At 47.0% G+C, this 144,179-nt stretch overlaps 1 protein-coding gene across 1 annotated transcript; it reads right to left on the minus strand.

Moving 5' to 3' along the window:
• Positions 1 to 22,427: 22,427 nt before the first annotated feature.
• SMYD5 (SMYD family member 5) lies at positions 22,428 to 83,243 on the minus strand. The gene is made up of 13 exons (XM_083165552.1): positions 83,077 to 83,243; positions 77,135 to 77,243; positions 76,688 to 76,827; positions 41,995 to 42,116; positions 40,696 to 40,765; positions 40,426 to 40,530; positions 39,972 to 40,034; positions 39,804 to 39,874; positions 39,580 to 39,686; positions 39,387 to 39,443; positions 27,051 to 27,145; positions 26,818 to 26,888; positions 22,428 to 26,728 (listed from the first exon to the last, which is right to left on the minus strand). The coding sequence occupies exons 1-13, from the start codon at positions 83,167 to 83,169 to the stop codon at positions 26,581 to 26,583; spliced, it is 1,251 nt and encodes a 416-aa protein (XP_083021678.1). The 5' UTR covers positions 83,170 to 83,243; the 3' UTR covers positions 22,428 to 26,580.
• Positions 83,244 to 144,179: the final 60,936 nt, after the last annotated feature.

Here is a 144,179-nt window from a genome sequence, read left to right on the forward strand (position 1 = left end):
ATACATTATATACAGCACTCCCCTCATATCATTATACTGCGCTCTCCTATCCATTATATACAGCATTCTCCTCATATCATTATACTGCGCTCTCCTATCCATTATATACAGCACTCCCCTCATATCATTATACTGCGCTCTCCTATCCACTATATACAGCACTCCCCTCATATCATTATACTGCGCACTCCTATACATTATATACAGCACTCCCCTCATATCATTATACTGCGCTCTCCTATCCATTATATACAGCACTCTCCTCATATCATTATACTGCGCACTCCTATACATTATATACAGCACTCTCCTCATATCATTATACTGCGCACTCCTATACATTATATACAGCACTCCCCTCATATCATTATACTGTGCTCTCCTATCCATTATATACAGCACTCCCCTCATATCATTATACAGCACTCCTATCCATTATATACAGCACTCCTATCCACTATATACAGCACTCCCCTCATATCATTATACTGCGCACTCCTATACATTATATACAGCACTCCTATACATTATATACTGCACTCTCCTATACATTATATACAGCACTCTCCTCATATCGTTATACTATGCACTCCTATCCATTATATACAGCACTCCCCTCATATCATTATACTGCGCACTCCTATCCACTATATACAGCACTCCCCTCATATCATTATACTGCGCACTCCTATCCATTATATACAGCACTCCCCTCATATCATTATACTGCGCTCTCCTATCCATTATATACAGCATTCTCCTAATATCATTATACTGCGCTCTCCTATCCATTATATACAGCACTCTCCTCATATCATTATACTGCGCTCTCCTATCCATTATATACAGCACTCCCCTCATATCATTATACTGCACACTCCTATCCATTATATACAGCACTCTCCTCATATCATTATACTGCGCTCTCCTATCCATTATATACAGTACTCCCCTCATATCATTATACTGCGCTCTCCTATCCATTATATACAGCACTCCTATCCATTATACTGCGCACTCCTATCCACTATATACAGCACTCTCCTCATATCAATATACTGTGCTCTCCTATCCATTATATACAGCCATCTCCTCATATCATTATACTGCGCACTCCTATACATTATACTGCGCACTCCTATCCATTATATACAGCACTCTCCTCATATCATTATACTGCGCTCTCCTATCCATTATATACAGCCATCTCCTCATATCATTATACTGCGCACTCCTATACATTATATACAGCACTCCTCATATCATTATACTGCGCACTCCTATACATTATATACAGCACTCCTCAAATCATTATACTGCGCACTTATACATTATATACAGCACTCCTCTCATATCATTATACTGCGCACTCCTATACATTATATACAGCACTCCCCTCATATCATTATACTGTGCTCTCCTATCCATTATATACAGTACTCCTCATATCATTATACTGCGCACTCCTATCCATTATATACAGCACTCCCCTCATATCATTATACTGCGCTCTCCTATCCATTATATACAGCCATCTCCTCATATCATTATACTGCGCACTCCTATACATTATATACAGCACTCCTCATATCATTATACTGTGCTCTCCTATCCTTTATATACAGCACTCCCCTCATATCATTATACTGCGCACTCCTATACATTATATACAGCACTCCCCTCATATCATTATACTGCGCACTCCTATACATTATATACAGCACTCTCCTCATATCATTATACTGCGCTCTCCTATCCACTATATACAGCATTCTCCTCATATCATTATACTGCGCTCTCCTATCCATTATATACAGCACTCCTCATATCATTATACTGTGCTCTCCTATACATTATATACAGCACTCCCCTCATATCATTATACTGTACTCTCCTATACATTATATACAGCACTCTCCTCATATCATTATACTGCACTCTCCTATACATTATATACAGCACTCCCCTCAAATCATTATACTGCACTCTCCTATCCATTATATACAGCACTCCCCTCAAATCATTATACTGCACTCTCCTATCCATTATATACAGCACTCCCCTCATATCATTATACCGCGCACTACTATCCATTATATACAGCACTCCTATCCATTATATACAGCCAGGACCATCTTAACAGCATTATGGGCCCCTGGGCAAGGCAATCCAGCGGGGCCCCTCCAATGTTCCCTCTAATTTTACGAATGCTGTGTGCGGCAAAAGATTTTGTTTGTGCAACTTTGGAAGGAAATTTTAATTTTTGTGCGTCATTTGTATATAACTGGAAAATTACGTTCAGAATTTGTGTTAACTTTACTTCAAAATGATATTAAACATTTAAAACACAGCCCACAATGTAGTTAATGGGTTAAACACACAATAATTGAGTCCACAACTGGAAAAAGGGACCACTGCTGCTTTGTGCGCACTGTTGTAATGTCTGTGCGCACGCTCGTCGAGTTGTGTGCGCGCGCACGAGCGCACAGCTTAGAGGGAACACTGGGCCCCTCCCTACACAACCTTGTGAGTGCCGCTGTACTATATGTATGTGTATATATATATATATATATATTTATACAGGGGCGGATCCAGGAGAAAATGACAGGGGGGGCACCATCAGGGCCGCCTTATCAGCAGTGTGGGCCCCTGGGTAAAGCAATGCACTGGGGTCCTTACCCATTCTCCCCTCCTAGGGGTGGGGGGTGGTATCAGCAGCAGCTGTGATGTCCCACAGGTGGCAGGGGGTGCTCTATCTTCCATTTAACATGTAGGACCTGGAGCAGTAACTTCTGCTAATTACTCCTTTACTGCACAGGTGGTGGGAGGGAGAACACTAACGTGTGGAAGGGGGCACTTAGCTGAATTAAGGGTCCCTTGTAAATGACTTCCAGGGAGGTAGGGGGTGTTTTATATGCAGGGGAGGGTTGGATAATGCAGTGGGCTTAATATTCGTCATTTTCCGGTGGAAGGGCAGCTTGTTTGACTGCAGATATCTCCATTATCTGGAAATAGATTTCTTAGCCTTCAATAGTATAAAAACCCAGAGTCCCAACTTTCAGACGGTGCTGGGAACTTGGGGATCAGAGATCAGGAGCCAGAGCAATCCATTGAAAAACATATAAAACTGTACACGAGACGTTTGGAGCTGGAGCAGGGACCGGCTGCTGGAAGGCTGATATCTCTGGTGCTGGGCAAGATCGAGACAAGCCGCTCATGTCGCCAGAAAGAGGAGAGTCCCAGCTTTTGGAATATACTCTCAGAAAAACTCTAAATCAGAGAGAACCCGAGAAATATGACTGGGAAGTGCAATTAACAGGTCGGATGTGGACTTCTGCTTTGAAGATGGATATCTCCAGTTCCCCAGGGCCGATTTTCAAAATTCTGGTACCCCTGGAAAAAGTGGATCCTCAGCTATCAGAAAAGGGCCCTTATCTACCTGGGGCCCCTGGGCAAGTGCCCATTAAGCCCATATGAAAAGACGGCCCTGTATACAGCACTCCCCTCATATCATTATACCGCGCTCTCCTATCCATTATATACTGCACTCCCCTCATATCATTATACTGCGCTCTCCTATCCATTATATACTGCACTCCCCTCATATCAATATACTGCACACTACTGTACATTATATACAGCACTCACCTCATACCATTATACCGCGCACTACTATCCACTATATACAGCATTCTCCTCATATCATTATACTGCGCTCTCCTATCCATTATATACAGCACTCCTCATATCATTATACTGTGCTCTCCTATACATTATATACAGCACTCCCCTCATATCATTATACTGTGCTCTCCTATACATTATATACAGCACTCTCCTCATATCATTATACTGCACTCTCCTATCCATTATATACAGCACTCCCCTCATATCATTATACCGCGCTCTCCTATCCATTATATACTGCACTCCCCTCATATCATCATACTGCGCACTCCTATCCATTATATACAGCACTCTCCTCATATCATTATACTGCGCACTCCTATACATTGTATACAGCACTCTCCTCATATCATTATACTGCGCTCTCCTATCCATTATATACAGCACTCCTCATATCATTATACTGCACGCTACTATCCATTATATACAGCACTCCACTCTCCTCATATCATTATACTGCGCACTACTATCCATTATATACAGCACTCCTTATATCATTATACTGCGCACTACTATCCATTATATACAGCACTCCCCTCATATCATTATACTGCACACTAATATCCATTATATACAGCACTCTCATCATCATTATACAGCACTCCTATCCATTATATACAGCACTCCTATCCATTATATACAGCACTCCTATCCATTATATACAGCACTCCTATTCATTATATACAGCATTCCCCTCATATCATTATACTGCGCTCTCCTAGCCATTATATACAGCACTCCTCATATCATTATACTGCGCACTACTATCCATTATATACAGCACTCCTCATATCATTATACTGCGCTCTCCTATCCATTATATACAGCACTCTCCTCATATCATTATATTGCGCTCTCCTATCCATTATATACAGCACTCTCCTCATATCATTATACTGCGCTCTCCTATCCATTATATACAGCACTCCCCTCATATCATTATACTGCACACTCCTATCCATTATATACAGCACTCCTATACATTATATACAGCACTCCTCATATCATTATACTGCGCACTACTATCCATTACATACAGCACTCCTCATATCATTATACTGCGCACTACTATCCATTACATACAGCACTCTCCTCATATCATTATACTGCGCACTACTATCCATTATATACAGCACTCTCCTCATATCATTATACTGCACACTACTATCCATTATATACAGCACTCCTCATATCATTATACTGCGCACTACTATCCATTATATACAGCACTCCTATCCATTATATACAGCACTCCCCTCATCATTATACAGCACTCCTATCCATTATATACAGCACTCCCCTCATTATACAGCACTCCTATCCATTATATACAGCACTCCTATACATTATACTGCGCACTACTATCCATTATATACAGCACTCCTATCCATTATATACAGCACTCCCCTCATTATTATACAACACTCCTATCCATTATATACAGCACTCCTATACATTATACTGCGCATGCCTATCCATTATATACAGCACTCTCCTCATATCATTATACTGCGCACTCCTATACATTATATACCGCACTCTCATCATCATTATACAGCACTCCTATCCATTATATACAGCACTCCTATCCATTATATACAGCACTCTCCTCATATCATTATACTACGCACTCCTATCCATTATACTGCGCATGCCTATCCATTATATACAGCACTCCCCTCATATCATTATACTGCACACTCCTATCCATTATATACAGCACTCCCCTCATATCATTATACTGCACACTCCTATCCATTATATACAGCACTCTCCTCATATCATTTATACTGCACTCTCCTATCCATTATATACAGCACTCCCCTCATATCATTATACTGCGCACTCCTATCCATTATATACAGCACTCCCCTCATATCATTATACTGCACACTCCTATCCATTATATACAGCACTCCCCTCATATCATTATACTGCACACTCCTATCCATTATATACAGCACTCCCCTCATATCATTATACTGCACACTCCTATCCATTATATACAGCACTCCTATACATTATATACAGCACTCCTCATATCATTATACTGCGCACTACTATCCACTATATACAGCACTCCTCATATCATTATACTGCGCACTCCTATACATTATATACAGCATTCTCCTCATATCATTTATACTGCACTCTCCTATCCATTATATACAGCACTCCCCTCATATCATTATACTGCACACTCCTATCCATTATATACAGCACTCCTATACATTATATACAGCACTCCTCATATCATTATACTGCGCACTCCTATCCATTATACTGCGCACGCCTATCCATTATATACAGCACTCTCCTCATATCATTATACTGCGCACTCCTATCCATTATATACAGCACTCCCCTCATATCATTATACTGCACTCTCCTATCCATTATATACAGCACTCTCCTCATATCATTTATACTGCACTCTCCTATCCATTATATACAGCACTCCCCTCATATCATTATACTGCGCACTACTATCCACTATATACAGCACTCCTCATATCATTATACTGCGCACTCCTATCCATTATATACAGCACTCTCCTCATATCATTATACTGCGCACTCCTATCCATTATATACAGCACTCTCCTCATATCATTATACTGCACACTAATATCCATTATATACAGCACTCTCATCATCATTATACAGCACTCCTATCCATTATATACAGCACTCCTATCCATTATATACAGCACTCCTATTCATTATATACAGCACTCCTATCCATTATATACAGCACTCCTATTCATTATATACAGCACTCCCCTCATATCATTATACTGCGCTCTCCTAGCCATTATATACAGCACTCCTCATATCATTATACTGCGCACTACTATCCATTATATACAGCACTCCTCATATCATTATACTGCGCTCTCCTATCCATTATATACAGCACTCCCCTCATATCATTATACTGCGCACTACTATCCACTATATACAGCACTCCTCATATCATTATACTGCGCACTCCTATCCATTATATACAGCACTCTCCTCATATCATTATACTGCGCACTCCTATCCATTATATACAGCACTCTCCTCATATCATTATACTGCACACTAATATCCATTATATACAGCACTCTCATCATCATTATACAGCACTCCTATCCATTATATACAGCACTCCTATCCATTATATACAGCACTCCTATTCATTATATACAGCACTCCTATCCATTATATACAGCACTCCTATTCATTATATACAGCACTCCCCTCATATCATTATACTGCACTCTCCTAGCCATTATATACAGCACTCCTCATATCATTATACTGCGCACTACTATCCATTATATACAGCACTCCTCATATCATTATACTGCGCTCTCCTATCCATTATATACAGCACTCCCCTCATATCATTATACTGCGCTCTCCTATCCATTATATACAGCACTCCCCTCATATCATTATATTGCGCTCTCCTATCCATTATATACAGCACTCTCCTCCTATCATTATACTGCGCTCTCCTATCCATTATATACAGCACTCCCCTCATATCATTATACTGCACACTCCTATCCATTATATACAGCACTCCTATACATTATATACAGCACTCCTCATATCATTATACTGCGCACTACTATCCATTATATACAGCACTCTCATCATCATTATACTGCACTCCTATCCATTATATACAGCACTCCTATCCATTATATACAGCACTCCCCTCATATCATTATACTGCGCTCTCCTAGCCATTATATACAGCACTCCTCATATCATTATACTGCGCACTACTATCCATTATATACAGCACTCCTCATATCATTATACTGCGCTCTCCTATCCATTATATACAGCACTCCCCTTATATCATTATACTGCGCACTCCTATCCATTATATACAGCACTCTCCTCATATCATTATATTGCGCTCTCCTATCCATTATATACAGCACTCTCCTCATATCATTATACTGCGCTCTCCTATCCATTATATACAGCACTCCCCTCATATCATTATACTGCACACTTCTATCCATTATATACAGCACTCCTATACATTATATACAGCACTCCTCATATCATTATACTGCGCACTACTATCCATTACATACAGCACTCCCCTCATCATTATACTGCGCACTACTATCCATTATATACAGCACTCCTCATATCATTATACTGCGCACTACTATCCATTATATACAGCACTCCTCATATCATTATACTGCGCACTACTATCCATTATATACAGCACTCCCCTCATCATTATACAACACTCCTATCCATTATATACAGCACTCCTATCCATTATATACAGCACTCCCCTCATATCATTATACTGCGCATGCCTATCCATTATATACAGCACTCTCCTCATATCATTATACTGTGCACTCCTATACATTATATACAGCACTCTCATCATCATTATACAGCACTCCTATACATTATATACAGCACTCTCCTCATATCATTATACTACGCACTCCTATCCATTATACTGCGCATGCCTATCCATTATATACAGCACTCTCCTCATATCATTATACTGCGCACTCCTATACATTATATACAGCACTCTCCTCATATCATTATACTGTGCACTCCTATACATTATATACAGCACTCCTATACATTATACTGCGCACTCCTATACATTATATACAGCACTCTCCTCATATCATTATACTGCGCTCTCCTATACATTATATACAGCACTCTCCTCATATCATTATACTGTGCACTCCTATACATTATATACAGCACTCCTATACATTATACTGCGCACTCCTATACATTATATACAGCACTCTCCTCATATCATTATACTGCGCTCTCCTATACATTATATACAGCACTCTCCTCATATCATTATACTGTGCACTCCTATACATTATATACAGCACTCCTATACATTATACTGCGCACTCCTATACATTATATACAGCACTCTCCTCATATCATTATACTGTGCACTCCTATACATTATATACAGCACTCCTATACATTATACTGCGCACTCCTATACATTATATACAGCACTCTCCTCATATCATTATACTGTGCACTCCTATACATTATATACAGCACTCCTCATATCATTATACTGTGCTCTCCTATACATTATATACAGCACTCCCCTCATATCATTATACTGTACTCTCCTATACATTATATACAGCACTCCCCTCATATCATTATACTGCGCTCTCCTATCCATTATATACAGCATTCTCCTCATATCATTATACTGCACTCTCCTATCCACTATATACAGCACTCCCCTCATATCATTATACTGCGCACTCCTATACATTATATACAGCACTCCTATACATTATATACAGCACTCCCCTCATATCATTATACTGTGCACTCCTATACATTATATACAGCACTCCTATACATTATACTGCGCACTCCTATCCATTAAGAAAACCGAGGGCTGATTAAGCTTGAGGTGAGATAAACCTCCGAAGAAATCTGAGCTGCCTGCACTTTATGTTGTGTGTTGCTAGGGGTTATGACAAGATCAGTGTTAGCCAATTAGGGAGCAGGGGAGGAGTTCCTTGAGCTAGGAATAGGCAGGAAGTCAGGTGAACTTCCTCTCTGAGGAAGAAGTAAGGAAACGCTAGTGCTCTAAAGAATCTTTATTCCTCTGTGTATTTCTTCTATAATCTTCTCCTCCCCCATCCTGTATCTTCTCTCTGTTCTCCCTCTCAGCTGCAGGGTACAAGGGATATGGTAGGATGCACAGTCTGTGATCCTGTCACACGGTCTCTGAATCTCCTTCTATTCCGTGTAAAGCTGCCCTCTAGGACGACACAGAGCCGCCGGCAGGGGGGGGGTGCTATGAGGACAACTGTCCCAAACCCCACATCTCTGCTAGGACGACACAGGTCTGCCGACAGGGGGGCTATGAGGACAACTGTCCCGGGCCCCACCTCTCTGCTAGGAGGACACAGGGCGGCCGACAGAGGGTGGGGGGGGGGGGTGCGGCTATGAGGACAACTGTCCCGGGCCGACCGGGGGGGGGATGGCTATGAGGACAACTGTCCCGGGCCCCACCTCTCTGCTAGGAGGACACAGGGCGGCCGACAGAGGGTGGGGGGGGGGGGGGGGTGGGGGGTGCGGCTATGAGGACAACTGTCCCGGGCCGACCCCGGGGGGGGATGGCTATGAGGACAACTGTCCCGGGCCCCACCTCTCTGCTAGGAGGACATCACAGGTGGAAGGGGAATGAGGTCATTGGTCAGCAGGGCACGCTGCGCTTGGCATGCCGTTCTATTCTCCCTCCACGCTGCAGTCAGGAAATACCGCCCGTCGGCACAACACAATGAAAATAGCCTGTCGACCTAATGCTTGTGTTGACCTTATACCGTGTGACGTGGACAAAGGTCCATGTGCCAGGGAGGTGCCGCCGCCCCACCTGTACCATAGAGCGGTTATTCTGGGACGATAGAAGAGCCACTAGCGCGGACACGGGACTCAGTACTGCAGGTGGACAGATGCATGTGCCAGGGAGGTGCCGCCGCCCCATCTGTACCATAGGGCGGTTATTCTGGGACAATAGAAGAGCCACCAGCGCGGACACGGGACTCAGTACTGCAGGGGACAGGTGCATGTGCCAGGGAGGTGCCACCGCCCCACCTGTACCATAGAGTGGTTATTCTGGGACAATAGAAGAGCCACCAGCGCGGACACGGGACTCAGTACTGCAGGTGGACAGATGTATGTGCCAGGGAGGTGCCACCGCCCCACCTGTACCATAGAGCGGTTATTCTGGGACAATAGAAGAGCCACCAGCACTGACACGGGACTCAGTACTGCAGGCGGACAGATGTATGTGCCAGGGAGGTGCCGCCGCCTCACCTGTACCATAGAGCGGTTATTCTGGGACAATAGAAGAGCCACCAGCACGGACACAGGACTCAGTACTGCAGGCGGACAGATGTATGTGCCAGGGAGGTGCCGCCGCCCCACCTGTACCATAGAGCGGTTATTCTGGGACAATAGAAGAGCCACCAGCGCGGACACGGGACTCAGTACTGCAGGGGACAGGTGCATGTGCCAGGGAGGTGCCTCCGCCCCACCTGTACCATAGAGCGGTTATTCTGGGACAATAGAAGAGCCACCAGCGCGGACACGGAACTCAGTACTGCAGGCGGACAGATGCATGTGCCAGGGAGGTGCCGCTGCCCCACCTGTACCATAGAGCGGTTATTCTGGGACAATAGAAGAGCCACCAGCATGACACGGGACTCAGTACTGCAGGGCACAGGTGCATGTGCCAGGGAGGATATGCAGTTAAAATCCCGGCGGTCGGGATCCCGGCGTTCAGAATCCCGACCGCCGAAATCCCGACACATTCTCCCTCCGTGGGTGTCCACGACACCCCTGGAGGGAGAATAAATTAGTGTGACGAGCGTAGCGAGGCACCGGGCCCCAGGGGCGGATCCAGGATAAAATGACAGGGGGGGCACCATGATAAGAGGGTTTAGGTGGGGGAGGGCCAGTGTTAGTGGTGCCAGTGTACATGCTAAGAGAGCGGCAGAGAGAGGGTGGGAATGGGATTAAAAATAGGCCCTGGCATTTAAAGTACGCAGGCCCACCATGGCAACAAAAGTGAAGGATGTAGTTGTGCGCGCGCCGAAGGCGCGCTCTGGAAAAGGGGGTGTGGCCACTCAACAGCCGGCAATGCCAAATGGATTGAGCCAAAATTCACATAATGCCACATGGATTGTGTCAAAATTCACATAATGCCACATGGATTGTGTCAAAATTCACATAATGCCACACGGATTGAGCCAAAATTCACATAATGCCACACGGATTGAGCCAAAATTCACATAATGCCAAATGGATTGAGCCAAAATTCACATAATGCCACATGGATTGTGTCAAAATTCACATAATGCCACATGGATTGTGTCAAAATTCACATAATGCCACACGGATTGAGCCAAAATTCACATAATGCCACACGGATTGAGCCAAATTCATAAAATGCCATATGGATTGAGCCAAAATTCACATAATGCCACACGGATTGAGCCAAATTCATAAAATGCCATATGGATTGAGCCAAAATTCACATAATGCCACACGGATTGAGCCAAATTCATAAGATGCCATATGGATTAAGCCAAAATTCACATAATACCACACAGATTGAGCCAAAATTCACATAATGCCACACGGATTGAGGCAAAATTCACATAATGCCACACGGATTGAGCCAGAATTCACATAATGCCACACAGATTAAGACAAAATTCACAATACGCTTCATAAACAGGGACATTGTCCACCAAAGGCGCGCAATAAACATTTACACCATAATGTCCATTGCACGTTAAGTTACACGGCATGATGTCCATTATGTATTATGCCAAACACCATAATGCCTATTAAAAATTATGCTACATACAGTAAGTGCTTCTTATCTACATGCTCATTGCCAAGGGTCCCATGCTCATTGCCAGAGGTTCCATGCTCTTTGCCATGTGGGATTACTTGCTCATTGCCAACGGGGAATACATGCTCGTGGTAAATGGGTGACAGCCGCCGCCAGGCAGAAGTGATAGCTACTGAGAGTGGCAGAGCCTGGCTGTATTCCGAGCACTGCAGGTCCCAGCTATTTGAAATAATACCCATTTCACACCAGAAAATGCATTCCCAGGTTGGCCCCTTTTACACCAGCCTAGTCCCTGCATTTTCTGGTGTGAGGGGGAGAGAAAACCACCCGTCCCCCCTTTAACCAGTTATCTCATTTAACCGGCTATATCTTCGGAACTAACTGACCCATTTACATGAGACAAGTCCAACATGAGACAAGAACAACATCATATTGAAGAACTTTTGAGTGGGCTTTAAATGATTTTGGTCCAGTAATCTGCCCTCAAAGAACATGAACAGCCATGAAATTACATTTCAAAAATAAAAAAATCGATTTACACGCTATATCTCTGGAACCGATTGACCGATATGGACCATCCTGGTATCATTTTGAAGGCCCAGCGATTTGGAATTGAATAACATCAATCACAAGCTCCTGTGATGTCAGGGGGGAACTGGCAGCTGTTGGAACCGGGTGGGGGTCGGAATTGACGGGTCCCATATTATCCTATGGGGAAAAAATGTTACAGCTTTGCCAGGCGATAACTCCGGTTCCCGGGGGGCTAGAAACATGGGGCTGGGCTCGTTGGAAATCTCTGGTCCTCATCTACAAAATGAATGACAGGGGGGCACGTGCCCGGGTGCCCCCCCCCTGAATCCGCCACTGCCGGGCCCGCTGCGTGGCGAGTGCAGCGAGCCCGCAAGGGGGGGCGATCCACGTCCCCCCCCCTTGTCGGCATTTCGGGATTCCGGCGTCGGGATTCTGAATGCCGGGATTCAGTACTGAATCCCCAGGGAGGTGCCGCCGCCCCACCTGTACCATAGAGCGGTTATTCTGGGACAATAGAAGAGTCACCAGTGCGGACAGATGCGGAACACGCCGGAATATTTATCTCTAGTCACTAATACCGCTAGAGATGCGCCAGCTGTGAGAAGTGCTGTTTAGTAACTGGACCGCTGCATCTGGTACATCCCCAGGACAATGTGGTAGGGGTCCAACCTCCGAAATCAGGATGCACCCCACCCTCTCATTGTACAAAGTGCTCCCCTGACCCACAGGAGCGCCATCTGGTTACCATTACACTAATTGGTGCCCGTGCTCAGGTGACAATAATGACGGCAGGAAACCTCTTGTCCTGGATGCAGACCCCACTGGGGACCGGTGCAGCCTCTCTTGGAATCTCCAGGTTCCCCTTATTCCTGCAGCTCTCAGTGATTGAAGATGCTAAGAGCAAAGGGAGGAACTTGCTGATAAACTGAGGAGTTAATAATGAAAATATAACGTGATAGACCCTGATGTAATGTTCATCACTAAGTGCACCAGCCAGCACTAACCATTACAAAACATTGGAGTGTGCCTACAAATGACCCATTACTTGCTAAACATATTGAATCCAGATGTATTAAGCCGTAACAAGAGATAAATGCAAGGGTGATAAGGAGAGATAAACGCCCAGCCAATCAGCTCCTTACTGACTTTATCAAACACAGCCTGTAACATGTCAGTTAGCAGGTGATTGGCTGGAGGTATATCTCTTTATCACCCTTTCATTGATCGGTACTTGTGTACTAGCACGGCGCCCGCGCTATTTGGTCGCATGACATATAATCGCATGGCATACACCTGATGCACTGCAATGCGATTTAAAATTGTATAAGCCCCCTATACGATGTTTAATTGTATAAGCACCCTAATGGGGGCTTACAATGCACCCCCACTATCCACGTCGGCGTGGAGTTGATTTTATATAGTGTATACATGTATTCCGCTGCGCTCGCCATGCTTCAGGCTCGCCACACTATATAAAATCAACTCCACACCGACGTGGATAGTGGGGGTATGAAAAGGTCGTAGGACGCGTACCGCCGCCCGTCGCTGCGCTCGCCACGCTTCGGGTTAACGTTCATAGTGGGGGTGCATTTAACATTGTAAGCACCCATTAGGACGCTTATACAATTTTAAAACGCATTGCATTGTATTTGCGATAGAATGGCATACAATTCGATGGTATACAATTTTAAATTGTATAACATCGGCTGCCATCGCATCACATGCCTTATGATCTGCGATGCGATGGGCGCCGTGCTAGTACACAAGTACCCATTTATCTCTTGTTAAGGCTTAATACATCTGCCCCACTGTTGTTACTAGTGCGATCAATACACCTTCAACCTTAAATTGTATAAAATCCAGAGGATTGTACAGGTGCGGGATGTGTCGCTTGTGCCCTCAGGTATAGGATCAGTGAAGTGTGTGCAGGAGTATAATCAGCATACACTAAGAATTGCATTTATTTGCTGGAGTATGACTACGAAAAACAGTGTCGGCAGGACCTCCAGAGCCCTGAAAGTGAGGGGGGCGGAACATGTTCAAAATGGGAATAAAGGTCTGGATTCTAACAATGTGTCTGATCATTTTAAAAACCACCAGTGGGACATAAAACATCTGACCGCCTTTTGTGGGATTAAGATGGTGAAATCACACCGGAGGGTGAATGATGGTGAGCAGAGATTGGCCCGGACGATATATATATATATATATATAAAAACATTGTCACCATTGGGTCTCAATATGGACTTTGAGTTAAAATGTTTCCTGTGAAAAAAGTCAACTTGTTTGAGATATGTTTACAAAAGAAAGTCCGTTTTATACTACGTCATTTTTTGTAAAAAATCTGTTAATTTTTTTTATAGATTTTGAAATATTCATGTTGAAAGCTGAGTGATAATATATTGATTTCTAATATGAATCATTTTTACATGTAAATCGGGAAATGAATGAGCCGCGGATAATACAAGCATCACTTCCTGAATTTGCGTTCCAAGATACACTACAATGGAACAGGAAATCACACCAGGAAGTGCGTTCCGGAGCATGAAACCGGACACACACGTCACCTCCGCTTCCGGGATGAAACCAGGAAGCGGTTACAGCGCGCCGGATAGTCTGTGTGGCGCGGCCCCGGAAGCATGGAATAGAATACCGCTATGTATTTTTAAATGTACAGATTTGTATGTTTTCTTCAATTCTGTAATATCGTTTTATTCATATTTTTGAGGTAAGGCTTATTCAGCTATTTGTGTGTGTGTGTGTGTGTATATATGTATGTGTATTATATATATGTGTGTATATATATATATGTGTGTATGTATGTATGTGTGTATATATATATATATATACACACACATACATGAATTTATTATCATTTTTATGAATTGACCCGGAAAAATCCGGTACTGTGCTTTTTGTGAACCAATTGGGGTTGCAATATATGTGAAAAAATATATAAAGACTACCTTGATACAAAGTATTGAAGAAAAAACGGAGGCCCTGGCCCCAGACAATACTAGAAGAGTGTTCAACCTAATCGATTCATTATCCACAGGACAGGACTTGCTTCTTCTCTCACTAGATGCCGAAAAGGCATTTGATCGCCTTAACTGGCAATATATGCAAGAAGTCCTGTCCCGTTTTGGCTTCAAAGACCGGATATTGCGGTCAATTATGTCCCTATATAGCTCCCCATCGGCTCGAGTGTTTAGTAACGGCTTTCTTTCCACCCCTTTCACAATTTCCAATGGCACTAGGCAGGGCTGCCCCCTCTCGCCCCTGATATTTGTCCTTTCCATTGAACCACTGGCTATGTCCATCCGTGATAACCCCAATATACCAGGCCTTCGAGTAGGCTCCACTAATCATAAGCTGAGTTTATTCGCAGATGATGTGCTACTTTTTGTGACAGATCCCCCCAAAACGCTCCCTCATATCCACGCGACACTATCCTCCTACAGCGCTGCCTCTTATTACAAACTTAACACATCCAAGACTGACGCCCTCCCGATAAACCTTGCAGATTCCCTTCCCTTACTGAAATCCAAATATAACTACAACTGGCAACCCAACTCTATAAAATACCTAGGCATACATATCCCCCCAAACATGAAGTCAGTATTTGAGGCTAACCTATCTCCCCTTCTCATTTCCCTTGCGTCTCTCTCCAGATCGTGGCTAACATTCGAAATATCATGGATGGGTAGGATGGCGGCATTCAAGATGTCACTCCTACCCAAGCTTATGTATCTGTTCCGCACCATCCCTTATGTATTCCCGAAAAAATCTCTCCAATTGGCTACCTCTATTCTAACAAAATATGTATGGTCAACAAAACCCCCAGCTATGGCCCGCTCCAAAATGTCTCTCCCGAGAGCATTCGGAGGACTGGACCTCCCCGATCTGTCCCTCTACCAGACAGCCTGCCTCTTGGCCCCATCCAAACATTACTCTGACAGTCCCTCTTCCAGAGCCTGGGTGGACATCGAACAATCTCACTGCCCACACATCCCTCTCTCAGACTTACTAAAGATCCCAAAACATATAAGACCCCCCCCTCCTAACCCTACTCCCGGCGACATCTGCTACCCTACATGTGTGGGACCAACTACTCTCCAATCTCCGTGCCCCACCTGCCCTTATCACCACTCTCCCTATCATTACAGCGGCAAAACTCATACCCAATCTCAATCTGAATCTCTGGAAACGTAATGGGATTAAAACCCTAGGAGATGTGTTAAACGCCAACACAATCCTACCCTTCGCTTCCCTACAAGAAACATACTCCCTCCCCTCCCACGAGTACTATCACTACCTGCAGCTGACCCATTGGTGGAACTCACACTTTGCCAAATACTCTCCCCCAGAAGCTCTCCACCAAACGGTCCTCTCCCGCCCCTCTATGACGATCTCCAAAGGAGATATTTCCTTTTGGTATAGGACCCTGATAACCCCCCCTGCGTTTACCAAGACGGCAGCTCATAAGAAATGGGAGACGGATTTAGGCATCCAGCTCTCCGACCCCCAGTGGAGCAAGATCTTTCTATCCTCATATACAATGTCCCGCTGCCTCAATCACTCGGAGATGCATATAAAACTGATTAACCGCCTCTACCTGACCCCCGACCGTCTACATACTTTCTGGCCAACTTGCTCTAACATGTGCTGGCGTCAATGTGGAAATGTGGGTAACCTATTCCACATTTTCTGGTCTTGTCCCAAGCTCAGGGAGTACTGGAGAGAGGTATTTAGTTTAATATGCATGGTAATTCAGATATCCCTCCTACCCGACCCACTCATAGCCCTATTCCACGTATACCCCCGGGAACTCCCAGCAGGGAAAATATATGTCCTCGGACACATTCTTATCGCGGCACGTGCAAACCTTGCCCAACAGTGGAAGCAACCCTCTCCGCCTTCCTCTCTCCAGGTTATTTTAAAAACTAATCACCACTACCTCATGGAGACCGGTCACCAACCCCACTCGACTAACCCCCCCCACCCCACCCTAGATGGGCCCTTTGGCATACTTACATAACAAAGGGAGCGGGGACCAGACTTCTCCCACCTGACCTCCCTGGGCAGCCAACTACGTTCAGTTTAAATGAAACCCCAGACCCGGAATCCCCCCCACCTTAGGTACTAGACAACAGCCTGATCAAGTTAATAGAGCTGGGACTATTAGGGAATGCTTATTTCATTTCATATCAGTCTGCCGTACTGTCCTATATGTCCTGATATGTCTAGTATATTACCTACCTCGTATATAGTCCGCTCTGCGTAGCGGTGTATCTGTGCTATGATCTATATATGTTTTGTTCTACCTATCTTATTTGCAAAATTGTACTGTTTTTTTTTAACCCAGAATGTTGTCCCCCCCCCCCCCCCCAAGTATCCCCCCTTTTCTTTTTTCTGTACCCCATATAAAACTCTCTGTTAATAAAAATCTATTGATGGAAAAAACGGAGGCCCTTTGGGTGACCATAGAAACAGGGGAGAAGGCGATTCTTCGTATAGGGGTGATCTACAGACCACCAGGTCAGGAAGAGGAACTAGACAAGAGCCTATTGCAGGACATCAATAAAATGGCATTAAAAGGAGAGGTGATAATCATGGGAGACTTTAATCTACCTGATGTAAACTGGGAGCTGCCTGTTGCAAGTTCCACCAGAAGTAGGGACATGCTGAATTCCTTGCAATTGGTGAGGGAGCCCACTCGTAAGGACGCAATATTAGACTTAATACTTACAAATGATGACAGAATATCTGACATAAATGTGGGTGAAAATCTGGGATCCAGTGACCATTAAGCAGTATGGTTCAAAATAAAGACAGAGACTGACTCATCGCACACAAAAACAAAGGTGTTAGATTTTAGGAAGGCTGATTTTGTAGAGATGAGAAACTCTGTAAGGGATTCTTTGGCAGAGTGGAAGAACTTGGAAGATAAGTGGGAAAAATTAAAAAGTGCAATTCTAAAAGCAACAGAACTTTGTGTCAAAAGAGTTAGGAAAAACACAAGAAAAAGAAAGCCATTGTGGTTTGCAAAAGGAGTAGCAAGTATTGTGAAAGCAAAAAAGTTGGCCTTTAAGAAATTTAAGCAGACGCAGAAGAATGAGGACAAAGAGGTGTATCTTGTTAGACAGAAGGAGGCTAAGAAGGTAATCAGATGTGCAAAAGCACAGGCTGAAGAGAAAATGGCCCAGTCAGTGGGTAAAGGGGGGGAAACTTTTTTTAGGTATATAAGTGAAAGGAGAAAAACAAAAAGTGGAATAATTAGACTGAAGACAGAGAGTGGAAGTTTTCTTGAGGGGGACAATGTAATAGCAGATAATATTAATAATTATTTCTGCTCAGTATTCACTGCTGAAAGAGAGGGGAAGGGGCCACAGTTAAGTTGCAATTATAGTCAGAAAACTGAGGGAGAGACAAGTACATTTACATTGGAGAAAGTCCTCACAGAACTCTCAAAACTGAAAGTGGATAAATCAATGGGGCCAGATGGGATACATCCAAGGATACTAAAAGAGCTTAAAGGGGAGCTGGTAAAACCAATAACAGAATTATTCAACCAGTCACTAGCTACTGGAGTAATCCCAGATGACTGGAAAACAGCGAATGTAGTCCCACTGCACAAAAGTGGAAGCAAGGAAGAGGTAAGCAACTATCGACCAGTGAGCCTTACATCAGTAGTAGGGAAATTGATGGAAACACTCTTAAAATAAAGAATTGTAGAATATCTCAAAACCAGCAATTTACAGGATCCAAAACAGCATGGGTTTACTGGGGGAAGATCATGTCAAACAAATCTTATTGACTTTTTTGACTGGGTGACTAAAGTAATAGATCAAGGTGTGGCTGTGGATGTAGCTTATCTAGACTTTAGTAAAGCTTTTGACACTGTCCCACATCGCAGACTGTTAAATAAACTTGAAAGCTTGGGATTGGATTCTAAGATAGTTGAATGGATAAGAGCGTGGTTGCAGGACAGAAAACAGAGAGTTGTAGTAAACGGAGTACAGTCAAAGGAGGGAAAGGTTACAAGTGGAGTACCCCAGGGATCTGTACTTGGACCGGTGCTTTTTTATATCTTTATTGGTGATCTTGCAAATGGAATTCAGGGTAAAATGTTCTTTTTGCAGATGACACAAAGGTATGCAACAGGGTAGACACACCAGGAGGGGTAAAACAAATGATTGAGGATCTAGGCAGATTAGAGAAATGGTCAAGAGCATGGCAACTACAGTTTAATGCCAAAAAATGCAAAATCATGCACCTGGGTCTCAGAAATCCAAAGACTCAATATAGTATAAATGGCACTATAATGGAAACTACAGAGGAAGAGAGGGATCTAGGTGTCACTATTTCAGATGACTTAAAAGCAGGTAGGCAATGTAACAAAGCAATGAAGAAGGCAAGTCAGATGCTTGGTTGCATAGGGAGAGGTATCAGCAGTAGAAAGAAAGAAGTAATAATGCCACTGTATAGGTCATTGGTACGACCTCACCTAGAGTATTGTGTTCAGTTCTGGAGGCCATATCTCCAGAAGGATATAAATACATTAGAGACTGTACAAAGAAGGGTAACTAAAATGGTGCATGGCCTACATCACAAAACGTAGCAGGAAAGACTAAAAGATCTTAATATGTATACTTTAGAGCAGAGAAGGGAAAGGGGGGACATGATAGAAACTTTCAAATATATCAAGGGCTTTAACAAGGTACAGGTGGGAGACATTCTTCACAGGAAGAGGAGCAGCAGAACACGAGGACATGCACTGACACTAGAGGGAGGAAGGTACAGGTGGGAGACATTAGTCACAGGAAGAGGAGCAGGAGAACACGAGGACATGCACTGACACTAGAGGGAGGAAGGTACAGGTGGGAGACATTAGTCACAGGAAGAGGAGCAGCAGAACACGAGGACATGCACTGACACTAGAGGGAGGAAGGTACAGGTGGGAGACATTAGTCACAGGAAGAGGAGCAACAGAACACGAGGACATGCACTGACACTAGAGGGAGGAAGGTACAGGTGGGAGACATTCTTCACAGGAAGAGGAGCAGCAGAACACGAGGACATGCACTGACACTAGAGGGAGGAAGGTACAGGTGGGAAACATTCTTCACAGGAAGAGGAGCAGCAGAACACGAGGACATGCACTGACACTAGAGGGAGGAAGGTACAGGTGGGAAACATTCTTCACAGGAAGAGGAGCAGCAGAACACGAGGACATGCACTGACACTAGGGGGAGGAAGGTACAGGTGGGAGACATTAGTCACAGGAAGAGGAGCAGCAGAACACGAGGACATGCACTGACACTAGGGGGAGGAAGGTACAGGTGGGAGACATTAGTCACAGGAAGAGGAGCAGCAGAACACGAGGACATGCACTGACACTAGGGGGAGGAAGGTACAGCTGGGAGACATTAGTCACAGGAAGAGGAGCAGCAGAACACGAGGACATGCACTGACACTAGGGGGAGGAAGGTACAGGTGGGAGACATTGTTCACAGGAAGAGGAGCAGCAGAACACGAGGACACGCACTGACACTAGAGGGAGGAAGATTCAGGTGGGAGACATTAGTCACAGGAAGAGGAGCAGCAGAACACGAGGACATGCACTGACACTAGAGGGAGGAAGGTACAGGTGGGAGACATTCTTCACAGGAAGAGGAGCAGCAGAACACGAGGACATGCACTGACACTAGAGGGAGGAAGATTCAGGGGAAATGTGAGGAAGAATTTTTTCACAGAAAGAGTAGTAGATAAGTGGAATAGCCTCCCAACAGAGGTGGTAGATGCAAATACAGTAGTACAATTTAAACATGCTTGGGATAGGCATATTGATATCCTTACATAAAAATAAGGATCAAATATGGTTTGAGGTAACATGTTTAAAAAAAGGGGCAGACTAGATGGGCCAAGTGGTTCTTATCTGCCGTCAAATTCTATGTTTCTATGTTTATGTTAAACCTAATTAAGTTTGGCCAGCAGGTATAAATACCGGCTATGTACCCATCTACTCCACACCTTGAAAAAGGACCATTACAGGTCCGAAACACGTCGGTGCTGGGGAGTATCAGTATCCCGGACCCCTCATCTTGATCCCCTGCTTTGTGCCATCTTGGGTTATCCAGCTTCCTCGAGACCCGGGTGAGAGAAGTTTGGAAAGAAAGAGGGGAAGCGTATACTGGAAACCATCTGCTTTATTGTATCTCTATGCTGGACTTTGGAATAAATCTTTTACCCCATACTTGAACAAGTTTTGGAGTGGCGTTCCATCTGAGAGGTCCCGAGGATCCGGGAGATATAAAGAACCCTCTGGGTGACAATAGGGCATTGCCTTAAGGTGAGTCTGGTCTATAGTAAAGATACCTTTATGGCCATATAGGGCCTGTAACACAGGAATAACGACTCCCTGGGTTAATATCCATTCAATCGTCTCACTCAGATATATGAGTATTCTCTACCTTGAAACTACATCTAAACCAAGGAAGGAGGGGGGATTACTTTACCTTTTCCCTGACAGCGCATCATTGTCCACCATTTGTGTGTCTTGCTGCAGCTCTCTGTCTCATGGTTCTGCCCTACGGTTAGAGATCAGAGACGTGACAATAATACCCCCGCTCTCCTTACAGTCACCCAGCGAGGTCTCCATCTGCAGCTGCTGGGAATGACCACATGGAACCAGTGCATCAAGTCACCAGCAGGATGTACGTGGAAATACAGCCACGTGTACCTTCCGCAGTGGCCTGGCCGATGTCACACAATCACCAGAGAGAAAACACAACACGAGTCGTCCCACAGATGTCTTTATTGCTTGCATAGTTGTTGGTGTCATGTATACAAGTCCAGCAGCGTCTAGCATATATGTACAACCTCCAGTCCTACAGGGGGTGCCGGACGGCTCCCCGGCAGTCATTCCTCCAATGATGGAATCCCGACTGCTCCCTCGTGGGGGACCACGACCCCCATAGAGGGAGAATAAAATAGGGGGAGAGCACAGCTTCATTGCACTCCCCACACTGTGCAGTTGGGATTCAGACGTCTGACTAATGACTGTCGGAATCCCGACTGTTGGGATAATATACCACACCCCTACAGGGTCCTTGGCTGGGTGTGATCTGCAGAAACAATGGAGTAGTGCTCAGAGGACAGTGGTGCGATGCTAAGCTTTGAGGGAAGTGGGGGTGGTGTGTGGCAGGCCACGGAACAGAAGATGATTTGGGATAGTGGTGTGATGCAAAGCTCGGAGGATAAGGGGGGTAGGCAAGCCACGAAACAGAAGGCGCTCTGGGGACATTGGTGCGATGCAAAGCTTTGAGGGGAAGTGGGGTAGGTAGGCCACGAAACAGGGTGCTCTGGGAACAGTGGTGCGATGCAAAGCTCTAGGCAGGGGGTGTAGAGGGCAGGCCACGGAACAGAGGGCGCACTGAGGACAATGGAAAGCTCTGGGTAGGGGGTGTGGAGGGCAGGCCACGGAACAGAGGACGTTCTGGGAACAGTGGTTTAATGGAAAGAGCAAAGAAAATTTTAGCAAAAGTTTAAGCCTCGCCAACTAAGGATGCTGCACCGTGTACCGTCCTGGAACACCAAGCGCACATACAAGCATACACAAAAACATGGACACTGGTGCGCTGTCTCTAGATCGCGGTGTTCACTCCACTTTCATCTGATCGGCAGTTCTCCAAAGGTAAGTACCCATATAAAGAATGAAAAATAGAGAGACACCAAATCAAAATTTAATTCAATTCTCTTTAACGGATAGGATATCCTTATGACTGACCTGTATATCAGGCCCTGTGTACGTATAAAGTTATCTTTCAAGAAGCACCTAGAGACAGCGCACCAGTGTCCATCTTTCTGTTCTTTTTGGTTCAATGGAAAGCTCTGAGGAGGGGATGCGGAGGGCAGGCCACAGAACAGAGGGCGCTCCAGGGACAGTGGTTCAATGGAAAGCTCTGAGGAGGGGATGCGGAGGACAGGCCTCAGAACAGAGGGCGCTCCTGGGACAGTGGTGAATTGCAAAGCTCTGATGAGGGGATGCGGAGGGCAGGCCACAGATCAGAGGGCACTCCTGGGACAGTGGTGAATTGCAAAGCTCTGAGGAGGGGATGCGGAGGGCAGGCCACGGAACAGAGGGCGCTCCTGGGACAGTGGTGAATTGCAAAGCTCTGAGGAGGGGATGCGGAGGGCAGGCCACGGAACAGAGGGCGCTCCACGGACAGTGGTGAATTGCAAAGCTCTGATGAGGGGATGCGGAGGGCAGGCCACAGAACAGAGGGCGCTCCTGGGACAGTGGTGAATTGCAAAGCTCTGAGGAGGGGATGCGGAGGGCAGGCCTCAGAACAGAGGGCGCTCCTGGGACAGTGGTGAATTGCAAAGCTCTGAGGAGGGGATGCGGAGGGCAAGCCTCAGAACAGAGGGCGCTCCTGGGACAGTGGTTCAATGGAAAGCTCTGAGGAGGGGATGTGGAGGGCAGGCATCACAACAGAGGGCACTCCATGGACAGTGGTGAATTGCAAAGCTCTGAGGAGGGGATGCGGAGGGCAGGCAACAGAACAGAGGGCGCTCCTGGGACAGTGGTGAATTGCAAAGCTCTGAGGAGGGGATGCGGAGGGCAGGCCACAGATCAGAGGGCGCTCCTGGGAAAGTGGTGAATTGCAAAGCTCTGAGGAGGGGATGCGGAGGGCAGGCCATGGAACAGAGGGCGCTCCTGGGACAGTGGTGAATTGCAAAGCTCTGAGGAGGGGATGCGGAGGGCAGGCCACAGAACAGAGGGCGCTCCTGGGACAGTGGTTCAATGGAAAGCTCTAAAGAGGGGATGCGGAGGGCAGGCCTCATAACAGAGGGCACTCCCGGGACAGTGGTGAATTGCAAAGCTCTGAGGATGGGGTGCGGAGGGCAGGCCTCAGAACAGAGGGCGCTCCAGGGACAGTGGTGAATTGCAAAGCTCTGAGGAGGGGATGCGGAGGGGAGGCCATGGAACAGAGGGCGCTCCTGGGACAGTGGTGAATTGCAAAGCTCTGAGGAGGGGATGCGGAGTGCAGGCCACGGAACAGAGGACGTTCTGGGAACAGTGGTTCAATGGAAAGCTCTGAGGAGGGGATGCGGAGGGCAGGCCACAGATCAGAGGGCGCTCCTGGGAAAGTGGTGAATTGCAAAGCTCTGAGGAGGGGATGCGGAGGGCAGGCCACAGAACAGAGGGCGCTCCTGGGACAGTGGTTCAATGGAAAGCTCTGAGGATGGGGTGCGGAGGGAAGGCCACGGAACAGAGGGCACTCCTGGGACAGTGGTGAATTGCAAAGCTCTGAGGAGGGAGTGAGGAGGGCAGGCCACGGAACAGAGGGCGCTCTGTGGACAGAGGACACTGGGTACAACACCAGGAATACTGGCATTAATATGCACACACTAGATTAGTATTCCTCAGTAAATCACACATAGGGGACTTTGTACTTTCCTGGGCAGTGAGTTCTGCTTGGTCGGCCATCACCCCCTCTCTCTGCACAGACAGTGGCCCTGAAGATATTTCCTGCTGGGTGACTGCATGTAACTGGAAACACGGACATAGAACCTACTATACCAGTGCCTTGTAGAACTCCATGTGCCTAACAGACCACAGAGCAGTGGGAAACGTGGTCCAAGTAGGGCGTGGAGGGAGGAGACTAGCAGAGTGATGAGGCCCCACCCAGGATCTGAATGATTTACAGGCGGGGAGGGATTTCTACGTTGGGTTGTCAATCATTCTGGGGAAGGCAATAAACAAATGATGTACAAATGACATTGTTCTTCCTATTGTGTAACATTGTGACCATTCTGCAGATAGAGGACAACTCACATCTAACACACACATTTACAGAATCTAATACTGGGGGGGGGGATTCCAGCCAGCATGCAGATTCCTGGGACATAATCACAGCTGCTTGCTTAGTACATACATATTACATCCCATTCCTAACCAGCGACATCTTCCATCTAACCAGTTCTCCTACTTCTACCTGACTATGGAGGACGGTCCCCACACTGCTCACATCCAGCATGTTACCATGTAGAGGGGGCCTTCTGTGATACACAATAGGATTAGGAGTGCTACTGCCACCATGTGGTTAAAAAGGTAATGGCAGGTCCAGCAGCACAACCAGATATTATACAGACCATCCTAGCATAACACATCGTCACCTCATACATTAAACAGGAATGAGTGCATGCTCACGTGTCTAGTTGTACTGGGTGGTAATGTTACACAGAGCAAGGTGGCCAGTGCTGGATTACCACTAATGCTGCTGTGTCTACATTAATCATTGGGTACGTCTGTCCGAATAGCTGAACAGAGACCGTGGAAGACGGGGATTCCTCCATCCTACACAAGCTATGGGAGAGGTGGGAGAATGTCCGGTAACAGAACGCTGCATGTACCTGGGACATGGAGGAAGAGTCATCCCACCACTAGAGGGCACCCCCATCATTACGGTGCACCTTATGGTTTACCAGTGACATGGGGAACACTCCCCGTCCATGTAACTGCCACCAATATGGGCGATAACGAGGGTGTATGATATGTATTCGGAGATACCGGAGCAGCTGTAATGGGTTTGGGTACAGAAGTCCCCGGGGCGTCTGGTGACCATGGTGAGGAATAGCCACAGCTCAGGACGGCTGCGCAGCACCGCGAGTGTTACCGGAAGGCTGCACATACAGGATCCAGTCTGTGGGTTGCCGATTTTTTCTTGATGATAAAGTGGAGAGTACAAAGGAAAATGTAAACACCTGGCAGCCAGGTACCAGTCACCTCCACCCGATGCCGGGTTACTGCCACACACCAGCTAATAATGCAGCGTTCCCAAGGCAGCAGCCAACCAAAGTGCTTCGTATTGGGCAAACGGGGCGTGAAGACGGCTGGGATGAGGCAGTAAGACGGGCGTCACAGACATGCGTGATATTAAGGCTCATTACACGTCTGTCATCTCATCCTCCAGCTCCGCATCATCCGCCTCCAGCTCTTCATCCTCCTCCTCTTCCTCCTCCTCAGAGGTCACGTCTGGGTCCTCAGACTGAGACAGGCACTTGGGGCAGGAACAGATAAACAGATAGTTCTCCCTGCAGGGAGACATGAGCGGCCATTACTGAAGAGCTCCGACCTGGGGTACAGACAAAGGCAGGTGACACAACAAGCCCCGCCACTTTACCTGAGAATCTTGTGTCGGGTGTGGCGGCTCCGGTCCCGCTGGCAACAGTCCAGGTAACTGATGCAAATTTCCTGGAAGACCAGAATATTACAGAGGGTCAGCGCCAGGTAACGGAGCAGGAGGCTGAATTATTTATCCCGTGCTCTAGAGTCTCTGTGGTATATCGGTGGCTCAGTCATAAGGGTAACAGGACTGAACAGTAATCCCTCATACAACACATCTACAGTACCTACCTCTCCAGGCTGGATCGCTTCCACAGCAGTCAGGTGCAGGAGAAAGTTATTGTCAGGGAACGAGGCCTCAGCATTGGGCACACAGCTGTGATTACCTGCGGGGAACAAGCTAACAGTCAGCCCCACGTATCCCAGCTGTGATTACCTGCGGGGAACAAGCTAACAGTCAGCCCCACGTATCCCAGCTGTGATTACCTGCGGGGAACAAGCTAACAGTCAGCCCCACGTATCCCAGCTGTGATTACCTGCGGGAAACAAGCTAACAGTCAGCCCCACGTATCCCAGCTGTGATTACCTGCGGGGAACAAGCTAACAGTCAGCCCCACGTATCCCAGCTGTGATTACCTGCGGGGAACAAGCTAACAGTCAGCCCCACGTATCCCAGCTGTGATTACCTGCGGGGAACAAGCTAACAGTCAGCCCCACGTATCCCAGCTGTGATTACCTGCGGGGAACAAGCTAACAGTCAGCCCCACGTATCCCAGCTGTGATTACCTGCGGGGAGCAAGCTAACAGTCAGCCCCACGTATCCCAGCTGTGATTACCTGCGGGGAACAAGCTAACAGTCAGCCCCACGTATCCCAGCTGTGATTACCTGCGGGGAGCAAGCTAACAGTCAGCCCCACGTATCCCAGCTGTGATTACCTGCGGGGAACAAGCTTACAGTCTGCCCCACGTATCCCAGCTGTGATTACCTGCGGGGAACAAGCTAACAGTCAGCCCCACGTATCCCAGCTGTGATTACCTGCGGGGAACAAGCTAACAGTCAGCCCCACGTATCCCAGCTGTGATTACCTGGGGGGAACAAGCTAACAATCAGCCCCACGTCTCCCAGCTGTGATTACCTGCGGGGAACAAGCTAACAGTCAGCCCCACGTCTCCCAGCTGTGATTACCTGCGGGGAACAAGCTAACAGTCAGCCCCACGTATCCCAGCTGTGATTACCTGCGGGGAACAAGCTGACAGTCAGCCCCACGTATCCCAGCTGTGATTACCTGCGGGGAACAAGCTGACAGTCAGCCCCACGTATCCCAGCTGTGATTACCTGCGGGGAACAAGCTGACAGTCAGCCCCACGTATCCCAGCTGTGATTACCTGCGGGGAACAAGCTAACAGTCAGCCCCACGTATCCCAGCTGTGATTACCTGCGGGGAACAAGCTAACAGTCAGCCCCACGTATCCCAGCTGTGATTACCTGCGGGGAACAAGCTAACAGTCAGCCCCACGTATCCCAGCTGTGATTACCTGCGGGGAGCAAGCTAACAGTCAGCCCCACGTATCCCAGCTGTGATTACCTGCGGGGAACAAGCTAACAGTCAGCCCCACGTATCCCAGCTGTGATTACCTGCGGGGAACAAGCTAACAGTCAGCCCCACGTATCCCAGCTGTGATTACCTGCGGGGAACAAGCTAACAGTCAGCCCCACGTATCCCAGCTGTGATTACCTGCGGGGAACAAGCTGACAGTCAGCCCCACGTATCCCAGCTGTGATTACCTGCGGGGAACAAGCTAACAGTCAGCCCCACGTATCCCAGCTGTGATTACCTGCGGGGAACAAGCTAACAGTCAGCCCCACGTATCCCAGCTGTGATTACCTGCGGGGAGCAAGCTGACAGTCAGCCCCACGTATCCCAGCTGTGATTACCTGCGGGGAACAAGCTGACAGTCAGCCCCACGTATCCCAGCTGTGATTACCTGCAGGGAGCAAGCTAACAGTCAGCCCCACGTATCCCAGCTGTGATTACCTGCGGGGAACAAGCTAACAGTCAGCCCCACGTATCCCAGCTGTGATTACCTGCGGGGAACAAGCTAACAGTCAGCCCCACGTATCCCAGCTGTGATTACCTGCGGGGAACAAGCTAACAGTCAGCCCCACGTATCCCAGCTGTGATTACCTGCGGGGAACAAGCTAACAGTCAGCCCCACGTATTCCAGCTGTGATTACCTGCGGGGAGCAAGCTAACAGTCAGCCCCACGTATCCCAGCTGTGATTACCTGCGGGGAACAAGCTAACAGTCAGCCCCACGTATCCCAGCTGTGATTACCTGCGGGGAACAAGCTAACAGTCAGCCCCACGTATCCCAACTGTGATTACCTGCGGGGAACAAGCTAACAGTCAGCCCCACGTATCCCAGCTGTGATTACCTGCGGGGAACAAGCTAACAGTCAGCCCCACGTATCCCAGCTGTGATTACCTGCGGGAAACAAGCTAACAGTCAGCCCCACGTATCCCAGCTGTGATTACCTGCGGGGAACAAGCTAACAGTCAGCCCCACGTATCCCAGCTGTGATTACCTGCGGGGAACAAGCTAACAGTCATCCCCACGTATCCCAGCTGTGATTACCTGCGGGAACAAGCTAACAGTCAGCCCCACGTATCCCAGCTGTAATTACCTGCGGGGAACAAGCTAACAGTCAGCCCCACGTATCCCAGCTGTAATTACCTGCGGGGAACAAGCTAACAGTCAGCCCCACGTATCCCAGCTGTGATTACCTGCGGGGAACAAGCTAACAGTCAGCCCCACGTATCCCAGCTGTGATTACCTGCGGGGAACAAGCTAACAGTCAGCCCCACGTATCCCAGCTGTGATTACCTGCGGGGAACAAGCTAACAGTCAGCCCCACGTATCCCAGCTGTGATTACTGTGAGGTTATCAGACTCACTGTAAATCTGTAATTATTATATTTTATTAGGTGTAGTAATTAATGTACTATTTTAGTCCGTCTGTACCCTCTTGTTCTCCATAGATGTTTCTATCCCCCAAATCTGTGTGTATTTCCAGATCAGATCGCTCTTGCCCAAATATGGTCTGACAGGAAATACCCAGGAAAGAATTCACCAAAAGGTTATGTCCCATTACCATACTTTTGTTCCTGCTATCACAGGAGGGTGGTAGCTGAGGGACAATCTTCACAGGGGGTGATCCAATTCCCCTGCTATCAACAGGAAATGTTCACAGGGGGTAATCAGGACATAATGTAATCAGACTGTGTTTTGTATCTTGTGTTGACACTGCTCTGCATATCTCTGGCCACTTCCAGACTTTCTGGGGCCTGACCCAGCAGGGGGGGGGGGGGCAGCAGCAGTACCTGGGAGGGGGGATAAACCTGACTTGAATCCACCAATAGAGATTGAGTGCAAGCCCACTGATGGTATGGAGACGCGTGGGAATTTAGAAGTTTTTAAAATGACTGGCACACAAGCCAGGAGGAGAATTGATGGACTGTCCTGGACTAAGAGGTTATGCTCTGTCTAGGTATCGTGTGGACTTATATGCTATCACTGCTGTGTGGGCTAAGTGATAGTTTTGTGCTTTGGAACTGCTGCTACAAGGACTGCCATTGGACTGCTACCCGATAACATTTATATGCTACATTTGCCTCTTGTTCCTGTCTTTATCTACATGTGTGTGCTGTGATAAAAATAAACCATATTTTGGTTTCATCTGCTCGGTGTCTGAATGATTGAGGAACCCCGTATCTTCACATTTGGCGGCAGCGACAGTGGGATCATTCAGACACCAACCTTCGAGCACAGAAAGCACAGAGAACAGAGGATCAGACCATATGTAAGGAAACGGAAAATGCAATAAGGTGATGTTCAGCAAGTGAGCAGGTGTCAGTCCTGTGAAAGGGAAAATGTTTCCAAGGAAAGAAAATCGATGCCTCAAGACCCCTGGAGCAGAGGAGCTCAGGGATGGAGGTTCTTCAGTGTATCGGCAGGCTGGGAAGCCGGATCTGTTATTTATTGTCAGGAAAATGCAGTATATCTGGGAGTACTGGGAAGAAGCTCAGCAGATGATCAGCGGGTGGAGAGTATCCAGCATACAGGACAAGTTGTGTTACCTGGGGGATGCATTCCTGCACTGTAAAGGTGAGGCCACCTCGTGGAATCTGCTGGGGGAGCCAGAGTTTGTAGAATTTACAGAGGAAGTGATTGCTACAGTTACCCAGATGCTACAAAGAGGACAATATTCTGAGGCTGAAGGACAAGTCCAGAATAAATTGATGCCCCAGATAGAACCAGAGGAAAGGTCTAGAAGGGGGCTACTGCAATCTGGGCAGACAACCGAGGGGTCTGCCACAGAATTAATTGTTACCGCAAGAGAAGGGTCGTTGTCAGGGGGGCCCCTAACTGCCCTTGAAGAAATGAGTATGGAGGAGCTGATAGCAGAATGTCAGCTGCGAGGTATACCCATCCGATCCTGCACTCGCGGGGAAATCCTTCAGCAGATCCTTTACGATCAGGGAGATCCTACAAATGCATTTACCGATTATCGGGCATGGATCCTCCATTTCGGTGCACAGTTGAGTGTGTGGGAACAATTGCAGTGTCTGGAGGAGTGCTTCGTGGTGGCAGAGGAAGAGGCGATTGATCGCAGGCTCCTGGACACTCCAGCATGGCAAGATCAGTGTCGCAGGGGGCGTGATGAAAGGCACCGCCTGCAACAGCTTCTCCCACAGCCTAGGGGAGAAGCTGCTCAGTGTTCTATACAGGGGAAGGTTATCCCCAAAATGAAGGAAGTGGGGCCTGTGAGCCAGGCACCCCGGGAGGAGCTGCACTACTGCTTCCCTTTTGCTGAGGTGGGAGATGCAGAATTATTAACCTGCTGCCAGGGGATCTATGAGGACTGCGTCCAGGAGGAGATCACTGTGGTTAGAGGAGTATATGACAACATCCAGGCCACAAGCATACCAGTCGCAGATGATGTCGTGCTTCAGGCTGCCCAGCATATTCAGCTGGGGAAGGTGGTTATCCTGGAGACTGAGGACTGCGCAGAGGAAGCAGCAGGTGAGACCCAGGCTTTTGAGGGGGTAGGACTGGCCTTGGACCAGCCTGCCCTGCAGCCACCAGCGGAATTGTTCCTGATGGAGGGTCCCTTCTCAGCCCTGGGCATTGAGACCAAATGCTGTACTGAAATTTGCCATGCCCCTAGTTTGGGTTTGAGGGAGTAAGGACTTGACAGAGTGGCGGAAGTGCCAGGGCCAGAGCTCCGATATTGGGCTGCCGTTTGGCAGATGTTCCTTGGGCAAGAGGGGGAGGTGGAAACTGCTCCCTGCCCCCTTGTGCCAGAGACAAAAGTATTAGCACACCCTATAGGTGTGCCCGGTGTGAAAGTTTACGATGTTGCAGAGGGGGGGTACCCAGCATTTGAGGACGGGGGATTGCTAACTCACTTGTTAGTTAACATGCATAACTTATATTGTGATATTGCCCTTGCTGATTCTGCAAACCAGCCGCCTCTTCCAAGATGGGTTTGGTATGATGTCACTCTGTGGGACTCAGGTGGTAGATCCAAACCTCAGATTCTCTGCTCTGCATCCCACTACAGGTTGTTATTGGTTCCAGAACAACTTGGTACAGGAACTAAAATAGTAGGGGAAGGAATGTGAGGTTATCAGACTCACTGTAAATCTGTAATTATTATATTTTATTAGGTGTAGTAATTAATGTACTATTTTAGTCCGTCTGTACCCTCTTGTTCTCCATAGATGTTTCTATCCCCCAAATCTGTGTGTATTTCCAGATCAGATCGCTCTTGCCCAAATATGGTCTGACAGGAAATACCCAGGAAAGAATTCACCAAAAGGTTATGTCCAATTACCATACTTTTGTTCCTGCTATCACAGGAGGGTGGTAGCTGAGGGACAGTCTTCACAGGGGGTGATCCAATTCCCCTGCTATCAACAGGAAATGTTCACAGGGGGTAATCAGGACATAATGTAATCAGACTGTGTTTTGTATCTTGTGTTGACACTGCTCTGCATATCTCTGGCCCCTTCCAGACTTTCTGGAACCGACCCCAGCAGGGGGGGGGGGCAGCAGCAGTACCTGGGAGGGGGGATAAACCTGACTTGAATCCACCAATAGAGATTGAGTGCAAGCCCACTGATGGTATGGAGACGCGTGGGAATTTAGAAGTTTTTAAAATGACTGGCACACAAGCCAGGAGGGAGAATTGATGGACTGTCCTGGACTAAGAGGTTGTGCTCTGTCTAGGTATCGTGTGGACTTATCTGCTATCACTGCTGGGTGGAATAAGTGATAGTTTTGTGCTTTGGACTGTGATGCTACAAGGACTTTGCTACCCGGATGTTTTTATGCTACATTTGCCTCTTGTTCCTGTCTTTATCTACATGTGTGTGCGGTGATAAAAATAAACCATATTTTGGTTTCATCTGCTCGGTGTCTGAGTGATTGAGGAACCCTGTATCTTCACATTTGGCGGCAGCGACAGTGGGATCATTCAGACACCAACCTTCGAGCACAGAAAGCACAGAGAACAGAGGATCAGACCATATGTAAGGAAACGGAAAATGCAATAAGGTGATGTTCAGCAAGTGAGCAGGTGTCAGTCCTGTGAAAGGGAAAATGTTTCCAAGGAAAGAAAATCGATGCCTCAAGACCCCTCGAGCAGAGGAGCTCAGGGATGGAGGTTCTTCAGTGTATCGGCAGGCTGGGAAGCCGAATCTGTTATTTATTGTCAGGAAGATGCAGTATATCTGGGAGTACTGGGAAGAAGCTCAGCAGATGGTCAGCGGGTGGAGAGTATCCAGCATACAGGACAAGTTGTGTTACCTGGGGGATGCATTCCTGCACTGTAAAGGTGAGGCCACTTCTTGGAATCTGCTGGGGGAGCCAGAGTTTGTAGAATTTACAGAGGAAGTGATTGCTACAGTTACCCAGATGCTACAAAGAGGACAATATTCTGAGGCTGAAGGACAAGTCCAGAATAAATTGATGCCCCAGATAGAACCAGAGGAAAGGTCTAGAAGGGGGCTACTGCAATCTGGGCAGACAACCGAGGGGTCTGCCACAGAATTAATTGTTACCGCAAGAGAAGGGTCGTTGTCAGGGGGGCCCCTAACTGCCCTTGAAGAAATGAGTATGGAGGAGCTGATAGCAGAATGTCAGCTGCGAGGTATACCCATCCAATCCTGCACTCGCGGGGAAATCCTTCAGCAGATCCTTTACGATCAGGGAGATCCTACAAATGCATTTACCGATTATCGGGCATGGATCCTCCATTTCGGTGCACAGTTGAGTGTGTGGGAACAATTGCAGTGTCTGGAGGAGTGCTTCGTGGTGGCAGAGGAAGAGGCGATTGATCGCAGGTTCCTGGATACCCCAGCATGGCAAGATCAGTGTCGCAGGGGGCGTGATGAAAGGCAACGCCTGCAACAGCTTCTCCCCCATCCTAGGGAGGAAGCTGCTCAGTGTTCTATACAGGGGAAGGTTATCCCCAAAATGAAGGAAGTGGGGCCTGTGAGCCAGGCACCCCGGGAGGAGCTGCACTACTGCTTCCCTTTTGCTGAGGTGGGAGATGCAGAATTATTAACCTGCTGCCAGGGGATCTATGAGGACTGCGTCCAGGAGGAGATCACTGTGGTTAGAGGAGTATATGACAACATCCAGGCCACAAGCATACCAGTCGCAGATGATATCGTGCTTCAGGCTGCCCAGCATATTCAGCTGGGGAAGGTGGTTATCCTGGAGACTGAGGACTGCGCAGAGGAAGCAGCAGGTGAGACCCAGGCTTTTGAGGGGGTAGGACTGGCCTTGGACCAGCCTGCCCTGCAGCCACCAGCGGAATTGTTCCTGATGGAGGGTCCCTTCTCAGCCCTGGGCATTGAGACCAAATGCTGTACTGAAATTTGCCATGCCCCTAGTTTGGGTTTGAGGGAGTAAGGACTTGACAGAGTGGCGGAAGTGCCAGGGCCAGAGCTCCGATATTGGGCTGCCGTTTGGCAGATGTTCCTTGGGCAAGAGGGGGAGGTGGAAACTGCTCCCTGCCCCCTTGTGCCAGAGACAAAAGTATTAGCACACCCTATAGGTGTGCCCGGTGTGAAAGTTTACGATGTTGCAGAGGGGGGGTACCCAGCATTTGAGGACGGGGGATTGCTAACTCACTTGTTAGTTAACATGCATAACTTATATTGTGATATTGCCCTTGCTGATTCTGCAAACCAGCCGCCTCTTCCAAGATGGGTTTGGTATGATGTCACTCTGTGGGACTCAGGTGGTAGATCCAAACCTCAGATTCTCTGCTCTGCATCCCACTACAGGTTGTTATTGGTTCCAGAACAACTTGGTACAGGAACTAAAATAGTAGGGGAAGGAATGTGAGGTTATCAGACTCACTGTAAATCTGTAATTATGATATTTTATTAGGTGTAGTAATTAATGTACTATTTTAGTCCGTCTGTACCCTCTTGTTCTCCATAGATGTTTCTATCCCCCAAATCTGTGTGTATTTCCAGATCAGATCGCTCTTGCCCAAATATGGTCTGACAGGAAATACCCAGGAAAGAATTCACCAAAAGGTTATGTCCAATTACCATACTTTTGTTCCTGCTATCACAGGAGGGTGGTAGCTGAGGGACAGTCTTCACAGGGGGTGATCCAATTCCCCTGCTATCAACAGGAAATGTTCACAGGGGGTAATCAGGACATAATGTAATCAGACTGTGTTTTGTATCTTGTGTTGACACTGCTCTGCATATCTCTGGCCCCTTCCAGACTTTCTGGAACCGACCCCAGCAGGGGGGGGGGCAGCAGCAGTACCTGGGAGGGGGGATAAACCTGACTTGAATCCACCAATAGAGATTGAGTGCAAGCCCACTGATGGTATGGAGACGCGTGGGAATTTAGAAGTTTTTAAAATGACTGGCACACAAGCCAGGAGGGAGAATTGATGGACTGTCCTGGACTAAGAGGTTATGCTCTGTCTAGGTATCGTGTGGACTTATCTGCTATCACTGCTGGGTGGAATAAGTGATAGTTTTGTGCTTTGGACTGTGATGCTACAAGGACTTTGCTACCCGGATGTTTTTATGCTACATTTGCCTCTTGTTCCTGTCTTTATCTACATGTGTGTGCTGTGATAAAAACAAACCATATTTTGGTTTCATCTGCTCGGTGTCTGAGTGATTGAGGAACCCCGTATCTTCACAATTACCTTCGGGGAACAAGCTAACAGTCAGCCCCACGTATCCCAGCTGTGATTACCTGCGGGGAGCAAGCTAACAGTCAGCCCCACGTATCCCAGCTGTGATTACCTGCGGGGAACAAGCTAACAGTCAGCCCCACGTATCCCAGCTGTGATTACCTGCGGGGACGTATCCCAGCTGTGATTACCTGCGGGGAACAAGCTAACAGTCAGCCCCACGTATCCCGGCTGTGATTACCTGCGGGGAGCAAGCTAACAGTCAGCCCCACGTATCCCGGCTGTGATTACCTGCGGGGAGCAAGCTAACAGTCAGCCCCACGTATCCCAGCTGTGATGGTCTCTTATCCCTGATGCTCTAGACATTGGGCTAAGGGAGGCAACCGCCTATATATTAATAGCAGTAGGATGGGGAGTATAGCAGAGGCTAAAAGTGGTGTAGAGCAGCGGCAGAAGGATGCAGAGCACAGCAGAGGTATAAGGGGGTGTATAATAGCATCAGGATGAGTATATATAAGTGTCAGTAAAGGCCGGGTGTATAACAGCAGCAGGACAGGTATGTACGGTACTGCAGCTGCAGTGCATACAGGGAGGAGTATATATATATATATATATATAGCAGTGTCAGTAAAGGCCGGGTGTATAATAGCAGCAGGACAGGTATGTCCAGTACTGCAGCTGCAGTGCATACAGGGAGGAGTATATATATATATATATATATATATATATATATATATATATATATATATATATATATATATATATATATAGCAGTGTCAGTAAAGGCCGGTGTATAACAGCAGCAGGACAGGTATGTACGGTACTGCAGCTGCAGTGCATACAGTGAGGAGTATATATATATATATATTCAAAGTAGGAAGATTCTAAGTAGGAATATACAACCGCACACTGTCGCCTAGACTTAGCCTGGACTTGCTGTGACATAACTCCCGTCTTATTCTCTTCTCATTGCAGGTAAAATTCCATTCATGCAACAGTCATATTTGAACTAGCATCACTGTGATTAGTATACTGCTTTGTCTTAGGTAAATGTACAAATTTCTTTTTAAAATTAGATAGTGACTTAAAATTGACTAGTGACTTGGACATGGTCTGTAACATCTCACCATTTGCTTATCTCAGTTTTATTGCTCACTTTCTCTAGTGGGAGAGGGGCTTTGGGTGCGGTCTTAATTACTGAAGTTAGAAACAGCTTTTACAGATCTACTTATTAGAGTATTGGAGGCTGACTAAGCCTTGGCTGGCTATAGAAATCTGGCTTTAGAAATTTTGTCAGAATTCAAAGTAGGAAGATTCTAAGTAGGAATATACAACCGCATACTGTCGCCTAGACTTAGCCTGGACTTAAACTGGACAGAAACTGAAGGAAACTACAATCAAAATAAGTGCAACTCTTAACTGCTAAAACTTTGAATATTACTCTTTCTGCTTGCATGTGCACTGTCTGTTTTAAAAATGCACAGCTGTACCTCTAATGACTTCACCTCTCCTGCTCTTCCATTGATAATAGGTGTCCCCCAACATTTTATTCTTGGCCCTCTTCTTCTCTATCTCTATACGTCCTCTCTGGGTGAGCTTATTTGCTCACTTAACTTCCACTACCACCTCTATGCTGATAATACTAAAATCTACCGATCCTTTCCTGATCTCTCTCCCTCTATCCTCACTCATATCTCCAACTGTCTCTCTGCTGTCTACTCCTGGATGACCCAGCACTTTTTTAGACTTAAAATATTAAAGACTAAGCTGACCTCTTCCCACCCTCCTGCATAAAACCTGACAATCTCTCATCCTAACCTGTTTATGCTCACCTCTCCCCCTTCTGTGTCACCCCTGTCTGTCTAACCCTCCCTTTTAGAATGTAAGCTCTCACGAGCAGGGCCCTCTCTCCTTATGTGCCTTTCTTAGAATATATAAACCTTTGCCACCCTGATAATTGCTTCAGTGTCCTGTCCCCTGATGCAACTATCCATATTAACCATGTACTTGTCCTAAACTGTCTTGTACTGTAATTTGTTATGTGTTTTGGATTATAACTATGCGGAATCTGTGTGCGCTATATAAGAAACTGTTAATAAATAATAAATAAATATATATATATATATATAGCAGTGTCAGTAAAGGCCAGGTGTATAACAGTGGCAGGACAGGTATGTACAGTACTGCAGCTGCAGTACATATATCAGTGTCAGTAAAGGCCGGGTGTATAATAGCAGCAGGACAGGTATGTACGGTACTGCAGCTGCAGTGCATACAGTGAGGAGTGTGTATATATATATATATATATATATATATATATATATATATATATATATATATATATATATAGCAGTGTCAGTAAAGGCCGGGTGTATAACAGTGGCAGGACAGGCATGTACGGTACTGCAGCTGCAGTGCATACAGGGAGGAGTATATATATATAGCAGTGTCAGTAAAGGCCGGGTGTATAACAGTGGCAGGACAGGTATGTACGGTACTGCAGCTGCAGTGCATACAGGGAGGAGTATATATATATAGCAGTGTCAGTAAAGGCCGGTGTATAACAGCAGCAGGACAGGTATGTACGGTACTGCAGCTGCAGTACATATATCAGTGTCAGTAAAGGCCGGGTGTATAATAGCAGCAGGACAGGTATGTACGGTACTGCAGCTGCAGTGCATACAGGGAGGAGTATATATATATATATATCAATAAAGGCCGGTGTATAACAGCAGCAGGACAGGTATGTACGGTACTGCAGCGCATATATCAGTGTCAGTAAAGGCCGGGTGTATAACAGCGGCAGGACAGGTATGTATGGTACTGCAGCTGCAGTGCATACAGGGAGGAGTATATATATATATAGCAGTGTCAGTAAAGGCCGGGTGTATAACAGTGGCAGGACAGGCATGTACGGTACTGCAGCTGCAGTGCATACAGGGAGGAGTATATATATATAGCAGTGTCAGTAAAGGCCGGGTGTATAACAGTGGCAGGACAGGTATGTACGGTACTGCAGCTGCAGTGCATACAGGGAGGAGTATATATATATATAGCAGTGTCAGTAAAGGCCGGTGTATAACAGCAGCAGGACAGGTATGTACGGTACTGCAGCTGCAGTACATATATCAGTGTCAGTAAAGGCCGGGTGTATAATAGCAGCAGGACAGGTATGTACGGTACTGCAGCTGCAGTGCATACAGGGAGGAGTATATATATATATATCAATAAAGGCCGGTGTATAACAGCAGCAGGACAGGTATGTACGGTACTGCAGCGCATATATCAGTGTCAGTAAAGGCCGGGTGTATAACAGCGGCAGGACAGGTATGTACGGTACTGCAGCTGCAGTGCATACAGGGAGGAGTATATACCAGTCAGGACTCACAGCAGCTCTGCAGCACGTACAGGCCGGAACCCTCACAGTTCAGGAACTCCCCGGTCTCTGCGGAGAGAGGTCACACCGTACATTAGGAATACATCAGTAATATACCAGGGAGGTTCTATGTCCCTGTCACGTGTCACATGGTAATGAGAGAACATCCTCCGGGGGCGGGGTCGGGCAGGGGGGGCGGGGTCACCTTTCTCTATGTCCTTGTACAGCTGGTCTATCAGGGCATCCAGACGCTCTCTCTCTTGTGCCGGCAGCTCCAGAGCGTCACACGCATGGACCCATTGGCTCAATGAGCTGGAAGAACAACATATTGGTGACCAGAACACACTAGGGGACCAGGAGTACAGCAGATATACACATAGCAGTATACAGGGGTCCGATATCTCCCCCCCCCCCCCCACCACCACTCACCTTGTGCCAATCCCCTGCCCATTTGTCCCAACAAGAGCAAACAGAGATCGGAAGCCTTCAGGGGTGAACCACTGCAACGGGGGGAGAGGGAGAGTCAGTCATGTACAAGCCCAGTAACAGGCCTCAGAGAGCTGGGGCCCCACATGGATCTTGTGGTGTGTCCCTTACCCGGCTCACTCTCTCCTCATACAGAGCCTCTGTAAACAGGCGCCGCAGGTGATCCAGCTGCCCCTGGAAGAGGAGGGGAGACGGGACGATTGTGTGAGCAATAACAACCCCAGGTCCTATAGCCCCAAACACGCCATCTACCAGGCACGGAGGACAGTTACACCTTGGCTGTATATTAGGGCCGGTGATCATGCGGTGTCTCCTAATACAATGTGTAATATATTCAGAGCGCCCCCTGCTTTCCCTACAGGCATTGCACCCATTTCTATCTGCATAACAACCCTGATTACCCACTTCTGAATATGGGTATGTTACTACCAGTACATAAAGAGCTTGTCTGGGGAATAATGACACCGGCCTATTCGTCATGCCTCCGACAGGACATAATCAGGAGTAAGATACAATCTAATGTCATTCTGGTAAACATAGCAGAGAATAATGAAACCAGCGTCACCTTGAACTTGTCTCCGAGCAGCTTGTGGACAATCTCCTCCTCCTCGTTGGCCGTTTTGTTACAGAACTGAGAGAAGAGCTGCAGCCACAGGTCCTTGTCCTTCGCCTGTTATATTATAAGGGGTGAGGTTCATATTATACACCCCATCTGTGCCACTAACTGCTATAGTCAGAGCGTGACCCCTGTGTACAGACCCCTCACACTTCTACTGAAGGAGCCCCCCCCCCCCGCGAGGAATCTGCAGTGCATCAGGGACCGAATGGAACACACCTGTTTTACTGTCGCCACCATCCTTGCCATCAGCATAATGCTCGCCGTCTCCGGAGGGTAGTGGATGTTCCTGGAGGGAGGGGGCCACAGATAAGATAAATGTGTACTTGTGTAACTTAAGGCCCCCATACATTAGTCCGACTTGTCCTAGGGATTTCCCCTGCAGCTCCCCGGGAGAGGGACACACGATTAGGCACTTGATGTGCCAAATTTTGCATATGGTAAATCTCATGGATTTATCATATGCGGTCCCCGGGGAGCTGCAGGGGGAGAGCCGGGTGGGGGATGCTGGGGAGCAGCAGGGAACAGCTGGGCAGGGTGAGCTGACAAATAGTCAGCTGGCCGGGGACACTGTTGATCCGGGCATGGGGAGAGGCTGGCAGGGGCAGTGTACACATGGGCAGCGGGCTGGGGGACGCCGGTGAACCGGCGAGAGGAACAGCTCACGTGCTGGGCAGGACCAGGCAGACGCAGCTACAAGGAAGAAAAAAAACCAATACAAAGAATGGGGAGCCAGTGATTGGCTTAGAGCGCTCTCAGCCAATTGCTGATTGGCTGAGAGAGCTCTCTCAGCCAATCACTGCCTCCCTATTCGTTTGTATTGAAGCTGCGTCTGCCTGGTCCTCCTGCCCAGCAGTGAGCTGTTCCCCTCGCCGGTTCACCGGCGTCCCCCCGCCCGCTGTCTATAGTGTCAGCTGCCCCTGCCAGCCTCTCCCCATGCCCGGCGTCCCCCGCCCGCTGACTATTTGTCAGCTCACCTTCCCCGGCGTCCCCCGCCCGCTGACCCTGCCCGGAGACTGCACATAAGATTTAGGAAATCTTATGTGCAGCCGGTGCGACTGCCCGACTCCGATCCGATGCGCACGGGACCACGCATCGGGTCGGATAGGGTGTCAAAACATGCGATTTTGGACAATTTCACAGCCCGATTCATCCGAATCGGTTGAAATCGAGTCCGAATCGCATAATGTATGGCTGGCTGATTGCGTTACACAGAAAATGGCCTCGTGAATAGGTAACCATTGTAATGCATTTGTACCTAAAGTAGGTCCCTTTTGTTGACTATTATAAAGTTACTTGCTGACAGTACATCATCAAGAGACAGAACAGTGCCACCAACAGGAATGGTGATAGTACTACACCCATGCGATAACCAGTAAAGTATGCATTTAGCATGAATCAGGTTTTGACCAACAGGAACATGCTGAAAACTTAGAAAAATGAATCACTCCCTTCGGCTATTGTGGCAGGAATGCTGAACCGTGAGTATTAATTGCTAGATGTTCTTCAGTCTCTTACCGCCAGGCTTCCTCCAGTTTGTTGAGGGGATGCGCAGGGTTGTCCCTCGCAGACCCGAGACACAGAACCTGGTGGTATTGCTCCTTAGATGCTTTCAGGCACTCGGCACTGCAGTAGGACACCTGCACGTTAAGGACACTACCGTTATTGACCATTAAACGTTAACATGAAAAGTCTCACCCTAAATCCAAAATCAGAATCTTCTCACGTAGCCTAGCTCTCACTCCAGAACGTCCTCAACTAAGCTAGTTCTCACTCCAGAACCTCCTCAACTAAGCTAGTTCTCACTCCAGAACCTCCTCAACTAAGCTAGCTCTCCCTTCACAACCTCCTAAACTAAGCAAGTTCTCACTCCAGAACCTGCTCAACTAAGCTAGTTCTTACTCCAGAACCTCCTCAACTAAGCTAGCTCTCACTCCAGAACCTCCTCAACTAAGCTAGTTCTCACTCCAGAACCTGCTCAACTAAGCTAGTTCTCACTCCAGAACCTGCTCAACTAAGCTAGTTCTCACTCCAGAATCTCCTCAACTAAGCTAGTTCTCACACCAGAACCTCCTCAACTAAGCTAGCTCTTACACCAGAACCTCCTCAACTAAGCTAGTTCTAACTCCAGAACCTCCTCAACTAAGCTAGTTCCCGCTCCAGAACCTCCTCAACTAAGCTAGTTCCCGCTCCAGAACCTCCTCAACTAGCCTAGCTCTTACTCCAGAACATCCTCAACGAAGCTAGCTCTCACTCCAGAACCTCCTCAACTAAGCTAGTTCTCACTCCAGAACCTCCTCAACTAAGCTAGTTCTCACTCCAGTACCTAAACTAAGCTAGTTCTCACTCCAGTACCTAAACTAAGCTAGTTCTCACTCCAGTACCTAAACGAAGCTAGTTCTCACTCCAGTACCTAAACGAAGCTAGTTCTCACTCCAGTACCTAAACGAAGCTAGTTCTCACTCCAGTACCTAAACGAAGCTAGTTCTCACTCCAGTACCTAAAAGAAGCTAGTTCTCACTCCAGAACATCCTCAACTAAGCTAGATCCCGCTCCAGAACCTCTTTAACTAGCCTAGCTTTCACTCCAGAACCTCCTCAACTAAGCTAGTTCTCACTCCAGTACCTAAACTAAGCTAGTTCTTACTCCAGTACCTAAACTAAGCTAGTTCTCACTCCAGTACCTAAACTAAGCTAGTTCTCACTCCAGTACCTAAACAAAGCTAGTTCTCACTCCAGTACCTAAACGAAGCTAGTTCTCACTCCAGAACCTCCTCAACTAAGCTAGCTCTCACTCCAGAACCTCCTCAACTAAGCTAGTTCTCACTCCAGAACCTGCTCAACTAAGCTAGTTCTCACCCCAGAACCTCCTCAACTAAGCTTGTTCTCACTCCAGAACCTCCTCAACTAAGCTAGTTCTCACCCCAGAACCTCCTCAACTAAGCTAGTTCTCACTCCAGAACATCCTCAACTAAGCTAGTTCTCACCCCAGAACCTCCTCAACTAAGATAGCTCTCACTCCAGAACCTCCTCAACTAAGCTAGCTCTCACTCCAGAACATCCTCAACTAGCCTAGCTCTCACTCCAGAACCTCCTCAACTAAGCTAGCTCTCACTCCAGAACCTCCTCAACTTAGCTAGCTCTCACTCCAGAACCTCCTCAACTAGCCTAGCTCTCACTCCAGAACCTCCTCAACTAAGCTAGCTCTCACTCCAGAACCTCCTCAACTAAGCTAGTTCTCACTCCAGTACCTAAACTAAGCTAGTTCTCACTCCAGTACCTAAACTAAGCTAGTTCTCACTCCAGAACATCCTCAACTAGCCTAGCTCTCGCTCCAGAACCTCCTCAACTAATCTAGCTCTCAATCCAGAACCTCCTCAACTAGCCTAGCTCTCGCTCCAGAACCTCCTCAACTAATCTAGCTCTCACTCCAGAACCTCCTCAACTAAGTTAGTTCTCACTCCAGAACCTCCTCAACTAAGCTAGCTCTCACTCCAGAACCTCCTCAACTAAGCTAGCTCTTACACCAGAACCTTCTCAACTAAGCTAGTTCTAACTCCAGAACCTCCTCAACTAAGCTAGTTCCCGCTCCAGAACCTCCTCAACTAGCCTAGCTCTCGCTCCAGAACCTGCTCAACTAGCCTAGCTCAGACTCCAGAACCTCCTCAACTACCCTAGCTCTCACTCCAGAACCTCCTCAACTAGCCTAGCTCTCACTCCAGAACCTCCTCAACTAGCCTAGCTCTCACTCCAGAACCTCCTCAACTAGCCTAGCTTTCACTCCAGAACCTCCTCAACAAGCCTAGCTCTCACTCCAGAACCTCCTCAACAAGCCTAGCTCTCACTCCAGAACCTCCTCAACTAAGCTAGTTCTCCCTCCACAACCTCCTAAACTAAGCTAGTTCTCACTACAGAAACTCCTCAACTAAGCTAGTTCTCACCCAGAACCTCCTCAACTAAGCTAGTTCTCACTCCAGAACATCCTCAACTAAGCTAGTTCTCACCCCAGAACCTCCTCAACTAAGATAGCTCTCACTCCAGTACCTCCTCAACTAAGCTAGCTCTCACTCCAAAACCTCCTCAACTAAGCTAGCTCTCACTCCAGAACCTCCTCAACTAAGCTAGCTCTCACTCCAGAACCTCCTCAACTAAGCTAGCTCTCACTCCAGAACCTCCTCAACTAGCCTAGCTCTCACTCCAGAACCTCCTCAACTAAGCTAGCTCTCACTCCAGAATCTCCTCAACTAAGCTAGTTCTCACTCCAGTACCTAAACTAAGCTAGTTCTCACTCCAGTACCTAAACTAAGCTAGTTCTCACTCCAGTACCTAAACTAGTTCTCACTCCAGTACCTAAACTAAGCTAGTTCTCACTCCAGAACATCCTCAACTAGCCTAGCTCTCGCTCCAGAACCTCCTCAACTAATCTAGCTCTCACTCCAGAACCTCCTCAACTAGCCTAGCTCTCGCTCCAGAACCTCCTCAACTAATCTAGCTCTCACTCCAGAACCTCCTCAACTAAGTTAGTTCTCACTCCAAAACCAAGCAAGCTCTCACTCCAGAACCTCCTCAACTAAGCTAGCTCTCACTCCAGAACCTCAACTAAGCTAGCTCTTACACCAGAACCTCCTCAACTAAGCTAGTTCTAACTCCAGAACCTCCTCAACTAAGCTAGTTCCCGCTCCAGAACCTCCTCAACTAGCCTAGCTCTCGCTCCAGAACCTGCTCAACTAGCCTAGCTCAGACTCCAGAACCTCCTCAACTACCCTAGCTCTCACTCCAGAACCTCCTCCACTAGCCTAGCTCTCACTCCAGAACCTCCTCAACTAGCCTAGCTTTCACTCCAGAACCTCCTCAACTAGCTTAGCTCTCACTCCAGAACCTCCTCGACTAAGCTAGTTCTCCCTCCACAACCTCCTAAACTAAGCTAGTTCTCACTACAGAAACTCCTCAACTAAGCTAGTTCTCACTCCAGAACCTCCTCAACTAAGCTAGTTCTCACCAGAACCTCCTCAACTAAGCTAGCTCTCACTCCAGAACCTCCTCAACTAAGCTAGCTCTCACTCCAGAACATCCTCAACTAGCTTAGCTCTTACTCCAGAACCTCCTCAACTAAGCTAGTTCTCACTCCAGAACCTCCTCAGCTAAGCTAGTTCTCACTCCAGTACCTAAACTAAGCTAGTTCTCACTCCAGCACCTAAACTAAGCTAGTTCTCACTCCAGCACCTAAACTAAGCTAGTTCTCACTCCAGCACCTAAACTAGTTCTCACTCCAGAAACTCCTCAACTAAGCTAGTTCCCGCTCCAGAACCTCCTCAACTAGCCTAGCTCTCACTCCAGAACCTGCTCAACTAGCCTAGCTCTCACTCCAGAACCTCCTCAACTAAGCTAGTTCTCACTCCAGAACCTCCTCAACTAAGCTTGTTCTCACTCCAGAAACTCCTCAACTAAGCTAGTTCTCACCCCAGAACCTCTTCAACTAAGCTAGTTCTCACTCCAGAACCTCCTCAACTAAGATAGCTCTCACCCCAGAACCTCCTCAACTAAGCTAGCTCTCACTCCAGAACATCCTCAACTAGCCTAGCTCTCACTCCAGAACATCCTCAACTAGCCTAGCTCTCACTCCAGAACCTCCTCAACTAAGCTAGCTCTCACTCCAGAATCTCCTCAACTAAGCTAGCTCTCACTCCAGAACCTCCTCAACTAAGCTAGCTCTCACTCCAGAACCTCCTCAACTAGCCTAGCTCTCACTCCAGAACCTCCTCAACTAAGCTAGCTCTCACTCCAGAACCTCCTCAACTAAGCTAGTTCTCACTCCAGTACCTAAACTAAGCTAGTTCTCACTCCAGTACCTAAACTAAGCTAGTTCTCACTCCAGAACATCCTCAACTAGCCTAGCTCTCGCTCCAGAACCTCCTCAACTAATCTAGCTCTCACTCCAGAACCTCCTCAACTAAGTTAGTTCTCACTCCAGTACCTAAACTAAGCTAGTTCTCACTCCAGTACCTAAACTAAGCTAGTTCTCACTCCAGTACCTAAACTAGTTCTCACTTCAGTACCTAAACTAAGCTAGTTCTCACTCCAGAACCTCCTCAACTAGCCTAGCTCTCGCTCCAGAACCTACTCAACTAATCTAGCTCTCACTCCAGAACCTCCTCAACTAGCCTAGCTCTTGCTCCAGAACCTCCTCAACTAATCTAGCTCTCACTCCAGAACCTCCTCAACTAAGTTAGTTCTCACTCCAGAACCAAGCAAGCTCTCACTCCAGAACCTCCTCAACTAAGCTAGCTCTCACTCCAGAACCTCCTCAACTAAGCTAGCTCTTACACCAGAACCTCCTCAACTAAGCTAGTTCTAACTCCAGAACCTCCTCAACTAAGCTAGTTCCCGCTCCAGAACCTCCTCAACTAGCCTAGCTCTCGGTCCAGAACCTGCTCAACTAGCATAGCTCAGACTCCAGAACCTCCTCAACTACCCTAGCTCTCACTCCAGAACCTCCTCAACTAGCCTAGCTCTCACTCCAGAACCTCCTCAACTAGCCTAGCTCACTCCAGAACCTCCTCAACTAGCCTAGCTCTCACTCCAGAACCTCCTCAACTAAGCTAGCTCTCACTCCAGAACCTCCTCAACTAAGCTTTTTCTCACTCCAGAACCTCCTCAACTAAGCTAGTTCTCACCCCAGAACCTCCTCAACTAAGCTAGTTCTCACTCCAGAACATCCTCAACTAAGCTAGTTCTCACCCCAGAACCTCCTCAACTAAGATAGCTCTCACTCCAGAACCTCATCAACTAGCCTAGCTCTCACTCCAGAACCTCCTCAACTAAGCTAGCTCTCACTCCAGAACCTCAACTAGCCTAGCTCTCACTCCAGAACCTTTTCAACTAAGCTAGTTCTCACTCCAGAACCTCCTCAACTAAGCTAGTTCTCACTCCAGAACATCCTCAACTAGCCTAGCTCTCACTCCAGAACTTCCTCAACTAAGCTAGCTATCACTCCAGAACCTCCTTAACTAAGCTAGCTCTCACTCCAGAACCTACTTAACTAAGCTAGTTCTCGCTCCAGTACCTAAACTAAGCTAGTTCTCACTCCAGTACCTAAACTAAGCTAGTTCTCACTCCACTACCTAAACTAAGCTAGTTCTCACTCCACTACTTAAACTAAGCTAGTTCTCACTCCATAACATCCTCAACTAGCCTAGCTCTCACTCCAGAACCTCCTCAATTAAGCTAGTTCTCACTCCAGAACATCCTCAACTAGCCTAGCTCTCACTCCAGAACCTCATCAACTAAGCTAGTTCTGACTCCAGAACATCCTCAACTAGGCTAGCTCTCACTTCAGAACCTCAACTAAGGTATTTCTCACTCCAGTACCTAAACTAAGCTAGTTCTAACTCCAGAACCTAAACTAAGCTAGTTCTCACTCCAGAACATCCTCAAATAAGCTAGTTCCCGCTCCAGAACCTCCTCAACTAACCTAGCTCTCACTCCAGGACCTCCTCAACTAAGCTAGTTCTCACTCCAGTACCTAAACTAAGCTAGTTCTCACTCCAGAACATCCTCAACTAGGCTAGCTCTCACTCCAGAACCTCCTTAACTAACCTAGCTCTCACTCCAGAACCTCCTTAACTAAGCTAGCTCTCACTCCAGAACCTCCTTAACTAAGCTAGCTCTCACTCCAGAACATCCTTAACTAAGCTAGCTCTCACTCCAAAACCTCCTTAAACTAGTTCTCGCTCCAGTACCTAAACTAAGCTAGTTCTCACTCCAGAACTTCCTCAACTAAGCTAGTTCTCACTCCAGAACCTCCTCAACTAAGTGTAGCGCTCACCCCAGAATTTCCTCAACTAAGCTAGTTCTCACTCCAGAACATCCTCAACTAAGCTAGCTATCACTCCAGAACCTCCTCAACTAAGCTAGCTCTCACTCCAGAACATCCTCAACTAGCCTAGCTCTCACTCCAGAACCTCCTCAACTAAGCTAGCTCTCACTCCAGAACCTCAACAACTAAGCTAGCTCTCACTCTAGAACCTCCTCAACTAAGCTAGCTCTCACTCCAGAACCCCCTCAACTAAGCTAGCTCTCACTCCAGAACCTCCTCAACTAGCCTAGCTCTCACTCCAGAACCTCCTCAACTAAGCTAGCTCTCACTCCAGAACCTCCTCAACTAAGCTAGCTCTCACTGCAGAACCTCCTCAACTGAGCTAGCTCTCACTCCAGAACCTCCTCAACTAAGCTAGCTCTCACTCCAGAACCTCCTCAACTAAGCTAGTTCTAACTCCAGTACCTAAACTATGCTAGTTCTCACTCCAGTACCTAAACTAAGCTAGTTCTCACTCCAGAACATCCTCAACTAGCCTAGCTCTCACTCCAGAACCTCCTCAACTAATCTAGCTCTCACTCCAGAACCTCCTCAACTAAGCTAGTTCTCACTCCAGAACCTCCAAAACTAAGCTAGCTCTCACTCCAGAACCTCCTTAACTAAGCTAGTTCTCGCTCCAGTATCTAAACTAAGCTAGTTCTCACTCCAGAACATCCTCAACTAGGCTAGCTCTCACTCCAGAACCTCCTCAACTAAGCTATTTCTCACTCCAGTACCTAAACTAAGCTAGTTCTCACTCCAGAACATCCTCAACTAGCCTAGCTCTCACTCCAGAAACTCCTTAACTAAGCTAGCTCTCACTCCAGAACCTCCTTAACTAAGCTACTTCTCACTCCAGAACCTCCTTAACTAAGCTAGCTCTCGCTCCAGAACCTCCTTAACTAAGCTAGCTCTCGCTCCAGTACCTAAACTAAGCTAGTTCTCACTCCAGAACTTCCTCAACTAAGATAGTTCTCACTCCAGAACCTCCTTAACTAAGCTAGTTCTCACTCCAGAACATCCTCAACTAGCCTAGCTCTCACTCCAGAACCTCCTCAACTAAGCTAGTTCTCACTCCAGAACCTCAACTAAGCTAGTTCTCACTCCAGAACCTCCTCAACTAAGCTAGCTCTTACACCAGAACCTCCTCAACTAAGCTAGTTCTAACTCCAGAACCTCCTCAACTAAGCTAGTTCCCGCTCCAGAACCTCCTCAACTAGCCTAGCTCTCGGTCCAGAACCTGCTCAACTAGCATAGCTCAGACTCCAGAACCTCCTCAACTACCCTAGCTCTCACTCCAGAACCTCCTCAACTAGCCTAGCTCTCACTCCAGAACCTCCTCAACTAGCCTAGCTCTCACTCCAGAACCTCCTCAACTAGCCTAGCTCTCACTCCAGAACCTCCTCAACTAAGCTAGCTCTCACTCCAGAACCTCCTCAACTAAGCTTTTTCTCACTCCAGAACCTCCTCAACTAAGCTAGTTCTCACCCCAGAACCTCCTCAACTAAGCTAGTTCTCACTCCAGAACATCCTCAACTAAGCTAGTTCTCACCCCAGAACCTCCTCAACTAAGATAGCTCTCACTCCAGAACCTCCTCAACTAAGATAGCTCTCACTCCAGAACCTCATCAACTAGCCTAGCTCTCACTCCAGAACCTCCTCAACTAAGCTAGCTCTCACTCCAGAACCTCAACTAGCCTAGCTCTCACTCCAGAACCTTTTCAACTAAGCTAGTTCTCACTCCAGAACCTCCTCAACTAAGCTAGTTCTCACTCCAGAACATCCTCAACTAGCCTAGCTCTCACTCCAGAACTTCCTCAACTAAGCTAGCTATCACTCCAGAACCTCCTTAACTAAGCTAGCTCTCACTCCAGAACCTACTTAACTAAGCTAGTTCTCGCTCCAGTACCTAAACTAAGCTAGTTCTCACTCCAGTACCTAAACTAAGCTAGTTCTCACTCCACTACCTAAACTAAGCTAGTTCTCACTCCACTACTTAAACTAAGCTAGTTCTCACTCCATAACATCCTCAACTAGCCTAGCTCTCACTCCAGAACCTCCTCAATTAAGCTAGTTCTCACTCCAGAACATCCTCAACTAGCCTAGCTCTCACTCCAGAACCTCATCAACTAAGCTAGTTCTGACTCCAGAACATCCTCAACTAGGCTAGCTCTCACTTCAGAACCTCAACTAAGGTATTTCTCACTCCAGTACCTAAACTAAGCTAGTTCTAACTCCAGAACCTAAACTAAGCTAGTTCTCACTCCAGAACATCCTCAAATAAGCTAGTTCCCGCTCCAGAACCTCCTCAACTAACCTAGCTCTCACTCCAGGACCTCCTCAACTAAGCTAGTTCTCACTCCAGTACCTAAACTAAGCTAGTTCTCACTCCAGAACATCCTCAACTAGGCTAGCTCTCACTCCAGAACCTCCTTAACTAACCTAGCTCTCACTCCAGAACCTCCTTAACTAAGCTAGCTCTCACTCCAGAACCTCCTTAACTAAGCTAGCTCTCACTCCAGAACATCCTTAACTAAGCTAGCTCTCACTCCAAAACCTCCTTAAACTAGTTCTCGCTCCAGTACCTAAACTAAGCTAGTTCTCACTCCAGAACTTCCTCAACTAAGCTAGTTCTCACTCCAGAACCTCCTCAACTAAGTGTAGCGCTCACCCCAGAATTTCCTCAACTAAGCTAGTTCTCACTCCAGAACATCCTCAACTAAGCTAGCTATCACTCCAGAACCTCCTCAACTAAGCTAGCTCTCACTCCAGAACATCCTCAACTAGCCTAGCTCTCACTCCAGAACCTCCTCAACTAAGCTAGCTCTCACTCCAGAACCTCAACAACTAAGCTAGCTCTCACTCTAGAACCTCCTCAACTAAGCTAGCTCTCACTCCAGAACCCCCTCAACTAAGCTAGCTCTCACTCCAGAACCTCCTCAACTAGCCTAGCTCTCACTCCAGAACCTCCTCAACTAAGCTAGCTCTCACTCCAGAACCTCCTCAACTAAGCTAGCTCTCACTGCAGAACCTCCTCAACTGAGCTAGCTCTCACTCCAGAACCTCCTCAACTAAGCTAGCTCTCACTCCAGAACCTCCTCAACTAAGCTAGTTCTAACTCCAGTACCTAAACTATGCTAGTTCTCACTCCAGTACCTAAACTAAGCTAGTTCTCACTCCAGAACATCCTCAACTAGCCTAGCTCTCACTCCAGAACCTCCTCAACTAATCTAGCTCTCACTCCAGAACCTCCTCAACTAAGCTAGTTCTCACTCCAGAACCTCCAAAACTAAGCTAGCTCTCACTCCAGAACCTCCTTAACTAAGCTAGTTCTCGCTCCAGTATCTAAACTAAGCTAGTTCTCACTCCAGAACATCCTCAACTAGGCTAGCTCTCACTCCAGAACCTCCTCAACTAAGCTATTTCTCACTCCAGTACCTAAACTAAGCTAGTTCTCACTCCAGAACATCCTCAACTAGCCTAGCTCTCACTCCAGAAACTCCTTAACTAAGCTAGCTCTCACTCCAGAACCTCCTTAACTAAGCTACTTCTCACTCCAGAACCTCCTTAACTAAGCTAGCTCTCGCTCCAGAACCTCCTTAACTAAGCTAGCTCTCGCTCCAGTACCTAAACTAAGCTAGTTCTCACTCCAGAACTTCCTCAACTAAGATAGTTCTCACTCCAGAACCTCCTTAACTAAGCTAGTTCTCACTCCAGAACATCCTCAACTAGCCTAGCTCTCACTCCAGAACCTCCTCAACTAAGCTAGTTCTCACTCCAGAACCTCAACTAAGCTAGTTCTCACTCCAGAACCTCCTCAACTAAGTTAGTTCTCACTCCAGAACCTCCTCAACTAAGCTAGTTCTCACTCCAGAACCTCCTCAACTAAGCTAGTTCTCACTCCAGAACCTCCTCAACTAAGCTAGTTCTCACTCCAGAACCTCCTCAACTAAGCTAGTTCTCACTCCAGAACCTCCTCAACTAAGCAAGTTCTCACCGCAGAACCTCCTCAACTAAGCTAGCTCTTACTCCAGAACCTCTTCAACTACGATAGATCTCACTCCAGAACCTCCTTGTCACGGACCCACCGGTCGCCTGCTCCGATACGTCAATCTGAGCAGCGCCGGCCGTGACTGGGGTTCACTCAGGACACTCGGGTCCTTTCCTTGAGGTACACTGCCACCAGCCAAAACCTGATTTTAGCGCCTGAAACTGCGCAAGGGGCGGCTTGGCTCGCCCCTGACCACACAATACAATATAACAATGGTAACGCTTGCCAGCCTTTCTCTTCTGAGGCTAATGAGTCTTAAGAACACAGAACCAGAACTGGGAATATGTATTATTTATTCCTAGAAATACTACAGAGCTTTAAACAAAATGGTTACAAGACATTACAATGATTTTAAAAGTACACACAAGTTTTAAATGCAAATTTCAGAAATAAAATAAAAGGAAAAAAAGACAGAACCGTATCTTACAATCCTGAAGTGGGGGGGTTCTCCACAAGAAATCTCTCGTCGCCTACAGCCTGCTTGCTAGACCCCCAGGTAGTGACATTGACTATAGGGAGAAGAGTCTTAGTTATACCTTGCAGACTCCCTCCTCCCTCCCACCCTTGGGATTCCACTCTTTCCATGCTGAAGGAGTGTGGAAGGTCCCTGGCAATCTACAGTCTGCTGTTTTCAAAGTGATTGATCCTCTTTCCTTGCATAGCAGACCCACTGATAAGAGATGTTAAGGAAGGGGACAAACTCTAACCTCTTCTTCTGGACCATGGTTTATGAGGGGCTCAGATCTTATCTTACATCCTGACTCCGGAGGAGTCCACAGATGTCACACTGAGGGAATACAGGCCTCAAACTCAAACCAGGGTCACCTACAGTTTACATACAAGACATGTCCTGATTCCAATACTCACAGGAGACATAACTATTACACCAATATCAGACATACATTCACCGGACAGATAATCATAACAGGAGGCATACGTTACTTTGATCGATCACCTGATCTGATCGTTACACCTCCCCCTTTTAAAATGGCGCACAGAGGCGGTGACCCACGTCACCGTCTCATCAGTGCGCTATTAACTACATCACCTGGACAGGTAGCAGTGGTCTCTGTGCTGAGACAGACTTCCACTGATTCTGCGGGATCTGTACTAACACTTCACTATACTTGACGTCTGTCATGGCACCACCTGACGCCATAGCCGTGGCTAGGGTGGGCAATGGGCATAGTCCCTGTCCCTCTCGCAGGAGATGGCAAACTAAAAGCACACAGGTGTCCTCGAACCCATAGTCTGTGAGCACACTGATATAGTGGGAGCTGTGTCCATCCCGGCTGGCAATGACACAGCCCACCACAGCTGTGCGTCGGACTCCTGGACACGGATTCTCCCCTGCAGCTGGCAGTTTGGCCTTACTCACTGAGATCAGTACCAGACCATTCCGCCACACCCCAAACGGCCATCCCCCTGGGACTCGTAACTCGGCACGTTTAACTATACCACAGGTGTGGGGCATTCTCCCAGCACTATATACAGACTTAAACATGTCTTCCCAGCACCTCTCCTGAGCTGACTGACCCCCCCTCCCCTTCACTGGGGGGAAGGTCCACTCACTCAACACCTCACACCTCATCCTTTTGTGAGGAGATTCGCCCTCTGTGTCTGTGTGTGTGAATTGTGAAGGGGGGCACGTTTCTGCAAGGGGGAATACCAGCAGGTCATTGTCCCCTGTCTTGGGAACATCCCAGCTCAGCTTTTCTGAGGTTAATATAGCTGAGTTTACCTGTGCTTCACGGGCCCACCCACCCTTCTGGTTACACACAGCAGCTTCCCTACTAGCCACTGGCTCTATTCCTGAAACAACCCTCTCACTGTACCCAGGGGTATCTTTCCCACTTCCCCGGTATGGGGCAGCCTGTGCAGGGTTGGTTCTCAGTTCTGCGTGGAAAGCCAAGCTTTCCATGGCCGTCCAGGACACCTTCCTGAGCCTGACCTTCCCTCCCAGACCCGCAGGTTCTGTGGCTGGGGTGGTGCCACTGAGGTTCTCAGGAGAGGCATCCGTTATCCAGTGATGCTGGAAAAATGCACTCTCTGGAGGGTTCTCAGTGTCTGGAGGGAACCCCTGCTGTGTTCCTGTATCTGTGTTTGTGTGGCTACAGTAAGGAGGGGGGTTTGGGGGGAAAGCTGCAGTAAGGGACACTCTCTCCCTATCTGACAGGTCTACAGTGCACACAGGACCCACCGGGTCACTTATTATACCTGGTACCACATTTCCCACAGTAGCGCAAGACATCACATTATCAACAGTAACATCAATATCATAACCTGGGGAGACATCCTGCAATACCTGCAAATTAGCCTGTGCATCTTCCACAACACATGGGGCCCATCCTGCTGGCTTACAATTGCACCGTGGCAAAAACGCTATATCTGGATCCCATTGTCTCTGAGCAGGAATGGGGTTATCTGAGCATGTTGTCACCAGTAACTTATTGGCAGGTACATGCTCTGCCTGCAACCAACTCAGATCTGTCCCATTTGTGCAGTTAGCGACCCCTGGCACGATGTCACAACCAGACATCACTGGAAGGACAGGGTTAACGTCTAGCACAGCAACCTTATGCCCCTTTCAGACCGCACTTTTAAAACGGTAAATTGCCGTTTTTTTACCGTTTTAAAACGGTAATGTGTGCGGTCTGAAAGGTCCAGTCCCACTTAACCGGTTAGAAAATGCCGTTTTTTCTAACCGGTTAAAATGCAGGGTCCTACCCGTTTCTGAACCGGTATTTTAGCGCAAAAATCGGCTCAGAAACGGTATTTAGGACCCAGCCAATGAGCTGGGTCCTAAATTCAGCACAGTGAATACTTAATGAGCGCTCATTAAGTATTCACAGCACTGGAGCCCCCCCCGCGCGTGTCGACACCCCCCCCCGCGCGTGTCGACGGCCCCCCCGCGTGTCGACCCCCCGCGCGCGTGTCGGCGCCCCCCCCCCGTGTCGACTTACCCCGTGCCGGTATCTCCGTTGTGGTTCCCGGCACTGCAGCTCAGTATGCTCGGAAAGCACTTATGAAAAAAGTGTCTTTCAGAAAATGGCTGCCCCCCATACGGAAGACAGTTTTTTTAAACAGGGTTTCCTATGGGGCAGCCATTTTCTGGAAGACACTTTTTTCATAAGTGCTTTCCGAGCATACTGAGCTGCAGTCCACAACGGAGGTACCGGCACGGGGTAAGTCGACACGGGGGGGGGGGGCGCCGACACGCGGGGTGGGGTGGGGGGGCGTCGACACGCGCGGGGGGCGTCGACATGCGCGGGGGGGCGTCGACATGCTCTCGGTCGACACGCGAGGGGGGGGGGGGAGCTGCACGGAGGGGAGGGCTGAAGGCTGCACTGGCTTTGACCCTGTATTTGGAAAGTTTCCAAAAACGGGTCTGCCAGTGTCAAAAAATCGGCACTTAAACGGTAATATACCGTTTAAGTGCTGCGGTGTGAAAGGGGTTTTATCTGGCAGACCCGTTTTTGGAAACGTTTCCAAATACAGGGTCAAAGCCAGTTATGCGGTCTGAAAGCAGCATATATGACATCACCATCAGCACTCCTACCACTGATGAGTGAGGGTGTCTCATTCCCAACCAGATTAGGGCATTCATTTAACCCCACAAACTGGCAAGGATGACCCACTATACCTGTCTCTAACCCACCCTCCACCTCCACCGAAGGTACGGCACTATCACAGATCATCCCAGGGGCTTCACACAAAATAACAACATTGCAATGTTCAGCATGGTTACATACTACCTGAGATGCATCATATGGTTCAGAAGGGTTAGCGACATTGACAGATATGTGTGGAGTTAATAAAAGTCCCATTCCTATTTCCGACATAGTCTCATCCCTGCATACTTTCACTATGCAGTCAGCCGCTTCCGGCAACAAATCTGGAGCAACGGGTGGGAACATGCTGCTCACATCTTCCAGCAGTTTAAACTGGGCCTTGTGATGTGAGGTCTCCTGGGCAGGCTCCATGACTGCTGTAGTAGGCAGAGGCACCTTGCCCTGGTGGGGCACCCCTGGTGAGAGCAAGCTGCTGACATCCTCAGATTCTGCTTCTCCCAACCGTTTAAACTGGAACTTTGCTTCCAGAGCTGGTAACAACAGCTGTTCTAGGCGACGCCACTCCACACCTATCCGGCGGCACTGATCTCCCCAAAATGGGGTATCCAACTTTCTCCAAGCATCGACCTCCTGCTGCGCAAATTTGTAACATTGTCCCAGTTCTCTCAGCAGCACCCAAGGAGACGCGGATGGACCCCAGAAACGAAATGCTGCACGATACTGGCTGAAGGCATTGCACTCATCGTCCCTGGCCTGGGTGAGCTGCGTGATCATCTCCCCACGAGTATGGTTGTGGCAGGAGATACCTTGCAGCTGGCATTCTTCCGTTAGTTCCTCTGTGCTCAGTAGGGTAAACATATCATCATCCTCCACTGGGTCAATATACCCACTGGGCTCTTCTGGTGCTGTAGGGGATTGGTACTCTGCAGTCTCCCTGACTGCCACACATCCTACAGTCTCCCTGGTGCTCGCAGAGATGTCACCTCTCTGAGCATCGGTTGTAGTGTCCAGGGCCAGCTCATTACTCACAACCAAGCTGACACTCACTTGGCTTCCTCTGTCTGCTTCCAAGACAGGGAACTGTGCATGACGCGGTCCGGTGAAATTCGCGTCAGCGGTCATTTGGGACCTCTGTCCCTTGTTAGGCTCCCCATGATTGATAACAGAGTCCACACCATGATCCAACACATTATTTACTTCCGCAGACAGTAAAAGTTCAGTACGAAGCCCATCTCCTGCTAACTCAGTAGCCACGGCAGATAAAGTCTCACGTAAAGGTTCGCCATCATGATGCCCTGTATCATCCTCCACTGGTTCACCAACAGCGATCAGCCCCCTGAGCCTCACCAGTTCCAACTGGTACTCACGCTGGGCCTGACGCTCTACAGCCTCTCGTACGGCTTTGCGCTCCTCAGCCTCTCGTACGGCTTTGCGCTTCTCAGCCTCTTGTACGGCTTTGCGCTCCTCAGCCTCTCGTCTGGCTTTGCACTCCGCAGCCCCTCTGTCCACAGTGGCTTTGCGCTCCGCAGCCTCTCTGTCGACAATGGCTTGGCAGAACTGCACCAGCTGCAAAGCGAATACGGGGTTCACATTCTCCAATTGCCTGCTAGCAGCTAGAAGGTCGCTCTGCAGTGTAGACTTGCTGGGTCCAGCAGAAGTGTTTGACCCTGGCGCGGAATCGTTTGTACTGTCCAGTGCTGACTGAGCCCCTGGGGTAGGATTGTCCATGGACTGGTTTCCTCCAGCAGCTAGAGTCCGATCGGCATCCACTAGTGCCTGAATCATACGTTTTCTACTCTGGCCAGACCAAGGGATATTCCTCTGCACACACACGACCGCCAGGTCATCTCTCCTCATCTGCTGGTAATCAGCCATCCGGAGTCTCACACTTGTCAAATAAAATGATAGGAAAGAAAACAAGAGAAGGGAGGGAACAGAAATTGCATCCACTGTGTGACTTTTAAAACTATAGTAAAGCTCTGAGTTCTGATTCTGGTGATGTGGGTATTTCTCACAAAATTCTACCCACACTCACTTAAGTTCTTAAAGAGAAAAATTAATTCTCCATCCCACCGCTGCCACCAAATGTCACGGACCCACCGGTCGCCTGCTCCGATACGTCAATCTGAGCAGCGCCGGCCGTGACTGGGGTTCACTCAGGACACTCGGGTCCTTTCCTTGAGGTACACTGCCACCAGCCAAAACCTGATTTTAGCGCCTGAAACTGCGCAAGGGGCGGCTTGGCTCGCCCCTGACCACACAATACAATATAACAATGGTAACGCTTGCCAGCCTTTCTCTTCTGAGGCTAATGAGTCTTAAGAACACAGAACCAGAACTGGGAATATGTTTTATTTATTCCTAGAAATACTACAGAGCTTTAAACAAAATGGTTACAAGACATTACAATGATTTTAAAAGTACACACAAGTTTTAAATGCAAATTTCAGAAATAAAATAAAAGGAAAAAAAGACAGAACCGTATCTTACAATCCTGAAGTGGGGGGGTTCTCCACAAGAAATCTCTCGTCGCCTACAGCCTGCTTGCTAGACCCCCAGGTAGTGACATTGACTATAGGGAGAAGATTCTTAGTTATACCTTGCAGACTCCCTCCTCCCTCCCACCCTTGGGATTCCACTCTTTCCATGCTGAAGGAGTGTGGAAGGTCCCTGGCAATCTACAGTCTGCTGTTTTCAAAGTGATTGATCCTCTTTCCTTGCATAGCAGACCCACTGATAAGAGATGTTAAGGAAGGGGACAAACTCTAACCTCTTCTTCTGGACCATGGTTTATGAGGGGCTCAGATCTTATCTTACATCCTGACTCCGGAGGAGTCCACAGATGTCACACTGAGGGAATACAGGCCTCAAACTCAAACCAGGGTCACCTACAGTTTACATACAAGACATGTCCTGATTCCAATACTCACAGGAGACATAACTATTACACCAATATCAGACATACATTCACCGGACAGATAATCATAACAGGAGGCATACGTTAATTTGATCGATCACCTGATCTGATCGTTACACTCCTCAACTATGATAGATCTCACTCCAGAACCTCCTCAACTAAGCTAGTTCTAACTCCAGAACCTCCTCAACTAGCCTGGATCTCGCTCCAGAACCTCCTCAACTAGCCTAGCTCTCACTACAGAACCTGCTCAACTAGCCTAGTTCTCACTCCACAACCTCCACAACTAAGCTAGCTCTCACGCCAGAATCTCATTGAATAGCCTAGTTCTCTTTCCAGTACCTCAACTAAGCTAGTTATCACTCCAGAACCTCTATCCAATACCCATGGAACCATTGCCTGAAAGCTCCCACTATCCAGGACATCTGGAACAGTCTCTGATCTGCCGCACTATAAGATTCCATGGAAGGAGGACTCTATATTCCTGACCCCAGTTACACAGACATTATCTCAGCACATTTTGTATAGGACATTGGAGATACACTGGAAGGTACAAGACACATTACACAGTGTCCCTACACAAAACAGCCTGTTCCCAGAACTAGTGACTATGGGGTCTATGAACTAAGCATTGGAGAGAGAAAGTACCAGCCAGGCGGAGTTAAAAAAAAAAAAACATGACAGTTAGGAGCTGACTTTTGGTGCTTTCTCTCTTTAAGGCTTAGTACATAGACCCCTTTCTGAGGAATACCTGACCAATATGTGTGACAACCAGGTAGGTATTTCTTGTGCGATTATCAGGTAAGTATTTCTATTAGGAGAAAAAGGTAGGTGTTCTAGGTGTTATTCCTTTGTTTCCAGTATACAGCGTCACAGAGCGGTCTCCTCGTAGGGATTTATAACACATATGTACACAATACACAATGCAGACTACAGTACATGTATTGTAGTGCAATGGGAATCTAACAGCGGAACAGGTGAGACTATGACATATACACGCATCACCTTACAGAGGAGACTACGACATATACACACATCACCTTACAGAGGACACTATGACATATACACACATCACCTTACAGAGGACACTATGACATATACACGCATCACCTTACAGAGGAGACTATGACATATACACGCATCACCTTACAGAGGAGACTACGACATATACACACATCACCTTACAGAGGACACTATGACATATACACGCATCACCTTACAGAGGACACAACGACATATACACGCATCACCTTACAGAGGACACTATGACATATACACGCATCACCTTACAGAGGACACTATGACATATACACGCATCACCTTACAGAGGAGACTATGACATATACACGCATCACCTTACAGAGGACACAACGACATATACACACATCACCTTACAGAGGAGTCTACGACATATACACGCATCACCTTACAGTGGACACTATGACATATACACGCATCACCTTACAGAGGAGACTACGACATATACACGCTTCACCTTACAGAGGACACTACGACATATACACGCATCACCTTACAGAGGACACTACGACATATACACACATCACCTTACAGAGGACACTACGACATATACACGCATCACCTTACAGTGGACACTATGACATATACACGCATCACCTTACAGAGGACACTGACATATACACACATCACCTTACAGAGGACACAATGACATATACACGCATCACCTTACAGAGGAGACTACGACATATACACGCATCACCTTACAGTGGACACTACGACATATACACGCATCACCTTACAGAGGACACTATGACATATACACGCATCACCTTACAGAGGACACTATGACATATACACGCATCACCTTACAGAGGACACTACGACATATACACACATCACCTTACAGAGGACACTACGACATATACACGCATCACCTTACAGAGGACACTACGACATATACACGCATCACCTTACAGAGGACACTGACATATACACGCATCACCTTACAGAGGACACTGACATATACACACATCACCTTACAGTGGACACTACGACATATACACACATCACCTTACAGAGGACACTATGACATATACACACATCACCTTACAGAGGACACTGACATATACACACATCACCTTACAGAGGACACTGACATATACACGCATCACCTTACAGAGGACACTACGACATATACACACATCACCTTACAGAGGACACTACGACATATACACGCATATCACCATACAGAGGACACTACGACATATACACACATCACCTTACAGAGGAGACAACGACATATACACGCATCACCTTACAGAGGACACTGACATATACACGCATCACCTTACAGAGGACACTGACATATACACACATCACCTTACAGTGGACACTACGACATATACACACATCACCTTACAGAGGACACTACGACATATACACGCATCACCTTACAGAGGACACTGACATATACACGCATCACCTTACAGAGGACACTATGACATATACACACATCACCTTACAGAGGTGACTACGACATATACACACATCACCTTACAGAGGAGACTACGACATATACACACATCACCTTACAGAGGACACTATGACATATACACACATCACCTTACAGAGGACACTGACATATACACGCTTCACCTTACAGAGGACACTACGACATATACACGCATCACCTTACAGAGGACACTACGACATATACACACATCACCTTACAGAGGACACTACGACATATACACGCATCACCTTACAGAGGACACTACGACATATACACGCATCACCTTACAGAGGACACTGACATATACACGCATCACCTTACAGAGGACACTGACATATACACACATCACCTTACAGTGGACACTACGACATATACACACATCACCTTACAGAGGACACTATGACATATACACACATCACCTTACAGAGGACACTGACATATACACACATCACCTTACAGAGGACACTGACATATACACGCATCACCTTACAGAGGACACTACGACATATACACACATCACCTTACAGAGGACACTACGACATATACACGCATATCACCATACAGAGGACACTACGACATATACACACATCACCTTACAGAGGAGACAACGACATATACACGCATCACCTTACAGAGGACACTGACATATACACGCATCACCTTACAGAGGACACTGACATATACACACATCACCTTACAGTGGACACTACGACATATACACACATCACCTTACAGAGGACACTACGACATATACACGCATCACCTTACAGAGGACACTGACATATACACGCATCACCTTACAGAGGACACTATGACATATACACACATCACCTTACAGAGGTGACTACGACATATACACACACATCACCTTACAGAGGAGACTACGACATATACACACATCACCTTACAGAGGACACTATGACATATACACACATCACCTTACAGAGGACACTGACATATACACGCTTCACCTTACAGAGGACACTACGACATATACACGCATCACCTTACAGAGGACACTACGACATATACACACATCACCTTACAGAGGACACTACGACATATACACGCATATCACCATACAGAGGACACTACGACATATACACACATCACCTTACAGAGGAGACAACGACATATACACGCATCACCTTACAGAGGACACTGACATATACACGCATCACCTTACAGAGGACACTGACATATACACACATCACCTTACAGTGGACACTACGACATATACACACATCACCTTACAGAGGACACTATGACATATACACACATCACCTTACAGAGGACACTGACATATACACACATCACCTTACAGAGGACACTGACATATACACGCATCACCTTACAGAGGACACTACGACATATACACACATCACCTTACAGAGGACACTACGACATATACACGCATATCACCATACAGAGGACACTACGACATATACACACATCACCTTACAGAGGAGACAACGACATATACACGCATCACCTTACAGAGGACACTGACATATACACGCATCACCTTACAGAGGACACTGACATATACACACATCACCTTACAGTGGACACTACGACATATACACACATCACCTTACAGAGGACACTACGACATATACACGCATCACCTTACAGAGGACACTGACATATACACGCATCACCTTACAGAGGACACTATGACATATACACACATCACCTTACAGAGGTGACTACGACATATACACACATCACCTTACAGAGGAGACTACGACATATACACACATCACCTTACAGAGGACACTATGACATATACACACATCACCTTACAGAGGTGACTACGACATATACACACATCACCTTACAGAGGAGACTACGACATATACACACATCACCTTACAGAGGAGACTACGACATATACACGCATCACCTTACAGAGGACACTGACATATACACGCATCACCTTACAGAGGACACTGACATATACACACATCACCTTACAGAGGAGACTACGACATATACACGCATCACCTTACAGAGGACACTACGACATATACACGCATCACCTTACAGAGGACTCTACGACATATACACGCATCACCTTACAGAGGACTCTACGACATATACACGCATCACCTTACAGAGGACACTACGACATATACACGCATCACCTTACAGAGGACACTATGACATATACACGCATCACCTTACAGAGGACACTATGACATATACACACATCACCTTACAGAGGTGACTACGACATATACACACACATCACCTTACAGAGGAGACTACGACATATACACACATCACCTTACAGAGGACTCTACGACATATACACGCATCACCTTACAGAGGACACTACGACATATACACGCATCACCTTACAGAGGACACTACGACATATACACACATCACCTTACAGAGGACACTACGACATATACACACATCACCTTACAGAGGACACTATGACATATACACACATCACCTTACAGAGGAGACTACGACATATACACACATCACCTTACAGAGGAGACTACGACATATACACGCATCACCTTACAGAGGACACTGACATATACACGCATCACCTTACAGAGGACACTGACATATACACACATCACCTTACAGAGGAGACTACGACATATACACGCATCACCTTACAGAGGACACTACGACATATACACGCATCACCTTACAGAGGACTCTACGACATATACACGCATCACCTTACAGAGGACTCTACGACATATACACGCATCACCTTACAGAGGACACTACGACATATACACGCATCACCTTACAGAGGACACTATGACATATACACGCATCACCTTACAGAGGACACTATGACATATACACACATCACCTTACAGAGGTGACTACGACATATACACACATCACCTTACAGAGGAGACTACGACATATACACACATCACCTTACAGAGGACTCTACGACATATACACGCATCACCTTACAGAGGACACTACGACATATACACACATCACCTTACAGAGGACACTATGACATATACACACATCACCTTACAGAGGTGACTACGACATATACACACATCACCTTACAGAGGAGACTACGACATATACACACATCACCTTACAGAGGAGACTACGACATATACACGCATCACCTTACAGAGGACACTGACATATACACGCATCACCTTACAGAGGACACTGACATATACACACATCACCTTACAGAGGAGACTACGACATATACACGCATCACCTTACAGAGGACACTACGACATATACACGCATCACCTTACAGAGGACTCTACGACATATACACGCATCACCTTACAGAGGACACTATGACATATACACACATCACCTTACAGAGGACACTATGACATATACACACATCACCTTACAGAGGAGACTACGACATATACACGCATCACCTTACAGAGGACACTACGACATATACACGCATCACCTTACAGAGGAGACTATGAAATATACTCGCATCACCTTACAGCGGAGACTATGACATATACACGCATCACCTTACAGAGGACACTACGACATATACACGCATCACCTTACAGTGGAGACTATGAAATATACTCGCATCACCTTACAGCGGAGACTATGACATATACACGCATCACCTTACAGAGGACACTACGACATATACACGCATCACCTTACAGAGGAGACTACGACATATACACGCATCACCTTACAGAGGAGACTACGACATATACACGCATCACCTTACAGAGGACACTGACATATACACGCATCACCTTACAGTGGACACTACGACATATACACGCATCACCTTACAGAGGAGACTACGACATATACACGCATCACCTTACAGAGGACACTGACATATACACGCATCACCTTACAGTGGACACTACGACATATACACACATCACCTTACAGAGGACACTGACATATACACGCATCACCTTACAGAGGACACTACGACATATACACACATCACCTTACAGAGGACACTACTACATATACACACATATCACCTTACAGAGGAGACTACGACATATACACGCATCACCTTACAGAGGAGACTACAACATATACACGCATCACCTTACAGTGGACACTACGACATATACACACACATCACCTTACAGAGAACACTACGACATATACACGCGCATCACCTTACAGAGGACACTATGACATATACACGCATCACCTTACAGAGGAGACTATGACATATACACACATCACCTTACAGAGGACACTACGACATATACACGCATCACCTTACAGAGGAGACTACGACATATACATGCATCACCTTACAGAGGACACTACGACATATACACGCATCACCTTACAGTGGAGACTACGACATATACACACATCACCTTACAGCAGACACTATGACATATACACGCATCACCTTACAGAGGACACTACGACATATACACGCATCACCTTACAGAGGAGACTACGACATATACACGCATCACCTTACAGAGGACACTGACATATACACGCATCACCTTACAGTGGACACTACGACATATACACACATCACCTTACAGAGGACACTGACATATACACGCATCACCTTACAGAGGACACTACGACATATACACGCATCACCTTACAGAGGACACTACGACATATACACGCATCACCTTACAGTGGACACTACGACATATACACGCATCACCTTACAGTGGACACTACGACATATACACGCATCACCTTACAGAGGACACTACGACATATACACACATCACCTTACAGAGGACACTACGACATATACACACACATCACCTTACAGAGGACACTACGACATATACACACATCACCTTACAGAGGACACTATGACATATACACACATCACCTTACAGAGGAGACTATGACATATACACACATCACCTTACAGAGGAGACTACGACATATACACGCATCACCTTACAGAGGACACTGACATATACACGCATCACCTTACAGTGGACACTACGACATATACACACATCACCTTACAGAGGACACTGACATATACACGCATCACCTTACAGAGGACACTACGACATATACACACACATCACCTTACAGAGGACACTACGACATATACACGCATCACCTTACAGTGGACACTACGACATATACACGCATCACCTTACAGTGGACACTACGACATATACACGCATCACCTTACAGAGGACACTACGACATATACACACATCACCTTACAGAGGACACTACGACATATACACACATCACCTTACAGAGGACACTACGACATATACACACATCACCTTACAGAGGACACTATGACATATACACACATCACCTTACAGAGGACACTACGACATATACACACATCACCTTACAGAGGACACTACGACATATACACGCATCACCTTACAGAGGAGACTATGACATATACAGGCATCACCTTACAGAGGAGACTATGACATATACACGCATCACCTTACAGAGGAGACTATGACATATACAGGCATCACCTTACAGTGAACTCTACGACATATACACGCATCACCTTACAGAGGAGACTATGACATATACACGCATCACCTTACAGAGGACACTACGACATATACACGCATCACCTTACAGAGGAGACTATGACATATACAGGCATCACCTTACAGAGGAGACTATGACATATACACGCATCACCTTACAGAGGACACTACGACATATACACGCATCACCTTACAGAGGAGACTATGACATATACAGGCATCACCTTACAGAGGAGACTACGACATATACACGCATCACCTTACAGAGGACACTATGACATATACACGCATCACCTTACAGAGGACACTACGACATATACACGCATCACCTTACAGAGGAGACTATGACATATACACGCATCACCTTACAGAGGAGACTATGACATATACACGCATCACCTTACAGAGGAGACTATGACATATACAGGCATCACCTTACAGAGGAGACTACGACATATACACGCATCACCTTACAGAGGACACTACGACATATACACGCATCACCTTACAGAGGAGACTACGACATATACATGCATCACCTTACAGAGGACACTACGACATATACACGCATCACCTTACAGTGGAGACTACGACATATACACACATCACCTTACAGCAGACACTATGACATATACACGCATCACCTTACAGAGGACACTACGACATATACACGCATCACCTTACAGAGGAGACTACGACATATACACGCATCACCTTACAGAGGACACTGACATATACACGCATCACCTTACAGTGGACACTACGACATATACACACATCACCTTACAGAGGACACTGACATATACACGCATCACCTTACAGAGGACACTACGACATATACACGCATCACCTTACAGAGGACACTACGACATATACACGCATCACCTTACAGTGGACACTACGACATATACACGCATCACCTTACAGTGGACACTACGACATATACACGCATCACCTTACAGAGGACACTACGACATATACACACATCACCTTACAGAGGACACTACGACATACACACACACATCACCTTACAGAGGACACTACGACATATACACACATCACCTTACAGAGGACACTATGACATATACACACATCACCTTACAGAGGAGACTATGACATATACACACATCACCTTACAGAGGAGACTACGACATATACACGCATCACCTTACAGAGGACACTGACATATACACGCATCACCTTACAGTGGACACTACGACATATACACACATCACCTTACAGAGGACACTGACATATACACGCATCACCTTACAGAGGACACTACGACATATACACACACATCACCTTACAGAGGACACTACGACATATACACGCATCACCTTACAGTGGACACTACGACATATACACGCATCACCTTACAGTGGACACTACGACATATACACGCATCACCTTACAGAGGACACTACGACATATACACACATCACCTTACAGAGGACACTACGACATATACACACATCACCTTACAGAGGACACTACGACATATACACACATCACCTTACAGAGGACACTATGACATATACACACATCACCTTACAGAGGACACTACGACATATACACACATCACCTTACAGAGGACACTACGACATATACACGCATCACCTTACAGAGGAGACTATGACATATACAGGCATCACCTTACAGAGGAGACTATGACATATACACGCATCACCTTACAGAGGAGACTATGACATATACAGGCATCACCTTACAGTGAACTCTACGACATATACACGCATCACCTTACAGAGGAGACTATGACATATACACGCATCACCTTACAGAGGACACTACGACATATACACGCATCACCTTACAGAGGAGACTATGACATATACAGGCATCACCTTACAGAGGAGACTATGACATATACACGCATCACCTTACAGAGGACACTACGACATATACACGCATCACCTTACAGAGGAGACTATGACATATACAGGCATCACCTTACAGAGGAGACTACGACATATACACGCATCACCTTACAGAGGACACTATGACATATACACGCATCACCTTACAGAGGACACTACGACATATACACGCATCACCTTACAGAGGAGACTATGACATATACACGCATCACCTTACAGAGGAGACTATGACATATACACGCATCACCTTACAGAGGAGACTATGACATATACAGGCATCACCTTACAGAGGAGACTACGACATATACACGCATCACCTTACAGAGGACACTATGACATATACACGCATCACCTTACAGAGGACACTGACATATACACGCATCACCTTACAGAGGACACTGACATATACACGCATCACCTTACAGAGGACACTATGACATATACACGCATCACCTTACAGAGGACACTGACATATACACGCATCACCTTACAGAGGACACTGACATATACACGCATCACCTTACAGTGGACACTACGACATATACACGCATCACCTTACAGAGGAGACTACGACATAAACACGCATCACCTTACAGTGGACACTACGACATATACACACATATCACCATACAGAGGAGACTACAACATATACACGCATCACCTTACAGTGGACACTATGACATATACACGCATCACCTTACAGTGGACACTACGACATATACACGCATCACCTTACAGAGGAGACTATGACATACACACACACACACACACACACACACACACACACACACCTACACATATACACACATCACCTTACAGCAGACACTATGACATATACACACATCACCTTACAGCAGACACTATGACATATACACGCATCACCTTACAGAGGACACTACGACATATACACACATCACCTTACAGAGGACACTACGACATATACACACATCACCTTACAGAGGACACTACGACATATACACACATCACCTTACAGAGGACACTACGACATATACACACATCACCTTACAGAGGACACTACGACATATACACGCATCACCTTACAGAGGACACTATGACATATACACGCATCACCTTACAGAGGACACTATGACATATACACGCATCACCTTACAGAGGACACTACGACATATACACACATCACCTTACAGAGGACACTACGACATATACACACATCACCTTACAGAGGACACTACGACATATACACGCATCACCTTACAGTGGAGACTATGACATATACACGCATCACCTTACAGAGGACACTACGACATATACACACACATCACCTTACAGAGGACACTACGACATATACACGCATCACCTTACAGAGGACACTACGACATATACACGCATCACCTTACAGAGGACACTACGACATATACACGCATCACCTTACAGAGGACACTACGACATATACACGCATCACCTTACAGAGGACACTACGACATATACACACATCACCTTACAGTGGAGACTACGACATATACACGCATCACCTTACAGAGGACACTACGACATATACACGCATCACCTTACAGTGGACACTATGACATATACACACATCACCTTACAGTGGACACTATGACATATACACACACACATCACCTTACAGAGGACACTACGACATATACACACATCACCTTACAGAGGACACTATGACATATACACGCATCACCTTACAGAGGACACTACGACATATACACGCATCACCTTACAGAGGACACTACGACATATACACACATCACCTTACAGTGGACACTACGACATATACACGCATCACCTTACAGAGGACACTATGACATATACACGCATCACCTTACAGTGGACACTACGAAATATACACACACATCACCTTACAGAGGACACTACGACATATACACACATCACCTTACAGTGGACACTACGACATATACACGCATCACCTTACAGAGGACACTAGGACATATACACGCATCACCTTACAGCGGACACTATGACATATACACGCATCACCTTACAGAGGAGACTACGACATATACACGCATCACCTTACAGAGGACACTACGACATATACACACATCACCTTACAGAGGAGACTACGACATATACACGCATCACCTTACAGAGGAGACTACGACATATACACGCATCACCTTACAGAGGAGACTACGACATATACACGCATCACCTTACAGAGGAGACTACGACATATACACACATCACCTTACAGAGGAGACTACGACATATACACACATCACCTTACAGTGGACACTATGACATATACACGCATCACCTTACAGAGGAGACTACGACATATACACACATCACCTTACAGAGGAGACTACGACATATACACACATCACCTTACAGAGGACACTATGACATATACACACATCACCTTACAGAGGACACTATGACATATACACACACATCACCTTACAGAGGAGACTACGACATATACACGCATCACCTTACAGAGGTGACTACGACATATACACGCATCACCTTACAGAGGACACTACGACATATACACACATCACCTTACAGAGGACACTACGACATATACACACATCACCTTACAGTGGAGACTATGACATATACACACATCACCTTACAGAGGACACTACGACATATACACACATCACCTTACAGTGGAGACTACGACATATACACGCATCACCTTACAGAGGACACTACGACATATACACACATCACCTTACAGAGGTGACTACGACATATACACGCATCACCTTACAGAGGACACTACGACATATACACGCATCACCTTACAGCAGACACTATGACATATACACGCATCACCTTACAGAGGACACTACGACATATACACGCATCACCTTACAGAGGACACTACGACATATACACGCATCACCTTACAGCAGACACTATGACATATACACGCATCACCTTACAGTGGACACTATGACTTATACACGCATCACCTTACAGTGGACACTACGACATATACACGCATCACCTTACAGAGGACACTACGACATATACACGCATCACCTTACAGCAGACACTATGACATATACACGCATCACCTTACAGTGGACACTATGACTTATACACGCATCACCTTACAGTGGACACTACGACATATACACGCATCACCTTACAGTGGACACTATGATATATACACACATCAGCTTACAGAGGACACTACGACATATACACACATCACCTTACAGTGGAGACTATGACATATACACACATCACCTTACAGAGGACACTACGACATATACACACATCACCTTACAGCGGACACTATGACATATACACGCATCACCTTACAGTGGAGACTACGACATATACACGCATCACCTTACAGTGGAGACTGACATATACACGCATCACCTTACAGTGGAGACTACGACATATACACGCATCACCTTACAGAGGACACTACGACATATACACGCATCACCTTACAGAGGAGACTATGACATATAAACACATCACCTTACAGTGGACACTACGACATATACACGCATCACCTTACAGTGGACACTATGACATATACACGCATCACCTTACAGAGGAGACTATGACATATCCACGCATCACCTTACAGTGGAGACTATGACATATACACGCATCACCTTACAGTGGACACTATGACATATACACACACATTACCTTACAGAGGAGACTATGACATATACACGCATCACCTTACAGTGGAGACTATGACATATACACGCATCACCTTACAGTGGACACTATGACATATACACACACATTACCTTACAGAGGAGACTATGACATATACACGCATCACCTTACAGTGGAGACTATGACATATACACGCATCACCTTACAGTGGACACTATGACATATACACACACATTACCTTACAGTGGAGACTATGACATATACACGCATCACCTTACAGTGGACACTATGACATATACACACACATCACCTTACAGTGGAGACTATGACATATACACGCATCACCTTACAGAGGAGACTATGACATATACACACATCACCTTACAGAGGACACTACGACATATACACACATCACCTTACAGTGGACACTACGACATATACACGCATCACCTTACAGAGGAGACTATGACATATACACGCATCACCTTACAGAGGACACTATGACATATACACGCATCACCTTACAGAGGACACTATGACATATACACGCATCACCTTACAGTGGAGACTACGACATATACACGCATCACCTTACAGAGGACACTACGACATATACACGCATCACCTTACAGAGGACACTACGACATATACACGCATCACCTTACAGAGGAGACTACGACATATACACGCATCACCTTACAGTGGACACTACGACATATACACGCATCACCTTACAGAGGAGACTATGACATATACACGCATCACCTTACAGAGGACACTATGACATATACACGCATCACCTTACAGTGGAGACTATGACATATACACGCATCACCTTACAGTGGAGACTATGACATATACACGCATCACCTTACAGTGGAGACTACGACATATACACGCATCACCTTACAGTGGAGACTGACATATACACGCATCACCTTACAGTGGAGACTACGACATATACACGCATCACCTTACAGAGGACACTATGACATATACACGCATCACCTTACAGAGGAGACTACGACATATTCACGCATCACCTTACAGTGGACACTATGACATATACACGCATCACCTTACAGAGGAGACTATGACATATACACGCATCACCTTACAGAGGACACTACGACATATACACACATCACCTTACAGAGGAGACTACGACATATACACACATCACCTTACAGAGGAGACTATGACATATACACACATCACCTTACAGAGGACACTATGACATATACACGCATCACCTTACAGCGGACACTATGACATATACACGCATCACCTTACAGAGGAGACTACGACATATACACACATCACCTTACAGAGGACACTACGACATATACACACATCACCTTACAGAGGACACTACGACATATACACACACATCACCTTACAGCGGACACTATGACATATACACACATCACCTTACAGAGGACACTACGACATATACACACATCACCTTACAGAGGAGACTACGACATATACACACATCACCTTACAGAGGACACTATAACATATACACACATCACCTTACAGTGGACACTACGACATATACACGCATCACCTTACAGAGGACACTATGACATATACACACATCACCTTACAGAGGAGACTATGACATATACACGCATCACCTTACAGAGGACACTACGACATATACACACACATCACCTTACAGCGGACACTACGACATATACACGCATCACCTTACAGAGGACACTATGACATATACACACATCACCTTACAGAGGAGACTATGACATATACACGCATCACCTTACAGAGGACACTACGACATATACACACACATCACCTTACAGCGGACACTATGACATATACACACATCACCTTACAGCGGACACTACGACATATACACACATCACCTTACAGAGGACACTATGACATATACACACATCACCTTACAGTGGACACTACGACATATACACGCATCACCTTACAGAGGAGACTACGACATATACACGCATCACCTTACAGAGGAGACTACGACATATACACGCATCACCTTACAGAGGAGACTACGACATATACACACATCACCTTACAGTGGACACTATGACATATACACGCATCACCTTACAGTGGACACTACGACATATACACGCATCACCTTACAGAGGAGACTATGACATATACACACATCACCTTACAGAGGAGACTATGACATATACACACATCACCTTACAGTGGACACTATGACATATACACGCATCACCTTACAGAGGAGACTATGACATATACACGCATCACCTTACAGAGGACACTATGACATATACACGCATCACCTTACAGAGGACACTATGACATATACACGCATCACCTTACAGAGGACACTACGACATATACACACACATCACCTTACAGCGGACACTATGACATATACACACATCACCTTACAGCGGACACTACGACATATACACACATCACCTTACAGAGGACACTATGACATATACACACATCACCTTACAGTGGACACTACGACATATACACGCATCACCTTACAGAGGAGACTACGACATATACACGCATCACCTTACAGAGGAGACTACGACATATACACACATCACCTTACAGTGGACACTATGACATATACACACATCACCTTACAGAGGACACTATGACATATACACGCATCACCTTACAGTGGACACTACGACATATACACGCATCACCTTACAGAGGAGACTATGACATATACACACATCACCTTACAGTGGACACTATGACATATACACGCATCACCTTACAGAGGAGACTATGACATATACACGCATCACCTTACAGAGGACACTATGACATATACACGCATCACCTTACAGAGGACACTATGACATATACACGCATCACCTTACAGAGGACACTACGACATATACACACACATCACCTTACAGAGGAGACTACGACATATACACACATCACCTTACAGAGGAGACTACGACATATACACACACATCACCTTACAGTGGACACTATGACTTATACATGCATCACCTTACAGAGGACACTACGACATATCCACGCATCACCTTACAGTGGAGACTATGACATATACACGCATCACCTTACAGAGGACACTATGACATATACACACATCACCTTACAGAGGACACTACGACATATACACGCATCACCTTACAGAGGACACTACGACATATCCACGCATCACCTTACAGTGGAGACTATGACATATACACGCATCACCTTACAGAGGACACTATGACATATACACGCATCACCTTACAGAGGAGACTATGACATATACACACATCACCTTACAGAGGACACTATGACATATACACGCATCACCTTACAGTGGACACTATGACTTATACATGCATCACCTTACAGAGGACACTATGACATATACACGCATCACCTTACAGAGGAGACTACGACATATACACGCATCACCTTACAGAGGAGACTATGACATATACACACATCACCTTACAGAGGACACTATGACATATACACGCATCACCTTACAGTGGAGACTATGACATATACACGCATCACCTTACAGTGGAGACTATGACATATACACGCATCACCTTACAGAGGACACTATGACATATACACGCATCACCTTACAGTGGACACTATGACATATACACACATCACCTTACAGTGGACACTACGACATATACACACATCACCTTACAGAGGACACTATGACATATACACGCATCACCTTACAGTGGACACTATGACTTATACATGCATCACCTTACAGAGGACACTACGACATATCCACGCATCACCTTACAGTGGAGACTATGACATATACACGCATCACCTTACAGAGGAGACTATGACATATACACGCATCACCTTACAGAGGACACTATGACATATACACGCATCACCTTACAGTGGAGACTATGACATATACACGCATCACCTTACAGTGGAGACTATGACATATACACGCATCACCTTACAGAGGACACTATGACATATACACGCATCACCTTACAGTGGAGACTATGACATATACACGCATCACCTTACAGAGGACACTATGACATATACAGGCATCACCTTACAGTGGAGACTATGACATATACACACACACACACACACACACACACATCACCTTACCGTGGATTAGTATGGGCGCACGGCTACTATATCAAACAGTAATAAACATTGTACATCCACACACGTGAGCAGCCCAAAGAGCACATTCTGGGGTTTCCCAAGTACCAGACATAATGGGATATACACAACTAGTGCCTGTTCCTTCAGTCTATCTGGCCTGTGATGCCCCATCACTCTCTGGCAGTACCTGGCACTGTGGGCACTGCTGGTGCAGCCCATTTTGAATTGTACAAAGCTCCGGATACGGAAGGACCACGTGGACATTTCCGGACAGTCTCTGGGCGTTCTCTCTCGCTGTCTCCAGGGACCGCATGCAGTGGTCACAGGCTGCAAGGGAAAATGGAATCATCAGCATCCGACTGAGGGGGGCAGCGCAGGGATAACAGCTCTATCATCGGACACGTAGATGGGGTACACACAGCGCCTATCACCCCCTTCATAGACAGACCAACAATGTGCACTGTTCTGATTTTAAGCTTGCAGATATTCATCTTTAAATGAGCAAAACTTGGTCATGGAAATAAAGGACATAATCACCTTTCAATTTCTACAATGGGAACAGAGGTGGAGTTATCAGATCATGGGGGACTGTTAGTAACGGCTTCAGATGAGAGAGTACCAGCGGCCATCTTACCTCGGTACCGGTACAGCGCGTTCCACTGGAACTGAGAGGACACCAGAGGCTTCTCCTGAAATATTGTTTCTCCTTTCCGTATACTCCGGGTTGCAAACACCCCCTTTCCCTGGATGAAGGAAAGTCACCATGAGCATAATTACAGAGTTAGAATAAGAGGTTACAGGTCACAGAATGGGCTGAGGATACGAGAGAGGGGGAGCTGTCCATCACTTACTGACTAGCCGCCATTCATAGTATACCGTTATGTAGGTATCACGTGACTGCTGGTGCCACTGGCACAAGGCAAGAGGAATATACAGGAGCCGCCCATAATGTCACTGTCCCCGCCCACGTCAGATACACGGGAGACCCTGGGCCCAGTGACTGCAGCATGTATCCATTCATTACACTGTATCAGTACAGGAGCCGCCCATAGCGTCACTGTCCCCGCCCACGTCAGATACACGGGAGACCCTGGGCCCAGTGACTGCAGCATGTATCCATTCATTACACTGTATCAGTACAGGAGCCACCCATAGCGTCACTGTCCCCGCCCACGTCAGATACACAGGAGACCCTGGGCCCAGTGACTGCAGCATGTATCCATTCATTACACTGTATCAGTACAGGAGCCACCCATAGCGTCACTGTCCCCGCCCACGTCAGATACACAGGAGACCCTGGGCCCAGTGACTGCAGCATGTATCCATTCATTACACTGTATCAGTACAGGAGCCACCCATAGCGTCACTGTCCATATCAGTGTATACAGGATATATAGGCGGGGTGTATATGTACAGTGATCAGTGTATACAGGATATATAGGCAGGGTGTATATGTACAGTGATCAGTGTATACAGGATATATAGGCAGGGTGTATATGTACAGTGATCAGTGTATACAGGATATATATGCAGAGTGTATATGTACAGTGATCAGTGTATACAGGATATATAGGCAGGGTGTATATGTACAGTGATCAGTGTATACAGGATATATAGGCGGGGTGTATATGTACAGTGATCAGTGTATACAGGATATATAGGCGGGGTGTATATGTACAGTGATCAGTGTATACAGGATATATAGGCGGGGTGTATATGTACAGTGATCAGTGTATACAGGATATATAGGCAGGGTGTATATGTACAGTATACAGAACAGTGATCAGTGTATACAGGATATATAGGCAGAGTGTATATGTACAGTGATCAGTGCATACAGGATATATAGGCGGGGTGTATATGTACAGTGATCAGTGTATACAGGATATATAGGCGGGGTGTATATGTACAGTGATCAGTGTATACAGGATATATAGGCGGGGTGTATATGTACAGTGATCAGTGTATACAGGATATATAGGCAGGGTGTATATGTACAGTGATCAGTGCATACAGGATATATAGGCAGGGTGTATATGTACAGTGATCAGTGTATACAGGATATATATGCAGAGTGTATATGTACAGTGATCAGTGTATACAGGATATATAGGCAGGGTGTATATGTACAGTGATCAGTGTATACAGGATATATAGGCAGGGTGTATATGTACAGTATACAGAACAGTGATCAGTGTATACAGGATATATAGGCAGAGTGTATATGTACAGTGATCAGTGCATACAGGATATATAGGCGGGGTGTATATGTACAGTGATCAGTGTATACAGGATATATAGGCGGGGTGTATATGTACAGTGATCAGTGTATACAGGATATATAGGCGGGGTGTATATGTACAGTGATCAGTGTATACAGGATATATAGGCAGGGTGTATATGTACAGTGATCAGTGCATACAGGATATATAGGCGGGGTGTATATATACAGTGATCAGTGTATACAGGATATATAGGCAGGGTGTATATGTACAGTGATCAGTGTATACAGGATATATAGGCAGGGTGTATATGTACAGTGATCAGTGTATACAGCATATATAGGCAGGGTGTATATATACAGTGATCAGTGTATACAGGATATATAGGCAGGGTGTATATGTACAGTGATCAGTGTATACAGGATATATAGGCAGGGTGTATATGTACAGTGATCAGTGTATACAGGATATATAGGCAGGGTGTATATGTACAGTATACAGAACAGTGATCAGTGTATACAGGATATATAGGCAGAGTGTATATGTACAGTGATCAGTGTATACAGGATATATAGGCGGGGTGTATATGTACAGTGATCAGTGCATACAGGATATATAGGCGGGGTGTATATGTACAGTGATCAGTGTATACAGGATATATAGGCGGGGTGTATATGTACAGTGATCAGTGTATACAGGATATATAGGCGGGGTGTATATGTACAGTGATCAGTGTATACAGGATATATAGGCAGGGTGTATATGTACAGTGATCAGTGCATACAGGATATATAGGCGGGGTGTATATATACAGTGATCAGTGTATACAGGATATATAGGCAGGGTGTATATGTACAGTGATCAGTGTATACAGGATATATAGGCAGGGTGTATATGTACAGTGATCAGTGTATACAGCATATATAGGCAGGGTGTATATATACAGTGATCAGTGTATACAGGATATATAGGCAGGGTGTATATGTACAGTGATCAGTGTATACAGGATATATAGGCTGGGTGTATATGTACAGTGATCAGTGTATACAGGATATATAGGCGGGGTGTATATGTACAGTGATCAGTGTATACAGGATATATAGGCAGAGTGTATATGTACAGTGATCAGTGTATACAGGATATATAGGCAGGGTGTATATGTACAGTGATCAGTGTATACAGGATGTATATGTACAGTGATCAGTGTATACAGGATATATAGGCAGGGTGTATACGTACAGTGATCAGTGTATACAGGATATATAGGCAGGGTGTATACGTACAGTGATCAGTGTATACAGGATATATAGGCGGGGTGTATACGTACAGTGATCAGTGTATACAGGATATATAGGCGGGGTGTATACGTACAGTGATCAGTGTATACAGGATATATAGGCGGGGTGTATACGTACAGTGATCAGTGTATACAGGATATATAGGCAGTGTGTATACGTACAGTGATCAGTGTATACAGGATATATAGGCGGGGTGTATACGTACAGTGATCAGTGTATACAGGATATATAGGCGGGGTGTATACGTACAGTGATCAGTGTATACAGTATATATAGGCGGGGTGTATACGTACAGTGATCAGTGTATACAGGATATATAGGCGGGGTGTATACGTACATTGATCAGTGTATACAGGATATATAGGCGGGGTGTATACGTACAGTGATCAGTGTATACAGGATATATAGGCAGTGTGTATACGTACAGTGATCAGTGTATACAGGATATATAGGCGGGGTGTATACGTACAGTGATCAGTGTATACAGTATATATAGGCGGGGTGTATATGTACAGTGATCAGTGTATACAGGATATATAGGCGGGGTGTATATGTACAGTGATCAGTGTATACAGGATATATAGGCGGGGTGTATATGTACAGTGATCATTGTATACAGGATGTATAAGCAGGGTGTATATGTACAGTGATCAGTGTATACAGGATATATAGGCGGGGTGTATATGTACAGTGATCAGTGTATACAGGATATATAGGCGGGGTGTATATGTACAGTGATCAGTGTATACAGGATATATAAGCGGGGTGTATATGTACAGTGATCAGTGTATACAGGATATATAAGCAGAGTGTATATGTACAGTGATCAGTGTATACAGGATATATAGGCAGGGTGTATATGTACAGTGATCAGTGTATACAGGATATATAGGCAGGGTGTATATGTACAGTGATCAGTGTATACAGGATATATAGGCAGGGTGTATATGTACAGTGATCAGTGTATACAGGATATATAGGCGGGGTGTATATGTACAGTGATCAGTGTATACAGGATATATAGGCAGGGTGTATATGTACAGTGATTAGTGTATACAGGATATATAGGCGGGGTGTATATGTACAGTGATCAGTGTATACAGGATATATAGGCGGGTGTATATGTACAGTGATCAGTGTATACAGGATATATAGGCGGGGTGTATATGTACAGTGATCAGTGTATACAGGATATATAGGCGGGGTGTATATTGTCAGTGATCAGTGTATACAGGATATATAGGCGGGGTGTATATGTACATTGATCAGTGTATACAGGATATATAGGCGGGGTGTATATGTACAGTGATCAGTGTATACAGGATATATAGGCGGGGTGTATATGTACAGTGATCAGTGTATACAGGATGTATAAGCAGGGTGTATATGTACAGTGATCATTGTATACAGGATGTATAAGCGGGGTGTATATGTACAGTGATCAGTGTATACAGGATATATAGGCGGGGTGTATATGTACAGTGATCAGTGTATACAGGATATATAGGCGGGGTGTATATGTACAGTGATCAGTGTATACAGGATATATAAGCAGGGTGTATACTGTATGTACAGTGATCAGTGTATACAGGATATATAGGCGGGGTGTATATGTACAGTGATCAGTGTATACAGGATATATAGGCAGGGTGTATATGTACAGTGATCAGTGTATACAGGATGTATAGGCGGGGTGTATATGTACAGTGATCAGTGTATACAGGATGTATAGGCAGGGTGTATATGTACAGTGATCAGTGTATACAGGATATATAGGCAGGGTGTATATATACAGTGATCAGTGTATACAGGATATATAGGCAGGGTGTATATGTACAGTGATCAGTGTATACAGGATATATAGGCTGGGTGTATATGTACAGTGATCAGTGTATACAGGATATATAGGCGGGGTGTATACGTACAGTGATCAGTGTATACAGGATATATAGGCAGGGTGTATATGTACAGTGATCAGTGTATACAGGATGTATATGTACAGTGATCAGTGTATACAGGATATATAGGCGGGGTGTATATGTACAGTGATCAGTGTATACAGGATATATAGGCAGGGTGTATATGTACAGTGATCAGTATATACAGGATATATAGGCGGGGTGTATATGTACAGTGATCAGTGTATACAGGATATATAGGCAGGGTGTATATGTACAGTGATCAGTGTATACAGGATATATAGGCAGGGTGTATATGTACAGTGATTAGTGTATGCAGGATATATAGGCAGGGTGTATATGTACAGTGATCAGTGTATACAGGATATATAGGCAGGGTGTATACGTACAGTGATCAGTGTATACAGGATATATAGGCAGGGTGTATATATACAGTGATTAGTGTATACAGGATATATAGGCAGGGTGTATATATACAGTGATCAGTGTATACAGGATATACAGGCAGGGTGTATATGTACAGTGATCAGTGTATACAGGATATATAGGCGGGGTGTATATGTACAGTGATCAGTGTATACAGGATATATAGGCAGGGTGTATATGTACAGTGATCAGTGTATACAGGATATATAGGCAGTGTGTATATGTACAGTGATCAGTGTATACAGGATATATAGGCAGGGTGTATACGTACAGTGATCAGTGTATACAGGATATATAGGCGGGGTGTATATATACAGTGATCAGTGTATACAGGATATATAGGCAGGGTGTATATGTACAGTGATCAGTGTATACAGGATATATAGGCAGGGTGTATATATACAGTGATCAGTGTATACAGGATATATAGGCAGGGTGTATATATACAGTGATTAGTGTATACAGGATATATAGGCAGGGTGTATATATACAGTGATTAGTGTATACAGGATATATAGGCAGGGTGTATATATACAGTGATTAGTGTATACAGGATATACAGGCAGGGTATACAGGTACAGTTAGGATATGTATAGGCTATATTGGGGTACATACAGGTACATGTAAGATATATACCGGCTATATTGGGGTACATGTAAGATATATACCGGCTATATTGGGGTACACATAGGATATACAGGGGGTATATACCTTGCCGCCGCCGATGTGGCGGATCTCCAGCACCCCTCGGGCCGGCTCCGGCTGGAGACAGAAGGAGAACACGTCGCACATGGAGGCCGCCATGATGGGAGTAACGTGACCTGTGACCCGGAAACAGCTGCTGGGGCGGCCACGTGTGACAGGTTCCTGTGTGACATAGTCCTGGGGGCTGATTGTGTCCTAAAGTGTGTTACATACATGATAGAGTCTCATTGTGACATGTTACATGTGTCAGTGCTGTGTGTCTGGTGTGTGACATGTTACATGTGTCAGTTCTGTGTGTCTGGTGTGTGGCATGTTACATGTGTGAGCGCAGTGTGTCTGCTGTGTGACATGTTACATGTGTCAGTTCTGTGTGTCTGCTGTGTGACATGTTACATGTGTCAGTGCTGTGTGACATGTTACATGTGTCAGTGCTGTGGGTCTGGTGTGTGGCATGTTACATGTGTGAGCGCAGTGTGTCTGCTGTGTGACATGTTACATGTGTCAGTGCTGTGTGTCTGGTGTGTGACATGTTACATGTGTGAGTGCAGTGTGTCTGGTGTGTGACATGTTACATGTGTGAGCGCAGTGTGTCTGCTGTGTGACATGTTACATGTGTCAGTGCTGTGTGTCTGGTATGTTACATGTGTCAGTGCTGTGTGTCTGGTGTGTGACATGTTACATGTGTGAGCGCAGTGTGTCTGGTGTGACATGTTACATGTGTCAGTGCTGTGGGTCTGGTGTGTGGCATGATACATGTGTGAGCGCAGTGTGTCTGCTGTGTGACATGTTACATGTGTCAGTGCTGTGTGTCTGGTGTGTGACATGTTACATGTGTGAGTGCAGTGTGTCTGGTGTGTGACATGTTACATGTGTGAGCGCAGTGTGTCTGCTGTGTGACATGTTACATGTGTCAGTGCTGTGTGTCTGGTGTGTGACATGTTACATGTGTCAGTGCTGTGTGTCTGGTGTGTGACATGTTACATGTGTCAGTTCTGTGTGACATGTTACATGTGTCAGTGCTGTGGGTCTGGTGTGTGGCATGTTACATGTGTGAGCGCAGTGTGTCTGCTGTGTGACATGTTACATGTGTCAGTGCTGTGTGTCTGGTGTGTGACATGTTACATGTGTGAGTGCAGTGTGTCTGGTGTGTGACATGTTACATGTGTGAGCGCCGTGTGTCTGCTGTGTGACATGTTACATGTGTCAGTGCTGTGTGTCTGGTGTGTGATATGTTACATGTGTGAGCGCAGTGTGTCTGGTGTGTGACATGTTACATGTGTCAGTTCTGTGTGACATGTTACATGTGTCAGTGCTGTGGGTCTGGTGTGTGGCATGTTACATGTGTGAGCGCAGTGTGTCTGCTGTGTGACATGTTACATGTGTCAGTGCTGTGTGTCTGGTGTGTGACATGTTACATGTGTGAGTGCAGTGTGTCTGGTGTGTGACATGTTACATGTGTCAGTTCTGTGTGACATGTTACATGTGTCAGTGCTGTGGGTCTGGTGTGTGGCATGTTACATGTGTGAGCGCAGTGTGTCTGCTGTGTGACATGTTACATGTGTCAGTGCTGTGTGTCTGGTGTGTGACATGTTACATGTGTGAGTGCAGTGTGTCTGGTGTGTGACATGTTACATGTGTGAGCGCAGTGTGTCTGCTGTGTGACATGTTACATGTGTCAGTGCTGTGTGTCTGGTGTGTGACATGTTACATGTGTCAGTGCTGTGTGTCTGGTGTGTGACATGTTACATGTGTGAGCGCAGTGTGTCTGGTGTGTGACATGTTACATGTGTCAGTTCTGTGTGACATGTTACATGTGTCAGTGCTGTGGGTCTGGTGTGTGGCATGATACATGTGTGAGCGCAGTGTGTCTGCTGTGTGACATGTTACATGTGTCAGTGCTGTGTGTCTGGTGTGTGACATGTTACATGTGTGAGTGCAGTGTGTCTGGTGTGTGACATGTTACATGTGTGAGCGCAGTGTGTCTGCTGTGTGACATGTTACATGTGTCAGTGCTGTGTGTCTGGTGTGTGACATGTTACATGTGTCAGTGCTGTGTGTCTGGTGTGTGACATGTTACATGTGTCAGTTCTGTGTGACATGTTACATGTGTCAGTGCTGTGGGTCTGGTGTGTGGCATGTTACATGTGTGAGCGCAGTGTGTCTGCTGTGTGACATGTTACATGTGTCAGTGCTGTGTGTCTGGTGTGTGACATGTTACATGTGTGAGTGCAGTGTGTCTGGTGTGTGACATGTTACATGTGTGAGCGCCGTGTGTCTGCTGTGTGACATGTTACATGTGTCAGTGCTGTGTGTCTGGTGTGTGATATGTTACATGTGTGAGCGCAGTGTGTCTGGTGTGTGACATGTTACATGTGTCAGTTCTGTGTGACATGTTACATGTGTCAGTGCTGTGGGTCTGGTGTGTGGCATGATACATGTGTGAGCGCAGTGTGTCTGCTGTGTGACATGTTACATGTGTCAGTGCTGTGTGTCTGGTGTGTGACATGTTACATGTGTGAGTGCAGTGTGTCTGGTGTGTGACATGTTACATGTGTGAGCGCAGTGTGTCTGCTGTGTGACATGTTACATGTGTCAGTGCTGTGTGTCATGTTACATGTGTCAGTTCTGTGTGTCTGGTGTGTGACCTGTTACATGTGTGAGCGATGTGTGTCTGCTGTGTGACATGTTACATGTGTGAGTGCAGTGTGTCTGCTGTGTGACATGTTACATGTGAGAGCACTGTGTGTCTGCTGTGTGGCATGTTACATGTGAGAGCGCTGTGTCTGTGTATGGTATTATATACCGCAGCTCGCCCGCTGTGTCTGTGTTTGGGGGATGCAGTTAAAATCCCGGCGGTCGGGATCCCGGCACTTTCTCCCTCCGTGGGTGTCCACGACACCCCTGGAGGGAGAATAAATTATCTTGCTGAGCGTAGCGAGTGCAGTGAGCTCGCAAGGGGTGGCGATCCAGGTCCCCCCCCTTGTTGGGATTTCGGCGGTTGGGATTCCGGCGTTGAGATTTTGAACGCCGGGATCCCGACCGCCGGGATTTCATACTGAATCTGTGTATGGTATTATATACCGCAGCCCGCCCACTGTGTCTGTGTATGGTATTATATACCGCAGCTCACCCGCTGTGTCTGTGTATGGCATTATATACCGCAGCTCGTCCGCTGTGTCTGTGTATGGTGTTATATACCGCAGCTCGCCCGCTGTGTCTGTGTATGGTGTTATATATCGCAGCTCGCCCGCTGTGTCTGTGTATGGTATTATATATACCGCAGCTCGCCCGCTGTGTCTGTGTATGGTATTATATACCGCAGCTCACCCGCTGTGTCTGTGTATGTATGGTATTATATACCGCAGCTCGCCCGCTGTGTCTGTGTATGGTATTATATACCGCAGCTCTCCCGCTGTGTCTGTGTATGGTATTATATACCGCAGCTCACCCGCTGTGTCTGTGTATGGTATTATATATACCGCAGCTCGCCCGCTGTGTCTGTGTATGGTATTATATACCGCAGCTCACCCGCTGTGTCTGTGTATGGTATTATATACCGCAGCTCACCCGCTGTGTCTGTGTATGGTATTATATACCGCAGCTCACCTGCTGTGTCTGTGTATGGTATTGTATATACCGCAGCTCGTCCGCTGTGTCTGTGTATGGTTTTATATACCGCAGCTCGCCTGCTGTGTCTGTGTATGGTATTATATATACCGCAGCTCGCCCGCTGTGTCTGTGTATGGTATTATATATACCGCAGCTCTCCCGCTGTGTCTGTGTATGGTATTATATACCGCAGCTCGTCCGCTGTGTCTGTGTATGGTATTATATACCGCAGCTCTCCCGCTGTGTCTGTGTATGGTATTATATACCGCAGCTCTCCCGCTGTGTCTGTGTATGGTATTATATACCGCAGCTCTCCCGCTGTGTCTGTGTATGGTATATACCGCAGCTCGTCCGCTGTGTCTGTGTATGGTTTTATATACCGCAGCTCTCCCGCTGTGTCTGTGTATGGTATTATATACCGCAGCTCTCCCGCTGTGTCTGTGTATGGTATTATATATACCGCAGCTCTCCCGCTGTGTCTGTGTATGGTATTATATACCGCAGCTCGCCTGCTGTGTCTGTTTATGGTATAATATACCGCAGCTCGTCCGCTATGTCTGTGTATGGTATTATATATACCGCATCTCTCCCGCTGTGTCTGTGTATGGTATTATATACCGCAGCTCGCCCGCTGTGTCTGTGTATGGTATTGTATATACCGCAGCTCTCCCGCTGTGTCTGTGTATGGTATTGTATATACCGCAGCTCTCCCGCTGTGTCTGTGTATGGTCTTATATACCGCAGCTCGCTCGCTGTGTCTGGTATTATATACCGCAGCCCGCCTACTGTGTCTGTGTATGGTATTATATACCGCAGCTCACCCGCTGTGTCTGTGTATGGTATTATATACCGCAGCTCGCTCGCTGTGTCTGTGTATGGTATTATATACCGCAGCCCGCCTACTGTGTCTGTGTATGGTATTATATACCGCAGCTCACCCGCTGTGTCTGTGTATGGTATTATATACCGCAGCTCGCCCGCTGTGTCTGTGTATGGTATTATATACCGCAGCCCGCCTACTGTGTCTGTGTATGGTATTATATACCGCACCTCGCCTGCTGTGTCTGTGTATGGTATTATATCGCAGCTCGCCTGCTGTGTCTGTGTATGGTATAATATATACCGCAGCTCACCTGCTGTGTCTGTGTATGGTATTATATACCGCAGCTCGCTCGCTGTGTCTGTGTATGGTATTATATACCGCAGCTCGCCCGCTGTGTCTGTGTATGGTATTATATACAGCAGCTCACCCGCTGTGTATGGTATTATATATACAGCAGCTTGCCCTCTGTGTCTGTGTATGGTATTATATATACCGCAGCTCGCCCGCTGTGTCTGTGTATGGTATTATATATACCGCAGCTCACCTGCTGTGTCTGTGTATGGTGTTATATATACCGCAGCTCACACCCTGTCTCTGTGTATGGTATTATATATACAGCAGCTCGCCCGCTGTGTCTGTGTATGGTGCTATATACCGCACCTCGCCCGCTGTGTCTGTGTATGGTATTATATACCGCAGCTCTCCCGCTGTGTCTGTGTATGGTATTATATACCGCAGCTCGCCCGCTGTGTCTGTGTATGGTATTATATACCGCAGCTCTCCCGCTGTGTCTGTGTATGGTATTATATACCGCAGCTCGCCCGCTGTGTCTGTGTATTGTATTATATACCGCAGCTCGTCCGCTGTGTCTGTGTATGGTATTATATACCGCAGCTCGCCCGCTGTGTCTGTGTATGGTATATACCGCAGCTCTCCCGCTGTGTCTGTGTATGGTATTATATACCGCAGCTCGTCCGCTGTGTCTGTGTATGGTATTATATATACCGCAGCTCGCCCGCTGTGTCTGTGTATGGTATTATATATACAGCAGCTCGCCCGCTGTGTCTGTGTATGGTATTATATATACCGCAGCTCACCTGCTGTGTCTGTGTATGGTGTTATATACCGCAGCTCGCCTGCTGTGTCTGTGTATGGTGTTATGTACCGCAGCTCGCCCGCTGTGTCTGTGTATGGTGCTATATACTGCAGCTCGCCCGCTGTGTCTGTGTATGGTATTATATACCGCAGCTCGCCTGCTGTGTCTGTGTATGGTATTATATACCACAGCTCTCCCGCTGTGTCTGTGTATGGTATTATATACCGCAGCTCACCCGCTGTGTCTGTGTATGGTATTATATACCGCAGCTCTCCCGCTGTGTCTGTGTATGGTATTATATACCGCAGCTCACCCGCTGTGTCTGTGTATGGTATTATATATACAGCAGCTCGACCGCTGTGTCTGTGTATGGTATTATATACCGCAGCTCTCCCGCTGTGTCTGTGTATGGTATTATTTATACCGCAGCTCGCCCGCTGTGTCTGTGTACGGTATTATATACCGCAGCTCGCTCGCTGTGTCTGTGTATGGTATTATAAACCGCAGCTCGTCCGCTGTGTCTGTGTATGGTATTATATACAGCAGCTCACCCGCTGTGTCTGTGTATGGTATTATATATACAGCAGCTCGCCCGCTGTGTCTGTGTATGGTATTATATATACAGCAGCTCGACCGCTGTGTCTGTGTATGGTATTATATATACCGCAGCTCGCCCGCTGTGTCTGTGTATGGTATTACAGGTTGAGTATCCCGTATCCAAAATCCTCGGGACCAGGAGAATTTTGGATAACTGATTATTCCGTATTTCGGAATATTTTAATATTTCAATTATGTATTTTGAAGTATCTTGCATGTATGCTGTATAAACACATACAATACACACAAATATATTTTAATTGTTCAAAAAACAAGGTTTCAACATGAAACAAAATTTGTGTACTATCTCAGATATTGAATTTAAATGCCAAGCAATCATTTTCTTGTACATATATAGTGCCAGTTACATGCCATGTCACCAATAGTGCTGTTACAAATGTCCCCAGTGAGTTTCTAGCAAAAAAAATATTTTTTTTTCACTTTCTGGAATGTATGGTTTTCGGAATAATTCGGATAACGGATACTCGGATACGGGATACTCAACCTGTATATATCGCAGCTTGCCCGCTGTGTCTGTGTATGGTATTATATACCGCAGCTCGCCCGCTGTGTCTGTGTATGGTATTATATATACCGCAGCTCGCCCGCTGTGTCTGTGTATGGTATTATATATACAGCAGCTCGCCCGCTGTGTCTGTGTATGGTATTATATATACCGCAGCTCACCTGCTGTGTCTGTGTATGGTATTATATACCGCAGCTCGCCCGCTGTGTCTGTGTATGGTATTATATATATCGCAGCTCGCCCGCTGTGTCTGTGTATGGTATTATATATTCAGCAGCTCGCCCGCTGTGTCTGTGTATGGTATTATATATACCGCAGCTCACCTGCTGTGTCTGTGTATGGTATTATATATACCGCAGCTCTCCCGCTGTGTCTGTGTATGGTATTATATACCGCAGCTCACCCGCTGTGTCTGTGTATGGTATTATATATACAGCAGCTCGCCTGCTGTGTCTGTGTATGGTATTATATACCGCAGCTCGCCCGCTGTGTCTGTGTATGGTATATACCGCAGCTCTCCCGCTGTGTCTGTGTATGGTATTATATACCGCAGCTCGTCCGCTGTGTCTGTGTATGGTATTATATACCGCAGCTCGCCCGCTGTGTCTGTGTATGGTATTATATACCGCAGCTCGCCCGCTGTGTCTGTGTATGGTATTCTATAGCGCAGCTCTCCCGCTGTGTATGTGTATGGTTATATATATACAGCAGCTCGCCCGCTGTGTCTGTGTATGGTATTATATATACCACAGCTCACCTGCTGTGTCTGGTGTTATATACCGCAGCTCGCCTGCTGTGTCTGTGTATGGTGTTATGTACCGCAGCTCGCCCGCTGTGTCTGTGTATGGTATTATATATACAGCAGCTCGCCTGCTGTGTCTGTGTATGGTATTATATACCGCAGCTCGCCCGCTGTGTCTGTGTATGGTATATACCGCAGCTCTCCCGTTGTGTCTGTGTATGGTATTATATACCGCAGCTCGTCCGCTGTGTCTGTGTATGGTATTATATACCGCAGCTCGCCCGCTGTGTCTGTGTATGGTATTATATACCGCAGCTCGCCCGCTGTGTCTGTGTATGGTATTATATACCGCAGCTCTCCTGCTGTGTCTGTGTATGGTATTATATACAGCAGCTCACCCGCTGTGTCTGTGTATGGTATTATATATACAGCAGCTCGCCCGCTGTGTCTGTGTATGGTATTATATATACAGCAGCTCGACCGCTGTGTCTGTGTATGGTATTATATATACCGCAGCTCGCCCGCTGTGTCTGTGTATGGTATTACAGGTTGAGTATCCCATATCCAAAATCTTGGGGACCAGGAGAATTTTGGATAACTGATTATTCCGTATTTCGGAATATTTTAATATTTCAATTATGTATTTTGAAGTATCTTGCATGTTTGCTGTATAAACACATAAAATACACACAAATATATTTTATTACCACATACAATACACACAAATATATTTTAACTAGGTGATTCATCGCGCCCTACGGGCGCTCTTCACACCGTCGTAAGGGGCTGCGCCCTCTTAATTTGTGAACGTTTGTATATGAGAAATATGGTTAGAATTGTATGAAAGATGCCCTGTATTGCAACTTAGGTGTCCGCGAATCGCGGGAGGGGGGGTCGCGGAGGGTGCCGCGAATTGCAGGAGGGGGGGTCGCGGGGGGTGCCGCGAATTGCAGGAGGGGGGGGTTGTGGGGGGGTGGATGCTGCGAATCGCGGGAGGGGAGGGATTGCAGAGAATCGCGGGAGGGGGGTCGCGGGGTGGGTTGCCGCAAATCGCGGGAGGGGGGTTACGGGGGTGGGGGTTGCGGCGAATCATGGTAGGGGGGGTCGCGGGGGATGTGCCATGAATCACGGGAGGGGGGGTCACTGGGTGGGGTGCCGAGAATCGCGGGGGGGTGTGTGTGTGCCGTGAATCGCGGGAGTGGGGGTTGCGGGGGGGTGGGGGGGTGTGACGCGAATCGCCACAAGAAAAAATCAACACAGAAAGGTCAACACATGTAAATGTTGACATAAGTGTGGCACTTCATTGGTGTCCATGTCGACACATGAGAATGAATATGAAAACATTCAAAAAATGAAAAAAAAACTTCAAAAACTCATGTCAACCTTTTTCATTGTCGACCATAGCCATGTCAGTGTTTTCAATGTGCAATTTAATTCTGGAGCTGCCGCGAATCACGGGGGGGGTGCCGCGAATTGCGGGAGGGGGGGACGCGGGGTTGGGTGCCGCGAATCGCGGGAGGGCGGGGTTCACAGGGGTTCCGGTGGGGGGTTGCCGCGAATTGCGGGAGGTGGGGGGTCACGGGGGGTGCCGCGAATCGCGGGAGGGGGGTTGCGGGGGGTGTGACGCGAATCGCCACAAGAAAAAATCAACACAGAAAGGTCAACATATGTAAATGTTGACATAACTGTGCCACTTCATTGGTGTCCATGTTGACACATGACAATGAATATGAAAACATTTAAAAAATGAAATAAATCTTCAAAAACTCATGTCAACCTTTTTCATTGTCGACCATAGCCATGTCAGTGTTTTCCATGTGCAATTTAATTCTGGAGCTGCCGCGAATCACGGGGGGTGCCGCGAATTGGGGAGGGGGGGGTCGCGGGGGTGGGTGCCGCGAATCGCGGGAGGGCGGGGTTCACAGGGGTTCCGGTGGGGGGTTGCCACGAATTGCGGGAGGTGGGGGGTCACGAGGGGTGCCGCGAATCGCGGGAGGGGGGTTTGCGGGGGGTGTGACGCGAATCGCCACAAGAAAAACTCAACACAGAAAGGTCAACACATGTAAATGTTGACATAAGTGTGCCACTTCATTGGTGTCCATGTTGACACATGACAATGAATATGAAAACATTCAAAAAATGAAATAAATCTTCAAAAACTCATGTCAACCTTTTTCATTGTCAACCATAGCCATGTCAGTGTTTTGCATGTGCCATTTAATCCTGGGGCTGCCGCGAATCGCGGGGGGTGCCACGATTTGTGGGAGGGGGGGGGGGTTGCGGGGGTGGGTGCCGCGAATCGCGGGAGAGCGGGGTTCATGGGGGTTCCGGTGTGGGATTGCCGCGAATTGCGGGAGAGGGGGGGGGTCGCGGGGGGGGGGTGCCGCGAATCGCCGGAGGGGGGGTTGCAGGGGTGTGACGCAAATCGCCACACGAAAAAAATCAACACAGAAAGGTCAACACATGTAAATGTTGACATAAGTGTGGCACTTCATTGGTGTCCATGTCGACACATGAGAATGAATATGAAAATATTCAAAAAATGACAAAAAAACTTCAAAAACTCATGTCAACCTTTTTCATTGTCGACCATAGCCATGTCAGTGTTTTCCATGTGCAATTTAATTCTGGAGCTGCCGCGAATCACGGGGGGTGCCGCGAATTGCGGGAGGGGGGGTCGCGGGGGTGGGTGCCGCGAATCGCGGGAGGGGGGGTTGCGGGGGGTGTGACGCGAATCGCCACAAGAAAAAATCAACACGGAAAGGTCAACACATGTAAATGTTGACATAAGTGTGCCACTTCATTGGTGTCCATGTCGACACATGACAATGAATATGAAAAAATTAAAAAAATTAAAAATAAATCTTCAAAAACTCATGTCAACCTTTTTCATTGTCGACCATAGCCATGTCAGTGTTTTGCATGTGCCATTTAATCCTGGGGCTGCAGCGAATTGCGGGGGGGGGGTGCCGCGAATTGCGGGAGGGGGGTCGCAGGGGGGGTGCCGCCAATCGTGCAAGGGGAGGTCGCGGGGGGGTCCTTTTTGCCGCGAATCGCGGGAGGGAGGTCGCGGGGGGTGTTTTTTCCGCGAATCGGGGGGGGGGGGGGGTCAGGGGGGAGGGTTTACAGCGATTCGCGGGAGGGGGGGTCGCGGGGTGGTGGTTATGCCGCGAATTGCGGGAGGGGTCGTGGGGGGGTTCTTTCTGCAGCGAATCGCGGGAGGGGGGGTCGCGGGGGAGCGGGTATTTTTGCCGCAAATCGCCGGAGGGGCGCGAGGGGGGGGGGGGGTTTGCCACAAATCGCGGGAGGGGGGCGCTCACCTGGTGGCCGTGGAGTAGCAGTGCTGGGCAACATGGGAAGGCAGTGGGTGTCTGGCACTGTCTGTGGGCTCACTGGGCTGGTTCTCTGTCACATACCTCCCAACATGACCCTCTCCAGGAGGGACACAATGCTCTGTTTCTAGACTTCCCCTTAATGTATGATTGCCATCACCTGTTTTAAACAGGTTAATTTCTCAGAAAGGTGTTTAGCACAGATGAAGGCAATCACACATTAAGAGGAAAGTCCAGGAACAGAGCGTTATAGACACAGACACCCACTTTGAGTGACAGATGTAGCCAAATATATAGGAGATTGTTCAAAAAACAAGGTTTCAAAACATGAAACAAAATTTGTGTACTATCTCAGATATTGAATTTGAATGCCAAGCAATCATTGTCTTGCACATATATAGTGCCAGTTACATATCATGTCCTCAGTAGTGCTGTTACAAATGTCCCCAGTGAGTTTTTAGCAAAAAAAATTTTTTTTTTTCACTTTCTGGAATGTATGGTTTTCGGAATAATTCGGATAACGGATACTCAACCTGTATATATCGCAGCTCGCCCGCTGTGTCTGTGTATGGTATTATATATACCGCAGCTCGCCCGCTGTGTCTGTGTATGGTATTATATATACCGCAGCTCGCCCGCTGTGTCTGTGTATGGTATTATATACCGCAGCTCGCCCGCTGTGTCTGTGTATGGTATTATATATACCGCAGCTCGCCCGCTGTGTCTGTGAATGGTATTATATATACCGCAGCTCGCCCGCTGTGTCTGTGTATGGTATTATATATACAGCAGCTCGCCCGCTGTGTCTGTGTATGGTAATATATATACCACAGCTCACCTGCTGTGTCTGGTGTTATATACCGCAGCTCGCCCGCTGTGTCTGTGTATGGTGTTATGTACCGCAGCTCGCCTACTGTGTCTGTGTATGGTATTATATATACAGCAGCTCGCCCGCTGTGTCTGTGTATGGTGTTATGTACCGCAGCTCGCCTACTGTGTCTGTGTATGGTATTATATATACAGCAGCTCGCCCGCTGTGTCTGTGTATGGTATTATATATACCACAGCTCACCTGCTGTGTCTGTGTATGGTATTATATACCGCAGCTCGCCCGCTGTGTCTGTGTATGGTATAACATATACAGCAGCTCACCCTCTGTGTCTGTGTATGGTATTAAATACCGCAGCTCGCCCGCTGTGTCTGTGTATGGTATTATATACCGCAGCTCGCCCGCTGTGTCTGTGTATGGTGTTATGTACTGCAGCTCGCCCGCTGTGTCTGTGTATGGTATTATATACCGCAGCTCTCCCGCTGTGTCTGTGTATGGTATTATATACCGTAGCTCTCCTGCTGTGTCTGTGTATGGTGTTATATACCGCAGCTCACCTGCTGTGTCTGTGTATGGTATTATATACAGCAGCTCACCCGCTGTGTCTGTGTATGGTATTATATACCGCAGCTCGCCCGCTGTGTCTGTGTATGGTATTATATACCGCAGCTCTCCCGCTGTGTCTGTGTATGGTGTTATATACCGCAGCTCACCTGCTGTGTCTGTGTATGGTATTATATACCGCAGCTCTCCCGCTGTGTCTGTGTATGGTATTATATACCGCAGCTCACCTGCTGTGTCTGTGTATGGTATTGTATATACCGCAGCTCTCCCGCTGTGTCTGTGTATGGTGTTATATACCGCAGCTCACCCGCTGTGTCTGTGTATGGTGTTATATACCGCAGCTCACCTGCTGTGTCTGTGTATGGTATTGTATATACCGCAGCTCACCTGTTGTGTCTGTGTATGGTATTATATATACCGCAGCTCACCTGCTGTGTCTGTGTATGGTATTATATATACCGCAGCTCACCTGCTGTGTCTGTGTATGGTATTATATACCGCAGCTCTCCCGCTGTGTCTGTGTATGGTATTATATACCGCAGCTCACCTGCTGTGTCTGTGTATGGTATTATATACCGCAGCTCATCCACTGTGTCTGTGTATGGTATTATATACCGCAGCTCACCTGCTGTGTCTGTGTATGGTATTATATACCGCAGCTCACCCGCTGTGTCTGTGTATGGTATTATATATACCGCAGCTCGCCCGCTGTGTCTGTGTATGGTATTATATATCGCAGCTCTCCCGCTGTGTCTGTGTATGGTATTATATACCGCAGCTCACCTGCTGTGTCTGTGTATGGTGTTATATACCGCAGCTCACCTGCTGTGTCTGTGTATGGTATTATATACCGCAGCTCGCCCACTGTGTCTGTGTATGGTATTATATACCGCAGCTCACCCGCTGTGTCTGTGTATGGTATTATATATCGCAGCTCTCCCGCTGTGTCTGTGTATGGTATTATATACCGCAGCTCACCTGCTGTGTCTGTGTATGGTGTTATATACCGCAGCTCACCTGCTGTGTCTGTGTATGGTATTATATACCGCAGCTCGCCCACTGTGTCTGTGTATGGTATTATATACCGCAGCTCACCCGCTGTGTCTGTGTATGGTATTATATACCGCAGCTCGCCTGCTGTGTCTGTGTATGGTGTTATATACCGCAGCTCACCTGCTGTGTCTGTGTATGGTATTGTATATACCGCAGCTCTCCCGCTGTGTCTGTGTATGGTGTTATATACCGCAGCTAACCCGCTGTGTCTGTGTATGGTGTCATATACCGCAGCTCACCTGCTGTGTCTGTGTATGGTATTGTATATACCGCAGCTCACCTGCTGTGTCTGTGTATGGTATTATATATACCGCAGCTCACCTGCTGTGTCTGTGTATGGTGTTATATACCGCAGCTCACCTGCTGTGTCTGTCTATGGTATTGTATATACCGCAGCTCACCTGCTGTGTCTGTGTATGGTATTATATATACCGCAGCTCACCTGCTGTGTCTGTGTATGGTATTGTATATACCGCAGCTCACCTGCTGTGTCTGTGTATGGTATTATATACCGCAGCTCTCCCGCTGTGTCTGTGTATGGTATTATATATACCGCAGCTCACCTGCTGTGTCTGTGTATGGTATTGTATATACCGCAGCTCACCTGCTGTGTCTGTGTATGGTATTATATATACCGCAGCTCACCTGCTGTGTCTGTGTATGGTATTGTATATACCGCAGCTCACCTGCTGTGTCTGTGTATGGTATTGTATATACCGCAGCTCACCTGCTGTGTCTGTGTATGGTATTATATATACCGCAGCTCACCTGCTGTGTCTGTGTATGGTATTGTATATACCGCAGCTCACCTGCTGTGTCTGTGTATGGTATTATATACCGCAGCTCTCCCGCTGTGTCTGTGTATGGTATTATATATACCGCAGCTCACCTGCTGTGTCTGTGTATGGTATTGTATATACCGCAGCTCACCTGCTGTGTCTGTGTATGGTATTATATATACCGCAGCTCTCCCGCTGTGTCTGTGTATGGTATTATATACCGCAGCTCTCCCGCTGTGTCTGTGTATGGTATTATATATACCGCAGCTCACCTGCTGTGTCTGTGTATGGTATTGTATATACCGCAGCTCACCTGCTGTGTCTGTGTATGGTATTATATATACCGCAGCTCACCTGCTGTGTCTGTGTATGGTATTGTATATACCGCAGCTCACCTGCTGTGTCTGTGTATGGTATTATATACCGCAGCTCACCTGCTGTGTCTGTGTATGGTATTGTATATACCGCAGCTCACCTGCTGTGTCTGTGTATGGTATTATATACCGCAGCTCTCCCGCTGTGTCTGTGTATGGTATTATATATACCGCAGCTCACCTGCTGTGTCTGTGTATGGTATTGTATATACCGCAGCTCACCTGCTGTGTCTGTGTATGGTATTATATATACCGCAGCTCACCTGCTGTGTCTGTGTATGGTATTGTATATACCGCAGCTCACCTGCTGTGTCTGTGTATGGTATTATATACCGCAGCTCACCTGCTGTGTCTGTGTATGGTATTGTATATACCGCAGCTCACCTGCTGTGTCTGTGTATGGTATTATATATACCGCAGCTCACCTGCTGTGTCTGTGTATGGTATTATATACCGCAGCTCACCTGCTGTGTCTGTGTATGGTATTGTATATACCGCAGCTCACCTGCTGTGTCTGTGTATGGTATTGTATATACCGCAGCTCACCTGCTGTGTCTGTGTATGGTGTTATATACCGCAGCTCACCTGCTGTGTCTGTCTATGGTATTGTATATACCGCAGCTCACCTGCTGTGTCTGTGTATGGTATTATATACCGCAGCTCACCCGCTGTGTCTGTGTATGGTATTATATACCGCAGCTCACCTGCTGTGTCTGTGTATGGTATTGTATATACCGCAGCTCACCTGCTGTGTCTGTGTATGGTATTATATACCGCAGCTCGCCCGCTGTGTCTGTGTATGGTGTTATATACCGCAGCTCACCTGCTGTGTCTGTCTATGGTATTGTATATACCGCAGCTCACCTGCTGTGTCTGTGTATGGTATTATATACCGCAGCTCACCCGCTGTGTCTGTGTATGGTATTATATACCGCAGCTCACCTGCTGTGTCTGTGTATGGTATTGTATATACCGCAGCTCACCTGCTGTGTCTGTGTATGGTATTATATACCGCAGCTCGCCCGCTGTGTCTGTGTATGGTGTTATATACCGCAGCTCACCTGCTGTGTCTGTGTATGGTATTATATATACCGCAGCTCGCCTGCTGTGTCTGTGTATGGTATTATATACCGCAGCTCGCCCGCTGTGTCTGTGTATGGTATTATATACCGCAGCTCACCCGCTGTGTCTGTGTATGGTATTATATACCGCAGCTCACCTGCTGTGTCTGTGTATGGTATTGTATATACCGCAGCTCACCTGCTGTGTCTGTGTATGGTATTATATACCGCAGCTCACCTGCTGTGTCTGTGTATGGTATTATATACCGCAGCTCACCTGCTGTGTCTGTGTATGGTATTGTATATACCGCAGCTCACCTGCTGTGTCTGTGTATGGTATTATATACCGCAGCTCACCCGCTGTGTCTGTGTATGGTATTATATACCGCAGCTCACCTGCTGTGTCTGTGTATGGTATTGTATATACCGCAGCTCACCTGCTGTGTCTGTGTATGGTATTATATACCGCAGCTCGCCCGCTGTGTCTGTGTATGGTGTTATATACCGCAGCTCACCTGCTGTGTCTGTCTATGGTATTGTATATACCGCAGCTCACCTGCTGTGTCTGTGTATGGTATTATATACCGCAGCTCACCCGCTGTGTCTGTGTATGGTATTATATACCGCAGCTCACCTGCTGTGTCTGTGTATGGTATTGTATATACCGCAGCTCACCTGCTGTGTCTGTGTATGGTATTATATACCGCAGCTCGCCCGCTGTGTCTGTGTATGGTGTTATATACCGCAGCTCACCTGCTGTGTCTGTCTATGGTATTGTATATACCGCAGCTCACCTGCTGTGTCTGTGTATGGTATTATATACCGCAGCTCACCCGCTGTGTCTGTGTATGGTATTATATACCGCAGCTCACCTGCTGTGTCTGTGTATGGTATTGTATATACCGCAGCTCACCTGCTGTGTCTGTGTATGGTATTATATACCGCAGCTCGCCCGCTGTGTCTGTGTATGGTGTTATATACCGCAGCTCACCTGCTGTGTCTGTGTATGGTATTATATATACCGCAGCTCACCTGCTGTGTCTGTGTATGGTATTATATATACCGCAGCTCACCTGCTGTGTCTGTGTATGGTATTATATATACCGCAGCTCGCCTGCTGTGTCTGTGTATGGTATATACTCGCCCGCTCACAGGTGAAATGGGTTGTTCTATAATGAGACACATTGCTTCCGACTGAGATCACCTGAGTTTCTTTATGGTGTAGGCCCTATGATATATATGTTTAAAAAGAGTTTGTTATATGTTCTAGCCATTAGTAAGGTGCAAGATTTTAATAATCCTCATAATAAATAATCTATAGAGAGGGACAGGAATTGCGTGAACCACTGGCTGATCCCCTGGCTGATCACTCAAAAATCTATGATAGGTAGACATAGCCTTATGTGCAGGAATTGGTTTGGAGAGAAAATGATCTAGTGCAGGGGTGGCCAACCGGTCAGAGGTAAAGAGCCGAAAAATATCGGTAGTCAAGCTAAAGAGCCGACATCATGCGCGCGCCGAAGGCGCATGCGCCAAAAAAAGGGGCGTAGTCTATTTTGACCCCTTGGGTGGGTGTGATACAAATATGCCTCCAATAGTGCAGTGCCATATATACATATGCCCCCAATAGTGCCAGATACACATATGCCCCCCACGGTGCCAGGTATGCACCACACGGTGCCGGTTATGCTCCCACAGTGCCACAAACTGCTATGCCCCCACAGTGCAAATTTCCCAGCAGCAGCAATCACCGTTGTTGCTGCTGCTGCCAGGTGGGGAGAGAACAGTCTGGTGTCCCCCTGCAGTCCTCCTGTCATGTCACCGATGGGAGGAGAGCACAGCACACCGCGCGTCTCCTTCCCCCTCACTTCCCTGTGACTGGGCCGCCCACCAATCAAAGCTCGCTGGCCGGCTCCTGATTGGCTGCTGGCCCACAAGCTCTGATTGGCTGACGGCCCAGTCACAAGGATGCACAGTAAGGGGTAGGAGAGATGCGCGATGCGCATTTTCCTCCCCTCAGAAGGAGAAGGGATTCAGGGAACCGGCAGCAGGGGGGACTGGGATGGACGGTGGGCAGCGGGCAGCAGTGGGAGCAGGAGCCGCACTTTACAAGGGGGAGAGCCGCATGAGGCTCAAGAGCCACAGGTTGGCCACCACTGATCTAGTGAGTAATCCCAACTTGTTTCTGAGAGTTCTTATTATGGATGCTATATAATGTACATGGAAATAGGCCAGGGGATATGCCCGAATTGTCTCAAATTTAGCAGCTGCTTTGAGGAATGTCATGGGACGCCTCGCGTCACAATCAAGTAAAGTTACTTGTTTCCTAGCATGGCGCCCACGATATTACATTGTATGGCATCGCATCGCATGCAGGCATATGGCATGCAATGCGATTAAAAATTGTATTAGCACCCTAATGGGTGATTATAATGTGAAATACACCTCCACGCCACCCCCACTATCAACGCCAACCCAAAACGAGGGGCAGCGGTAAGCGTCCTCCGACCTTTTCATACCCCCACTATCCACGTCGGCGTGCAGTTGATTTTAGATAGTGTGTCGAGCCACCGAGCTTAAAGCGTGGCGAGCGGACGCGTATTACTTCACATGTATTCCGCGGGGCTTGTTGGCATTGATAGTGGGTGTGTCGTGGGGGTGCTTTTAACATTGCAAGCAACCATTACGGCACTTATACAATTAATCTTATAGGATGGACATTTAACATTGAAGGCACCCATTAGGGTGCTTATACAATGTAAAATCGTATACCATCGCATTGTATGCCATATAATACAATTTTAACATTGTATGACATCGGGGGCCATAGCATCGCATACTATTGTATGGCTTATGGTATGCGATGCGATGGGCGCCGTGCTAGGAAACAAGTACCCAAGTAAATGATGCATATTGTGTTGCCTACCCCCCACACAGTAAAAGGAGAAGATTCTTTTCTGTTCTGTATTCTGTATAAGTGGGAGACGTATCGATTTATTGGTATTAAGACAATATTTATGACGCAGAGCCAGAGTCGTCTGGTTGTAATTAAGAAAAGGTTATTGTGATGAAATGAGACGGACCTGGACTGAAAACCTTCATTCACCTCTCATTTCTCACAGTGTAATGTACTTTTGGCCCAGTTTCTACACAAGAGCAGCTGTAAATTATGTGTATGTTAGGGATGCTGCCTGGGACTGCCCCTCTAACACCTTTGTGGTTCAGTACCCAGTGCTTGGTAAGTCCACCTCCCAGTGCTGTGGTGCTCCTGTATACCATCTACTGCAGTGGTCGCGTGCTAGTCGCACATGGTATTGTGCTACGTTTGTATTTGTCTTGTGTGTCTGGTCCTTCCTTTTGTGCCCCAGCCTGACTCCAGTCCTGTGTTTGCCTTGCCCAGCCTCCTTTAGCAGCCTTGTCCCCTCAAAAGTTCTGGCGGCACCGGGGTTGGGGTGAACCTAATTTACCCCTTCGAAGGTGGCTGTTATAGGTGAAGCTTTAGCCTGTAGGAGGCTTCAAGGACTGCTGGGCAAGTGCAACAGCGCCACCTATACCACCTTGGCGGCATCCCTAACAGTAATATTTACTGTTATTAGGTCTGTCTTGCAGGATTGTATGTATTGGAGAGAAACAGGTTATTGCCTTAAGCTGGGTACATATCTATACAATCGTCGGACCTTTCTTCCTTTCTCGGATGGATGGCCGTCCAGATTGTATATGTGTGTACTCTGTCCCGACTCCCTCTGTACGAGCGATAAACGTCCAAAAAGGTCTTGTCTGTCCATACTCGGCCGGTCGAAGGTTCGGTGCTGTTTAATATTCATCCGACAGGACGGGCCCATATCGGAACGAAAGTGCAGTGTGTACGCACGTTCAATCGATATGCTGGCCGTTCTTGCGATTATACTACCAAAGCTGGAATGCCCATGTGGACATTCCATAGCTGCATCATCTCTCCTACAGCACAGCATGTAGTCACTCTCTCGACTCTCATTGTCATTGCATGATGGTTAACACCCCTGCCGCACAGGTACTTGTAGTGCTACGTAAAAAGTTAAGTCTGGCAAACCGCTCTGAAGAACGGTGTATCTGGCCATCTAGATTTAGTCAGCCGGCAGGGTGACAAGGGACAGACATTCTGCAAATAGCCTGGGTGCGCGTCAAGATGTAGTCAGCCGGCAGGGTGACTAGGGACAGACATACGGCAGATAGCTGGGGTGCGCTTCTATATGTAGTCAGCCGGCAGGGTGACTAGAGACAGACATACGGCAGGTAGCCGGGGTGCGCGTCTAGATGTAGTCAGCCGGCAGGGTGACTAGAGACAGACATACGGCAGATAGCCGGGGTGCGCGTCTAAATGCAGTCAGCCGGCAGGGTGACTAGGGACAGACATACGGCAAATAGCTGGGGTGCGCGTCTACATGTAGTCAGCCGGCAGGGTGACTAAAGACAGACATAAGGCAGATAGCCGGGGTGCGCATCTAGATGTAGTCAGCCGGCAGGGTGACTAGAGACAGACATACGGCAGATAGCCGGGGTGCGCGGCTAGATATAGTCAGCCGGCAGGGTGACTAGAGACAGACATATGGCAGATAGCCGGGGTGCGCGGCTAGATGTAGTCAGCCGGCAGGGTGACTAGAGACAGACATACGGCAGATAGCCGGGGTGCGCGTCTAGATGTAGTCAGCCGGCAGGGTGACTAGGGACAGACATACGGCAAATAGCCGGGGTGCGCGTCTAGATGTAGGCAGCCGGCAGGGTGACTAGAGACAGACATACGGCAGATAGCCGGGGTGCGCGTCTAGATGTAGTCAGCCGGCAGGGTGACTAGGGACAGACATACGGCAAATAGCTGGGGTGCGCGTCTAGATGTAGGCAGCCGGCAGGGTGACTAGAGACAGACATACGGCAGATAGCCGGGGTGCGCGGCTAGATGTAATCAGCCGGCAGGGTGACTAGAGACAGACATATGGCAGATAGCCGGGGTGCCCGGCTAGATGTAGTCAGCCGGCAGGGTGACTAGGGACAGACATACGGCAAATAGAAGGGGTGCGCGTCTAGATGTAGTCAGCCGGCAGGGTGACTAGAGACAGACATATGGCAGATAGCCGGGGTGCGCGGCTAGATGTAGTCAGCCGGCAGGGTGACTAGGGATAGACATACGGAAAATAGCCGGGGAGCACGTCTATATGTAGTCAGCCGGCAGGGTGACTAGAGACAGACATACGGCAAATAGCCGGGGTGCGCGTCTAGATGTAGTCAGCCGGCAGGGTGACTAGGGACAGACATACGGCAAATAGCCGGGGTGCTCGTCTATATGTAGTCAGCCGGCAGGGTGACTAGGGACAGACATACGGCAAATAGCCGTGGTGCGCGTCTAGATGTAGTCAGCCGGCAGGGTGACTAGGGACAGACATACGGTAAATAGCTGGGGTGCGTGTCTAGATGTAGTCAGCCGGCAGAGTGACTAAAGACATACATACGGCAAATAGCCTGGGTGAGCGTCTAGATGTAGTCAGCCGGCAGGGTGACTAGGGACAGACATACGGCAAATAGCCGGGGTGCTCGTCTAGATGTAGTCAGCCGGCAGGGTGACTAGGGACAGACATACGGTAAATAGCTGGGGTGCGCGTCTAGATGTAGTCAGCCGGCAGGGTGACTAGGAACAGACATACGGCAAATAGCTGGGGTGTGAGGACTTTTTACGTGGCACTACAAGTACCTGTGCAGCAGGGGTGTTAACCATCATGCAATGACAATCGAGAGAGTGTGTACTTTGGTACAATCTTTTTCTTGCAATTGTTTGGACAGGAGTAGATCGGACGTCACAAGTAAAATTGTATAGGTGTGTACGTGCGTATTGGCTGGTGTTTGTGGTCGGTCGCGTGTAACATAGAAACATAGAATGTGACGGCAGATAAGAACCACTTGTCTTGAATCTAGTCTGCCCCTTTTTTAAACATGTTACCTCAAACCATATTTGATCCTTATTTTTTTTGTAAGGATATCAATATGCCTATCCCAAGCATGTTTAAATTGTTCTACTGTATTTGGCTCTACCACCTCTGATGGGAGACTATTCCACTTATCTACTACCCTTTCTGTGAAGTAATTCTTCCTCAAATTTCCCCTGAATCTTCCTCCCTCTAGTTTCAGTAGATGTCCTAGTGTTCTGCTGCTACTCTTCCTGTGACGAATGTCTCCCACCTGTACCTTGTTATAACCCCCTTGATATATGTGGAAGTTTCTATCATGTCCCCCCTTTCCCTTCTCTGCTCTAAAGTATACATATTAAGATCTTTTAGTCTTTCCTGGTACGTTTTGTGATGTAGGCCATGCACCATTTTAGTTGCCCTTCTTTGTACAGTCTCTAATGTATTTATATCCTTCTGGAGATATGGCCTCCAGAACTGAACACAATACTCTAGGGCCCTTATTCAGATCTGTGCGGCCGGAGCCGCACACGGTGCTCCGGCCGCACAAACCAATCCCCGCCCACGATACGGATCGCCACGGCCGTCCGTACACGGACGGCTGGCGATCCGCAAGAAAATGGTGGGGCGTACGCCTCCACCATGGTGGGAGCTGCCCCCTGCATTCGATGGTCGGCGACCATCGAAGGCAGGGCCGCACGCCCCACCAGGTCCCGCAAGCTGAGACCACACGGACAATCGTCCGTGTGATAGCTTGTATGGGGGCTGAGAGCTGACATCCGGCGACGTCAGCTTCCCGCCCCCATCACTGGCGTCATACCCTCATTAGCATGCATACGCCCCGCGTTTGCATGGGAACGCCCATGAAACGCGGGGCGTATGCATAGGGAAATGAGGGTATGAAGCCCCTCACGCCCCTATACGCCCCCTTTGCGGCGGACGAACTACGTCTGCGGCGAATTGGGCTGCACATGCGCAGATTGACCTCTGCGCATGTGCAGACTGAAAACATCGGCGGTACGGCCGCACGCGGGCCGTACCGCACGATTCAGAATAAGGGCCTAGGTGAGGTCGTACCAATGATCTATACATTGGCATTATCACTTCTTTGTTTCTACTGCTGATACCTCTCCCTATGCAACCAAGCATCTGACTTGCCTTCTTCATTGCTTTGTTACATTGCCTACCTGCTTTTAAGTCCCCTGAAATAGTGACACCTAGATCCCTCTCTTCCTCAGTAGTTTCCATTATAGTGCCATTTATACTATATTTAGTCTTTGGATTTTTGCAACCCAAGTGCATGATTCTGCATTTTTTGGCATTAAACTGTAGTTGCCATGCTCTTGACCATTCCTCTAATCTACCTAGATCATCAATCATTTGTTTTACCCCTCCTGGTGTGTCTACCCTGTTGCATACCTTTGTGTCATCTGCAAAAAGGCACATTTTACCCTCAATTCCATTTGCAATATCACCAATAAAGATATTAAAAAGCACCGGTCCAAGTACAGATCCCTGGGGTACTCCACTTGTAACCTTTCCCTCCTTTGACTGTACTCCGTTTACTACAACTCTCTGTTTTCTGTCCTGCAACCACGCTCTTATCCATTCAACTATCTTAGAATCCAATCCCAAGCTTTCAAGTTTATTTAACAGTCTGCGATGTGGGAGTGTCAAAAGCCTTACTAAAGTCTAGATAAGCTACATCTACAGCACCACCTTGATCTATTAACTTTAGTCACCCAGTCAAAAAAGTCAATAAGATTTGTTTGACATGATCTTCCCCCAGTAAACCCATGCTGTTTTGGATACTGTAAATTGCTGGTTTTGAGATATTCTACAACCCTTTGTTTTAAGAGTGTTTCCATCAATTTCCCTACTACTGATGTAAAGCTCGCTGGTCGATAGTTGCTTACCTCTTCCTTGCTTCCACTTTTGTGCATTGGGACTACATTCGCTGTTTTCCAGTCCTCTGGGATTACTCAAGTAGCTAGTGACTGGTTGAATAATTCTGTTACTGCTTTCACCAGCTGGTCGATCGAATGCTCCCAAGAAAACAGGGATTGTATAGATGTGTACCCAGCTTTAGTGTGTAACAGAAAGGAGAGACCTGTAGCTGAGCTAGCTAATTACCATGTGTATCACACATATGCAGCTAGTCCATTGTGTGAGGTGTAATAAGTGTTGCTGGTAATGTAACAGAACAATGCCTGAGGGACTGGTTAATTAGCTGCCAGACAAAGAGATGTATCTAGGTCAGCAGTTAACCTGGGAGATAATGGGGGAAATTTACTAAAGGAAATTTGTAAAAAATAGGTGTATTTGTTTCTAGAAATACACTTATTTATGACATTTACTACCCCGAAAATACGGCAATTCGTATTCGTATTGATGTGCTATCAATACGAATAGGAATTGCCGTATTTTCGGGATAGTAAATGTCAAAAATAAGTGTATTTCTGGATACAAATACACCTATTTTTTACAAATTTCGTTTAGTAAATTTCCCCCATAATAGGTCAGACCTCCCAGGGGATGTACAATGGGTCTCTGCTGCACTATACTGGATGACCTAGCATTGGGATATCTGACCCTACCCCCTGAGTAGACTTTGTGGCACCAGGGGGATTTACCAGCCAGGTATATAAGGAACACAGTTTCTCAATGGAGGACATTCTATCCTGGTGGACCCTGTAAATCAGAGGAAACCCTACCAGGACACAGGACTGTCTAGCTAACGGTAGTGGTAAGGCTGCAGATTACAAAACAAACCTTTGCCTGTATTGTGGGGAGCTGGGCTATTTAATTGCTAAATGCCCTCATTGTACAGGAAACTCCCGGTCCTAATGGGTTCCGGAGAGGCCCGATTCAGTCAAGAAGTCAATACCTTGCCAACTCTTTCCGGATCCTTACTCACGGTACAGTTCCGCATCTCTGATAACATTGTTAAAGCTCCAGCCTTACTCGACCTCTGGGTAAGCTGGGAATTTCCTATCGGCAGAATTGATCCAACAACACGGAATTCCTGTCATAGACCTTGAACATGCAGACCATCTGTCAGCGGTGGATGCCAGTTACAGGTATATCCCTAATGGTCTTATTCCCCGCTCCACCAAACCTTTAAACATGGACGTTGGAATATTACACCATGATAAGTTGGAATTCTTATTTATTCCTCAAGCGTCTTTCCCAGTAGTGTTAGGATTCCCGTCGTTACAAAAACACAGCTCACATGTCCACTGGTCTTCTATGCAAATCGTCCATCCTGCTTTAAGTCCTGCTTGTCTAAGGTGGTACCTCTCAGTGTTGCTGATTCAGAGGGCCAGACAGGTATTCCTGAGCCTTTGGGGGAAATTTACTAAAGGAAATTTGTAAAAAAAATAGGTGTATTTGTATCCAGAAATACACTTATTTTTGACATTTACAATCCAGAAAATACGGCAATTCGCATTCGTATTAATAGCACATCAATACGAATTCGAATTGCCGTATTTTCGGGATAGTAAATGTCAAAAATAAGTGTATTTCTGGATACAAATACACCTATTTTTTACAAATTTCCTTTAGTAAATTTCCCCCTCTGTCTCTAACGGAAACCCAAACAATGTCCGAGTACATCACAGAAAACCTACAGAAGGGTTTTATTCAACCCTCTTCTTCTCCTGCAGGGTCCGGGTTTTTTTTCATCAAGAAAAAAGATGGTTCACTCTGACCTTGTATGGATTATCGAGGTCTCAATCACAATCAAAAATCGATATCCTTTGCCTCTTATCCCCGGAACTCTTCGACCGGATCAAAGGAGCCACTATCTTCTCGATATTAGATTTACATGGTGCTTATACCTGATTCAATTACGCAAAGGAGACAAATGGAAGATGGCATTCAATACCAGGGACAAAATTACAAATATCTGGTAATGCCATTTGATAATGTCCTTGCCGTCTTCCAGAATTTTGTGAATGGAATCTTCCGGGACCTCCTATTACTCTGTGGTCGTCTATTTAGATGACATCTTCATATTCTCTCCAGACCTAACCTCTCATCAGACCCAAGTCTAGGAGGTTCTATGTCGACTTTGCGAAAACAAACTTTATTGTAAGCTCTAGAAATGTATCTTTGAGAAATCCTCTGTGCCTTTCCTGGGGTACATTGTATCAGGCTCCACCATGTCTGCTAGGGTTCAGAGATGCACAAAGAAGTGCCAATAAAAGGAAAAATCACAAGGTAATTGGCTTATGTCCTGATTACCCCCTGTGGAAGTTGCCTTTTGGTGAAATTATACACTTTTCCCCTGAATATTTCCTGTATGACCATATATGGGTAACAGCATCTGATATACAGTGTAATACTATATGATATACAGGCTAATACTATAGTTCTGGAAATACACACATATGGGGAATTAAGACTTATACGGAGAATAGGGTACAGACGGACTAAAAAGTACATTAATCACTACACACAATAAAATATCATAATTACAGTCTTACTGTGAGTCTGATAACCTCACAGTAAGCTCTAGAAATGTATCTTTCAGAAATCCTCTGTGCCTTTCCTGGGGTACATTGTATCCAGAGATAGCCTACAAATGGACCCAGAGAAAGTGAGTGCAATCCTGAACTGGACCATGCCCACTACCTTGCGAGCGGTACAATGATTCTTAGGATTTGCAAATTACTATCGCAAGTTTATTCAAGGAATAGTAGCCCCTATGACTGCGCTAACAAAAAAGGGAGCTAACCCTGCCCGATGGTCTCAGGAGGCCATCTCAACTTTTCACCTTCTAAAAGAGGCCTTCACATCTGCCCCGGTGCTTTGTCAACCCGACATCTCATGTCCATTTATCCTTGAGGTAGATGCCTCATCGGAAGCAGTAGAGCCAATTCTCTCTCAACGAGGAGACAACAGGAAACTTCATCCTTGCAAATTCTTTTTGAAGAAATTTCTACCAGCTGAACGGAATCATGCCATCGGGGAACAGGAGCTCTTAGCAATCAAGTTAGCCCTAGAGGAGTGGTGTTATCTTCTAGAAGGTGCACAGTATCCTATCACTGTATTTACGGACCATAAGAATCTGTTACATCTCCTCACTGCCCTGTGCCTAAATCCTTGGTTGGCTCATTGGCCACTGTTCTTCACCCGATTCCAGTTCAAATTATCTTTTTTGGCCAGGTTCACAAAATATCAAAGCCGATGCATTGTCCTATTCACTAACAGCTTCTGAGGAGGAAATCACCCCACAGCCAGTTCTTGATCCACTTGTATTCCCTTCTGCACAAATCTCTACCCCACCCGTAGGTAAGACTTTGGTGCCTCCTTCATTAAGAAGACGTTTAATGCACTGGGCACATCAGTCTGTTTCTATGGTGGTCCTGTTGGTGGCTGCCCATGAGGGCTGATGTTCAAGCCTATGTTTCATCTTGTGCATCATATGCCTAGCACAAAGTCTCTCATCGTGCTCCAGCTGGGAAGCTTCAGCCTTTAACCATCCTGTTCCGTCCCTGGTCCCGCTTAGCCATGGACTTTGTTCCAGATTTACCAGCGTCTAACACCACTATTTGGGTCATTCTCTAAATTGGCTAATTTTGTGCCCCTCAAAGGCTTGCTCAGTGCTCCTACCTTGGCACAATTATTCATATCTGATATATTTCGGATTCTTGGTCTTCCTGAAGAGATTATTTCAAATCGCGGGGTGCATATTGTGGCAAGGTTTTGGAGGGCACTCTGTTCAGCTCTTAAAATACAATTACAATTCTCAACCATATATCACCCTCAGACCAATGGTCAGACTGAGAGGGTTAACCAGGATCTAGCATTCTTTCTGCATTTATATCTCTCGTCAACTCAAGACAACTGGTCAGAATTGCTCCCTTGGGCAGAGTTTTCCCACAATAATTCCTATCACAGTTCTAGTCAGTATACGCCTTTCTTTGTAGTTTATGGGATAAACCAGAAGTTACCCATCAGTAATCTCCCAGCTGACGACTCATCTGTACGTTTCTTTTCCAGCATCTGGAAGAATGTTCAGTCCACCCTCCAGAAAGCCTCAATAAGATATAAGAAATTTGCGGATCGTTGAAGGTCGGCAGCTCCTTCAACGTACCAAGTATGGCTCCTCGATTCCTAGGTCCCTATACCATTCTGGAAATAATCCAGCAGCAGTTCGCCTTAAGCTTCCTTTCTCCCTTAGAATATCCAATACTTTTCATGTGTCCCTTCTGACCTTTGATACTGAATCTATTCCAGAAAAAAACACCCGTAAAAATGTAAAAACCCAAATAAGTGTCCTAAGTCCACTCCTAGAAGAGAGGGAACTGTCACACTCTGTTGCCGGGCCGATGGCGTGTGCAGCTACTCACCCCGCTGGGCGCATCGGTCCTTACACCTCCCAGGTGTTTGTCTGCTGGGGTCCGGCGGGCAAGGGGCCCCTGGCGGGGCCTCAGTCTCTGGCGGTAGCACTGGCTCCTGGAACTAGGGGCCACCATCTTGGCCACACCATGTGATCAGTGGGTGGGATGTCCCTTATCCCCTCTGCTGAAGCTCTCAGCCTATTTTTGGGCTGCAAAGGATATAATTCCAAGCAGCCTGAGGGCTTCTGGGCTGGTGCAACACTTAAGTTGCGGAAGTTGGCTGTTTGCTACGTCTGCTCAGTGTCCACATTTCTGGCTTAATCCGAACCAGCGATCCCAGCATTTGTGACCCCAGCCTGTTTGGGTCTGACCTGCTACTCCCTCAAACCTCAGCCTGGTTCAGTACCCAAACCTGTTCCCGCTTCTAGTACCTTCCATTACCCCGAAGCCAAGTCGGCCCTTTAAGTTACCATTTTTTTGAAGCTTCATTGCCCAGAATCCAAGTCGGTCCTTTAAGTTACTGTTTGTACTTATGTTCCATTATCCAGAAGCCAAGTTGGCCCTTCAGTTATCCTGTATACGAATCCAGAGTGTCTATACCAAATCTGCCTCATTATCCTCACCTATCCCTGAAGTTCCAGTGTCTCGTCCTACCTCCTGTCCTCTGTTACACCATCCTCTCGCCACCAGTGAGTTCTCCAAGTGAGAGTCCGCGACCTGCTGTCCAGAGACAGCAAAATCCAAACTCCCTTGCGGGGGTCCCTAACGAAGACCACTGGGAAGTTAGACTCCGTGCCCTCACCAAGGAGTTCTGCCAATACTCAAAGCCAGAGAGTTTATGCGTAGGTGTATCCTTTCAGAATTCAATTCAAACTTCTCACACTTACTTACAAAGCGGTCACCCACTCCTCTCCCATTTACATCTCTGACCTTATATCCCTTTACACTCCCACTCGTCTCCTTCGCTCCGCTAACACCCGTCGGCTAAAGTCCCTTACTCTAGAATTCTCTACCTCTCCCCCTCAGACTCTCCACTTCTATACAGAACTTCAAACGGGCTCTTAAGACCCACTTCTTCACCAAACCCAGCAAACTGTCCTCCTAACCTTCTGTTCCTCACCCTGTCTACCCCTCCGGTGTCACCCCTGTCTGTCTGCCCCCCCCCCCCCTCTTTAGAATGTAAGCTCTCACGAGCAGGGACCTCTTACCTCATGTGCTTATACTTTCTTATTTCAGTAGTCTTCCACTGCACCAAACCTCGCTGTTTGCTGCCACCTGGATACTTATGTTGCAGTAATCGGCGGATGTTTCTATAATCATTTACCCTGTACTTGTCCTCTATTGTCTTCAACTGTAAGTCACTGGTTTCCTGTTTTTTATGTTAACTCTGTAACTGGGCGCTGCGGAACCCTTGTGGCGCCATATAAATAAAGGATGATAATAATAATAATAAAATTCTCCCTTGACCCCCGGACCCCACTAACCCGCATTTTCCTGCATTTGCTGTAGTTCGCATCATTTTAGGGTAAAATGATGTCATTGTCCGCTCCGCCCCCTGAACTGCAGCTCAGTGTCTCTTCTCCGGGTTTCTCCCAGAGACCAGCACACAAATATAGGCATGCATGGATCTACCGCTACTATGTATGTATGTATGTATGTATGTATGAGCAAACAAGTGGAAAGTGCTGCGCTCAGCTCCTGTGGTTGTGTGTGAATAATAATTGTGTAATGGGTAAAACAAGGTTCACGTAACAAAACTATACACAGTCCTGCATAAATGATACAATGCAGGGGGTACAATTATATTGGCTACAAGGTTTACCTAATGAACAATACACAATCGTGCATAAGTAATACAATGCAAAGGGCACAATACGGTTGCACAATTTTGATTGGGTGCAATTCATTACAATTATCATACGATATAATGATTAATGTACCAGAAGCAGTGAGAGATTTTATCTCTGCTCAATGTCAGTGTTCAATGATGATACGGTCACTTATTGCTATTGTCCACGGGTACTGGTGGGGGGATGGGGAGTGAGGTAAACTATGGTCTGGGGGTTTCCAGAGAGGATGGCAGTGTGGGTGGTTCAGGACCTGCCCTGTGGGTGCCTGCTGGCTAGGTTTGCCCCCTGTTGCCTGTGCTGTCTGCCATTGCGGGGGACGTGGCTGGTCTAGGGGTCAGCGTGTGTGGTCAGTGCCCCATCCAACCTCTTTACCTGTGACTTCTCTGCCCCTATTGTGTCCACACTGGCACTGTCTGCTTTCCGGCTGTGCGGGGGAGTCTTCCTTTGTCTTCCCTCTCTGGAGGCACTGGCATTTGTTGTAGGTGTTTACTTTGGGGTGCTCTGCGGTGGGGGTCAGACAGCCTTTGGTCCTTGGTTGATTGCAGTGGGTGGTGCCGCTGGGAGATGGTGGGTAGGTGCTTCAATGCCTTTCAGCTTATTAGGGCCTTATTCTAGGGATGAACTGTACCCTCTGCATTGTATCATTTATGCACAATCTACCCATTACACTGCATTGCAGATCGTTATTCACACCCAACCACAAAGGGGCCAAGCGCAGCACTATCCAATTTTTTTGCTCATATTAACCAATACCGTTGGACCGGTCTCCCAATAAGTGCAGCCGCTAGCTCCAACCAATACTGTATACTCGGTGTGCAGATAACCACCCTCCACTCCATGTATGTATGCAGTGCTTGAAGTGGTCCTCTGGGGAGGTGGTGGAACAAAAATCCCCCCCACACACACTCAGCTCCCACCATTAGGCAGGGCCAGGGCCAGTGGTTAGATATTTGGCACCCACTGCAATCTATAATGTTTTTCTGTTAGAATTACTGTGCAGGTCCAAGGTGGACATTCAACTACAGTAGTTCTATCTCCTCATTAGAGTTGGGGGAACTCTGTTCCACCCGGACCCCACCAGTGTCAAACGCAGGATTTCTAGAGGGGGTTTTCCAAATGTAATCCAAAATCTCCCACTCTGCAGCACATTGGAGTAAGTAGGAGAGTCTGGGGGAAACGGACACAGCCCTGAAAATTTTTATTTACTGGATACAGTATGGAATACAGTATTAATATTTAACAGTACAGATAGTCTATAGTAACGGCTGTTTCACACATTTAAATAAGATAAGCGGTCAGTAAAAGGTTAAACGTGCCATAATAAATAAATATACAGACATAATAGAACCAGTACTGCAGTTTCTAAGTTCACATTCTCCCACCTCATGTCAAGGCTCCTGTCTCTTCCTTCTGGAAGCTGCTCTCTGGTCCATTGCGATGTTTGAGGGCTCAGATCCACACACACAGCAAACTTGGTAGAAGCTGCTCCAGTGCTATTGTTATAATTTAACGCTCTTGCCATAATATACAACCCCCCCCCCCTAACTTACCTGACCAGCTGTTCGATCTTTCCCACCATTTCCAGATGAAAATGTAAGGCCGATCATCTGCTGCTGGATTCTCATGCCACCAGGACCCTATATACAGATGGAGCTCCTCTCTACAGACCGTCCCCGCTGGCGAGAGCCAACCGAGAGGGACTCAATCAGACTTGAATGCGTGTGCGTCTCACGCGCATCCCCGTTTCTCGGCAGCTGGACAGCGGGACCCTGCCCATCTCCGCTTCAGGGAGACGGGCAGGGTTAGGGGGGCTCGAGGTGATAGCATCGAATGGTGGCGGGGAGCTCCGTTGCCACGGGGCACGCGAGCGTCTCGTGCCTACGTGCCCCCTGGCAGGAGCTGGTGATAGAATCGCCAGTCCCTGCGAAGATGGAGCATACTCGATCTGTAAGTCCCGGTGACCAACACCATCTTCATTCCTGCAGTTGATATCAGACAGCATGGGGGGCACTACTATGGGGGAATTACTGGGCTACTACTTTGGGGTACACTACGAATGGGAAATTACTAAGGGGGTTACTATATGGGGGCACTACTAAGGGGCTACTATATGGGGACTGCTATCTTTAAATAAAACAAAATCTGTTTCCTTTACCTCCCCCATGGCAGCCATGACCTATGGGTTCCTCACCTCTGGGTAGTGATTTGGAAAGGGAAAAAAGACACCAGCCCCTATAAGAAGGCCCCTCCTCCCGGCCTCAGTGTCTTTTTCCCCTTTCCGGGTAGTGTAGGAGGCTTACCCTGTGAAGAGCAGGTCTTGTTTTGTGTCCTTGCCACCGCTGTATGGGTCCTGGCAGGGAGGAGAAGGTAGAGTCGCCCTTCGGGAAGCTGTGCAAGGCTTCTGGTGCTGCATGCGGTCCCCACAGGTGGGCAGCTACTAGCGGCTGCATCCGCAGGCATGGACGCTGGAGGCAGTGAGGGAAGCATTCAGCCGCGTCACACCTGGCCTGCGTTAATCCAAAAGCAGGTGGTGTAATTCCCGGGAGGGCTAGGGGCCAAGATTGCTTGTCACAAGTAACATCTGAAGTCTGAGATGGCATACTCGGCCAGGTAAATATGTATCACTTATGCTAAGTAATTAAGACTGGTTGGAGTTGAAGCACCTAATGGTGTTATGCTCCTCTTAGTACCGTACCGCCGATACCATGGAGGATAAAAAACTGCAGACCGCTAGAAAGTCAGGGTAAGCCGAGCATTGTTTTTCTCTTTTTTTTTCTGGCTGGTGAATGTTTTTTTTTTTCTTTTTCTTTTTTAGTAAGGTGTTTTTTATTTATGTTTTTTGATGTTAGGTCTGAAACCAGTAAGGAAAATGAGCTTAAAGCCAAGCACAAGAAAGTGCATGTGGATAAATGTACCATCTGTGATAAACCACTGCTGGACAAACATGTGGGCAGCCTCTGTGAGGCCTGTAAGACCCCTCAGCAACTGCCCCGGGCACAAAGGACTTATCTGGTGGATATGCATAAAACGGCACTTGCTGAAACTTTTGTTACCAATGATGATTTGATCAATATGACGGCTAAGAGAAAGCACGAGGTATTAAGTGATGACTCAGAGGATTCAAGGGATGAGTCAGGTAGAGTCCAGGTGGTAGGCCTGGACTTTGAATATGAAGAAGAGCCAGCACAGGATTTGTCGGAGGCAGACTTCAATCCAGACATGGAAGATAATCTGCTGACGCTTATTCATAAAGCCTTGAATATAGAAGATCCGCAAGAGGATTGTTAAAGGATAAGAAGAAAAAAGGGAAACCGTTTCCCCTGTCCCAATCCCTTAAGGACGTAGTAACAGAGGAATGGAAGCATCCAGACAAAAGGGTACAAATGAATAAGATGTACCTGTTTAATCGGGACCAGGTGCTATATAGGGATGAGACACCAAAGGTGGATGCTGCCACAGCCCGTTTGTCTTAAAAAACCACGCTACCCTTGGAGGATGCAAATATATTCAAGGATCCTATGGATAGAAAAATTGAACTAGGCCTCAGGAAGCAGCATCTGACGATTGGGGGGATCGCTAAAACCAGCTGCGGCCATGGAGGTTACTTCTCGTGTCCTGAGGGGCTGGTGTCAGCAGCTGGAAGGAGATGGGATCAGGAGATCCGCATTATTGAAAGTCATCCAGGACATACAGCTAGCGGTAGAATTTATGTGTGAAGCATCTATGGATGCAGTTCGTTTAGCGGCAAGAGCAACTACCGCAGTAGTCAGACGGGCACTGTGGTTAAAACCGTGGGCAGCGGACGTGCAATCCAATAATATGTTTCAAAGTAGCTATCTTTTTGGTAAGCAACTGGACGACATAATCACAAAAATATCTGGAGGTAAATCCGTATGGTTGCTTCAGGATAAATTAGTAAAGAAAGGTACTCTTTTTTTTTTTTAAATCATGTATTTTTATTATATTTTTCAATGCACATTAATAAAAACATAACAAACCTTACATAATACAACAAAAAATAAAAAGGAATGTAAAACAAAAAAGAAACAAAACACATCAGTTTCAAGTGTGCGTTAGATCAGTTCAGTCATGTCAGTACATCATGCAATACAAAATGTTCAGTATTTGCGCTGACAAGCAAAAATATTATGATCCGTGAGGCATTAGTACAACAGGTGTCAATAAAGCGACCGGTGTCATAGGTCCTTGTTGTGCTAAGCAGGTCTAATTTAAAGATTATAGCGGGCTATGTATCAGAATCCTGGATATATAACGGTGAAGACGTCCAAGGGTGCCAGACCTTTTCGAATTTATCTGGGCATTTACGCTTATTATACATAAATTTTTCATGCGAGATAGTAGTGTTAACAAGAGCTATCCACATATAAATAGAGGGTGCGTTAGGACTCATCCAGGCCCTCGCAATACACACCCGGGCAAGCATGAAGAGATTATTCAAATAAATCCTCTGAAATTTGGGGAAAGCCTCCTCCATTCCTAACTCAAAAATACACAAACGCGGATCAAGGGCAGGTACCTGCACTTCAGTACTTCTGATCTTATCAAGCATCTGTTCCCAGTAAGTTTGTAATTGTGGACAACTCCAAAGCAGGTGCCAGAAATTTGCCCCCTCCTCCCCGCATTTGGGACATCCACCACCCGCAGTACCCCCAATTTGCAACAGCCTATGTGGAGTCCAGTAGACCCGGTGTAGAATGTACAATTGGATCTGCTGGAATCTGGCGTATACCGTGGCTCGCTTAGGTGACCCACACATATGGGACCAGTCCTCATCATCTAAAGGTCCCAGGTCTGCCTCCCATCTGCCCCGTAGTGCAGCTAGTTGACCGACCCCGGCAAAGGTGAGGAGAATGGAATATAGAGCAGAGACCCTCCTTCGGTCAGGGAGTTCACGGACCATCGTGTGGACCGAGCTGTCCGCTAACTCAGGGGTAACACCCCTCCACTGCGTATTCAGCGCATGCCTTAACTGGAGATATTTATAGAAAAAATGCCTCGGGATACCATACGTATTTTGTAACTGATCAAAGGAATGTAGCACACCTTCCTGAAAGAGGTGGCCAATCTCAGCGACCCCATAGGACATCCACTCCCTACCCGCCCCTAATTTGCAGAGTTCAGGAAAATCCCTATTCCGCCAAATAGGCGATCTGGAGTCTATGACTCGGTCATCCCTCACCACCCTCGCCGCCAACCAGACTCTACGAGCCTGCTGTAGAAGATGGGAGAGGGTCACCAGGGGCACCCGGGCCAGTAGGAACTGCAAGGGTGTGAAAGCCAATCCCGCTTTAGCCAAGAGTGCACTAGGTAAATAGCCATAATCAACCGGCTCTATCCATTCTACCAGTTGGGCAAGTTGGACGGCTAGATAGTATAGCCTCAGATCAGGGAGCGCCAACCCCCCATCCCACCGGGACCTGCATAAGGTTTTAGCTGCAATACGAGCGCGTTTCCCACCCCAAACGAAGGTGGTAATACAACGTGAGATGAGCTGGAATTTAGTGGCTGGAATATATACTGGGGAATTCTGCAGAATGTAAAGAAATTTGGGTTGAATTATCATTTTGATTAGATTCACCCTGCCAGTAACCGATAGGGGGAGCGACTGCCAGATCCGAGCTCTTTGTCTTAGTGCGTCTATTTGAGGTGTCAAGTTTAGGGTCATAAAATCTGTGGGGGAGTGGGAGATCTGTATGCCCAAATACTTAAATTGGGTGCACCAACGAAGCGGGTAGTTATATGAGGGGGGTTTTGAAACATTGGGAAGTATTGGGAACACCACCGATTTATCCCAGTTAATGCCCACCCCTGAAAAACGGGCGAATTCTGACATTAAAGTGAGAAGGAAGGGGAGGGAGGACGCCATATTGGCCAAGTAGAGTATCATGTCATCTGCATATAACCCAATTTTTTCCTCCCTGCCCTCAATTAGAAGGCCACCCACCCGAGGAGAAGCTCTGATACAGCATGCTAATGGTTCCACAGCAAGGGCGAACAGTAAGGGGGACAGGGGGCAACCCTGCCTAGTGCCCCTACCCAAGGCAAATGAGTCCGTAGTATAACCATTAACCCTAAGTCGGGCTGCTGGGCTGGAGTATAGCAACTTAACCCAGGCCAGAAAGTTTGGCCCTATCCCAAACTTTGACAACACCGCCCATAAGTAACCCCATTCCACCGAGTCAAAGGCACGAGCTGCGTCCAGAGAAACAATAACCGCATCTTCCAGTCCCTCACCGGCCCACTGTAAATAAGTAAACAGGCGGCGCAAATTAAGAGCCGTCGATCTTCCCGGCATGAAGCCGGTTTGATCAGCATGCACCAGCTCCAGCACGACCGCGTTTAGGCGTGTAGCTAGGAGCTTGGCCAGCACCTTGATATCCGTGGACAACAAAGAGATAGGCCGGTAGGAGTCTGGAGACAGCGGGTCCTTCCCAGGTTTAGGAATTAGAACTATCAGAGCCTCCGACATGGATGGTGGGAGAGAACCCTGTGCCAATAGATAATTGAAAAGTAGGAGTAGTTTCGGGGCGAAGTAAGCTATATGGGTTTTATACAGCTCGATCGGGAGTCCATCTACCCCAGGGGCTTTGGAATTAGGGAATGATTTGATTGCTATCTCCACCTCCTCCAGGGAAATGGGGGCCTCCAATAAGTTCCTCGAGTCATCACCCAGTCTAGGGACAGTTATCTGGTCAAGGTAGTCACCCAACTCCACCGTCGTGTAGTCAGTTCTAGTCCGATATACGGAGCGATAATGGTCATGAAAGACCAAGGCAATTGGGAGAGTACCCTCACACAAAGTACCGTCACTCTGTTTTATACTATGTATAACAGTGGGGGGAAGGTCCTCTCTAGCTAAGTAAGCCAAAAATTTGCCCGTACGGTCCCCCTGGACATAGAAGTCATGCGAACGAAACAATAGCCGTCTCTTAGTTTTTTCAAGCAAGGTTTCATTCCATTTTTTGTGAACGATCTGCCACTCCACCCGGTCCGTCTCCCTTCCCGAGTTCAGGTATCTCTGCTCCATCTCAACACATCGCCTCTCGAGCTCTGTTTCTGTTTTGCGTGTAAAGATTTTTAACTGTGCCACTCGGGAGATCAAGGAGCCCCGTAACACTGCCTTGAACGCATCCCAGACAAGGGGGCTGTTATCCTCTATAGGATTATTTACAAAAAATTCCTCCCAGAGTGCTAGCAGTTCGCAGGCAGCTCCCATCTGTGACAACCAAAATGGATTAAATCTCCAAAATCTAGCCCCTCGGGGACAGTCAAGCTCCACCTCCAAATACACCGGCGAGTGATCAGAGATCCCTCGCGGCAGGTAGTCAACAGCCGTCACAGATGGTATTAGACGCCTGGAAGTGAAAGCCATATCTATCCGTGAAAAGACTCCATAAGAGCCCGAAAAACAGGAAAAGGACTGAGCAGATGGAAATCTAAGCCTCCAAACATCCACCAGGCCTAGCTCGGACATCAGGCGGGCAAACGTAGTGGGTCCACTCCTCCTAACGTCCCCAGTCGGGCGCCATCTATCCAGGGACTCATCCATCACTGCATTGAAATCACCCACACAAATAATTGGGGATAGGGGAAAATCCTGGACAAAAGTACAGGCCTTGTGTAATATAGAGGGCTGGTAAGGGGGGGGTATATAAATAGCCAGCAGAACGAAGGGTTGCTCGTGCAGGGTACCTGCCAAAAAAATATAACATCCCATTGGGTCTACCTGCACCTTTTGACATTTAAAGCCTGCGTTTTTATGAATAAGGACCGAAACCCCTCTAGAGTTCGGATGGAAGCATGAGTGGAATACCCACCCCACCCAGGGTTTTTTAAGAGCTAGCACCCGGCTGCCAGTCAGATGGGTCTCAAACAAGCATGCAATACCTGGTGAATACGATTTAACCTGATTCAGCACCAGTGTACGCTTTATCCTGTCATTGAGCCCTCTTACATTCCAACCTATAACCTTCACCATGTAACATTAGTAAGGACACTGGCAGGAAATATTCTGTTCTCCACATTAAGCATCATATAACACCCGCCTCCATGCAGCCTCCGAATCAAAAACATTAGCGATACACACACTTGAAAGACATAAAAATAAATGAAAACAATAAAAAGCACAAAACCATAAAGCAAATAAGAAAAATAACCCCCCCCCCACCCGGCATACCCACCCCAACATAGGTACACTTATACCCTAACCGTAAACCAACTATATCTCCTCTAAGGAGCCAATACTCTAAACCTATATGCCCTTAAGGGGCAGCCCTTACTATGGCCTAAAGAGCATGTAGCTCCTAACCCCAACATTAATATCAGAGAGAGAGGTCAAAGATAAGTCACATGTTATGCTTAATTTCAATGCCACTTAAAACAAAACATCTCTAGCAACCTGCAAAAGAAAGGATTAGGTTGTTAGTGTCCTGTGCAGCATCAGGGAGGGAGGTCCCTCGGGGCCGGCTGTAGATCCGCCCAAGTCGAGGCAGCTTGCGGAGTATCAAAGAAGTGGGTTCGGTTGCCATCAACCACTCGGAGCCGTGCCGGATACATCATGGAGTATTTTATCTGAAGAGATCTCAGCCGTTGCTTCACGCTGGTGAAGTGGGATCTGGCTTTTTGAACCTCCAATGAGAAGTCCTGAAAAGCAGCTACTCGAACTCCCTCACACTCCATTGGGCCCTTGAGCCTGGCCAGTCTCAAAACTGCATCGCGATCTTTATAGTGGAGGAATTTTGCGATAAAGGTGCGGGGGGGTGCCCCGGGAGGGAGAGGACGGGTAGGGACCCTGTGCGCCCTTTCAACCGCAAACTGTGGGGTAAATTCCTCTCTCCCAAACAGGGAGACCAGCCATCTCTCCAGAAATCCTTCCGGATCAGTGCCCTCTGTTTTTTCAGGAAGGCCCACGAAACGGACGTTATTTCTTCTCAACCTCCCCTCCATGTCCGTCAGTTTTTGCTGACATGTCGTCATACGAGATTCCAATGCAGAGACACGGTCAGGGATGGGGGCACAGGTATCCTCCAATGTTGAAACTCGATGCTCAACCTCCCCAACCCGGTCCCTCAGCTTCTGCATGTCCTGCCGGATAAATGAAATATCAATCTTCACCTCCCCCACTCTGTCAGCCAAGCGTTTTTCAGAGTCCGTAATGGCCTGTAGGAGTTGCGCAAGTGTAACCTGCGGGGGTTCCTCCATCTCAGAAATCGGGGAGGGGGGTCGCTGCGAACTAGGAGCTGGGGAAGAGGCAGAGGAGGTAGGTGGCGCCTCAGGAGCACGTTCGGTTCTGGCAAATCCGGCCAATTTCGCCGCAGCAGCAGCTCCAGACTTGCGGCCCATATGGCAAAGTATCAGGCCCCGTATAGGGAATAGGCACAGTCCATGTAATGTAGCACAGGCAGACAGATAGAGCAGAGAATGCACTCACAAGTCAGCAGTCCACAGGTTCTATTATCCTGATCTTTTAAGAGGGGAGGCTCCCCATTCAGGGGACAGTCCCTTCAGGGTATGTTCAGCAGGAGAGAGTGGTCAAGGGGTGAGGGGAGGGAGGACTGGGGATCTAGGGGGGGGGCACAGGGAGCAGTCACCCAGCAACCAGGTGTAATGTCCAAGTCCTGCACAGAGGGAACACCACAGCCTCTAAACGCTGGAGCTCCAGCAGCCCTCTGCCCCAGCTGCCCGACCAGTCAGCCTGTGTAAGCTCAGCACCTGTCTCAGTAAATGGCGCCTGTGTCTCCTCCGCCCCCTCCACTCCAGGAACCCCAGAGCGGCCTTATATACTGATCCAAGGGACCCTCACCCCCTCCGCCGGGTATGGCACCAAATCAGAGGCTCCACGACCCCTCCAGCACGCGCCCCTCACCTCTGAACACCAGCGCCGGATCCCCGACGCTGATGCCACCTCCAATATGGCGCCGACTGGTCAGTTCCTATGGGGCTGCTCCCGGAGGCCCCTCGCAGCCTGGTGGCAAGTGCCGCTTCCACGGGGGAGCTGCGACGGACCCGGTCTCCCCTCAGGTAGTTCTGCCTCCCGCCGCGCGGTCCACACAGCGCCCGTACTCCAAGTCAGGCCGCGTTTCAAGATGGCGCCGGCTGACACAGGACGCGCGGTGATAGCTGGTGCGGTGCAGTCGCCCACCCTTCTCGCCGCACAGGAGCTTCAGGCAGGTAGTTTAGGTGCAGGGAATGTTCCCCCAACTGCAGGGTCAGCTTTGGGGTCCCCTCTCTCTCTCTCAGGATGATGCACGGATGCTGTAGGGTCGGGAGCTCAGCAAGTGCACGTCTCACTCCATGCCCCGCTAGGCCACGCCCCCCAAAGAAAGGTACTCTTGGCAAGTTTAATAGGTATCAACCCCAGGAATACAGAGAAGCTAGGACCTACAGGTCAGGTAGGGCATACAGAAGAGTAGCATGGTTTTTATGTTCAGGGATTCAACTATCAATTTACAGCCATTCCCTTTGGGTTGGCAACTTCTCCAAGAACATTCTCCAAAGTGCTAATCGTTGTCATAGCAAAGTTGAGGCGAGAAGGAAAAACATTATGGCCATACCTGGACTATATCTTGGTTGTAGCAAATACGAGAGATATAGTAAACAGACACACGGACAGAGCACGGATGGCTGATCAAAATGGAAAAAAGTCACTTGATGCCAAAGCAGCAAATCAAATACCTGGGGGTACTGATAGAAACCCAACAGATGAAGGTGATGCTGAAATTAGTTTAGCAGGTGAAAACAATGTTAAGAAGGTAAGTGGTGTCTTCACAGGACTGTATGATGATGCTAGGGTTGATGGTGACTGCGTTGGACACAGTACCGTGGGCGAGATTCCACACAAGAAAACTTCAAAACTGCTTCTTGTACCAGTGGGACGGAAACAGCAAGAACCTCACTCAAAGAATTGTACTGACGAAGTCTGCAAAGTCAGCTCTTGACTAGTGGTCAGACGAAGTGCGATTAGAGAGGGGAAAATCATTTGCAACAGTCAAGCAATATGAGCACAGACCTGGAAGACGACAACTCGGAGACAGTGTGGGCAGAGATAACCGACAATAATAAGAAACCAAAAAACAAATTTATAATAGGGGTATGCTATAGACCACCAAATATAAACGAAAGGGAAGAGTCTCTTCTTTTAAACCAAATCAAACAAGCATCAAATCAGGGTCAGGTATTAATTATGGGGGATTTTAATTTACCCAACATTGATTGGGAAAACGAAACAGGTAAATCAGCAAGAAGCAATGGGTTCTTAAGCTTACTTAAAGACCAGTTTATTACACAAACGGTAGAAACTCCAACTCGGGATGAGGCGCTCTTGGACTTAGTATTAACAAATAACACAGACTTAGTTTCAAACACAAAAGTAATTGAACAATTAGGGAATAGTGATCACAATATGGTTTCACTGGAAATCAACTTCAGTAAATTACATCAAAAAGGATCTGCAAAAATACTAAACTTCAGAAAAGTGAACTTTGAATTATTCAGGGAAGCCCTAACAGGAATTGGGTGGGAAACGGTTATGGAGGGAAAAAATGCAGAGGAAATGTGGGATACTCTAAAAAAGGTGCTTGATTCACTAACTATTGAATACATTCCTAAAGTAACTAAAGGTAAATTCAACAAAAAAAAGCCACCATGGTTGGACAAAGAAGTAAGGTCAGCTATCAACAATAAAACCAGAGCCTTTAAATTCTATAAAAATAACTTGAATGAGGAGGCGTTCGCAAAATACAAAGAATCAAACAAAACTTGTAAAGGGGTAATCAAAGCAGCTAAAATATTATATGAAGAGTGCATAGCCACTGAAAGCAAAACCAACCCAAAGAAGTTTTTTAAATACATAAATAGTAAACGTTTAATTAAGGAAAACATAGGCCCACTAACTGATACTAGTGGAAAAAGTGTTACTGAGGACAAGGGAAAAGCAAAACTGTTAAATGAGTTCTTCTCATCAGTATTTACTAAGGGAGAGCAGACTGTGGAACGAATATTTACCACAAACGGGACAAATAAGCCAGATCTCATTGTGGATTTCACGCCGAAGGAAATAATACTGAGGCTAAGCAAACTCAAAACAAATAAGTCACCAGGGCCAGATGGGATTCATCCGAGGGTATTAATGGAATTAAGGGATGAACTAGCTACCCCCCTACATTATATCTTTAGCAAGTCACTATCGTCAGGTATAGTACCAAAAGATTGGAGAATAGCAGAGGTAGTGCCAATATTCAAAAAAGGAAAAAAGGAAGATCCCGCTAATTACAGACCCGTTAGTTTAACATCAATTGTGGGTAAACTATTTGAAGGATTTTTAAGGGATGGTATCCAGGAATATTTAGATCATCACCGTCTACTCAGTACTAACCAACATGGGTTCGTGAAAAATCGTTCATGCCAAACTAATCTACTAGGGTTCTATGAAGAGGTTAGCAAAAACCTCGATAATGGAAATGCTGTAGATGTGATTTTCCTAGATTTCGCTAAAGCATTTGATACTGTCCCACACAAGAGATTGATTAATAAAATGGAAAACCTAGGATTGGGTGAAAATATCTGCAGATGGGTAGGGAATTGGCTATGTAATAGAGAACAAAGAGTGGTTGTGAATGGTGCCGTATCAGATATGATACCGGTACTAAGTGGAGTGCCCCAGGGTTCGGTTTTGGGGCCCATTTTGTTTAACATTTTTATTAACGATATTGGGATAGGGTTACTCAGCAATGTATCCATCTTTGCGGACGATACAAAACTTAGCAAAGTCATCAAATCACCAGAAGATGTCACCATGCTTCAAAATGATCTTGCAATTCTAGATGAGTGGGCAAAAAAATGGAAGATGAGGTTCAATGTAGATAAATGTAAGGTTATGCACCTTGGGAGACACAACCAGTGTGCAAGTTACAACCTTAGCGGAGAGGAACTGGGTAATTCCATACTTGAAAAGGATCTAGGAGTCCAAATAGACAGCAATCTAGGATGTAGTGCCCATTGTAATGTAGCTACAAAAAAGGCCAACAAAATTCTGGCATGTATTAAGAGGGGAATGGAAACTAGGGACTCAAGGGTAATTATGCCACTGTATAAAGCATTGGTGAGACCTCACCTAGAGTACGGAGTACAGTTCTGGGCCCCACACTATAAAAAGGACATCATAGAATTAGAAAAAGTCCAAAGGCGAGCAACAAAGCTTATTAGGGGAATGGAGAATTTAAGCTACGGGGAGAGATTAAGCAATTTGGGACTATTTACATTAGAAAAGAGACGTTTAAGGGGGGACATGCTCAACATGTACAAGTATATCAAGGGCCAATATAAGGAACTGTCACACACCCTATTTTCTACTAGAAAGGAATCTAGGACGCGAGGGCATGAGTATAGATTAGAAGAAAAAAGATTTCATTCAGCTAGTAGAAAGAATTTCTTTACGGTCAGAACAGTCAAACTCTGGAACTCTCTTCCCAGAGAGGTGGTAACGGCTGGCTCATTAAATGCGTTCAAGGCAAAGTTGGACAAACATTTACTGGAGAAAAACATCCATGGGTACAAATAAGAAATATAATTTGTCTGTAAAATACCAGAACCTACCAAATCAGCAACGGATATCTATACCAGGTTGAACTAGATGGACGCAAGTCTTTTTTCAGCCTTACCTACTATGTAACTATGTAAGCAGGTCCATGTGACCACGGACGCCAGCCAAACGGGCTGGGGGGCAACCTGCGGTCAGGAGGTAGCCCAAGGGGAATGGTCAGGAAATGGGCACCACGCTCATTCCAATCTGAGAGCGATGAAGGTAGTAGTGCTAGCGTGTCGTCCTTTTCAAGAACGGTTAACGGGCAAAGAAGTTGTGATAAGATCAGACAACCAGGCGGTGGTGTCTTACATCAATCGACAAGGGGGCACGAGGAGCCTGTGTCTGATGGGAGAAGTAGCAGAATTGTTGTATTGGGCGGAAGATGCCATACCCAGCATTCTGACAGTTTTCCTAGCAGGAAAAGAAAATCAGGTGTCAGACAATCTAAGCAGAAGGAGGTGTTGGCTAGGCGAGTGACAGAGTCTTTGCAATGCTTATAGAAAAATGGGGTCTGCCACAAGTAGACTTGAAGGCTACGGCCAGAAACAGGAAGGTGCCAACTTTCTTCTCTCGGTTTAGGGATCCGCAAGTGGACGCGTGAAGTGGGAAATGCGTATGTCTTCCCGCCGATTCCTATTATTCCAAGACTATTAAGGAAGATTCAGAGAGAAAAGACTGAAGTCATAGTGATACTTCCATATTGGCCAGGGAGGGCTTAGTTCTCCACAGTACTTCAGATGGCGGTGGACGGGCCTAGGACACTTCCCTCGACACCCGATTTGCTGGTTCAAGGCCGAGCACATCAGGCAAAGCCTCCAGCTTGGAATCTGACAGCCTGGTTGTTGAGACTTGAGTTCTTAAGAAACAAGACGTTTTCTGATACAATAATAGATACGCTACTTAAGGCGAGGAACGTATCCACCTCAAAGATCTACTACAAGATCTGGAAGAGATATGTGCATTGGTGTGATGAAGGTCAGCGAGCCCCACAACAAATATCGTCCATTCTGATGTTCTTGCAAGCTGGATTACAAATGCAGTTGGCTTTGAGCACTTTAAAAGTACAGGTGTCTGCATTAGAAGCTATGTTAGATGTTAGGAACATAGCAGAGTACCGGTACGTAGGTCGGTTTATACAAGCAGCCAAAAGACTGAGACCTAGATTCCGTATGCCGTTAGCACCCTGGGATCTGAATTTGGTATTGGGGGTACTAACAGAAGAGCCATTTTAGCTCACATTGAGTTTGTTATCCTGGAAAGTAATTTTTTTGGTAGTGAAAACTTCGGCAAGGAGGGTGTCGGAGTTAGAGGTGCTAAGGATGGAAGAGCCTTTTTTGAATTTTTTTGAGGACAAGGTGTTGCTGCGCACTAACCCTCAGTTTTTACCGAAGGTGGTGTCGGAGTTTGACTTGAATCAGGAAATCGTGCTGCCATCACTGTGTGCTAATCCTGCGGATTGAATAAATTAGATGTGGTGAGGGCATTGAAAATGTGGGTGTGGTACAGGGGTCCGACAGTCGGGATCCCGACTGGCCGGACCCAGACAGCATGGTGAGCTCAACTAAGCCCCTTGTGGGCTCGCTGCGCTTGCCACGCTGTGGGCACGGTGGCCACCTATTCTATTCTCCTTCTATGGGGATCGTGGACCCCCATGAGGGAAAATAGCCGACGGCCAGTGTTTTGACAGTTGGGATCCCGACGTTGGGTAAATGCCGGGTAAAAGCCTGTCGGGATCCCAACTGTCGGGACCCCGTCCGGCACCCGAAGATTTATGTTCAGAGATTGAAAGACATTTGAAAGTCAAAAAATCTGTTTGTGCTGACTGAGGGCAAAAAAAAGGGTCAAATGGCTTCAAAGGCCACTATTGCCAGTTGGATTCGGTTGTGCATTGCTAAGCATATGAATTGAAGGGGAGAGAACTGCCAAAGGGCCTTAAAGCACATTCCACAAGGGCCATGGCGTCCTCCTGGGTGGAGAAAGTATCCCTCCCTCCCGCGATTCACAGACTCCCACAACCCCCCCTTCTGCAATTCACGGACCCCCCGCTACCCCCCTCCCATGATTCACGCCCCTCCCGCGATTCACGCCCCCTTCTCGCAATTTGCGGACCCCCACAACCCCCCCTCCCGCAATTTGCGGACCCCCCCTCCCGCGATTTACAGACCCCGCGCAATCCCCCCCCAGTGGTCCCCCGCAACCCCCTCCCGCATTTCACGGACCCCGTGAGAATGGGGGATTGTGGGATCCTGTACCGCCACTAGCAGGTGCCACCCCTAGGTGGGAAATCCGGCCCTGGCTGCCGTGCTGCAGGTTCCCCCTCTGCCAGAAGTATCCCCATGGTCCTCTGCACCAGCGCCACAACTTTTATCAATGTCTTTCCCAGATACCACTATTATACAGCCTCCTGCTCTCATGCACCCTCATTCCCTTCCCAGTGGGAGGAGATGCTCACCCACTGCCGGGAGCTGCATACTGCCCCCACCCTCCGCCAGTTCTAGGGATGCCCATCGACCATCAATTATTTCAAATCATCGATGGTTTATGGCCAATGTTGAATACTTTTGCCATTGATGTGGTAGGACCAGATGGTTTCCCTATATCTATGGCAAAGGAGAATCGATCAAGCTTCAATTTTTTTTTAAGGTGCCGGAACACGGAGCATAGCTCCGCCCCCCCCACACCCGGAAGTCCCGCCACCGAGTTCTGATTGACCCACGCCCTATTCAGTCAGATATAATGGATGACCATCGATAGGTATAACAATCGATGGTTATCCAAGTAATATTTTACTACTATCGATGGCAGGGTGCAAAATCGCCATCAATGCCAACCATCGATGGCGTCTGCACCAATGGCCATCCCTTCTCTGCAACAGCCAAAAACCTTTACTGTTCTCTTGCCCCGTAACTTCCACCAGTGGGCACCCTGTGTTGCCCATATTCCCCTATCATGCTTTACCACCCAGCCTCCTGCTCTCATGCACCCTTACGTCCACCCAGTGGGAGAACACACTGACTCAGGGGCACCGTCCTGTACTCCTGCGCTGGCATGCTGGATGCTCACCCCCTGGCTGGAGCTGCAAAGTGTCCCCCACCCTCCTCTGCACCAGCGCAAAAGCTTTAGTCCCCCTCATACCCACACACCACTATTACTACCCAGCTTCCTGCTCTCCTGAACCATAACTTCCACCACTGGGGAGTCGCTGATGCTGTGTTGCCTACATACCCCTATCATGCCTCATAGCCCAGCCTCCTGCTCTCATGCACCCTAACTCCCACCCAGTAGGAGGAGACACTGACTCAGGGCCACCGTCCTGTACTCCTGTGCTGCCACGCTGGACCCTCACCCACTGGCAGAAGCTGCACAGTGTCCCCCACCCTCCTCTTTAGTCCCCCGTATGCCCACACACCCCTATCACTACCAGCTTCCTGCTCTCCTGAACCGTAACTTCCACCACTGGGGAGTCGCTGACGCTGTGTTGCCCACATGCCCCTATCATGCCTCATAGCCCAGCCTCCTGCTCTCATGCACCCTAACTCCCACCCAGTAGGAGGAGACACTGACTCAGGGCCACCGTCCTGTACTCCTGTGCTGCCACTCTGGACCCTCACCCACTGGCAGAAGCTGCACAGTGTCCCCCACCCTCCTCTTTAGTCCCCCGTATGCCCACACACCCCTATCACTACCAGCTTCCTGCTCTCCTGAACCGTAACTTCCACCACTGGGGAGTCGCTGACGCTGTGTTGCCCACATGCCCCTATCATGCCTCATAGCCCAGCCTCCTGCTCTCATGCACCCTAACTCCCACCCAGTAGGAGGAGACACTGACTCAGGGCCACCGTCCTGTACTCCTGTGCTGCCACTCTGGACCCTCACCCACTGGCAGAAGCTGCACAGTGTCCCCCACCCTCCTCTTTAGTCCCCCGTATGCCCACACACCCCTATCACTACCAGCTTCCTGCTCTCCTGAACCATAACTTCCACCACTGGGGAGTCGCTGACGCTGTGTTGCCCATATTCCCCTATCATGCCTCATAGCCCAGCCTCCTGCTCGCATGCACCCTAACTCCCACCCAGTAGGAGGAGACACTGAATCAGGGCCACCGTCTTGTACTCCTGTGCTGCCACGCTGGACCCTCACCCACTGGCAGAAGCTGCAATACAGGGCATCTTTCATACAATTCTAACCATATTTCTCACAATACAAACGGTCACAAATTAAGGGGGCGCAGCCCCTTACGCCGGTGTGAAGAGCGCCCGTAGGGCGCGATGAATCACCTAGTATATGTATGTATGTATGTAAAGTTACTGCAGGGCTGCTGTAATACACAGTACACCAGGATGCTGGAATCTGCCCCTACTACTATGTATGTATGTATGTATGTATGTAGTGCTGCTGCGGGGCTGCTGTAACACACAGTACATTAGGATGCTGGAACCTGCCCCTACTGCTATGTATGTATGTATGTATGTATGTAGTGCTGCTGTAATACACAGTACACCAGGATGCTGGAACCTGCCCCTACTGCTATGTATGTATGTATGTAGTGCTGCTGTAATACACAGTACACCAGGATGCTGGAATCTGCCCCTACTACTATGTATGTATGTATGTATGTATGTATGTATGTATGTATGTAGTGCTGCTGCAGGGCTGCTGTAACACACAGTACACCAGGATGCTGGAACCTGCCCCTACTGCTATGTATGTATGTATGTATATATGTATGTATGTATGTATGTAGTGCTGTTGTAATACACAGTACACCAGGATGCTGGAACCTGCCCCTACTGCTATGTATGTATGTATGTATGTATGTATGTATGTTGTGCTGCTGTAATACACAGTACACCTGTAATACACAGTACACCAGGATGCTGAAACCTGCCCCTACTGCTTTGTATGTATGTATGTATGTATGTATGTATGTAGTGCTGCTGTAATACACAGCACACCAGGATGCTGAAACCTGCCCCTACTGCTATGTATGTATGTATGTATGTATGTATGTATGTATGTATGTATGTATGTAGTGCTGCTGTAATACACAGTACACCAGGATGCTGGAACCTGCCCCTACTGCTTTGTATGTATGTATGTATGTATGTATGTATGTAGTGCTGCTGTAATGCACAGTACACAGGATGCTGGAACCTGCCCCTACTGCCAAGTATGTATGTATATATGTATGTATGTATGTAGGGCTGCTGTGACACACAGTACACCAGGATGCTGGAACCTGCCCCTACTGCTTTGTATGTATGTATGTATGTAGTGCTGCTGTAATGCACAATACACAGGATGCTGGAACCTGCCCCTACTGCTATGTATGTATGCATGTATGTATGTATGTATGTATGTATGTAGTGCTGCTGTAATACACAGCACACCAGGATGCTGGAACCTGCCCCTACTGCTATGTATGTATGTATGTATGTATGTATGTATGTATGTATGTAGTGCTGCTGTAATGCACAGTACACAGGATGCTGGAACCTGCCCCTACTGCTATGTATGTATGTATGTATGTATGTATGTATGTAGTGCTGCTGTAATACACAGTACACCAGGATGCTGGAACCTGCCCCTACTGCTTTGTATGTATGTATGTATGTATGTATGTATGTATGTATGTAGTGCTGCTGCTGTAATACACAGCACACCAGGATGCTGGAACCTGCCCCTACTGCTATGTATGTATGTATGTATGTATGTATGTAGTGCTGCTGTAATACACAGTACACCAGGATGCTGGAACCTGCCCCTACTGCTTTGTATGTATGTATGTATGTATGTATGTATGTATGTATGTAGTGCTGCTGTAATGCACAGTACACAGGATGCTGGAACCTGCCCCTACTGCCAAGTATGTATGTATATATGTATGTATGTATGTAGTGCTGCTGTAACACACAGTACACCAGGATGCTGGAACCGGCCCCTACTGCTTTGTATGTATGTATGTATGTATGTATGTATGTATGTATGTATGAAGTGCTGCTGTAATGCACAATACACAGGATGCTGGAACCTGCCCCTACTGCTATGTATGTATGTATGTATGTATGTAGTGCTGCTGTAATACACAGCACACCAGGATGCTGGAACCTGCCCCTACTGCTATGTATGTATGTATGTATGTATGTATGTATGTATGTAGTGCTGCTGTAATGCACAGTACACAGGATGCTGGAACCTGCCCCTACTGCTATGTATGTATGTATGTATGTATGTATGTATGTATGTAGTGCTGCTGTAATACACAGTACACCAGGATGCTGGAACCTGCCCCTACTGCTATACATGTATGTATGTATGTATGTATGTATGTAGTGCTGCTGTAATACACAGCACACCAGGATGCTGGAACCTGCCCCTACTGCTATGTATGTATGTATGTATGTATGTATGTATGTATGTATGTATGTATGTAGTGCTGCTGTAATACACAGTACACCAGGATGCTGGAACCTGCCCCTACTGCTATGTATGTATGTATGTATGTATGTATGTAGTGCTGCTGCTGTAATACACAGCACACCAGGATGCTGGAACCTGCCCCTACTGCTATGTATGTATGTATGTATGTATGTATGTATGTATGTATGTATGTAGTGCTGCTGTAATACACAGAACACCAGGATGCTGGAACCTGCCCCTACTGCTTTGTATGTATGTATGTATGTATGTATGTATGTATGTATGTATGTAGTGCTGCTGTAATGCACAGTACATCAGGATGCTGGAACCTGCCCCTACTGCTATGTATGTATGTATGTATGTATGTATGTATGTATGTATGTATGTATGTAGTGCTGCTGTAATACACAGTTCACCAGGATGCTGGAACCTGCCCCTACTGCTTTGTATGTATGTATGTATGTATGTATGTATGTATGTATGTAGTGCTGCTGTAATGCACAGTACACAGGATGCTGGAACCTGCCCCTACTGCCAAGTATGTATGTATATATGTATGTATGTATGTATGTATGTATGTATGTATGTATGTATGTAGGGCTGCTGTGACACACAGTACACCAGGATGCTGGAACCTGCCCCTACTGCTATGTATGTATGTATGTATGTATGTATGTATGTATGTAGTGCTGCTGTAATGCACAGTACACAGGATGCTGGAACCTGCCCCTACTGCTATGTATGTATGTATGTATGTATGTATGTATGTATGTATGTATGTAGTGCTGCTGTAATACACAGTACACCAGGATGCTGGAACCTGCCCCTACTGCTTTGTATGTATGTATGTATGTATGTATGTATGTATGTAGTGCTGCTGTAATACACAGCACACCAGGATGCTGGAACCTGCCCCTACTGCTATGTATGTATGTATGTATGTATGTATGTATGTATGTATGTAGTGCTGCTGTAATACACAGTACACCAGGATGCTGGAACCTGCCCCTACTGCTTTGTATGTATGTATGTATGTATGTATGTATGTATGTATGTAGTGCTGCTGTAATGCACAGTACACAGGATGCTGGAACCTGCCCCTACTGCCAAGTATGTATGTATGTATGTATGTATGTATGTATGTAGTGCTGCTGTAACACACAGTACACCAGGATGCTGGAACCGGCCCCTACTGCTTTGTATGTATGTATGTATGTATGTATGTATGTAGTGCTGCTGTAATGCACAATACACAGGATGCTGGAACCTGCCCCTACTGCTATTTTTATTTATTTATTTATTAACAGTTTCTTATATAGCGCAGCATATTTCGTTGCGCTTTACAATAGCAGACAGTGAAACAAAACAGGGTATTTACAGACAGTCAAAATGTAGGAGGGCCCTGCTCGCAAGCTTACAATCTATAGGGAAATAGGCATTGATACATAAGGATAGATACTGTATTCTTTATTGCATCGATTCCACCAGAACGCAAGGTTCTATGACTGGTTCTGGAATTTGATAAGCTTGCCTGAAGAGATGAGTCTTCAGGGAACGCTTATAGGTTTGGAGACTGGAGGAGAGTCTTATTGTGCTTGGGAGGGCATTCCACAGAGTGGGTGCAGCCCGAAGAAAGTCCTGCAGTCGGGAATGGGAGCGGGTAATGAGTGTGGATGAGAGACGCAGATCTTGGGAGGAGCGTAGAGGTCGTGTTGGATGATATTTTGAGATAAGAGAAGATATGTATGTTGGTGTAGTTTGGTTTATGGCTTTGTGTGTAAGTAGAAGAATTTTGTATTGAATACGGTAGAATACAGGTAACCAATGCAGTGACTGACAGAGTAGCTTTGCAGACGATGAACGTCTGGCTAGGAAGATTAGCCTTGCAGCTGCATTCATGATGGACTGTAGTGGTGACAGTCTGTATTGGGGAAGGCCAATAAGGAGACTATTGCAATAATCAATGCGTGAGATGATGAGAGCATGGATTAGAGTTTTTGCAGTGTCTTGTGTAAGGTAAGGGCGAATTTTAAATATGTTTTTTAGGTGCATGTGGCATGATTTTGAGACAGATTGAATGTGGGGTACAAAGGAAAGTTCTGAGTCAAGGATAACACCTAGGCAGCGAGCTTGAGAGGTAGGAGTGATTGTCATCTTCTCAACAGCGATAGAGATATCAGGTTGGTAACTACTATTTATTGGCGGAAATATAATGAATTCTGTTTTTGAGATATTAAGTTTGAGGTGGCGAGATGACATCCAGGATGAAACAGCAGAAAGGCATTCAGAGACACAGCTCAATACAGATGGGGACAGGTCCGGGGAGGATAGGTAGAGCTGAGTATCATCCGCATACAGATGATACTGAAATCCAAAGGAGCTGATTAGTTTGCCAAGAGATGAGGTATAGATTGAGAAAAGCAAGGGACCTAAAACTGAACCCTGAGGTACTCCAACTGAAAGAGGTAGCGAAGAGGAGGTAGAATCAGAGAAACGAACACTAAAGGAGCGGTTAGAGAGGTAGGATGAGAACCAAGAGAGGGCTGTGTCTTTAAGACCTATGGATTGTAGTGTTTGTATGAGAAGTGTGTGGTCAACAGTGTCAAAAGCAGCAGAGAGATCTAGAAGAATTAGTAGTGAGTAGTGGCCTTTAGACTTAGCAGTGACCAGATCATTCACAACTTTAGTCAGTGCTGTCTCTGTGGAGTGTTGGGCACGAAAGCCTGACTGATGCGGGTCCATTAAGTTGTGCGAGTTAAGAAAGTGTGTGAGGCGAGTATAAGCAAGTCTTTCAAGTAGTTTGGAGGTGCATGGAAGTTGAGAAATGGGACGGTAGTTTGAGAGAGAGCTTGGATCAGAATTCTGTTTTTTCAGAATCGGAGTAATAACTGCTTGTTTGAACAATGAAGGAAAGACACCAGTAGAGAAAGAGAGGTTACAGATTTTAGTTAAGATTGGAATGAGCACAGGAGACAGAGATTTACTTATTTGCGAGGGTATAGGGTCAAGAGGAGAGGTAGTAGAGTGGGAGGCAGAGAAAAGTGCAGATACTTCATCTTCATTTGTGGGATCAAATGAAGCAAATGCTTCAGAGGGCTCAGGTATGGAATTGAGCATATCACCAACTGAGTTGGAGCATACCAATTCATCTCTGATCTTGTCAATCTTATCCCTGAAGTAGGAAGCAAGATCTTGTGCATGGATAGTGGCTGGTGGCTTGGGTGAGGGAGGGTTGAGAAGGGATTTAAATGTATTAAAAAGTCGTTTTGGGTTAGAAGCTTGAGCAGAAATGAGAGTTTGGAAATATGTTTGTTTGGCAGTTTCCAGGGCATAACTATAGTACTGGTAGATATTCTTATATGTAAAGAAATCCATTGGACTGTGAGATTTACGCCATTTACGCTCAGCTTTGCGTGAGATATTTTGTAGGTGTCTCGTTAATTTAGAGTGCCACGGTTGGCGTCTAGGCCTACGTGGAGTGTGGTGGGTAACTGGAGCCACTTCATCCAGGGCTGTTTAGAGGGTTAGGTTTAGGTGTGATACCGCCATCTCAGGAGTAGTGAATGCAGAAATAGGAGCAAGCTGTTGTTGCAGTGAGGAGGAGAGTACTTGAAAATTAATATCATTAATATTTCTGCGGGCTTGAGGTGGATTAAAGGATTTCTGTGTTTTTGAGTTAGAAGTACTAGAGGACAGCATGCAGGTGATAAGGTTGTGATCTGAGAGAGGGAAAGGAGAATTGGTGAATTCCGACACTGAGCACAGCTTAGTGAATATCAGATCAAGACAGTGGCCATCCCGATGAGTAGAGGAGTCAGTCCATTGGGAGAGGCCGAGAGAGGAGGTTAGAGAGAGTAGTTTGGAGGCATGAGCAGCAGATTTTGGGCTATCAATAGCAATGTTGAAGTCACCCATGATGATGGTTGAGATGTCAGCAGAAAGGAAGTGAGGGAGCCAGGCAGAAAAATCTTCCAGAAATCGTGTTGGCTGCCCAGGTGGGCGATAGATAGCTGCAACACGCAGCGAGAAAGGAGTGTAAGTTCTGATGGAATGTACTTCAAATGATGTGAATGTGAGTGATGGAACCTGTGGTATAACTTTGTATGTGAAGGATTGGGATAGTAATATTCCAACCCCACTGTGATGATCCCGGGATCTTGCAGCAGCGCAGCGCGACTTATGCCTCACGCAGAGCCCCCAGGGTCACTCCGAGTTCCAAAGATCGCACAGGAATACACAATAGCAAAGGTACAAAAGTATTACCTTTATTTTACACACGGGTTATACATGTAAAATCAGCAATTACAGTCTATATACATTATATACAGAAAGGCCATCAGTATTAGTCACGTTATCAGAACCTTACCACGACACCACTCAGGTTAGCTTCCGATGGACAGGACCCGCAAGTCCACAACTTCCAGCGCTGATGCTCAGTCACTTCTCTCTCCTCTCTCCCTCCAAACACCCACTTACATCCCAAAAGCACCCCTCTCCCCCTCCCTCAGGAATTCTTAACCCTTCCTATGCTGGGTGCAGTTGCATGAATGTAACTGGGTCTCCTATTACCTATCCATTGGCTGATTAACTCACTCCGTTCATCTGGCTTTGAAGCTTGTGTACGTGAGGGATTTCACACCTTCATGTAAACAGATCTCTTCTCTGGAGACTGACCCTGGTGTTATCCATCCTTAGCCTCTTGTTATTTGGGGGGGGGGGAGTGTATGTCTCTGCCACTACCTGTAGTCTCTATTACTAAACAGCCTATAAAGAGGCCCTTTGATCCCTGAACCAAAAACTATAAACAAACTGACCAGATTCTAATCTAAGCGTTTGGTCACTTCTACCCGGACCATTTGTCTCCACATATACAGTTACAATATTTAAGTAATACGCATTTGGGAAGACTGCCATAATTAACTTCATAGTCACAAATCCCTTATTCATGATACCATCGCAGTTTACTAAGAACATTACCTGGAGGCAGTGACGTAACCACGGGCAACGCTGATCCTCCCTCCCAGTTTCTCCTGTGCCCAGAAACTATCTTCTTGTCTTTATATGCATATGTAACAGTATGGGATACAGTATACAAAGCTTTGGGAACATATTACAGTCATTTACATAACATGAGGGAATATTTCCCTCCAGTAGCACACATACTCAGCCTAATGGAATAACCTGTTTGGATTATTCAGTATAACATCCTATTATTGTCTGACATACAGCCCTGTGATGTCCCCTGTATACAGCAGTCTGGGGAACACAGCTCAGATATGAATACAGTCAGTATAACATCCTATTATTGTCCGACATACAGCCCTGTGATGTCCCCTGTATACAGCAGTCTGGGGAACACAGCTCAGATATGAATACAGTCAGTGATAATATCCGGTTATCGCCGGCATTTTGCAATTCTCTTTGCTGAAGCGCAGAAAGAGGCGGGAGAACAACATATGACGGAAAGGGGCGTGGCCTGGTTCCGTCACACAGCACCCCTGTTGTTTACCGCCGCTGCGATTCACGGCTACACAATGTCCCTGCGTATTGCTTATCCCTGGCCCTCCTGGGCTCAGCCATTCACAGTTTATCGCACAACCTCCAGTACTCCTGGTACAGGGTTTTCCACTGTCAGGTGGGAATGTTTCCTCCTCGCCTTCCCTTTTGGTTGTTCCTCCTCCCTCCGCCTCTGGCGCAACTGGGAGGGGCCCGATCTGCGCACGCAGACCAGCATCAGGGAACCTGGCCGCTCTTAAGAACAGTGCTGATGTTGGCTGCAGAGGAGCGGCGGGTACCGACAATGTCCCTCCCTCAAACGCTTTCACATCCACCCCACTTGGGTCTGAAACCTCCCCCAGCCCCTGAAGCTGCTGGGCCTCCCCTGGGCAACCTTCCATCCATGTCTGTTCATCCACCTTGCAGGGCCTCAGCACACTCTGCCCCCACCTGCCCTCAGCAGTAGGCAGTGGCCCAGGGAATTCTCCTTCACACCATGGCTGCAGAAGAGCAGGGGGTATCCGCAATCCTTCCCTGGCTCTTCCCTTAAAAGCCCCCACAAACACCTCCCCCAGTTCTAAATGGTCCTCTGGACCCTTACGTGATGCTTGAAGGTCCTTGCTGGTGGGATCCTTCTCCCCCACCTCCCAGGGCCTGAGCACACCCAGCCTCCACCTTCCCTCAGCAGCAGGCAGCGGTCCTGGGGATTCTCCTTCACACAATGGCTGCAGAGAAGCAGGGGGTATCCGCGAGTCTCCCCCTGATTTACCCACAATCCCCCCCCTTGGGTCGAACACCTCCCCCAGCCCTTTGAACAATAACTGCTGGGCCTCCCCTGGGCAAACTTCCATCTTCACCAGGGTGCACTGCTTCCCCAGCCTGGCTATGAGAGGGACTGGTGGGGTGGCATTGTACGGCAGCACTGCTGGCATCTCCCTTACAGCCCCAGGTGCAAACTCACATTCTCTTGCTCGTGCCATGCTGGGTAGTGAGGTGTCTTCCTCTGAGGTGCAGGGGGGTGATGAGCTATGCCTCTGACCATCCCCTCCATGTTTGCTTGCTTGGCTGCCTGTTGGCTGCAGCGGCTCCCCGGGCACATAATTACAGTCAGTCACTCTTGCAGGGGACTCGCAGAAGCGCTGCACCCCAGCCTCTACTCCCTGCTCTGGCACCCCGGTCACATACCTGCCTTTTGACTTCAGCTCCTCCTGGCTCTGATGGCTAAGTGGGAACAGTCCTGGATAATCCTCCTGGGGTGGTAGAGTGGCAGAGCACACACCAGACACATTTCCTTCCATCTCCCCCTGCTGAATATGCTGGGGCTCCTGGGGCAAGATGCCCTCATTCGCTGGGCCACTGGTGGTCATGTAGGGGAGAAGTACTGCCCCCTCTGCTGGGGCACAGTCATTGCAGACCCCCTGGCCGCTAGTTTCAAAGTCTCCATCTCCCACATCTGCAAAAGGGAAGATGTACTGCCATTCTTCCTGGGGTGCCAATTTTGGGTGCACCCCCATCCTTTGGCTAGCTGCTTGGAGCAGTGGCTGACCACTGCTTTGTACCTCCTGTGGCGAGGACTCAGCCATCACAGTCCCAGCCTCCGAGATCTGCTCTGCTCTGGGGCTATTCTCTGGGGCAGCCCCTGCACTGTATACTGGCACTGCTCCATCTATGACAGGCTCCGTGTGCACCAGTCCATCATCACCATGTGGGGCCACAGTGCCCAGCTCCGCCACACTACTTGGCACAATGCAGGGGGAATAAATATCCTCTTCCCGATATCCATCTGCCACAATCACAGTCCATGATGTTAGGGCTCCTTTAGAGTCCGGGGTCCCTGGTGCGATATCACAGGGACACTCCACAGCTAGTTCCTCATTTCCCAACTCACTGAATGGGAACAGTTCTGTGATTTCTCCCTGTGTCAGTGGGGGATCTAGTTCTGTGGCTCTCTGAGGATGCATGAGCCGCAGCAGCCGCTGTTCCTCTGCCTCCCCCCGCTGACACTGGTCCAGCCACTCTGGAGAATTCAGCTGCCCCTGTGCCAGGGCGACCCTCTCTGCATTATCATAACAGTGCAGGAGACACTGCAACTGCTCCTGGACACTTCTCAGTTCTCCTGGACACAGGACCCAGTTCCTATACACGCTGAATGCATGTAGCGGGTCCTCTTGTTGCTCGTACACCCATCGGATAAGAGTGCAGTGTGAGCGGCCTTCGGGGGGTGTGCTGCATCGTAGCCTCCATTCGTCAGTTAGGTCCTCCAGACTCATTCTCGCTAATGGAGCTCCAGATTCTGCAGGCCACAGTTCCTCTGCCTCCCCCCCTGGGATCTCGGTAGTGGACCCCTCGGTCATCCACCCCGGTGGCACCATCAACTCCTCCTCCCTTTGAGTTCTCTTTGCGGGCTCCTTCCCAGGAACCACGTTACCCGGTGCTGGCACGCTGGCCGCAGCGATCCGGCTTCTATGCATTAGCTGATGCGTGGCGTTACTTACTTCTGTGACAAAAGCCTTCCACGCCACCGTATGCAGCAAGTTTCCTGCAGCAGCCTCAGATACATACTGCTTAAATTCATCGGTCAGGTAAGCTGCTTTCTCCTCTGTAGTAGCTCCTGTCCATACATTAATCCACCGATATGCTGCTTCCCAATCCTCCCAGAGAGGCTGCATCAGCGTGGATGGGCTTCTCCAGTCCCATTCCTCAGCCAGACGACTCCATGACGATTCCTCATCTATGAGCCTCACTGCTCTGGGTGACTGTGGGCACCTCTTGCCTCTCTTTGGACGTCTCTGTCCTTTTCCTGGAGCCATTCTCCACACGGGCTGCACTCGTAGAGCTTGGTCAGCGTCACTTGCTGGACCCCCTTACGTCAGCTTCCGTTTCTGGGCCACGGCACACTCCGCCGTTCCCTTGCTTGCAGGGATTGTCCCCTGGACAAGCCGGCACTTAAGCGGAATTCTTCCCTCGCTTAATGCCCTCGCAAAGTATACTTTTTCTTCTCCTCGGCATCGTTGTTAGGAACAATGGTTACCAGGTCCCTCAAACATGAGCTAATACTGGCCAATTACTGGCTATTATGTTTCCAGAGCCTGGTCGCATCAAGATACGAGCCCCTAGCTCTCCCTCCTTTGGGTGTGCGATCCCCACCGCTTGCCACCAATTGTGATGATCCCGGGATCTTGCAGCAGCGCAGCGCGACTTATGCCTCACGCAGAGCCCCCAGGGTCACTCCGAGTTCCAAAGATCGCACAGGAATACACAATAGCAAAGGTACAAAAGTATTACCTTTATTTTACACACGGGTTATACATGTAAAATCAGCAATTACAGTCTATATACATTATATACAGAAAGGCCATCAGTATTAGTCACGTTATCAGAACCTTACCACGACACCACTCAGGTTAGCTTCCGATGGACAGGACCCGCAAGTCCACAACTTCCAGCGCTGATGCTCAGTCACTTCTCTCTCCTCTCTCCCTCCAAACACCCACTTACATCCCAAAAGCACCCCTCTCCCCCTCCCTCAGGAATTCTTAACCCTTCCTATGCTGGGTGCAGTTGCATGAATGTAACTGGGTCTCCTATTACCTATCCATTGGCTGATTAACTCACTCCGTTCATCTGGCTTTGAAGCTTGTGTACGTGAGGGATTTCACACCTTCATGTAAACAGATCTCTTCTCTGGAGACTGACCCTGGTGTTATCCATCCTTAGCCTCTTGTTATTTGGGGGGGGGGGGAGTGTATGTCTCTGCCACTACCTGTTGTCTCTGTTACTAAACAGCCTATAAAGAGGCCCTTTGATCCCTGAACCAAAAACTATAAACAAACTGACCAGATTCTAATCTAAGCGTTTGGTCACTTCTACCCGGACCATTTGTCTCCACATATACAGTTACAATATTTAAGTAATACGCATTTGGGAAGACTGCCATAATTAACTTCATAGTCACAAATCCCTTATTCATGATACCATCGCAGTTTACTAAGAACATTACCTGGAGGCAGTGACGTAACCACGGGCAACGCTGATCCTCCCTCCCAGTTTCTCCTGTGCCCAGAAACTATCTTCTTGTCTTTATATGCATATGTAACAGTATGGGATACAGTATACAAAGCTTTGGGAACATATTACAGTCATTTACATAACATGAGGGAATATTTCCCTCCAGTAGCACACATACTCAGCCTAATGGAATAACCTGTTTGGATTATTCAGTATAACATCCTATTATTGTCTGACATACAGCCCTGTGATGTCCCCTGTATACAGCAGTCTGGGGAACACAGCTCAGATATGAATACAGTCGGTATAACATCCTATTATTGTCCGACATACAGCCCTGTGATGTCCCCTGTATACAGCAGTCTGGGGAACACAGCTCAGATATGAATACAGTCAGTGATAATATCCGGTTATCGCCGGCATTTTGCAATTCTCTTTGCTGAAGCGCAGAAAGAGGCGGGAGAACAACATATGATGGAAAGGGGCGTGGCCTGGTTCCGTCACACCCACCTCCTCTGCTGTCACCAGGCCTGGGTGTGTGTGTGAAGTGGAGAGCACCGTGTGACAGGGCTGCAGGGGAGGCTGTGTCTGATTGTGAGAGCCATGTTTCTGTTATAGCCAGCAGGTTGAAGTTGTTTGAAATGAAGAGGTCGTTGATGGATGTTAATTTGTTGCCAACAGAGCGTGCATTCCATAACGCACATTTTAGTGCTATGTATGTATGTATGTATGTATGTATGTAGTGCTGCTGTAATACACAGCACACCAGGATGCTGGAACCTGCCCCTACTGCTATGTATGTATGTATGTATGTATGTATGTATGTATGTAGTGCTGCTGTAATGCACAGTACACAGGATGCTGGAACCTGCCCCTACTGCTATGTATGTATGTATGTATGTATGTATGTATGTATGTATGTATGTATGTAGTGCTGCTGTAATACACAGTACACCAGGATGCTGGAACCTGCCCCTACTGCTTTGTATGTATGTATGTATGTATGTATGTATGTATGTATGTATGTAGTGCTGCTGTAATACACAGCACACCAGGATGCTGGAACCTGCCCCTACTGCTATGTATGTATGTATGTATGTATGTATGTATGCATGTAGTGCTGCTGCTGTAATACACAGCACACCAGGATGCTGGAACCTGCCCCTACTGCTATGTATGTATGTATGTATGTATGTATGTATGTATGTATGTATGTAGTGCTGCTGTAATACACAGTACACCAGGATGCTGGAACCTGCCCCTACTGCTATGTATGTATGTATGTATGTATGTATGTATGTATGTATGTATGCATGTAGTGCTGCTGCTGTAATACACAGCACACCAGGATGCTGGAACCTGCCCCTACTGCTATGTATGTATGTATGTATGTATGTATGTATGTATGTATGTATGTATGTATGTATGTAGTGCTGCTGTAATACACAGAACACCAGGATGCTGGAACCTGCCCCTACTGCTTTGTATGTATGTATGTATGTAGTGCTGCTGTAATGCACAGTACATCAGGATGCTGGAACCTGCCCCTACTGCTATGTATGTATGTATGTATGTATGTATGTATGTATGTATGTATGTATGTAGTGCTGCTGTAATACACAGTTCACCAGGATGCTGGAACCTGCCCCTACTGCTTTGTATGTATGTATGTATGTATGTATGTATGTAGTGCTGCTGTAATACACAGTACACCAGGATGCTGGAACCTGCCCCTACTGATATGTATGTATGTATGTATGTATGTATGTATGTATGTATGTATGTATGTAGTGCTGCTGTAATACACAGTACACCAGGATGCTGGAACCTGCCCCTACTGCTTTGTATGTATGTATGTATGTATGTATGTATGTATGTATGTATGTAGTGCTGCTGTAATACACAGCACACCAGGATGCTGGAACCTGCCCCTACTGCTATGTATGTATGTATGTAGTGCTGCTGTAATACACAGTACACCAGGATGCTGGAACCTGCCCCTACTGCTTTGTATGTATGTATGTATGTATGTATGTATGTATGTATGTATGTAGTGCTGCTGT

Source organism: Crinia signifera, chromosome 1 (genome assembly GCF_055691185.1).
Source record: "Crinia signifera chromosome 1, ASM5569118v1, whole genome shotgun sequence".
Taxonomy (NCBI): Eukaryota; Metazoa; Chordata; class Amphibia; order Anura; family Myobatrachidae; genus Crinia; species Crinia signifera.

What these genes read in the sequence shown, in the direction of transcription:
- SMYD5 (XM_083165552.1), bottom strand. Translation starts at nt 83,169, where the DNA reads ATGGCGGCCTCCATGTGCGACGTGTTCTCCTTCTGTCTCCAGCCGGAG. An exon ending in GTACAAGGACATAGAGAAAG is followed by an intron (nt 39,444 to 39,579) that starts GTGACCCCGCCC and finishes CTCTCTCCGCAG; the next exon opens with AGACCGGGGAGTTCCTGAAC. An exon ending in GTACGTGCTGCAGAGCTGCT is followed by an intron (nt 27,146 to 39,386) that starts GTGAGTCCTGAC and finishes TGTTCCCCGCAG; the next exon opens with GTAATCACAGCTGTGTGCCC.